General features: G+C 41.1%; 1 protein-coding gene across 1 annotated transcript; it reads right to left on the bottom strand.

The window, feature by feature from the left end:
- Window positions 1–42,430: 42,430 nt before the first annotated feature.
- MSN (moesin) lies at window positions 42,431–108,041 on the bottom strand. Its single transcript, XM_030304656.2, has 13 exons — window positions 107,768–108,041; window positions 66,377–66,460; window positions 57,660–57,755; window positions 56,006–56,280; window positions 54,136–54,219; window positions 53,507–53,653; window positions 52,388–52,484; window positions 50,508–50,671; window positions 47,557–47,687; window positions 47,137–47,297; window positions 45,739–45,831; window positions 45,170–45,394; window positions 42,431–44,644 (listed from the first exon to the last, which is right to left on the bottom strand). The coding sequence occupies exons 1-13, from the start codon at window positions 107,777–107,779 to the stop codon at window positions 44,480–44,482; spliced, it is 1,734 nt and encodes a 577-aa protein (XP_030160516.1). The 5' UTR covers window positions 107,780–108,041; the 3' UTR covers window positions 42,431–44,479.
- Window positions 108,042–144,179: the final 36,138 nt, after the last annotated feature.

Below are 144,179 nucleotides of genomic sequence, written 5' to 3'. Positions count from 1 at the left end.
AAATGTTGTCTGATCTATTGCTTTAACAAACCAGAAGACAAGTAATTGTATATGGATTAATAAAATATATGAACTAAAAAAAGTCTCTTTAATATTTTTTATAAAGCCAGTTTAATGGTGATAAATTCCTTACCTTTAGTCTGTCTGAGAAATTTTTTATCTCTCCTTTAATTCTGAGTGATAACCTTTCCAAGTAAACTATTCTTTGTTATATATATTTTTTTCTTTCAGCATTTTTAATGTATCATGCCACTCCCTTTTAGCCTGCAAAGTTTCTGGTAAAAAATCAGTTGATAGTTTTTATTAGGTTTCCCTCATACATGACATTTTACTTCTGCTGCTTTTTGGATTCTCTATTTACCTTTAACCCTTGGCATTTTAATTATTATGTGTCAGGGTGTAAACTTACTTGTGTTCATCTTGTTTGGAATTCTGTGATTCTTGAACATGGATGTCTATTTCCTTCCTTAGGTTAGGGAATTTTGCAGCTATGATTTCTTCAAGTAAGTTTTTTTTTTGCCTCTTTCTCTCTTCTGAGACCCCTGTAATGTGAATATTTGCTTGCTTGATATTGTCCAAGAGACCTTTAACCTATCCCCACTTTTTTTGTATTTTTTTCTCTTTTTGGTGTTGAGCTTGGTACTTTCCATTGTCCTATCTTTCATATTGTTGGTATGTTTTGCATCTGATAATCTACTGCTGATTCCTTCTAGTCGTTATTTTTCATTTCAGTTATTGTATTCTTCAACTCTAATTAATTGTGTTTTTTTTAATATTTTCTATCTCTTGGTTGAAGGTCTCAGTGAAGACTTCAACTCTTCTCTCCATCCTGATGAGTGTCTTTGTGATCATTACTTTAAATTCCTTATCAGGGATATTGCTTACCTTTATTTTATCTAGTCCTTTTTCTGAGGTTTTGTATTTTTCTTTCTTTTTGAACATATTCCTGTCTCCACACTTGCTTGACTTTCTGTGTTTGCTTCTATAGATTAGGCAGAAATGCTCTTTCTTCTAAATAAATGGTCTTATTTACAGTTGACCCCTATGTAGACTGTGTGTGTTGGTGACTTTTACTGTCTTACCGGAACGGTGGCTGGTGTGGGCTGGAAGTTGTACAGCAATCTAGGTTAGGCTGTCCCAGTGTAATGGCTAGAGCTGATGTGGGCCTGGGCCAGTGTGGTCCTAAGTCTCTACTCTCAGAAGGTGCCTTGGCAGGATAGCTGAACCTTAGTGGGTGCAAGCTGAGGAGTCCCAGTACTCTCCACATAGTAGGTGCTCTGGAATGAAAAGATAAAACTACAGGGTATGCAAGCCAGTATGTTCAGAGGCTCTACCTGCTGAGGGGATCTTCACAAAATACCTGAAGCTGAAGTGGGTGTAATCCAGGGTTTTTCTGGGCTCTGCATAGAGAGTGCCCTGGCAGGGCAGCAGAAGATCAGGCACGTTGTGGGCCAGGATGGCCTGAGTTTCTTTACACAGAGGGTACTCTGGGAGACAACTGAAGCTGAAGTAGGTGCAATCTAGGGGGATCCTGGGGCTGTCCACACAGTAAGCACCCAGGCAGAGTCACAAAAGCTGAAGTGGCTACAAGTCAGATAGTCCTGGGGTTCTATGCACAGAGGGCACCCTAGCAGGAGAGCTGAAGCTGAAGTGGCTGCAATTCAGGGATCCCAGGACTATCCATGCAGCAGACACCCTGGTAGGTCAGCTAACATTTATATACGTGCAGGTCAGGGGTTTTCTGGGGTTCTATGTGCTGAGGGCACCCTGGAAAGACCGCTGAAACTGATGCAAGTTCAAGTCAGGTGTCCATGGTGCTCTGCAGAGGGGGTGCCCTAGTGGATCAGGACCTGGGGAATTGTGTAAGCTGGGTGGTCCTGGTCTTTTCCATGCAGAGAGTGCTCTGGCAGGATAGCTGAAGCTGAAATGGTTGCAAGCTAGGGAGGTTCCGAGGCTTTACACACAGAGAGCTCCTTGGCAAGATAGTTGAAGTTATAGAGGGTGTAAACTAGTGTGTTCCAGGACTCACGGCAGAGGATGACCTGGAGGGGCAGTTGGAACAAAATCAAGATTCATGCTAAGTGTTCTTGGGTCAATCTACACAGGGGGATCCTTAGCAGGATAGTCAAAACTTCACTGGGCAAGAGTCAATGTGGTCCCTGGGCTATATGCAAAGTGTCCCCTGTTAGGACATCTCAAGCTAAAGTGGAAGCAAGACAGGGTGTCCCAGGACACTCCACACTAAGGGTGCCCTGGCAGAATACCTGAAACTGAAGTGGGTGCAAGATGGGATTTCCCAGGGCACATAGTACAGGAGATGCCTTGGCTGCATGATTAGAGCTTAGGCCTGCACAGGCAAGGGTGTTTTAAGGCATTATGTGCAGGGGTAACTTGGAAGGGTGGCTGGAACAGAGGTAGGCATGGGCTGGAGGTTCCTGTGGGGCTTTGCACAGGGAACACCCTTGTGGTGCAGCTAGATCCAAAGCAAAGGTCAGCTTGGAGGTCCCAGAGCTCTCTGCACCAGGGGTGCCCTAGCAAACTATCTGAAGCCAAGGTGGTGTGGACCGAGAGTGTTCTGGGATACTTTGTTCCTGTGTCAGGCCAGACTGGGGAGATAAGAGGGTTTACTTTTATCTGTTAAATATATTGGATGCAATATCAGGATGCATCACCTTAGCTCTCAGATATTCCTACTATCTCTCTCTCTCTCTCTCTCTTTAATGTTTATTTGTTTGAGAGAGTGAGAGAAAGAGAGAGAGAGAGAGAGAGAGAGAGAGAGAATCCAACAGAGCCTGACACAGGGCTCTAGCTAACGAACTGTGAGATCATGACTGCAGCCAAGGTTGGATGCTTACCTGACTGAGCCACCCAGGTGCCTCTCAGAAAACATTGAATCACTGGAGTACAGGGTACAAGGAGGGAAAGTACAAGAGGTAGATCAGGAATGGCAGTTTAGAGTCTAGTAAATGATTTTAGACTATCCTGTAGACAAAGGGGAGCCATCGAGTGCTTTTGAGCTGGAGAGTGACATGATCAGAACTGAAGGTTAGACAGAAGATGAAAACACATCTAAAACTGTCAGCAATGTGGTCTGCAAGTGAGGTCTCTGCAGTGTTTGTCTCACCAGTTCATGACTTTACAGATTTTTCCTCTCCTACTTCACCCCTCCTAGGACAAACTCTGGGAGGCTGGTTAGCCAGGTCTCTGGTGGGAGCTCTCCATGGGCCCAACTCCACCTTCCTCATGGAAAATGAGGCTCAAACTTAGCAATGGAACACAGATCCAGTTATGACACCTTATTTTCTACAATGATACTCTCATTATTGCCAAGCCTAAGTAGGACATCTCCACCCCTCAGTATGATGGGAATGGACAGGGATGGGGGAGACTGGAGCGGTTCCTTCTGCAAGAGGCTTTTGGAATAAGGCAAAGCTACCTATACAAGTCTTGCTAAGGTTCATTATATATACAATTCCCTCTCTCTAATATGCCTAGAATAGAGACACCATTCTGTTTTATTTTAGGTAGGGAAGATACAGAAAGAAAGCTTAAAACTTTAGGCAAAAGAAGCACAGATTCCAGGCATTCATCAGAATTGGAGAGGGAAGTTATCCAGCAGAAAACCATCCTTTAGCTTGAGCACCCAAGGCCTGCCCCAGGCTTGGTCAGTAATGAAAAGCAAATTCTTTTGGGCAGACCCAAGTCTGAAATGCCATGGACATAAATCCTAGGCTTGTCAACAGCCTGAAACTTAAGAAGCATGTATAAGGTGTAAGTTATCTGCTGCCTGAACAAAATGACAATGAAGGAAACTTCTGCCACACTTCCTTCATGATTGATTTGGCTATGGCCAACAGTATTGTCACTTTCTTGGAAGGCAGCTATGTGGGTGTCCCCTTTTCCTCTCTGTCATCCACACCTTCTTTATTCTTTATTTTTAAATTCTTAAAAAAATATTTTTATTTACGCAATTATGAAATATTACCTTATACAAAAATGTATAAATTATGTGTAATTTAATGAATAATTATAAAGTGAAAACCTATGGAACATTCTGCCCCACCATGTCTAGCTTTTAGGAATTCCATGCATTAGGAAAGACAGGCTATTTGCAACGTCGTGGATGGAACTAGAGTGTATTATTCTAAGCAAAATAAGGCAGGCAAAGACAAATATAAGATTTCACACATATGTGGAACTTAAGTAACAAAAAAGATGAACATAAGGGAAAGGAAGGAAAAAATAAGATAAAAACAGAGACAGAGGCAAACCATGAGACTCTTAAATACTGAGGGTTGCTGAAGGGGAAGTTGGTTGGAGATGGATTAAATAGGTGATGGGCATTAAGGAGGACACTTGTAGGGATGAGTACTGGGTGTTATATGTAAGTGATGAATTACTGGGTTCTATTCCTGAAACCAAGACTACACCGTATGTTAACTAACTTAAATTTAAATAATGTTTTTTTTTAAAGAAAAGACAGGCTAAATAAGAAAAAAATATGCACTAATAGTAGGTTTTTAAGGGCTACACAGATCTCTCCCCTTTCACACACCCACATTTGATTACTGAGTGCCCACCAAGGCAGTTTACATAGTGAATATTCAATGAATGCTTTTAGAAGGTTAAAAAACAAAACAGAGTCAAAGATAAAGTCTCAGACATGCATCTCACACAGGAACACAAAGACCTACTCTATATGCTGCTGCTTAACAATCTCACATAGCACAACCACTCCAATGCCTTATCACACACATTTGCATGGCACATATATCTATCTTTACATATGCTCTCACATGTACACATTTCTGGATGTGCATACCTCTGTTCCTACACTTTTATCATTATATACTCACTTTCACTTATGCTTCTACTTTATTCCCACAACATACCATTCCCACAACACACCACACACATGTGTGTGCATCAATATTCACATACATTTTCACCAACATGCACATGCAATCACACATAAAACCCTTATGCTCATATACACACCACACACCCCTCTACTTAAGCTCACACACTCACATTTCATGCCCATATACAAGCTCGGGCACACACATATGTTCTCTCTCTCTCCCTCTCCCTCTCTCTCTCTCTCTCTCTCACACACACACACACACACACACTTCTATTCATAAGCACAGCTACATTCTAGCCCCTAGCTATATCCATGTACATGCACTCATATATGCCTCTTACCACATCACCTAAACCTAAACCTAAACCTACCTATGCTTATATACACACTCACATATGAGTTCTCTATCACATACATATTTCCATGAACATATGCACTCACACAGTTACTTCAACACACACACACACACACACACACCTTCCCAAATATTCCCTCCATGTCCTTGCTCATAAAGAAAGAATGAGCTCAAAAGAAACGAGTTACTCAAGACTATTTCCATTACCCCTTCCAAATAATCATTCTGGGTTATTGTTTCTTTGTTGTTTATTGTTTGTTTGTTTACTTGTTTGTTTGTTTGTTTTTGTTGATGTTATTTATTTTCCAGAAACCAAAGAGTACTGGTTTCCACTTCTGAGTTGGTAAGATGTTCCTTGTTCTCACTCTTCCCACCTCAGTTCCTCCCTCAAGTAGATCTTAGACTGGGATTGACCAGACCAGTTGTCCTCTCATGAAGGCCTCTGAGTGGCACATTAATTATTTGAAATGGAATACTACTTGGCAATGATAAAGAATGAAGTCATGTCATTTGCAGCAATGTGCACGGAACTGGAAGGTACTATTCTGAATGAAATAAGTCAGTCAGAGAATCACAGATATCATATATTTTCACTCATATGTGGATCTTGAGAAACTTAACAGAAGCCCATGGGGGAAAGGAAGGGGAAATAATAGTAACAGAGAGGGAGGGAAGCAAACCATAAGAGACCTTAAATATATAGAACAAACTGAGGGTTGATGGGGTTTGGAGAGATGGCGAAATGGGTGATGGGCATTGAGGAGGGCACTTGGGATGAGTACTGGGTGTTGTATGTAAGCTATGAACCATGGGAATCTACTCCAAAAACCAAGATAACACATTACACACTGTATGTTAGCCAATTTGACAATAAATTATATTAAAAAATAAAAACTAAAATAAGTAAGTAAGTAAATAAATAGTTTCATAAGATCTTCAACTACAAAGCCAGAAAAGTCATTGCAATTTCTTACTCTGCTTGTTAGCCCTGGATACACTAAGAAAAGAGAAATGGATGATGGCCTTTTAGGGTCTCTGGAAAAGATGACGTCACAGCTTCCTGTAGAGTTTAGTATTCTTCACGTTCAGGATGTTTACCCTCAAGTCTGACTCAATGTATCATACTCTAGTCGAAGTTCATTTATTTTACCTTTTTAAACATTTATTTATTTACTTTTATTTAAATTTTTAATTTGTTTTTTTGGGGGGAGAGAGAGATACAGAGTGTAAGCAGAGTAGGAGCAGAAAGAGAGGAAGACACAGAACCTGAAGCAGGCTCCAGGTTCTGAACTGTCACCACAGAGCCCAATGCAGGGCTCAAACCCATGAATCATGAGATTATGACCTGAGCTAGTCATACACTTAACTGACTGAGCCACCTGAAAGCCCCAAAAGTTTATTTATTTTTAAGAGGGGCATAGGGACTGAGAGAGAGGAAGAGAGAGAATCCCAAGTAGGCTCTGCGCTGTCAGTGCAGAGTCCAACATGGGGCTCCAACTTAGGATCTGTGAGATCATGACCTGAGCTGAAACCAAGAATCCAATGCTTAACCAACTGAACCACCCAGGTGACTCAAAGTTCATTTATTTTCTAACAGTGTCTGTAGAAAAGAAAACTAGCTGCCACCCTCCTCTATGTAAAAAGAGTAGGTTAAAATACTGTTAATCTTTTAGAACTGGACTTCATTGAGTCAAAATTTGAAATATCAGATTCCAGGTGATTTATGGGATAAGATGCAAAGAGACCTCCCAGCCAGAGAACAGCCTCAATCCCATACCTTACATTCCTCTAGCTCTCAGCACCAACATGCATCCATTGTCTTTTGTGATAGAGATTTTGAAACATTTATTCTAAGTTTGAGAGATATATCCTTTCTGTACATTTCCTCTAAAGATTTGCATTTTCTGAGAGGAGTCCACAGAGATTAGGGCATAAACCAATAACTAATATTCTGATGTGATGTGGATGGAATTTGAGAGGCAACAAGTCTTTCTTGTCCTCCACAAAACCCCTTTGACCAGGCAGCCACATGTGACAATTGATCAGCATTGCTGGCTAAGTCCCTACTTTTTTATTGAAGTATAATTGTCATACAACTTGTATTAGCTTCAGGTTTACAAAATATTAACATGAAAATTCTATATATTACTCAATGCTCACCATAATAGTGTAGTCACCATATGACATTATTAAAATATTGACTATATTCTCTATGCTGTAATTTTCATCTCTGACTTATTTTTAACTGTAAGTGTGTACCTCTTAATCCCCTTTTACTATTTCACCCATCTCTCCATCCACCTCCTCTCTGGAATCTACCAGTTCTCTATATTTGACTCTACTTGTTTATTTATTTGTTTTGATTTATATATTCCACATATAAGTGAAATTATATAGTATTTGTATTTCTTTGACTTATTTCACTTAGCATAATAACCTCTAGGTCCATCCATGCTGTTGCAAATAGCAAGATTTCATTCCTTTTGATGGCTGAATAATATTCCATTGTATATATATGCCACATCTTCTTAGTCTCTTACATATGATGCCCAGTGCTCATCTCAAAAGTGCCCTCAGTAACACCCATTAACCATTTAACACATCCCCCACACAGCTCCCCTCCAGCAACCCTGAGTTTGTTCTCTGTATTTAAGAGTTTCTTATGGTTTGCCTCCCTCTCTGTTTTTATCTTATTTTTCCTTCCATTCTCCTATGTTCTTCTGTTTTGTTTCTTAAATTCCACACATTAGTGAAATCATATTATATTTTATTTCTCTAGACTGACTTATTTCACTTAGCATAAATAATACCCTCTAGTTCCATCCACGTTGTTGCAGATGGCAATATTTCTTTCATTTTGATTGCCAAGTAGTATAATATATATATATATATATATATATATATATATATATATATATTCCACATCTTCTTTATCCGTTCATCAGTTGATAGACATATAGACATTTTGGCTCTTTGCACTTTGGCTATTGTTGATAGTGCTGCTATAAACATTGGGGTGCATATGTCCCTTTGAATCAGCATTTTTGCATCCTTTGGATAAATGCTTAGTAGGGAAATTGCTGGGTCATAGGGTAGTTCTATTTTTATCTTTTTTATGAACCTCCATAATGTTTTCCATTTTGCATTCCCACCAATATTGCAAAAAAGTTCCCCTTTCTCTGCATTCTCAGCAACAACTGGTGATTCCAGAGCTGTTAATTTTTTTGAGAAACCTCCATACTGTTTTCCAGAGTGGCTGTACCAATTTAAATTTTCACAAACAGTACAGGAGTGTTCCCTTTTTCTACACATCCTCACCAACACTTGTTAGTTCTTCTATTTTCAATAATAGTCATTCCAACAAGTGTGAGGAGATATCTCATTGTGGTTTTGATTTGCATTCCCTGATGATTAATGATGCTGAGCATCTTTTCATGTATCAGTTGGCCATCTATATGTCTTCTTTGGAAAAATATCTATTAAGGTCCTTTGCCCATTTTTAACTTCCAATTCTTTGGGGGTGTTTTGGTGTTGAGTTGTATAAGATCTTAATACATTTTGGATATTAATCTCTTATTAGATATGTTATTTGAAAATATCTTCTCCCATTCAGTAGGTTGCCATTTTGTTTTGTTGATGGTTTCTTTTGCTGTTCAAAAGCTTTTTATTTTGACATAGTCCATAGTTCCAATAGTTTATTTTTGCTTTCATTGTCCTTACCTGAGAAGATACATGTAAAAACATATTTCTATGGCTGATGTCAAAGAAATTACTGCTTATGTTATCTTGTAGGATTGTTATGGTTTCAGGTATCACATTTATGTTGTTAATTAATTTTGAGTTTTATTTTGTGTACAATTTGAGAAAGTGCTCTGGTTTCATTCTTTTGTATGTAGCTATCCAGTTTTCCCAACACTATTTATTGAAGAGACTGTCTTTTCTCCATTGTATATCCCTTTTTCATAGATTAATTGACCATATAAATGTGGGTTTCTTTCTGGCCTCTCTATCCATTCCATGGGTCTAGGCCAGTATAATACTGTTTTGATGTCTATATCTTTGTGTTATAACTCGAAATCTGGGATTTTGATACCACCTTTCTTCTTTCTTCTCAGGATTGCTTTAGCTATTTGAGGTCCTTTGTGGTTCCATATAAATTTTAGGATTGTGTGTTCTGCTTCTGTGAAAATTGCTATTGATATTTTGATACTCACTGCATTGAATCTGTATATCGCTCTGGGTTGTATGGACATTTTAGCAATATTAATTCTTCCAATCCATGGGCATAATATATTTATCCATTTGTTAGTGTCATCTTCAATTCCTTTCATCAATGCCTTATAGTTTCCAGAGGATAAGTCTTTCACCTCCTTGGTTAAATTTATTCTCAGGTATTTTACTCTGTTTTGTATAATTCTAAATGAAATTTTTTATACTTAATTTATCTTTACGCTACTTTATTAGTACATAGAAACACAACAGACTTCTGTATATTAGTTTTGTTTCTTTAAAATTTAATTAATTCATTTATTACTTCTAATACTTTTTTTTGTGGAGTCTTTAAGGTTTTCCACATATAATATCATGTCTGCAAATAATGATAGTTTTACTTCTTTTCTAATTTGCATGTCTTTTATTTCTTTTGCTTGTCTGATTACTGCAGCTAGGATGGGTAGTACTATGTCGAATAAAAGTGGTGATGGTAGACATCCTAGTCTTGTTCCTGATCTTAGAAGAGAAGCTTTAAGTTTTTCACCATTGAGTATGATATTAGCTGTGGATGTTCCATACACGGCCTTTATTATGTTGAGGTATATTCCCTCTAAACCCACTTTGCTGAGAGTTTTTATCATGAATGGATATTGTATTTAGTCAATTGCTTTTTCTGCATCTGTTTATATGATTATATGATTTTTAATCTTCTTTTATTAATGTGATATATCACATTGATTCATTTCCAAATATTGAAGTATGCTTGAATCTTGAAATAAATTCAATTTGATTATGAATAAGGATCCTTTTATTGTACTATTGAATTATGTTTGCTAATATTTTGTTGTGAAATTTGCATTGATGTTCATCAGGGATATTGGCTTGTTTTGTTGTTGTTTGTTTATTTTTGGTAGTGTCTTTGTCTGATTTTGGTATCAGGGTATTTCTGATCTTGTAAAATAAATTTGGAAGTTTTTCTTCTCTTCTTTGGAATAGTATGAGAAGAATAGTGTATGGAGAAGCAATGTGCACAAAAGCCAGCTCCTCTGAACATACAGGTAGTCTCCTTGACAGCTTTTTCAGGCTTTCTACACCTTAGGGATCTCCGTGTGTGTCTTGCAACCCCAAAAGGCAGCCACCCCTTCCCTTTTACCAGATCTCACTTGATCTTGGGGTAAATCTCATTAGACCTAAAGCCATATCTCACAAGACCATGAGAAAAATTTGCAGGAACTCTGCAGGAGAATGACCTCCCTAGCCTAGCCTTCTTTGTGCAGTGTAAGTAGGTAGGGCTGGGAAATTCCTGGATTGGAGACACCTGGGAGTACCTGAACCCACAGACTCCCTGGGAGTTTTTTTGGGCTTTGGACACATCAGAGAAGTCTATGTATCTCCTGTCCCCAAAGAAGCAGCCACATCTTTCCTACTGCCAAATCTCGTGTGCTCCAGGGGCAAATCTCAAAACATCTAAGGCCAAATCTCATTGGAACTCAGCTCTAGCAGGAGCTGCCTCGCCTAGTCTCCTTTGTGCAAGGAAAGTAGGAAGGGCTGGGGAATCCCTGGATTGGGAACACCTAGGAATACCTGCTGCTCCACAAATGCCAGCAGTCACCATGAACACAAAGACACAAAGGGTCTCGCTCATACTTCCTGCCTCTCTCATAATCCTGGGTAAAGTAGGAGTAACAACACACCACTGAAATATTGATGGATGGGCTGGGTAGCCTGTTATTCACCCTAATCTAGATGTGATAGAAACAGTAGGGCATGAAGCGTGGGAAGAAGCAAAGTGTACAGAATCAGACTCCTTCAAACGCACAGACTGACTCCCATTGATTCTTACAGCCCATGGAACTTTAGGGCAGTCTATGTCCTGCCCCAAAAGAAAACATCAATTTCCTCCCTGTTGACAGACCTCGGGTGACATAAAGGCAAATCATTAGAGATCTAAGCCAAGTCTCATGAGAATGTGAGTCAAATCTCATGGGAACTTGGCAGGAATGGGAAATTCCTGGCCTAGTCTCTTTTCGGCAGGGTAAGTAGGTAGGGCTGTGATATTTCTGGATTGGAGACATCTTGAAAAATCTGTGATCCCACAGTAGCACCTTCCATGTCACTAGCACAAAGACACAAAGTGTCTCCTTTATACTTCCCATCTTTCTCAGCATCCTGGGTGCAGTTTTTGAAACACCAGGCCACAGAGAGAGACTGATGGGCCAGACTGGCCTGTTGTTCACAGTAAACTATAGGTGCAAGAAACAGGAGGGCAGAAGGTGTGGAGATAAGCAATGTGCACAGGAATTGGCTCCTGTGAATACACAAGGAGACTCCCAGAGAGCTTTTCCAGATGTTGGACACTTCAGGGAAGTCTGTGTTTGTCCTGACCCCCTAAAATGGAGCCACATCTTCCCTGTTGACAAATCTCATGAGATCTAAGGCCATGTCTCATAACTCAGGTGGAATCTTACAGGAACTTGGCAGGTGCAGGAAGTCCTTAGCCTAGCCGCCTTTGTGAAGGGTAATTAGGCAGTGCTGGTACTATCCTGGATAGGGGACGGTGGGATAACTTAGGGTCCCACGAACTCCCACAGATGCCAACAACACTGAAAAATTGCATGCTCCCGTCATAATTTCTGCCTCCCTCAGCATCCTGGGTTCAGTGGGGTTAACAATGGAGAACTACAATAGGGACAAATGAACCTAGTGGCCAGTTATTCACCCTAACTGAGAGGTGATAGAAACAAGAGGTAAGGAGGTGTGGCAAAAAGTCAAATTCACAGGAGCCAGATCCTCTGAACATACAGGCAGGCTCCCAATGATCCTTTCAGGCTTTGGGACCTCAGGGCAGTCTGTCTGACCTGGCCCTGAGGAAAACAGCCACCTCTACCCTGTTGACAGACCTTGCATGAAATGGGCCAAATCTGGAGATATCTAAAGCCAAATCTCATTGGAACTTGGCAGCAGTGGGAACTTCCTAGTTTAGATTCTTCTGTGCAGGGTAAATAGGCAGGCTGTGATATTTCTGGGCTGGGGACAACTGAGAAAACGTGGGGTCCCACAAATGGTCCCAGATGCCACCATGAAAATGACACAAGGTGCCTCCCTCATACTTCCAGCCTTCTAGGCACAGTGAAGGTAAAAATGGACCACTGAAATAGGGATGAATTGGCTAGATGGTCCATCATGCATGGTTGAGTAGAGGTGACAGTAATCAGTGGTCAGGAGGTGTGGGGAGAAGAAATGTATACAGAATCCAGCTCCTCTGAACACACACGCAGACTCAAATTGATCCTTCCATGCTTTGGAACCTTCAGAACATTCTGTGTCTGTCCTGACCCCAAAGAAAACAGCAAACCTTTCCCTGATGACAGAACTCCAGTGATCTAGGAGCAAATCTCCTGAGATCTAAGGTCAAATCTCCTGAGATCTCAGACCAAATTTCATGAGGACTCACAAGAGCAGGAACTCCCTAGCCTAGCCTATTTTGTGTATGGCAAGTACATAGTGTGATATTTCTGGATTGAGGACACCAGGGAAAACCTACAGACCCGCGATAGCTCAATGTCACCAACGGAAAGACACAAGGCATCTCCTTCATACTTTCTGTCTCTCTCAACATCATAGGTGCAGTGGATATAACACCAAGTCATAGAAAGAGGGGCTGATGGGCCAGATTGGCCAGTTACTCACAGTAAACTAGAGGTGCAAGAAACAGGAGAACATGAAGTGTCACCAGAAGCAAAGTACAGAGGAACTGACTCCTGTAAACACACAAATGGTATAATTTACCTCTGAAACCATCTGATACTGAACTTTTGTTTTATGGGAATTTTTTGACTAGCAATTCAATTTTATTACTATGATTTATCTGTTCAAATGTTCTATTTTTTCCTTATTCAGTTTTAGAATATTGTATGTTTCTAGAAATTTAATTATGTCTTATAGGTCGTCCAAATAACTGGAATACAGCTTTTCAAATTATTCTCTTAAAATATTTTGAATTTCTGTGCCAACAGTTGTTATTTTTCCTCTTTCATTTCTTATTTACTTAAACTCTTCTTTTTTAACTGAGTCTGTAAGAGGCTTTTCAATTTTGTTTACCTTTTCAAAGAATCAGCTCTTGGTTTCATTGATCTTTTCTATTTTTTTTAACCTCTATTTCATTTATTTTCACCCTAATTTTATTATTGCCTTCTTCCTGCTAGGTTTGGGCCTTTTTTTGTTCTACTTTTCTAACATCCTTTCGGTGTAAGATTGGGCTGTTTCTTTGATGTTTTATTGTTTTTTTTTAAAAGGTAGGCCTCTATATAAACTTCCCTCTTAGAACTGCTTTTGCTGAATCCCAAAGATTTTAGGCCATTATGCTTTGATTCCTATTTGTCTCCATGTATTTTTTTTCTTTGATTTCTTCATTGATCAGTAATTGCTTAGTAGCTTGTTGTTTAGCCTCCATGTGTTTTTTCAGTTTTTTTTTTGTAATTGATTTCATATAGCTGTAACCAGAAAAATGCTTGATATGATTTCAGTCTTAAATTTATTGAGACATATTTTGTCACCTAATGTGTAATCTAGTCTAGAGAATGTTCCATGTGTGCTTGAAAGGAATGCGTATTCTGCTGGTTTTGGATAGAATTTTCTGTATATACTGATTAAGTGCATCTGATATAATGTAGCATCCAATTCCACTGTTTCCTTGTTGATTTTCTGTCTAGATGATCTACCCATTACTGTAATTTGGGTCTTAAAAGTCTTCATATTACCAGTGTATTACCGTCAATTTCTACTTTTATGACTGTTAATATTTGCTTTTTTTTAATATGAAATTTATTGTCAAATTGGTTTCCATACAACACCCAGTGCTCATCCCAACAGGTGCCCCCTCAATGCCCATCACCCACTTTCTCCTCCCTCCCATCCCCCATCAACCCTCAGTTTATTCTCAGTTTTTAACAGTCTCTTATCATTTCCCTCCATCTCTTTCTAACTTTTTTTTCCCTTCCCCTCCCCCATGGTCTTCTGCTTAGTTTCTCAGGATCCACATAAGAGTGAAAACATATGGTATCTGTCTTTTTCTGTATGACTTATTTCACTTAGCATAACACTCTCCGGTTCCATCCAAGTTGTTACAAAAGGCCATATTTTATTCTTTCTCATTGCCAAGTAGTATTCCATTGTGTATATAAACCACAACTTCTTTATCCATTCATCAGTTGATGGACATTTAGGCTCTTTCCATAATTTGATTATTGTTAAAAGTGCTGCTATAAACATTGGGGTACAAGTGCCCCTATGCATCAGCACTCCTGTATCCTTTGGGTAAATTCCTAGCAGTGCTATTGTTGGGACATAGGGTATATTTATTTTTAATTATTTGAAGAACCTCCACACTGTTTTCCAGAGTGGCTGCACCAGTTTGCATTCTTACCAACAGTGCAAGAGGGTTCCTATTTCTCCACATCCTTGCCAGCATCTATAGTCTCCTGATTTGTTCATTTTACCACTCTGACTGGCATGAGGTGGTATCTGAATGTGGTTTTGATTTGTATTTCCCTGATGAGGAGCGACGTTGAGCATCTTTTAATGTGCCTGTTGGCTATCTGGATGTCTTCTTTAGAGAAGTGTCTAGTCATGTTTTCTGCCCATTTCTTCCCTGGATTATTTACTTTTCAGGTGTGGAGTTTGGTGAGTTCTTTATAGATTTTGGATACTAGCCCTTTGTCTGATATGTCATTTGCAAATATCTTTTCCCATTCCATCGGTTGCCTCCTATTTTTGTTAATTGTTTCCTTTATAATGCAGAAGCTTTTAATCTGCATGAGGTCCCAATAGTTCCTTTTTGCTTTTAATTCCATTGTCTTTGGACATGTGTCAGGTAAGAAATTGCTGCGCCTGAGGTCTGAGAGGTTTTTTTTTTTCTGATTTACCCTCTGGGGTTTTGATGGTTTCCTGTCTCACATTCAGGTCCTTCATCCATCTTGAGTTTATTTTTGTGAATGGTGTAAGAAAGTGGTCTAGTTTCATCCTTCTGCATGGTGCTGTCCAGTTCTCCCAGCACCACTTGTTAAAGAGACTGTCTTTTTTCCATTGGATATTCTTTCCTGCTTTGTCAAAGATTAGTCGGCCATACTTTTGTGGGTCCAATTATGGAGTTTCTATTTTTTTCCATGCGTCTGTTTTTGTGCCAGTACCATGCTGTCTTGATGATTACAGCTTTGTAGTAGAGGCTAAAGTCTGGGATTGTGATGCCTTCTGCTTTAGTCTTCTTCTTCAAAATTACTTTGGCTATTTGGGGTCTTTTGTGGTTCCATACAAATTTTAGGATTGTTCTAGCTTTGAGAAGAATGCTGGTGCCATTTTCATTGGGACTTCATTGAATGTGTAGATGGCTTTGGGTAGTATTGACATTTTAACAATTTTTATTCTTCCAATCCATGAGCATGGAAGTTTTTCCATTTCTTTATATCTTCTTCAATTTCCTTCATAAGCTTTCTATAGTCTTCAGCATACAGATCTTTTACATCTTTGGTTAGGTTTATTCCTAGGTATTTTATGCTCCTTGGTGCAATTGTGAATAGGATCAGTTTATTTGTCTTTCTGTTGCTTCATTATTAGTGTATAAGAATGCAACTGATTTCTGTACATTGATTTTGTACCCTGCGACTTTGCTGAATTCATGTATCAGTTCTAGCAGACTTTTGGTGGAGTCTGTCGGGTTTTCCATGTATAATATCATGTCATCTGCAAAAAGTGAAAGCTTGACTTCATCATTGCCAATTTTGATACCTTTGATTTCCTTTTGTTGTCTGATTGCTGATGCTACAACTTCCAAAACTATGGTAAACAACAGCGGTGGGAGTGGACATCCATGTCGTGTTCCTCATCTCAGGGGGAAAGCTCTCAGTTTTTCCCCATTGAGGATGATGTTAGCTGTGGGCTTTTCATAAATGGCTGTTATGATGTTTAAGTATGTTCCTTATATCCTGACTTTCTTGAGGGTTTTTATTAAGAAATATGCTGAATTTTTTTCAAATGCTTTTTCTACATGAATTGACAGGATCATATGGTTCTTATCTTTTCTTTTATTAATGTGATGTGTCACATTGATTTGCGAATGTTGAACCAGCCCTGCAGCCCAGGAGTGAATCCCACTTGATCATGGTGAATAATTCTTTTTTTTTGTTATGCTGTTATGTATTTAGTTGCTCTTTGTTGGATAGATATTTAAAATAGTTATATCAAAAAAAAATAAATAAAATAGTTATGTCCTCTTGATTGATTCATTTTTAATTATGTAGTGCCCTTATTTTTCTCTTGCTACAAGCTGTGTTTTATTTATTCTTTAAATTTGAGTATAGTTGGCACGCAATGTTACATTAGCTTCAAGTGTAAAACATATGGATTCAATTTATCCATACGTTAAGCTATGCTCACCAGAAGTGTATTTACAATTTGTCATCATACAACACTATTACAGCATCATTTACTATATTCCTTACATTATGCCTTTTATTCCTGTGTCTTACTCAATAACTACAGGCCTGTATCCACCACTCCCCTTTATGCATTTCGCCTATCCCCAAAATCCCCTTTTCTCTCAAAACCATCAGTTTCTTCTCTGTATTTATAGATCTGGCTCTCCCTTTTGTTGTTGTTGTTGTTGTTGTTGTTATAGTTTATTTGTTTTTTAATATTTTACTTATATGTGAAATCATGTGGTATTTGCCTTTCTCTGGTGACTTATTTAACTTAGTATAATAAGTATTATATATATATATATATATATATATATATATATATATATACCACGTCTTCCTTATCCATTCACCTACTGATGGGCACTTAGGTTGCTTTTCATATCCTGACTCTTGTAAATAGTGCTGCAAGAAGCAGAGGTGCATTTGTGTTTTCAAATTAGTATTTTCTCTTCTTTTGGTAAATACACAGTATTGGAATTATTGGATTATGTGGCATTTCTATTGTAAAATTTCTGAGTAACCTCCATCTGTTTCCACAATTGCTGAAACAATTTCTATCCCCACCAACAATGCACAGGAGTTCCTTTTTCTGCACATCCTCTCCATCACTTGTTATTTGTCTTTTTTATTATAGTCATTCAGAAAGGTATAAAGTGATATCTCATTATTGTTTTGATTTGTATTTCCCTGATGATTAGTAATCTTGAACATGTTTTCATATGTCTGTTTCCCCAGCAAACCTTGGGGTGGTGGATGGCAAATTACTCCAGATTCCTGAATCAGAGAAAGGAGAGGGCAAGGGTCCAACTGCTCTAGTGGTGATGGCCCAGAGCAAAGCTCTTCTACAGTTTTTATTGAGAATCTTATTAGTACATTTCAAGGGGATGCAGAGGAAAGGAATGTGTGGTTTCAAAAGCAGGAACAAAGCATACTCATAGATTATGGGAGGAACAGTACAATCAGGGTAGTGATGTGCAGGCATATGTCACAGGGATAGTGTATACGTCACAGGAATGGGGTTATTTTACTACTTTTAGCTTAAGCGTTTACAGAGTAGGAATACATGTTGATCCACAATCAAGGTAAGGTTGTCTTCTGCCTTGACATTTAAAAGGAGACCTGGTTTTCCTGGTCTGCTTTGCTGCTTCTCAACCAGCTGTTTCCCAGGCTGCATTCTTTACCTAAATCTTAGCCAGCCAAGCTCTATGAGCCTCCACATCTGTTGACTGTCTGTATGTCTTCTTCTAAAAAAAAAAAAAAAGTCTATTCAAAGCACCTGGATGTCTCAGTCAGTTAAGCATCGGACTCTTGATTTCAGCTCAGTTCATTTTCTCATGGTTTGTGAGTTCAAGCCCATGTTGGGCTCCGTGTTGACAGCACAGAGCCTGCCTGAGATTTTCTTTCTCTCCCTCTCTTAATGCACTTCCCCTGCTTGTGTTCTCTCTCTTTCTCGAAAATAAATAAACTTTAAAAATAATAAAGTAAAATTAAAAAATGTCTATTCAAGTTATCCACCCATCATTTAATTGGGTTGTTTGATTATTTTGGTGTTGAGTTGTATACATTATTTATATACTTTGGATATTAAGCCCTTATTGGATGTATCACTTACAAATATTTTCTCCCATTCAGTAGGTTGTCTTTTTATTTTGTTCATGGTTTCTTTAGCTGTGCAAAGTGTTTTAATTGATGTAGTCTCAGTAGTTTATTTTTGTGCTTTGTTTCCCATATGTAGGAGACATATCTAGAAAAATGTTGCTATGGTTGATGTCAGAGATATTACTGCCTGTTCTCTAGGATTTTTATGGTTTCAGGTTTCACATTTAGGTCTTTAATTTATTTTGAGTTTATTTTTGTTTATGGTGTTATAAAGTGATCTAGTCTCATTCTTTCATTTTAGCTATTCAGCTTTCCCAACATCAATTATTAAAGAGACAGTCTTTTGGCAACCATTGTATATTCTTACCTTCTTTGTCATAAATTGAGTATATAAGGATGGGTTTGTTTCTGGGCCATCTATTCTGTTCCGTTGATCTGTGTGTCTACTTTTGTGCCAGTACCATACTATTTTGATTACTAGCTTTGTAGTATATCCTGAAATCTGGAGTTGTGATACTTCCAGGTTTGTTCTTCTTTCTCAACCTAAGAATTCTTTGGCTATTCGGGGTCTTTTATTGTTCAATACACACTTTAGTATTATTTGTTCTAGTTCTGTAAAAAAAAAATGCTGTTGACATTATGATAGGGATTACATTAAATCTGTAGATTGCTTTGGGTAGTATGGACATTTTAACAATATTAATTTTTCCAAACCATTACTATAGAATATCTTTCCATTTGTTTGGGTCATCTTCAATTTCTTTCAACAGCTTCTTATACTTTTAAGAGCTCAGAGGACTTTCACTTCCTCAATTACGTTTATTCCTAGGTATTTTATTCTTTTGGTGCAAGAATGATTGTAATTGTTTTCTTAATTTCTCTTTCTGCTACTTCATTATTAGTGTGCAAAAATGCTACTGATTTTTGAGCATTAATTTTGTGCCCTAAAACTTTACTGAATTCATTTATTACTTCTAGTAGTTTTTTTGGGGGGGGGAGGGGTAAAGTGTTTAGAATTTTCCAAGTATAGTGTCATGTAATCTGCAAATAATGGCTATTTAACATTTTTACCAATATGGGTGCCTCATTTTTCCCATGATTTCTGTGGCTAAAACTTCCACTAACATGTCTAATAAAAGGAGTACGAGTGGACATTTTTGTCTTGTTCTTGGTTTTAGAGGAAACAAATTTCATTTTTCACCATTGATTGTGATGTTAACTGTGTGTTTTTCATATATGGTCTTTATTTTGTTGAGGTATGTTCCTTACAAGCCCACTTTGTTGAGAATTTTTATCATGAATGAATGTCGGAATTTTATAAAATACTTTTTCTGCATCTGTTGAAGTGATCATATGATTTTTTCATTTTATTGTAGTGTATCACATTAATCAATTTGTGAATATTAAACCATCCTTGCAGTCCCAGAATTAATTCCACTGGATGATGGTGAATAATCCTTTTAATGTATTGTTGAATTCTGTTTGCTAATATTCTATTAAGAATTTTTGCATCTATGATTATTAGGGATATGAGCCTATAGTTTTGTTTTGTTTTTTTCTTTGTAGTGTCATTGTCTGGCTTGGGTGGTATAATGTTGACCTAATAGAATGTATTCGGAAGCTTTTATTTCTCTTCTATATTTTGGAAAAGTTTGAGGAGAACAGTTACTAACTCTTCTCTAAGTGTTTGGCAGAATCCACCTGTGAATCCATCTAGTCCTGGATTTTTTTTTGGTAGTTTTTTTGATTGCAGATTCAATTTCATTACTAGTAATTGCTTCGTTTAGATTTTCTATTTTTTCTTAATTCACTTTTGTAAGATTGTTTCTAGGAATTTTTTGGTTTCTTCAAGGTTGTTTGATTTGTTGCCATAAAAAATCATTTACAACTATCTTTTATAATCCTCTGTATTTCTGTGGTTTCAGTTGTTACTTCTCCCATGTTGTTTGTGATTATACTTATTTGGGTTCTCTGTCTCTGCCTGTCTCTTTTTCTCTCTCTGTCTCTGTCTCTGTCTCTCTCATAGTTAAGGGTTTATGAATTTTATTTATCTTTTCAAAGAACCAGCTCTTAGTTACATTATTTTTTTTTAAAAAAAAAAAGCTTTTATTTTTTTAATTTTTTTTTTATGAAATTTAATGACAAATTGGTTTCCATACAACACCCAGTGCTCATCCCAAAAGGTGCCCTCCTCAATACCCATCACCCACCCTCCCCTCCCTCCCACCCCCCATCAACCCTCAGTTTGTTCTCAGTTTTTAACAGTCTCTTATGCTTTGGCTCTCTCCCACTCTAACCTCTTTTTTTTTTTTCCTTCCCCTCCCCCATGGGTTCCTGTTAAGTTTCTCAGGATCCACATAAGAGTGAAACCATATGGTATCTGTCTTTCTCTGTATGGCTTATTTCACTTAGCATTACACTCTCCAGTTCCATCCACGTTGCTACAAAGGGCCATATTTCATTTTTTCTCATTGCCACATAGTATTCCATTGTGTATATAAACCACAATTTCTTTATCCATTCATCAGTTGATGGACATTTAGGCTCTTTCCATAATTTGGCTATTGTTGAGAGTGCTGCTATGAACATTGGGGTACAAGTGCCCCTATGCATCAGTACTCCTGTATCCCTTGGATAAATTCCTAGCAGTGCTATTGCTGGGTCATAGGGTAGGTCTATTTTTAATTTTCTGAGGAACCTCCACACTGCTTTCCAGAGCGGCTGCACCAATTTGCATTCCCACCAACAGTGCAAGAGGGTTCCCGTTTCTCCACATCCTCTCCAGCATCTATAGTCTCCTGATTTGTTCATTTTGGCCACTCTGACTGGCGTGAGGTGATACCTGAGTGTGGTTTTGATTTGTATCTCCCTGATAAGGAGCGACGCTGAACATCTTTTCATGTGCCTGTTGGCCATCTGGATGTCTTCTTTAGAGAAGTGTCTATTCATGTTTTCTGCCCATTTCTTCACTGGGTTATTTGTTTTTCGGGTGTGGAGTTTGGTGAGCTCTTTATAGATTTTGGATACTAGCCCTTTGTCCGATATGTCATTTGCAAATATCTTTTCCCATTCCGTTGGTTGCCTTTTAGTTTTGTTGGTTGTTTCCTTTGCTGTGCAGAAGCTTTTTATCTTCATAAGGTCCCAGTAATTCACTTTTGCTTTTAATTCCCTTGCCTTTGGGGATGTGTCGAGTAAGAGATTGCTACGGCTGAGGTCAGAGAGGTCTTTTCCTGCTTTCTCCTCTAAGGTTTTGATGGTTTCCTGTCTCACATTTAGGTCCTTTATCCATTTTGAGTTTATTTTTGTAAATGGTGTGAGAAAGTGGTCTAGTTTCAACCTTCTGCATGTTGCTGTCCAGTTCTCCCAGCACCATTTGTTAAAGAGGCTGTCTTTTTTTCATTGGATGTTCTTTCCTGCTTTGTCAAAGATGAGTTGGCCATACGTTTGTGGGTCTAGTTCTGGGGTTTCTATTCTATTCCATTGGTCTGTGTGTCTGTTTTTGTGCCAATACCATGCTGTCTTGATGATGACAGCTTTGTAGTAGAGGCTAAAGTCTGGGATTGTGATGCCTCCTGCTTTGGTCTTCTTCTTCAAAATTCCTTTGGCTATTCGGGGCCTTTTGTGGTTCCATATGAATTTTAGGATTGCTTGTTCTAATTTCGAGAAGAATGCTGGTGCAATTTTGATTGGGATTGCATTGAAGGTGTAGATAGCTTTGGTAGTATTGACGTTTTGACAATATTTATTTTTCCAATCCATGAGCAGGGAATGTCTTTCCATTTCTTTAAGTCTTCGTCTATTACCTTCATAAGCTTTCTATAGTTTTCAGCATACAGATCCTTTACATCTTTGGTTAGATTTATTCCTAGGTATTTTATGCTTCTTGGTGCAATTGTGAATGGGATCATTTTCTTTATTTGTCTTTCTGTTGCTTCATTCTTAGTGTATAAGAATGCAACTGATTTCTGGACATTGATTTTGTATCCTGCAACTTTGCTGAATTCATGTATCAGTTCTAGCAGACTTTTGGTGGAGTCTATCGGATTTTCCATGTATAATATCATGTCATCTGCAAAAAGCGAAAGCTTGACTTCATCTTTGCCAATTTTGATGCCTTTGATTTCCTTTTGTTGTCTGATTGCTGATGCTAGAACTTCCAGCACTATGTTAAACAACAGCGGTGAGAGTGGGCATCCCTGTCGTGTTCCTGATCTCAGGGAAAAAGCTCTCAGTTTTTCCCCATTGAGGATGATGTTAGCTGTGGGCTTTTCATAAATGGCTTTTATGATCTTTAAGTATGTTCCTTCTATCCCGACTTTCTCAAGGGTTTTTATTAAGAAAGGGTGCTGGATTTTGTCAAAGGCCTTTTCTGCATCGATTGACAGGATCATATGTTTCTTCTCTTTTTTTTTTTGTTAATGTGATGTATCACGTTGATTGATTTGCGAATGTTGAACCAGCCCTGCATCCCAGGAATGAATCCCACTTGGTCATGGTGAATAATTCTTTTTATATGCTGTTGAATTCGATTTGCTAGTATCTTATTGAAAATTTTTGCATCCATATTCATCAGGGATATTGGCCTGTAGTTCTCTTTTTTTACTGGGTCTCTGTCTGGTTTAGGAATCAAAGGAATACTGGCTTCATAGAATGAGTCTGGAAGTTTTCCTTCCCTTTCTATTTCTTGGAATAGCTTGAGAAGGATAGGTATTATCTCTGCTTTAAATGTCTGGTAGAACTCCCCTGGGAAGCCATCTGGTCCTGGACTCTTATTTGTTGGGAGATTTTTGATAACCGATTCAATTTCTTCGCTGGTTATGGGTCTGTTCAAGCTTTCTATTTCCTCCTGATTGAGTTTTGGAAGAGTGTGGGTGTTCAGGAATGTGTCCATTTCTTCCAGGTTGTCCAATTTGTTGGCATATAATTTTTCATAGTATTCCCTGATAATTGTTTGTATCTCTGAGGGATTGGTTGTAATAATTCCATTTTCATTCATGATTTTATCTATTTGGGTCATCTCCCTTTTCTTTTTGAGAAGCCTGGCTAGAGGTTTGTCAATTTTGTTTAGTTTTTCAAAAAACCAACTCTTGGTTTCGTTGATCTGCTCTACAGTTTTTTTAGATTCTATATTGTTTATTTCTGCTCTGATCTTTATTATTTCTCTTCTTCTGCTGGGTTTAGGCTGCCTTTGCTGTTCTGCTTCTATTTCCTTTAGGTGTGCTGTTAGATTTTGTATTTGGGATTTGTCTTGTTTCTTGATATAGGCCTGGATTGCAATGTATTTTCCTCTCAGGACTGCCTTCGCTGCGTCCCAAAGCGTTTGGATTGTTGTATTTTCATTTTCGTTTGTTTCCATATATTTTTTGATTTCTTCTCTAATTGCCTGGTTGACCCACTCATTCGTTAGTAGGGTGTTCTTTAACCTCCACGCTTTTGGAGGTTTTCCAGACTTTTTCCTGTGGTTGATTTCAAGCTTCATAGCATTGTGGTCTGAAAGTATGCATGGTATAATTTCAATTCTTGTAAACTTATGAAGGGCTGTTTTGTGACCCAGTATATGATCTATCTTGGAGAATGTTCCATGTGCACTCGAGAAGAAAGTATATTCTGTTGCTTTGGGATGCAGAGTTCTAAATAGATCTGTCAAGTCCATCTGATCCAATGTCTCATTTAGGGCCCTTGTTTCTTTATTGACTGTGTGTCTAGATGATCTATCCATTTCTGTAAGAGGGGTGTTAAAGTCCCCTGCAATTACCACATTCTTATCAATAAGGTTGCTTCTGTTTATGAGTAATTGTTTTATATACTTGGGGGCTCCGGTATTTGGCGCATAGACATTTATAATTGTTAGCTCTTCCTGATGGATAGACCCTGTAACTATTATATAATGTCCTTCTTCATCTCTTGTTACAGCCTTTAATTTAAAGTCTAGTTTGTCTGATACAAGTATGGCTACTCCAGGTTTCTTTTGGCTTCCAGTAGCATGATAAATAGTTCTCCATCCCCTCACTCTCAATCTAAAGGTGTCCTCAGGTCTAAAATGAGTCTCTTGTAGACAGCAAATAGATGGGTCTTGTTTTTTTATCCATTCTGATACCCTATGTCTTTTGGTTGGCGCATTTAATCCGTTTACATTCAGTGTTATTATAGAAAGATACGGGTTTAGAGTCATTGTGATGTCTGTCTGTTTTATGCTTGTAGTGATGTCTCTGGTACTTTGTCTCACAGGGTCCCCCTTAGGATCTCTTGTAGGGCTGGTTTAGTGGTGACAAATTCCTTCAGTTTTTGTTTGTTTGGGAAGACCTTTATCTCCCCTTCTATTCTAAATGACAGACTTGCTGGATAAAGGATTCTCGGCTGCATATTTTTTCTGTCTAGCACCCTGAAAATCTCGTGCCAATTCTTTCTGGCCTGCCAAGTTTCAAAAGAGAGATCAGTCACGAGTCTTATAGGTCTCCTTTTATATGTGAGGGCACGTTTACCCCTTGCTGCTTTCAGAATTTTCTCTTTATCCTTGTATTTTGCCAGTTTCACTATGATATGTCGTGCAGAAGATCGATTCAAGTTACGTCTGAAGGGAGTTCTCTGTGCCTCTTGGATTTCAATGCCTTTTTCCTTCCCCAGTTCAGGGAAGTTCTCAGCTATTATTTCTTCAAGTACCCCTTCAGCACCTTTCCCTCTCTCTTCCTCCTCTGGAATACCAATTATGCGTATATTATTTCTTTTTAGTGTATCACTTAGTTCTCTAATTTTCCCCTCATACTCCTGGATTTTTTTATCTCTCTTTTTCTCAGCTTCCTCTTTTTCCAAAACTTTATCTTCTAGTTCACCTATTCTCTCCTCTGCCTCTTCCATCCGAGCTGTGGTGGTTTGCATTTTGTTTTGCATTTCATTTAAAGCGTTTTTCAGCTCCTCATGACTGTTCCTTAGTCCCTTGATCTCTGTAGCAAGAGATTCTCTGCTGTCCTGTATACTGTTTTCCAGCCCAGCAATTAATTTTATGACTATTGTTCTAAATTCACTTTCTGTTATATTATTTAAATCCTTTTTGATCAGCTCATTAGCTGTTGTTATTTCCTGGAGATTCTTCTGAGGGGAATTCTTCCGCTTGGTCATTTTGGATAGTCCCTGGTGTGGTGAGGACCTGCAGGGCACTTCCCCTGTGCTGTGGTGTCTAACTGGAGTTGGTGGGCGGGGCCGCAGTCAGTCCTGATGTCTGCCCCCAGCCGACCGCTGGGGCCACAGTCAGACTGGTGTGTGCCTTCTCTTCCCCTCTCCTAGGGGCGGGATTCACTGTGGGGTGGCGTGGCCCGTCTGGGCTACTTGCACACTGCCAGGCTTGTGATGCTGGGGATCTGGCGTATTAGCTGGGGTGGGAAGGCAAGGTGCACGGCGGGAGGGGGGGCAGGCTTAGCTCGCTTCTCCTTAGGTGATCCACTTCAGGAGGGGCCCTGTGGCAGCCGGAGGGAGTCAGATCCGCTGCGGGAGGTTTGGCTCCGCAGAAGCACAGAGTTGGGTGTTTGCGCGGAGCGAGCAATTTCCCTGGCAGGAACCGGTTCCCTTTGGGATTTTGGCTGGGGGATGGGCGGGGGAGATGGCGCTGGCGAGCGCCTTTGTTCCCCGCCAAACTGAGCTCTGTCGTCCGGGGGCTCCGCAGCTCACCCTCCCTTTGTCCTCCAGCCTTCCCGCTTCTGAGCAGAGCTGTTAACTTATGACCTCCCAGACGTTAAGTCGCGCTTGCTGTCGGAACACAGTCCGTCAGGCCCCTCTGCTTTTGCAAGCTGGACTCGGGGGCTCTGCTTGGCTGGCGAGTCGCCCCTCCGCCCCGGCTCCCTCCCGCCAGTCCGTGGAGCGCGCACCGCCTCACCGCCCTTCCTACCCTCTTCCGTGGGCCTCTCGTCTGCACTTGGGTCGGGTGACTCCATTCTGCTAATCCTCTGGTGGTTTTCTGGGTTATTTAGGCAGGTGTAGGTGGAATCTAAGTGATAAGCAGGACGAACGGTGAGCCCAGCGTCCTCCTACGCCGCCATCTTCCTGCGCCTCCTCCAGTTACATTATTTTTTTAAAATATTATTTAGTCTTTATTTCTGTTCTGATCTTTATTATTTCTTTACTTCTATTCATCTTGGGCTTCTTCTTTTTCTATTTTGTGTAAGAGTAAGGTTAGATTGTTTACTTGATTATTTTTCTTGTTTCTTGAAGTAGACCTGTATCCCTCCTTGAGCTGCTTTTGTTGTGTCCCAAAGATTTTATACTGTTGGATTCTCACTTTCATTTGTTTACATGTATTTTTAAAAACTTATTTGATTACTTTACTGACCCACTGGTTGTTTAGTATCATGTTGTTTAGCCTCCATGTGTTTGTGTTGTTTCCAGTTTTTTTCTTCTGATTGATCTCTAGTTTCATACTCTTGTGGTAGGAAAGAAGCATGTTATTATTTCAATATTCTTAAATTTATTGCAGCTTGTTTTTTTTTTTACTAACAGTGCATCTATTCTGGATAATATTCCATGTGCACTTGAAAACAATGTATATTCTGCTGGTATAGGATGGAATGTTCTGTATATATGTGCTATGTCAATCTGCTCTAAGGTGTCATCATAAAACACTGGTTTTTTTTAATTGATTTTCTGCCTGGATGATCATCCATACATGTAAGGTGTTAAAGCCCCCAAATATTATTGTGTTATCATCTACTTTTCTTTATATCTCCTTTATTATTTGCTTTATGTGTATGGGTGTTCTGCTGCTGGGTGCTGTATCCTCTTGTTTGATTGATTGATCCTTTTATCATTATGGAATGTATTTCTTTATCTCTTGTTATAGTCTCTTTTCTTAAAGTCTGTTTTGTCTGGTATGAATATTATTACCTTGGCTGCTGTTTTTCACTTCTATTTGCATGGTAAATGTTTTTCTGTCCCTTCACTTTAAGTCTGGATGTGTCTTTAGGTCTGAGATGAGTCTCTTGTAGTTAGAACATAAATAAGTCTTGGTTTTTATCCATTCTACTACCGTATGTCTTTTAAATGCAGTACTCAGGCCATTTACATTTAAACTAATTGATATGTATGTATTTATTGATATTTTGTTATTTATATTGTTTCTTTTTATAGTTTTTCCTTGTTCTTTTCTTCTCCTTTTTTGTTATTGATGAGTTTATGCAGTATTATTTTTGGCTTTCTTTCCTTTTATTATTTGTGTATCTATCATAGGTTTTGGGTTTATGGTTACCATGAGGTTCATATATGATATCCAAATTATATACCTGTTTATATTAACTTGCTGGTCAATTAAGTTCAAACACATTCTAAACAAAAATTATTTCTTCTTCTTTACTCCCTCATCAACATTTTATGCATATGTTGTCATATTTGACATAGTTTTATTTATAATTTTCTTACATCTAAGTATGGCCATGGTTTTCTACCTAAAAAAAGTCCCTTTAACATTTCTTGTAAGACTTGGTTGGTGGTAATTTCATTTAACTGTTGTTTGTTTGGGAAACTCTTCATCTCTCCTTCCATATAAATGATATAAATTCTTCATCTCTCCTCCTATATAAATGATATCCTTGACAGCTAGAGTATTTGTTGTTGTTGTTGTTGTTGTTGTTGTTTTCCTTTCAGAACTTTGAGTATATCATGTCTCTCCCTTCTGCCATGCAAAGTTTCTTCTGAAGAATCAGCTGATAGTCTTATAGGGTTTTCCTTGTAGTTAACCTTTTGTAGTTAAATTTTCTCTCTTACTGCTTTTAATACATTCTCTTTATCTTTAACCTTTGGCATTTTAATTATTTTGTGTCATGCTGTGGATATCTTTGTATTTATCTTATTTGGAACTCTCTGTGCTTCTTGAACCTGGATATATGTTTCCTTCCCTAGGTTTGGGATGCTTCAGCTAATATTTCCTTAAATAACTTTTCTGCCCCTTTGTCTGCCTCTTCTTCTTCTTTTTTTTTTCTGGTACATCTACAATGTGAATGTTTGATGCTTTCCAAGTGATCCCTTAATTTATCCTTTTTTGAAGCTTTTTTTTTTTCTCTTCTGGTCATTCAGCTTGGGTGCTTTCCATTACCTTGTCTTCTTGATTTCTGATACATTCTTTGCCATCTGCTAATATTGTTGATATTCTCTAGTGCTTTTTTTTTAATTTTAATTATTGTATTCTTCAGCTCCGATTAGTTCTTTTTCATGTTTGCTATCTCTTTATTGAAGGTCTTATTGAGTTTTTTCACTCTTCTCTCCAACCTGGTGAATATTTTTATGATCACTACTTTAAATCCTCTCTCAAGCATATTGTTTATCTGTTTCATTTAGTCCCTTTTCTGAGTTTTTTTTTTTCTTATTCTTACTTTTTGAGCATATACCTCTGTCTCCACATTTTGCTTGACTTTCTGTGCTTGTTTCTAAGGATTAGGTGAAACAACTTTACTTAGGTGAGAAAACTTCACTTTTTTTTTAAACAGCTACTCCTTTTAAGCTTGAAGTAGTGGTCTTGTGTATTACCACCCTCTATATAGACTGTGTTCTTGCTTACTTTTGTTGTCTGATAATAGCAGTGGCTGGCATGAGCTGTGGGTTCTGGGGCCCTCCACACAGTGTCCCTGTAAGGACAGCTAAAGCTGAAGTGGGTGAATATCCATGTGGTTTCTGGGTTCTTCACACAGCTGATGCCCTGGCAGGACAACCAAGGATAAAATGGTGGCAAGTCAGGATGTCCCAAGACTCTACACAGAGAAGATACCTTGCTAAGGTAGCTGAAGCTGAAGGGTATTATCCAGGGTGTCCCCAGGCTCTCCACAGAGAAGGTGCCCTGGGACAGCTTCTGGGCTTGAGGTGTAATGCAAGCTGAGAGGTTATGGGGCTTTTTTTAAGTTTTATATAAATTCCAGTTAGTTCATATAGTGTAATATTAGTTTCAGGTGTATAATATAATGATTCAACACTTCCATAAATCAACTGGTGCTCATCACAAGTGCACTCCTTAAACCAATCACCTAATTAACTGGTTCTCCCACCCGTTCCCCTCTGGTAATCATCAGTTTGTTCTCTACAGTTAATACTCTGTTTCCTGGTCCCCCCCACCCCACCTCTTTTCATGTTGTGATTTTTTTGTTTTGTTCCTAAATTCCACATATTAAGTGAAATTATATGGTTTTTGTCTTGCTCTGACTGACTTATTTCACTTAGCATAATATTCTCTAGCTCCATCCACATCATTGCAAATGATGAGATTTCATTCTTTTTTTGTGGCTGAGGAATACTGTGTGTGTGTGTGTGTGTGTGTGTGTGTACCAACTCTTCTTTATCCATTCATAAGTCGATGGACACTTGGACTGCTTCCATAGTTTGACTATTATTGATAATGCTGCTATAAACATTGAGGTGCATGTATCCCTTCAAATCAGCATTTTTATTCTTTGGTAAATACCTAGTAATACAGTTGCTGGATCGGAGGACAGTTTTATTTTTAAATTTTAGAGAACTCTCCATACTGTTTTCCAGAGTGGCTGCACCAGTCTGCATTCCCAGCAACAATGTAAAAGGGTTCCCCTTCTCCACATTCTCGTCAAGACCTGTTCTTTCTTATGTGGTTTATTTTAGCCATTCTGACGATTGTGAGGTGGTAGCTCATTGTAGTTTTGATGTGTATATCCTTGATGATCAATGATGTTGATAATCTTTTTGTATGCCTGTTGCCCACGTTTATGTCTTCTTGAAAAATATCTATTCATGTCTACTGTCCATTTATTAATTGGATTATTAAATATTAGGGTGTTGAGTTTTTTAAGTTCTTTATATATTTTAGATACTGACCCTTTATCAGATATGTTATTGCAAATATCTTCTCACATTTCAAAAGTTGCCTTTTAGTTTTGTTGATTATTTCCTTTGTTGTGCAAAAGATTTTGATTTTGATGAAGTCCCAATACTTTGCATTTGCTTTTATTTCCCTTGCCTCAAGAGACATATGTAGAAAAAAGTCTATGACTAATGTCAAAGAGCTTACGGCCTTTGTTCTCTGCTAGGATTTTATGGTTTCCTGTCTCACATTTAGGTATTTAACCTATTTTGAATTTATTTTTGAGTATGGTGTAAGCAAGTGGTCCAGTTTCAGTCTTTTGCATGTTGCTGTCCAGTTTTCCCAATAGCATTTGTTGAAGACACTGTTATTTTTCTATCGGATATTGTTTCCTTCTTTGTCAAAGATTAATTGACCATACAGTTGTTGGTTAACTTCTGGGTTTTCTATTCTGTTCAATTTACTTATGTGTCTATGTTTGTGCCAGTACCATAATGTTTTGATGACTACAGATTTGTACTATAACATGAAGTCTGGAACTGTGATGCCTGCAGGTTTTATTTTCTTTTTCAAGGATGCTTTGGCTGGCTATATGTGGTAATTTGTGGTGCCATACAAATTTAAGGATTGTTCTAGTTCTGTGAAAAATGCTATTGGTATTTTGATAAGGATTGCATTAGATGTGAAGATTGTTTGGTTAGTATACACGTATTAACAATATTTGTTATATTTGTTCTTCCAATTCATGAGCATGGAATGTTTTTCCATTTCATTGCATCATCTTCAATTTCTGTAATCAGTGTTTTATAGTTTTCAGAATCCAGGTCTTTCACCTCTTTGGGTAGGTTTTTTCCTAGGTATATTATTGTTCGTAATGTAATTGTAATGAGATTGAATCCTATATTTCCCTTTGTGCTGCTTCATTGTTGGTGTACAGAAACGCAACAGGTTTCTGTACGTTGATTTTGTATCCTGTGACTTTACTGAATTTGTGTATCAGGTCTACCATGTTTTTGGTGGAGCCTTTCAGGATTTCTATATAGAGTATCATGTCAACTGCAAATAGTGAAGTTTGACTTCTTTGCTGATTTGGATGCCTTTTGTTTATTTTTGTTGTCTGGTTGCTGAGGGTAGGCCTTCCGGTACTATGTTAAATAAAAAATGGCAGGGGTGGTCATCCCTGTCTTATTCCTGAGGATGATATTAGCTGTTTTTTTTTTTTGTATATTAGTTTTATTATGTTGAAGTATGTTCCCTCTATCTCTACTTTGTGGAGGGTTTTTATAATGAATAGATGTTGTATTTTGTCAAAGGCTCTTTCTGCATCCCATTGAGAGGATCATGTGGTTCTTATATGTTATTTTATTAATATGTATCACATTAATTGATCTGTGAATACTGAACCACTTGCAGCCCAGGAATAAATCTTCTACTTGATCGTGGTGAATTATTCCTTTAATTTACTTTTGGGTTTCATTTGCTAATATTTTGTTGAGATTTTTTGCATCCATGTTCATCAGGAATATTAGGCTGTGGTTTATTTTTTAGTGGACTTTTTTCTCTGGTTTTGGAATCAGTGCAATGCTGGCCTCATAAAAAGAATTTGGGAGTTTTCCCTACATTTTTTTTTATTTTTTGGAATAGTTTGGGAAGAATAGATGTTAACTCTTCTTTAAATGTTTGGTAGAATTTGGCTGTGAAACCATCTGGCCCTGGAATTTTGTTTGTTGGAAGACTTTTTATTACTTATTCTATTTCTTTACTCATGTTCAGTCTGTTCATGTTTTATATTTCTTCCTGTTTCAGTTTTGGTAGTTTATATATTTCTAAGAATTTATCCATTTCTTCCAGGTTGTCCAATTTGTTGGCATATGGTTTTTCATAAAATTCTCTCTTTTTTAAATTTTTAAATGTGTATTTACCTTTGAGAGAGAGAGAGAGAGAGAGAGAGAGAAGGGGGGGCAGAGAGAAAGGGAGACAGAATCCAAAGCAGGCTTCAGGCTCTGAGCTGTCAACACAGATCCCAATGGGGCTGGAACTTGTGGACCATGAGATCATGATCTGAGCCAAAGTCAGATGCCCAGTCAACTGAGCCACCCAAGTCCTCCCCCCTCCCCCCTGTTTTCTCTCTTCTTCCAATGGGAGTCCTGTAATACAAATGCTATGTTTGATGGAGTCTCTGAGTTCCCTAAGTCTATTCTTATGTTGCCTAATTCTTCTATCTCTCTTTTGTTCAGCTTCATTTTTTTCCCATTATTTTGTCTTCTAGGTCACTAAGTCATCCTTATGCTTCTTCTAGCCTGCTACTGATTGCATTGAGTCTGTTTCTGAGCTCATTTATTGTGTTCTTCATTTCCAATTGATTCTTTTTTAATTCTTTTATCACTGTGGTAAAAGTCTACCTGATGTGTTCTTTTCTTTTCTCGAGCCCAGTGATTATTTTATGATTTTTATTATTTTTGCTTTATATTATTCCTTGAGCATGTTATTTATAACTATTCCCCTTAGATCTCTCACTGTAGCCTCATCTTGTTCTTTAATTTGGAATAAATTTCTCCATATTGGCATTTTGTCTAAGTCTCAGCTTTCTTCTCTGCATTATAAAGTCCAGTTATGTGTCCTGGTTCTGAACATAATGGCTTTATGAAGAAAAGGTCGTGTAGTGTCCAGTGCCTGGTGCTTCAGGAAGTGTCTCTGGTGTGTGCTGTTTGTACTCACACGTTGTGTTGTGGCTGCTCTATCCTTCAGACCAGTCGTCTGCAGTTGTATCCTTGCCTGTTGTGGGCAATGTGTGGTTCATGGCCTTAATGTGGTATGTTTTAACTAAGTGTACTCTTATCTGCTTGTGAAATGAGACCTGACATCAACTCCAACAGAACTGAGGCTTTGTGGAACACTCTGTTCTGGAGATGTGGTGTGGAGAGAAGTTTGCGCTAGTCTTCTGAGGCAAGGGCTTAATGTGCTGTGACTGAGGCAAGCTTGACTGAGAAGGGTAGTCCCACAGAACACAGGGCTATGTGGTTTCATGTAAGCAAATTAGGCAGCCTATGTCTGCACTGAGCTGCTTCTCCCAGGTGACTCTGTGTTTATCTTAGGGATGGGGGAGGGAAATGTTGCTAGCCAGCTCCTTTGTTCCTAGAGAGGTGTCTCTTGAAGGCTGTCTTTCAGGGAAGTGCTTCTGGAATAAAGAATAGTCTCCTGCGGTCCCCAGGTGTTCTTCAAATTGCAGTTTGCACCCTATCTGTCTCAGGGCTTTTTGCCTGCCTTCTCTCCAGGAACAGTGCAGTGCTTTCCTGGCTCTATCCCAGTCAAGCTTGTTGACCTTTACAACTCCAGGATTTAGAGAGGTGGTGTAGGATGCGGTTTGTGCTGGTCTTCTGGGGGAAGGGCCTGCCATGCTGGGACTAAGGCAACTTTGAGAAAGGCAGTTTCATCAGAGCACAGGGACATGGGGTTTTGTGTAAGCAAGTTAGTCAGCCAGTGTCAACAAGTCAAGTGACTGTGTTTATGCTGATTGGTGTGGGAGGTAAATGGCTCCAGCCAACTCCTTTGTTCCCAGTGAGGTATCCCTGTGAATGCTGTCTCTCAGGGATTTTCTCCAAGAAGAGTGAATAATCTCCCCACTCTGCCCCAAGCATTTTTTCAGATCACTGTTTCCATGCTGTCTGCTCCCCCTTTCCTGCTTGTTTGCCTGCCTTCTATCTAGTATTGCAGTGCTTTTCAGGTGGTATCCCAGCCAAGCTCACTGACCTTAAAACTCCTGCCTTCAAGCCCTGCTGGTTGTAAGAACTTATGAAATTCAGCCCTTCTCATTTTCCAAGCCAATGGCTTTGGGGAAATATTCTCCTTGTGCATTCTCCTATGTACTCCTCCCTCTCTCCATCCCTTCTCCATCACCATAGCTCCCTCCCCTCCACAGCACCCATGATCCATTTCTTCCCTAAACCATGTCTCCACACTTCCTACCTTCTTCAATGTGGCCTCTTCTTTCCCTTTAGTTGTGGAGTTTGTTCTGTCAGTCTTCATGTCAATTTCTATGGTATTTAGGATGATTTGATAGTTATTGAGTTGTGTTCGTGAGACAAGATGGGCCTAGGGTCCTCCTACTCTGCCACCATCTTCCCTAGACATCCCTTGTCATGGGCCTTTCTGTGTAGCAGGCATTCTATCAGGACAACTAAAGCTGAAGTGGGTGTAGGCTGAGGTGTCCTTACTGTGCAGAACTTGGAGGAGAGTTAAAGCTCTAATGGGTGAAAGCCTGTGTGTCCTAGGGTGCTCTGTGCAGGGGTTGCTTTGGCAGGGTGGCTGGAGCTAAGGCAGTGTGTAGGACTGGACTCATTTTGCAGAAGGTGCCCCCCATGTAGGTACAAGCCAGGGTTTTCTAAGATTCTTCATGCAGGGTGAAGTATGGCTGGAGGGGTGACAGAAGCTGAGGTGGGATACAAGTTACAGGGTTCTGGGGCATTCCATGAACGGGGTGCCTAAAGTTAATATGGAATGCACTGGTGTTGTTCCCTGGGCTCTCCATGCAAAACGTGTTCTAGCAGGACAATGGATGCTAAAGTGGTTGCAAGCTGTCTTGTTCTGGGACTCTCCACATTGAGGGTGACAGGGAAGGAAAGCTAAAGCTGAACTGTATGCAAGCCTCGGTGTCCCAAGATCCTCAGCACTTAGGTTGCCCTGGTCAGGTGACTGGAGCCAGTGCTGGTGCAGACAGGGATGTCTGGGGTGCTCCATGCAAGGTGTGCCTTTTTAGGGTTATTGGATATGAGGCAGATATCACCTGGAAGGTTCCGGAATACTACATACTAGGTATATACTAGGGGTGCCCCAGCAAAACACCTGAAGCAAAAGTGGTGTGAGCCTGGCATGTTCAAGGGTGCTTCATGCTGGTGTCACCTTAGTGCAAAGGCTGGAGCTGTAGTGGGCACTAAACAGTGGTGTCTCATTGTGCACCACTTTGTGGCCATTTTGGTAAGATGGCTGGAGATAGTATAGGCTATGGGCCCAGGGCTCACTGAGGCTAGTTAGGCACTCAAAATATGCACTGGTCTGTGCTTTTTTTTAGGTAGAGGAGGAGTATAGACTGTGTTTCTCAGTTTCTTCCATCAGGAGAGATTTCTAGCAGCCTCCTGGTAATTTGGTGGAGTTGTGGTACTGACTTTTTTATATGCTAGTTTTTCTTTTTTTAAATATAATTTATTGTAAAATTGGCTTACATACAATACCCAGTGCTCATCCCAAATGCCCTCCTCAAAAAATTAAAAATAGAACTACCCTATGACCCAGCAATAGCACTACTAGGAATTTACCCAAGGGATACAGGAGTGCTGATGCATAATTTTTCTTTTAATCCATGCCTTTTTTTTTTTATGTGACAGGGTGTCCAAGACTGGTGTGGGTTAAGGGACCATGTGTTTGCTGAGGTGGCATGCAATTTTGGAATCTGGACCCTGTTCTGGTCTGCACTTCTGAGGTGGAGGGGAGGATATAAACCATGTCCCTGTGACCAAAAGAGAGTTCCAGCAGCCCTCCCACTGTTTGGCAGAATTCTAGGGCTGGCTCCTTTATATGCTGGATGCTTTTAAATTGCCACCTTTTTCTGTGCCCAAGGACAGAGGAATCTGCTCCTGGTCCTTCAGTACTATCCCTCCCCACTGAAGATTGTAGCATCAGGGATAGGAGATGTCTCTGTCTCCTTACTGTGTCTCATTACTGTGTCTCTGTCTCACTTAACTGTTTTCTTTCACCATTCTTTCCTACCTTTTCTTGTGCAGAAGCAGTTCAGTCAGCCCTCAGATCTTCTTCAGGAGGAATTGCTTTATAAATAGGTGTAATTTGATGTGCTCCATGGAAGAAGAGTTCAGGGTCTTTCTACATCACCATTTTACTTCATAATCTTCAATCTTTGTTTTAAAGTCTATTTTGTCTAATGAGTATTGCTATCTTGACTGGTTTTTTTTCACTTTTATTTGCATGGCACATCTTTTTCTGTCCCTCCACTTACAGTCTAAATGTGTCTTTAGGTCTGAGGCAACACTTGTAGGTAGCATATGGATGGATCTCATTTGTTATTGCTGTTGGTGGTGGTGTTTATCCATTCAGTTATCCTATCTCTTTTGATTGCAGCATTTAGTTCATTTACATTTAAAGCAATTATTGATAGGAATGCATTTATTGTCATTTTGTTAATTGTTTTTTTTTTAAGTTTTTATGTTATTTCCAGTTAGTTAACATATAGTGTTACTTTAGTGCCAGGTGTACAATATACTGATTCAACAATTCCGTGCATCACCCAGTGCTCAACATGGCCAAGTGTCCTCCTTAATCCCATCACCTATTTAACCCATTTTCCCACCTGGCTCCCCTCTGGTAACCCTTAGTTTTTTCTCTACAGTTAAGAATTTGTTTCTTGGTTTGACTCTCCCTCTTTTTTTCCCATTTGCTTATTTTGTTTCTTAAATTGCCAGGTGAGTGAAAGAAATCATATGGTATTTGTTCTCTGACTTATTTCACTTAGCATTATAGTCTCTATCTCCATTCACGTCATTGCAAATGGTAATATTTCATTGTTTTTGATGGCTGAACAATATTCTTGTGTGTGTGTGTGTGTGTGTGTGTGTACCAGTTCTTTATCTACTCATCTAATTCATCTATTGATGGACACTTGGACTGCTTCCATAGTTCGGCTATTGTAATTAATGCTGCTGTAAACATAAAGGTGTTAATATCCCTTTGAATTAGTGTTTTTGTATTTGTTGGGTATATACTCAATAGTGCAATTCCTGGATCATAGGGTAGTTCTATTTTTAATTTCTTGAGGAACTTCCTTACTGCTTTCCACGGTGACTGTACCGGTTTACATTCCCATCAACAATGCACGAATGTTCCTTTTTCTCCACATCCTTGCCAACACCCACTGTTTCTTGTATTTTTGATTTTAGTCATTTTGACAGGTATGAGGTGATATCTCATTGTAATTGTGATCATAAGAGATAATGAACATCTTTTCATGTGTCTGTGAGCCATCTGGATGTCTTTGGAGAAATGTCTGTTCATGTCCTTTGCCCATTTTTTAATTGGACTGTTTGTCTTTTGGGTGTTGATTTGTATATGTTATTTAATATTTTGGATACTAACCCTTTATCAGATATGTCATTTGCAAATATCTTCTCACATTCTGAAGATTGATTTTTAGTTTGTTGATTGTTTCCTTTGTTGTGCAGAAGCTTTTTATTTTGATGTAGTCTCAATAGTTTATTTTTGCTTTTGTTTTCCGTGCCTTAGGAGACATATATAGAAAAAAGTTGCTACATACAATCAATGTCAAAGAAGTTACTGCCTTTGTTCTTTTCTAAGATTTTTATGGTTTTATGTATTACTTTAAGTCTTGAGTCCACTTAGAATTTATTTTTGTGTATGGTGTAAGTTTATTTCATTCTTTTGCATGTTGCTGTCCAGTTTTCCCAACCCCATTTATTGAAAAGACTGGTTTTTTTCCTATTGGATATTCTTTCCTGTTTTGTTGAAGATTAATTGACCATATACTTGTGGGTTTATTTCTAGGTTTTCTATTCTGTTCCTTTGGATCTATGTGTCTATTTTTGTGCCAGTACCAAAGCGTTTTGATCACTAGAGCTTTGCAATATAACTTGAAGTTGGAATTGGATTATGTCCATCATTGTTTTTCTTTTTCAAGATTGCTTAGTCTACTCAGGTTCTTTTGTGGTTGATTACAAATTTAGGATTTTCCTAGCTCTGTGAAAAATACTATTAGTATTTTGATAAAAATTGCATTAAATGTGTATATTGTTTTGGATAGTATAGACATTTTAACAATATTTGTTCTTCCAATTCATGAGCAAGAAGTATGCTTCAATCTTTGTGTCATTTTTAATATCCTTCATCAGTGTTTTATACTTTTAAGAGTACACGTCTTCCACTGATTTGGTTAGGTTTATTCCTAGGTATTTTACCACTTTTGGTGCAATTTTAAATGTGATTGATTCCCTAATTTCTCTTCCTGTTCTTTATTGTTGGCGAATAGAAATGTAATAGATTACTGTGCATTGATTTTGTATCCTGAAATATTACTGATTTTGCTTATCAGTTCTAGTAGTGTTTTGGTGGAGTCTTTTGCGTTTTCTATAAAGAGTATCAAGTCATCTGCAATAGTGACAGTTTTACTTCTTCCTTACCAATTGGATGCCTTTATTTCTTTTTGTTTCTGACTGCTGTGGTTGGGACTTCCAGTACTATGTTCACTAAAGGTGGTGAGAGTGGATATCCATGTCTTTTTTCTGAAATTAGGGAAAAATCTCAAAGATTTTCTCCACTAAGAATGACGTTAACTGTGTTTTTAATATATGGACTTTATTATATTGAGGTGAATTCCCTCTAAACCTACTTTGTTGAAGGTTTTCATTATGAATGGATGTTGTGCTTTGTCAAATGCTTTTATTGTGTCTATTGAAATGATCATATGTTTTTTAATCCTTTCTGATTCTTGATGTGCTGTATCATGTTGATTAATTTGTGAATACTGAACAACACTTGCAACCCAGGAATAAATATCATTTGCTTGTGATTCATGATTTTTTAATATGTATTGTTGGAATTGGTTTGCTAGTAATTTGTTGAGGATTTTTGCATCAATGTTCATCAAGAATATTGGCCTATAGTTCTTGTTTTTAGTGGTGCTTTGATTTGCTTTTGTATCAGGGTAATGCCGGCCTCATAGAATGAATTTGGAAGTTTTTCTTCCCTTTCCAGTTTCTGGAATAATTTGAGCAGAATAGGTATCAACTCTTCTTTAAATGTTTGCTAGATTCTGCCTGTGAAGCCATCTGGCACTGGGCTTTTGTTTGTTGGGCGTTTTTTTATTACTGATTCAGTTTATTTGCTGGCTATTGGCCTATTCACATTTTAAATTTCCTCCTGTTTCAGTTTTTGTAATTTATTTGTTTCTAGGAATTTATCCATTTCTACCTGGTTGTCCAATTTGTTGGCATAGAGTTTTTCATCATATTCTCTAATAATTTGTTGTGTTTCCTTGGTGTCGGTTTTTATTTCTCCTCTCTCATTTATGATTTTCTTTATTTGAGTCTTTTCTCTTTTATCTTGATGTCTGGTGAGAGGTTTATCAATTTTACTGATTTGGGGGGGCACTTGGGTTGTTCAATTGGTTAATCATTCAACTTCATCTCAGGTCATGATCTCATAGTTCGTGAGCTCAGATACCCACATTGGGTTCTCTGCTGTCAGCCTGCTTCAGATCCTCTGTCTCCCTCTCTCTCTGCCCATACCCCACTCACACACAAACTCTCTCAAAAATAACATTTTCAAAAAATTTTATTGATGTTTTCAAAGAACCACCTCCTGGTTTCATTGATCACATCTATTGTATTTTTACTTTCTATATCACTTATTTATGTTCCAAAATTTATTATTTCCTTAATTCTACTGTTTTTACCTTTTGTTTGTTGTTCTTTCTCTAGCTCCTTTAGGTCTAAGTTTAGGTAAGTTATTTGAGATTTTTCTTTCTTCTTGAGGTTTGCCTGTATTACTATAAAGTTCCATATTAGACCACACTTGCTGCATTCCAATAGTTTTGGACCATTTTGTTTTCATTTTCATTTGTTTCTATGTAATTTTTATATCATTTCCTGGTTGACCCGTTCATTGTTTAGCAGCGTGTTATTTAACCTCCATGTATTTGTGGGATTTCCTGATGTTTTCTTGTGGTTGACTTTTAGTTTCGTAGTGTTTTGATCAGAAAAGGTGTATGGTATGACTACAATTTTCTTGAGTTTGTTGAAGCTTGTTTTGTGGCCTAATATGTGATCTAGTCTGGAGAATGTTCTGTGTGCACTTGAAAAGAATGTGTATTCTGCTGTTTTCAGATGAACTGTTTTGGATATATGTTAAGTCCACCTGGTCCAGTGAGTCATTCAAATCCACTGTTTTCTTGTTTATATTCTGTTTAGAGGCTCTATTGATGTAATTAGGATGTTAAAGTCCCCTACTATTATGGTGTCATTATCAATTCATTCTTTTATGTTTGTTATTAACTGTTTTATGTATTTGGGTGCCTCCATGTTGGGTGCATAAGTATTTACATTTGTTATATCTGCTTGATCAATTGTCCTAATAATTATGACATAGTGCCCTTCTTTATCTCTTGTTACTTTGTTTTAAAATCTACTATGTTCAGGGGCGCCTGGGTGGCTCAGTCGGTTAAGCGTCCGACTTCAGCTCAGGTCATGATCTCACAGTTTGTGGGTTCGAGCCCCACGTCAGGCTCTGTGCTGATAGCTCAGAGCCTGGAGCCTGTTTCAGATTCTGTGTTTCCCTCTCTGCCCCTCTCTTGTTCACAGTCCCAAAAACAAATAAACGTTAATTTTTTTAAATCTAAGTTCAATATAAGTATTGTTACTCCAGCTTTTATTCGACCTCCGTTAGCAAGATGTTTCTCAACCCCCTCACTTTGAATCTTCAGGTGTTTTTTGATGTAAAATGAGTCTTTTCTGGGTGGCATATAGATACAGCTTGATATATATATATATATATATATATATATTCTGTCATCCTATGTCTTTTTATTGGAGCATTTAGTCCACTTGATTTCAACATTATTGATACATATGTATTTATTTTTATATTATTTCTTTTGTGGTTGAAGATTTTCTCTGATTATTTCTTGTCTTTCTCTTCAGTTTCCTGGTTTTCTTTGGTAATATATTTGGATTTCATTCTTTTTATTCTTTCCATTTTTGATATATGGTTACCATTAGGTTTGTGTGTAAACTCTTCTGCATATAGCAGTCTATATTAAGTTGATGGTTGTTTAAGTTTGAACTCATTCTTTAATCCTCTCTTCCCTACATTTTGGGTATATACTGTCATATTTTATATTCTTTTATTTTGTGAGATCATTGATTTTTTAGATAAATATTCATTTTTGCTGCTTTTGTGTTTCCTACCATATAATGGAATATTATTCAGCAATAAAAAGGAATGAAATTTTTCCATTTGCAATAACATTGCAAAGGGGAGATGGGTGAAATTGGTGATGTTGATAAAGAGTGCACTTGCTGTGATGACTACTGGGTTATGTATGGAATTGTTGAATCACTGTATGGTACACCTGAAACTAATATAACTGTATGTTAACTATACTGGAATTAAAATAAAATTTAAAAATAAAAAAAAAGTTAAAAAATAGTATGCCCTCAGAGCAGTGGTTCCCAAGTCTGGCTACTAATTGGAATCATCAAATATACTGATGGCTGTATCCCACTACTAGAGATTGTAATTTGATCTGAGGATGAGGTCTGGTCTTTTAAAACAACTTTTACAATTCCAATGTGCAGACCAATTTAGGCACCACTGGCTGAAAGTTTTCTTGTGAAGGATTTAAAGCTCACATAATACATGGTTTACTTTTCTGTGCAAGTGTGGTTCACCAAGAAGGAGACTGGTAAATGAGACAATGTGCTAGGTTCAAGACAGCCTGGAAGTCTTACCTGGGTCTGTTTCCTCATCTGTAAAACTAGCATAAGTACATTTAGGTTATAAAATTGACATGTTTCATAAGCAACAAAGTACTTCCCAACAGCTTTTGTACATATATACACTCCATCTTCACTTCACACTCCACTCCTCACTGCCTTTTGCAACAGGGTTCAAGGTAATTTCTCTGACCTTTATTGGAACTGCAATAAGTAGTAGGAAATTGGCAAGCCTGGAGTACTTCCCAATAAGGAAGCAGGACAGGGCCTGACTATCCCAGGAGGAGTCTAGAGACCCTTCACAAGAAATTCTAAAGCCCCAAGTCCAAGTGAGCCCAGGAGCATCCCATGATCAATTCAGGGCCCACCTACACTGGAAAAGTTGACCTGTAGTCCTGGAAACTGCGTAGGCAATTAAGTCAGACAGTCTTGTCCCTTGGGTAGTGTTTTCTCAAGTCCATTGCTTCCCTCCTAAAATGAGGATGGTAATATCCACTCTCCATAGGACTGAAATGAGTATGAAATGAGACCAGGATTGGAAGGTGGTCTACAGAATGTAAATTACAGTGAAGTATCTTACAACCACCCACTCATACATACTACAACAAAATATCAAGTCACAGAGAAGTCTTCCTTTTATTGGCACTGAAACAGAACATGAGTTGAGCATAAACCCCTCCAAAAAATTTTTTAAAACCCCCCAAAATACACATGCACACAAAAACCTAAATACAAAATCTAACCTTTCTTCCCAGCCTCCCTGTGAATGGGTTATTGCCCTTAAGGCAGCTAAACTGCCCTACAATTTCAGGTTTGAATTTAGCTAGTATAGGCCATATCACCAAGAGAGTGTCAATATAATTCACAGCAATGCACATGACTCCCCAAAGTCAGAATGAAGTCAGGGAGGGATCAAAGCCAAGGGCTCTGGGCTAGGGGCATTGCATGGAAGGACAGTATAACCCCTTGGGAACTGAACTCTTGGGAGAAGGCAAAATAAAAACAATGAAACAAATACCAAGTATTTTAAGAAGGGACTGTAGGACCTATAGTGACAGGTGACATCACTAATACTGAAAGCTTCTTGCAATAATGTTTCTGGCAAAATATTCTTTAATAATATAGTATATGCTTCCCAGGTGTGGGGATGGTAAGGGAATGAGGCCAAAATGATCCTGCCTCAAGACTAATATCTTCTAAGAGTGCATTAGCAAGAAACACAGAAATCAATATTGAATTAGATGCCACTAGACTATATAATACTTGTAAAAAAAAAAGAGCACACATGAAACATAGAGGAAGGGGAGGTTAATCCTGGATTGAAAGAAAGATGTTGGAGTGTAGAAGGGACCAGACCAGAGCCCCCAACATCTGTCTGGTTCACAACTTCAAGGGGCAGCACAGCTGGGGCAAGACTTGGGTAGAGGTTTGTTAAACAGAAGCAGGGCCCATTCATCACCTTGGGGTGAGGGAAAGGAGCTATTAAGGATCTCAGGGGGGTCAAGTAAACAGTGGGATCCAGGCTGAAGGCTTTTCTCACCACACTCAGCATCTTCTACCCACTCACCAATTGAACCAACTGGCATCAAGCTCCAGAGCTCACCATACTAAGGCATGGATGGCCCTGAAGCAGGAATGGTGGCCCACATAGCTCTGATGGAAGCTCTGATGAAAGAAGTGACCTTAGAACCCTGGCAGAAAAAATACTGAAGCCCAGTGTGAACATTTCCTCCCTTTGGCAAGAGTGCTGGATGGGACTGGCTAGGTTTTTGGGTAACCATCCCTACCATTCTAGCTGGAGGGAATTTGGGGGTTGGAGTGGGGAGGGGCAGATCCCACGAAGGAAGGAACTCAGAATAATACATTTTCCGCCCATAAAGCTCACTTGAAACAAGCCTAGGCTCCTATAAAACATTAGGGTAGGCTCTCCTATCCAGCCTTGCCTGAAGTGAATGGCCAACAGCCTTCTAAGACGTTGGTGAAGTCTCTTGAAGGTACTGTCTCCTGCCATCTCACCATGGGGAGAAACTGAATTCCTAAACTCAGGGATAAAACTTATTAGAACTGAGTTTGTAGCAGGCCCCATCTGGGAGGTATAGAGAAGAATGACTGAACATCTTTTTAGCTTCCAATCATTATAAAGCCTAAATAACTCTAGAAGAAGTGGGAATTGGAAGGGCTAATCCTAGGTCATTTGACATCCTAGAGCATATACTCAGGGCCGTGCCTCCTTTCCTAAACCATGTGATTTTCTGCAAATCACAGGACCCTGAAAAGGAAGGCAGTCTGTGGCAGGGGTGTGGGGGTTATTTTTCAACCAATACCACACTTCACCCCTACAGAACAACAGTAAATGAGGGGGTATTTCCCAAATCAAGTGCGAAGTGCCTCTGAGCTAGGGAAGTGGTCTTTTCCTGTAAGCTATATTAAATGGGACAGAGGGAAAGAGGGTCCAATTGGCACCATTGTGGGCCATTTACTTGTCCAAGGAAGTGAGTGGGAGCTGAGGGGCTAGGTTTGGTCCCATGGCTACACTGAATGCTTGGCATGACTCCAGGGCTGTTCTAGTTAGTGGCTTCAGCACAGTGTGAGTTAGGCAGGAGTAAAAGAGTGTGGGGGCAAGGAAGAAGGGAGGAGGGGTCCCTACAGTTGGGGTGACCATTACATCGACTCAAATTCATCAATGCGCTGCTTGGTATTGCCCTGCCGGATCTGACGCAAGGTCTTGTATTTGTCTCGGCCAAGTCGCATGTTCTCAGCATGTATCATGTCATTGGCAGTCTTCTTGGACTCATCGCGGGCATTGGCCAGTTCTGAAGTGAGGGCCTGTGCAGGTGTAAGGGGATGAGGGGTTAATGGCTTGATCTAACTTTACCTTCCCTTAAGCAGATTCTCTCTCTCTACCCCCCTCCACACACATTCACCCCTCTTTTTCTATATACACTAACACATACACATACAAACACACACACACACACACACACACACGTTTGTTGAGGACCATTTTCAGCCCTGTTGGGACTGCAGTGGAGCAAAAATAAAACAAACCCCCCACAAACTTAGGGGACCAATTGATTGATGGCAGGTATTCTCTAAGAGTAGAATAATGGTAGAAATCAGGTCAGGGTATTTTCTGAATACAAAAGTTAAATGGAGTATGGGGCAAAAAGAAAAAAACAAGGAATAGGGGGCCAGGTCTGATGAGTAAGTGATGGGTGCCTACCCTTAAAGCTCTTGTCATAGAAAGGCTCAGCCTCCCACACTCCACTGAGACAGGCTCCTCTACCTAACTCCCATGATGATCTAGAGAATGCACATGGTATCTTTGACCCTTTGGCCCTGCCAAGATACCTTCAGATGCTTCTGCACACGCTCATTCTTCTCTGCCTCAGTGGTACGTTCCTCCTCACTGCGGTCCTTGGCCATGGCATCAGCCCGCAGGTCAGCACTGGCCTCTGCCCCATTCTCATCCTGCTCATCCTGCTCATTCTCAGCAGGCTCGGCTACATGAGGTGTACTCATAGCAGTCTTCAACTCAGCACGGGTCTTCTCCAAATCTTCTTGTACCATCTGAGCCTGTCCAGTAACAGAGGGAAAGAAAGACCAGCAGTCAGACCAGGCTAACTTGTGGCATCCTACATGTGCATAGACTAGCCCAGAAGGAGGCAGGCATCAGGTAGTCCAAGTCACTTTGTCTTTAGTTTCTGCAGCTGTATAATAGGAGCAATTTACTAATGTCCTGGTGTATTAGAGAATTCTGGGAAGTATTTGAGAAAGCCTTGAGCTCTTTCTCCCATGATGCCTGCTGTCAAGGAGGGATGGAAGGGGTAAGGAGCCCAAATCTGAGGAATCTAAGGAACTGAAACTTATTCATATAGTACTCTTTCCCATAATGCTTTGCTCTGGGCACTGTGTCTCACCTTCTGCTGCCATTCCACAGCTTCACTTTCCTTCTTCTGTCGGGCCATCTCCAGCTGGGAGATTCGAGCTGTCAACTCTGCCATTTCCAAGGCCTATGGATAAATTGGAAGGTTGTGAGAGCTGAGCCTTCTGGTCCTCAGGCCCCAGGTATCTTCAACACCAGTTCCCCTGGGGAACAAATAGGGAACCTGCTGTTCCACTTGCTTGCTGTTCTGGAGCCTCTTTTTACCACACCTCCTCCAGGAAGCCTGGAAGACCACTCCTATTCTCAGATCTACTATTCTTTAACTCCAAATCACTTCCATATAAGTCAGAGATCCCCATCTAGACTATAGACCTCCTAAAGACAAACATGTCATTTCTCTCTTCTTCATCTCTTTCTCTCTCTCTCTCTCTTTCCTCTCTCCCCCTCTCCCTCCTTCCTTCTATCCCTCTCCCTCTCAATTTCTCTTACATACACTACTGCCCACTGCATAGTTAGGGCCTCCATAAAGCTTTGGAGATCACTGTGTCACTAGCTAAAGTACCAGAACCTTTCCTGTTTTCCTAGAATGCTCAGGGTTTCCACTAAGACTCCTCCCAGGACAAGTATAGGAAAGACACTGTAGTGTCACAAGACGATCTGAACAAGGGAAAAAGCCTATACACACCCTCATACCTTGGACAGGTATCCTAGAGGAAACTTCCCTCTGCTAACTAGGTCTTAGTTCCTGCACTCTCACTCCAAACAGTACAAGGGAAGAACATATATCAAGGAATTTGGGCCACAGGTTCTTAATTTCTGAGTCACAGAACCCTTGGAAACATGATAAAAGTAAGGATGCTAACCCTCCTCCCTGATAAATGCATAGACACATAGTTTTACATATGATTTAGAGAGCAAACCCTTCAAAGAGAGGCAAAAATGGGTTCTTATCCTTATTCAGTGACATTGTGTGACCTTTGACAAGTCTCCTAAACCTCCTTGAGCCCTAATTTCCTTATCTGGGCATAGTATCTGTATGGGTTAACCTCATAGGGTTATTGGAGAGGAAATAAGAAAATAAGGGGAAAGGAAAAGTCATGAGCATAACTTGTAACACACAGGCAGTCAATTAAGTGTAAATCCCTTCGCTTCTTTCCTCCCTCCCTTTCCTTTGTCAGGTCATCAGCTCAGATACCCAAGGGCTAAGAAGAAAGTAGAATAAAAGTAAGGGTAACGGAAGACAGTTTGCAAAGATTTCTGGGCCACACCAATGACTTTGCATCTTGCTTCTGAATAAGCCATCTGCTGGGGGCCCATAGACTGGCACCCTGCTGGAAGAAGCCAGCCCTGCAGTCAAGGGTAACTGTGAACAGGTAGGCAGACAGAGAAGAAAATTCAGGTACCACAATCCTAGCCCATTTGGTAGCTTTACCAGCTGTTCCTGGGTCTTCTTCTGATCCTGAGAGGCCTGCAACAGGGCTTCCTTGGCTTCTTCAGCTTCTTGACGCTCTTTGGCTAGTTTTTCAGCCTCACTCTGGGCACGCTTCCGCTCCTGCTCAAGCTCCAGAGCCCTGCGGGTCTGTTCTTCCAGTTCTGGAAAGAGAAGAAGGGGGAAAAGTGGTGAAGAGTGCAGATATGAAGAAGAAATACCTAGTTTCCCTTCTGGAGATGCTTCACCCTAGAGCACAGCTGGCAGAAAGTTCTAGGCACTCTTCCTCTTGCCCAATCTTTCATCTATCTGTAGCCATATATGGATTATACAGCCTGAGTCTGCAGCTCAGGCAGAAGGGTCTCCAGCTCATAAAGTCAGGCTCTAGGAAAACCCAGTCTCAAAAATGACTCTAAGCCTCACCATGCTGAGCCTTCTTAGTCTGTTCCTCAATCTGCTTCAGTCTCTCCATCAGTTCCTCCTTTTCCCGTTCGATCTTCTCCTTCTCCTTTTCTGCCATCTCACGCTTCTTCTTCTCATTTTCCAGCAGAGCACTAAGAACAGAGAAAGGATGGAATAGTATATCAAGGTTACATGGAAAGGCCCCAAGTCTCCCTTGCTCTTGACCCTCAGCCCCTACCACACTTAGAGCTTGTGAGTTGGGAACACATTGCCTTATCTCCACATTTTTGTCTTCACATCATAGCCCCATGTGGGCCAGTATACTCAGGACCCTGTCAGTTTGTCCCTGAGTCAGGAGATCCAACCTGGACTCCCAGCTCTACTAGTAACCAATGGGTAACCAGTGGGTAACCTTAGCTATGTCACTTCTTTGTTCTTGTTCTCAGTATCCCATCTGTAAAATGGCCTATTTGTCCTGCCTTGTCTACCTCATAGTTATAGGGAGTCAAGTTTTGACTCTGCTAGGATACTGTGCTTCAAGTCCAATAATCTCTATGGCTAGGGTATCAGTCCTTAGGCTTAACTCTGCTTGCCCTCTGAAGCCCAGCTCTAGGCTCTCTTTTTCCCCAGAATGTGTTGCAAATCGAGAACAAGTATTCACTTTTTCTTGTCCCAATACCTCTTTAAAGAGGTTGCTTCTCACTCTAGCCTAGATGTCTTTTCTTTTTCTGGGCCCTCAGAATACTTGTCCTATCCTTCTCCCCATCTTTCCCCTTTATTATTTTTCTCCACAGCACTTATTACCATCTCACATACTGTTTAATTTGCTTATTTGTTCTGCCTCTTCCCACTAGAATATCAGCTTCCTGAGAGCAGAGATTTTTGTTTTTTTTCACTGCTCAATAATTATTGAGTGAAAAGATGACCCAGCCTTTGTACCTTCAACAGTTATGTACATACTGTTTTTTTTTCTCTTTATCCTACAAGACTATATATAAGGTCCTTGAGGGAAGGTTACTGTCAGATCCAGCTCTGTGAACTGCCCCCAATCTCAGTAAAATTTTTTTGAATAAGAACCATGGTGTCTAACGTCTCAGACATGAACTCATTTATATTAGAAGCTTCTTGAGGATCCAAACTCTTTATGACAGAGTACCTACTAGAGCAGTGCTCTCAAACCTTGAAATGTATAGCAATCACCTGGGATCTCATTTTTTAAATAAACCTATTGAGGTGAAATTCATATAATAGTAACCATTATAAAGCAAACAATTTGGTGGCACTTACTACATTCACAATGTTGTATATTTGCCACTTCTATCTAGTTCAAAAACATTTTCATCACTCCAAAACAAAAGCCTATATCCATTAAGCAAGTCTCTTCCTATCTCTCCTCCCCATAGCCCCTAATAACCACCAACTTGCATTCTGCCTCTACAGATTTATCTATTCTAGATATTTCATATAAATGGGATCATACAGTATGTGAACTTTGTGTCTGGTTTCTTTCACTTAGCATAATGTTACAGAGGTTCATAAACATTGCAATATGTATCAGTACTTCATTCCTTTTTACAGCTGAATAATATTCCATTGTATGGTTGTACAATTTGTGTATCCATTCATCGGTTGGGCATTTGGACTGTTTCTACCTTTTGGATATGAACACTTGTGTACATGTACTCTTTAAGTTTATTTACTTTTGAGGGAGAGAGAGAGAAAGTGTGAGTAGGGGAGGGGCAGAGAGAGAGGGAGAGAGGGAGAGAGGGAGAATCCCAAGGAGGCTCCACACTCTTAGTGTAGAGACAGATGCTTACCTGACTGAGCCACCCTGGCGACCCACATGTACTCTTTTCAACACTTTTGAGTATATACCTAGTAGTGGAGTTGTGGGATCATATGATAATTCTGTTTATTTTTTAATTTTTTAAAATAGTTATTTTTGAGAGGGAGAGAGACATATTGTTAGCACGGGAGGGGTAGAGAGAGAGAGAGGGAGATACAGAATCTGAGGCAGGATCCAGGCTCTGAACTGTCAGCACAGAGTCCAATGCAGGGCTTGAAACCATGAACTGCAAGATCATGACCTGAGCAGAGGTCAGAGAGTCAACCGACTGAGCGACCCAGGTGCCCCTCATGTGGTAATTCTATGTTACACTTTTTGAGAAACCACCAAACTATTTTCCACAGTAGCTGAAACATTTTACATTTCTACCAGTAATTTACATGAGTTTCAATTTCTCCACATGCTTGACAATGCTATTATTTTCTATATTGATTTATTTACTTATTCTATATTAGTGAGTTATCAAGTGCTACCTCATTGTAGTTTTGATTTGCATTTCCCTAATAGACTAAGGATGTTTTCATGTGCCTGGTGGCTTCTTTGGAGAACTGATCACCTAGGATCTTAAGATGCAGATTCTGAGTCAGTAGATCTGGGGTAGGGTCTCAGATTCTGACTTTCTAATAAGTTCCCAAGTAGATGTTGATGTTGCTGAGCTTTGCTACACTTTCAATAACAAAGGGGTTACAGAGAGAGTACAGGGGCTTCATAAGGAAAATTCTGGTGGCTCTTCCTAATTCCACTCAAAAATCCCTACAGAATCCATGTTTAAATGTGCATGAAAAGTTTCTGCTAATGCCACCACACTGGTCAGATAATCTGGAGCAACCCAGAGTCTGCATAGAAGAGCAACAACATTAAGGTCAAAGACAATGTGGAACTATGAAATCCTTCATAAGCCTCTGAAATCCTAGGCTTCTAATGCCTGCTTCCTGGGTAAAGGGATGCCTGAGACTTGAGAAAGTGTCAGACCTGTACAGCTCCCTCTCTCTACCTATCCAAGGATGGCTTCATATCTTTGTTTTTTGTTTTTGTTTTTGTTTTTGTTTTTTATAATTTGACACCTTTGAGAAGTTTCTTTTCCCCAGCCCCAGCCTCCACTCCACTCCAGTTCCACAGAACCTACCGTTCCATCTGTTTCTGGTGCTTTTCCTCCCGGGCCTGTGCCTTCATCTGCTGCACCTCAATGGTGTCAGGCTTGCGGCGGCGCATGTATAGTTCATGGTTCCCCATGCACAGGGCCAAGATACGCTTGTTAATCCGCAGCCGGGGAGCATAAAAGACAAAGTCCTGATGGGAAACCAATAATAAAAATGAATTTTAAGGGACAGATGAAGGTAAGCTTTTGCTTTTTGAAAAGCTAAGTCCAAAAGCATAGGAAAGGTTTTTTAGCCCAATTTTCTCATGTTAGAAATAGGAAAATTAATTATCAGAGTGGTGAAGTGACATAGCAAGCTAGCAACAGACCCAGGACTAGAACCCAGGTTTTTTGTCTCTGAAAACTACCAAACTACAATTTCTTGCAACTTGTGCTTATGAAAGCATCCTAAAATACCCTCAATCTAATTGAAAGATAGGAACTGACTACATCTGCTAATCAGGGATCCTGCTGAATCTCAGGGGCCTCTTTTAGAGACCCAATAACCCCTACATAACACACTGGTGAGTGCAGTATGGGTGGCTGGACTGTTTCTGTAATCTCCTAAAAGCACATCCGAGACACAGCCCCTTAAATTATTTTTGGAATAAGGCAAGTTGTAAATACATACATGAATACCTAAATCTCCTTAACATTGACTGTCCTAGCTGTCCTTTTTTTAAAAGAAGCCCTTGATCTCAGCTGGCTTTATTACTTACCTTTTTCTTATGAAAGTTGAACACAGCAGCAGTTTCAATAAACACACACACACACACACAAGTTGTGTGAGTCTGAGTTTGTTATTACAGATACCACTGGACCAAGATTATCAGATAATGGATTAACTACTAGCTCCTCTGCCACTGAACCCAAACTACTAGTGTATAAGCTACTATATAGCTTAGTGTGCAGTGGAAGGAGCACAGGCTCTAGAAGTCAAATAACTTAGGTATAAATCCCAGATTTACCATTTTTAGTTGTGTGATCTTGGGCAAATCACTCCATCTCTCCGAAACTCAGTTTAATCAGTTATAAAATTGGTATGCTACTACCTGACAATGCTGTTGAGGGTTAAATGAGATTATATATATATATATATATATATATATATATAGTGCCTAGCAGCAGAAGTTCAGAGACCTCAAGGCTGGAGAAGAATGATTGAGGCCTCATAAGAATGGTCTGGCTGGGCATGGCCATTGACCTTGTTGCACATGAGGTACACCAAAAGAGGAGACTCTTTTTTGTTTTTTTGTTTTCTATCTTACTCCCAATCACCAGCTTTCCAGTCTTATTAGCCACAGGCAACTGAAAGGGTGAAAAGTATAATGAGGATATTAAAGGAATGAATGGACCCAAAGCCCTTTCTTGTTCTTGGGTTATTGTGGAGATAAGTCTTGAGAGAACAGCAGCAAAGTAACACCAAAAAACAAGTTTGGAGGATCATCTTTGGATCTGAACTTCCGACTCTATTCTTTCTTTAAAATTAAAAATAGGCCAAAGTACATGAAAAGTTTAACTTTCTGGAGCCTAGATGCTTTAAAAAACAGATACACTCTCTGTTTCCACCCCTAGAGCATCAGGGCAGCAGAAGACAGTGGCTAAGAGGCAGCATTTAGACTGCCTATGGCTCTCCCTCATCCATGCTTCTCCTGAGACACAGGTAGCAGGGCGGCACCAGCTACAGGATGCCTGTTAGCCATGTCTTGGCATCAAAATCCCCTTCCGGTGCCAATCTCCTTTTGTGCCTCCTCCCCCCTACAAAAAAAAAAAAAGCCAGAAAAATGAGAGCAAGATGGTATGGTTGCTCCTAGCATTATCAAGGTCTTGGTAAGTACCTGTCTTGGCCAGTAGGAGGAATCACTTACCGGGGCTTTTTTGTCAATGGGCTTGATGACAAATTTCTTGTCATTGAAAGAAATGTTTCTGATTTCACTCCAGGGAAAGCCTATCTTGGGAGTCAGTCTGTAGAGAACAAGAACATCAGGACAAGGGAAAGATAAGAAGGACATAGAGGGTTGGTGGTTTGCCCTCCACGCCTCCAGCTTCTTCCTTAAGGAGGTAGATCCAGTGTTATCCTATGCCATGAGGTCAGATGCCAGTATTGAGGGTGCACAAAAGACCTCCTGATACTACAACCAACATATTATTCCTTGTCCCAATCTTTGAGGTTTGTTTTTCTTTTTTTGTATTTTTTGTTGAGGCATGGACCTTATAAAAATCTCTCACAAGAATCTCCAGCCCTATTTTATTGGGACTCTTCCTCTCGAGGTTGTAACAGCTGGGAGAATGTAAACAATGAGCTCTAAGATTCAGAAATTACATGGAACAATAATTTATTATATCCATCCTCACCAAGGGCAGACAAAAGGGAAAAAATAAGCAAGTGAGATATGTTTGTAGCAAGAGGGATTATAGGCCAAAAGGTATTTAATCGTCATATGGGAATGGGATTAATTATAAACCCTCACAAGGTAGGTTCTAGGCTAGTGCTGTCCAATGGAAATATAATGAGAACCACACATGTAATTTTAAATTTTCTAATAGCTACATGAAAATAAGTAAAAAGAAATATGGTGGAATTAAATATAATAACAGTTCATTTAACCCAGTATATCCAAAATACTATCATTTGAACATGTAGATTAATATTAAAAAATATTAATGAGACATTCTACATTCTGTATTTCACACTAAGTCTCTAAAGTATGGTGTATAGTTTATACTTATAACATATCTTAATTCAAGAGTAGCCACATTTCAAAGTGCTTAATAGCCACATGTGGCCAGTGACTACTGTAGTAGACACTGCAAATCTAGTCAATGCAAGATCTAGAGGCCTGGGAGGTTGTGCAAACATTTGGGCTGATCTAAACTAGGTAGAAAAAGGTGGGACCCAGGTGGGACCCAGGAGGTACAGTCCTACTTCATCATGAGCCCTAGGTGTCAGAGTGGCCCAAATAAACTAAGAGACCTCTGAGATATACCTGTCATTCTGCTCATAGATGTTGAGACCTAGAGCATCCACCCCCAGCCACAGCTCTGAGCCTTTCTTGTTCTTGATGCTGAAGTAGTTCACACCATACATCTCCAGGTCCTGGGCAATCTTCAGATACTCTAGGACAGCATCTTCCCTAAATGACAGATATGGAGGTGTTACAGAGGGGAGCCTATGAATTAGACCCAGGAAGACAGCATCCCTGTTCTGCACTTATGACAAGAATGTTCTTAGCAGAGCCCAGATGGTGTGGTGATGGCAAAATGAGAAGATTTATTCCTGAACTAGACAACACCTAAATGATTTACTATGTTTAGAGAGCTCCTTCCCCATTTCTTTGTTGGGAAGAAGCCCTTGGTACCCCAGAAGTTCTCCCAGGGATACTGAGGTCCCTTTCATTTCTTTACAGTCAAAACTGTTTGGGCTAACAGTTGCCATCATTCACAAAAATAATCCTGATTTGCCTTCTATCTCTACTTTCCCCTATAAATTGCATTCCTGTCCCTTTACCTCCAACATCTCCAGTGTCTTTAGTCTTTTGTCTCTTTTCCCCCACAACCTACTCTCATTCTCCCTAAAAAAAAGCAGTAGAACCCATAGTTTCCAGGGCAGGCTTACCTAAGCATGCCCCGGTGCTCCTCATGCCACACCTGGATCCGCTCCTCCCACTGGTCCTTGTTGAGTTTATGCTGCTCCAGGACCCTGGAAACACAACAGATAGTAGTTTCAAGCACAAAACCCAAATGAAGGAGTAAAAGGGAGCTCACTTAGCTCTCTGAAGGGTTGATGCAAAGAAAATATGGAAGTCAGCCCACTGAAGTCATATTGGAAGTAGATGGAAATTACAGCAGGAGGTATTAATTAGACATAGGGAACTGCCTGAGATGTAGGAGGGTTACAATAATGGGTGGAAAACAAAGACAATGGAAACACCTTCCTTTGTAGTTTTAACCAAAAAATCCAATACTAAGGGGGTACCTGGGTGGCTCAGTTGGTTAAGTGTCCAACTCTTGATTTCGGCTCAGGCCATAAACTCACATTGTGAGATTGAGCCCTGTGTCAGGCTCCATGCTGGGAGTGGAGCCTGCTTAAGATCCTCTCTCTCCATCCCCCTCTGCCTGCTTCTCTCTCTCTCCCTCCCTCTCCCTCTCTCTCTCTCTCTCTCAAACACACACACACACACACACACACACACACACAATAATATGTTGTGGTCTCCAAGTAGGGCAGTAATGTATCAAGAGTCTGTGCTGAATTGAGAGGCTAAGAGTCAGGACACTCTCTCCTAGATCCCTGTGGGACCAATAGTTTGTGTTTATGAGAAAATTGCTCAGGGATGAGATCACAGCCCGTGTGATCAGAGAACTGAGCCCAAATAGCTTTGGAAGAAACTAACAGGCTCAACTTCCCAGATGTACTACATCATAAACAAGACTTGTATTAACTTTTTTATGTTTATTTATTTGAGAGAGAGAGAGAGAGAGAGAGAGAGAGAGAGAGGCAGAGAGAGAGGGAGACACACAGAATCAGAAGCAGGCTCCAGGTTCTGAGCTGTCAGCACAGAGCCTGATGCAACAACAAACCAACAAACTGCAAGATCATAACCTGAGCTGAAGTCAGATGCTTAAACCGACTGAGCCACCCCGGTCCCCCAAGACTTGTTTTAAATATGCCATCTCAGACATCAAAGCAGTGATCAGGTAGAGTTCCAGGGAACAACCACTATCCCTAACACTTTCAGGTAAGTTGTGCATATGCCACAGCTCCAGTGGGACTGAGGATCCCAGAATCAAGAACTTTCCCTTCTATCCGAAAGCTTATGAAAATGGCCATTGGATGCAGTAGGGAAAAAAACAGGGTTAAAAATTCAAAAGACTAGGGCTCCAGGTCTGATTCTGTTTCAAATGAGCTGTGAGAGATCTGGCAATTCATAGTGAGTGCCCCTGCTCTATTTCCTTAGCCAGGAAATAAGTATAATGCCTGCCTTATTCATTTTATGTGTTGTCGCGATGCTAAAACAAAAATAATGAATGTTTGAGAGCATTCAGCTTTGATGTTTATAAAAGCAGAAATCTCTATACACTGGCTGTCAATATTAAAAGACTGTTGGAACTCCCCCACATCCTGGCTTGGGTATTTCTCTCTCTCCTCTGTGAACCTCTGATACAAGAGGTCTAAATCAGTGGAAAGGATTGAGAAAATGGAACCAGGATAGGATATGTCAAGCTGTCTCTGGTAATCCATACAAGCACCTGTTTCCAGAGTAAAGAAGTTCTGTAATCAGGCAGAGAGGGAAAAAAAAAACTTTTTATTTTGAGAGTCAGAGAGACAATAGGGTATGGCGCCATATGCAAATATGTCTCTCTGAGCAGCATAAGATGGTCCTCAGACAGACCCTAGTGGAAAGGAACAGATCTGGCAGTCCCTGTGTAATAGAGATTGGTCAGCCATGGACTGCAGCCCCCTCCCGCCAAAGGCACCACCTTACCTCTGTGGCAGCAACTTGTCCCCAGCCAAGTAGCCAGACTTGTGGACTTCCTTATTGAAGTCACCATATTTAGACTGGACAGCATAGGAGGCCAGCAGCACAGCAGTCTCAGGTGGGCAGTAAATATCATCATTGAGAATGCCCTCCTTCACTTGCAGGAAGAACAGGCGCTGGGTGATGTCCTGGATCAATTCCTCAGATACATCCTCAGGGTAGAACTTAGCTCGGAACTTGAAGAGTAGAGGGCTTTCCTTCCGCACATCCTGGGCAGTCACCTGGGAATAATAAGAGATTATGGGCTCTCAAAAAAATATTTTGGCTGTAGGATGGGGAGAAACACTGAAAGGTCATCAATTTGGGTAATCCCAAAGAGCCAGGGGACAATTGTTTTGGTAATTCAGAAAGGAGACACATTGCTTTCACTTGGGGACCCAATCCCATGTCCGTAATTGCTTCCCTTCAGAGATTCCTTCCTGAAATGACCTAAGACCCACTAATGATCATAAGCCTTTAAGATCCCACCATCTGACAATATATCCAACTGCCCCCAAATTTTGAGGTTAGGCTTAAGAAAGCTCCTCTTTTAAGTCTCCCACAACACTGTAAGTTAGCAAAGTAAAAACCAGTATGTATCATTGAGCCCTGGAAATTGGCTAGGCAAGATAACAAACTAGAATGCTTTTTAAACCTGAAGTTGGCTCTTGAGAGCTCCACATTTGCCCAGCAAATGTCTCCACTCCTCTGGAAAAGAAGACTTTGCCAGCAGAGGGTGGGGCACCTATCCCCTAGACACAATCAGAAACACAAGCCACAGGACATTGGAAATCCCCAAGGACAAAGTTGGGAAGTTTGAGGATACTGAGATGGAGGACTACCATGTTCCTGCAGAGATACTGCATGGAGGTGATGAGCTTGAGTGGACATATACTCAAATCATCTCATTTGGAGTTCGACTGAGATAGAAAATGAAGAAAGAATGGGTTAGATGATGGGTATTATGGAGGGTACTTGTTATGAGCACCAGGTGTTGTATGTAAATAATGAATCACTAAATTCTTCACCTGAAAATAATATTACACTGTATGTTAACTAGCTGCAATTTATGAACTTGGAGGAAAAAATATGTGCTAATAAACTTATGTGTAGATGCCTATAGAGGAAAAATAGAAAATCAAGAAAGAGGGAAGCATCTGTATGGAAGTTAGGTATGAGTTGACAGGTGGAGCAGGGACAAAATAAGATTAGGAGACCCTCAAGATTCTTTCCAGTTCAAGAGTCAGTAATTCTCTTTTAAACAATCCTCCTAAAGCCCTTGAGTTTGGCAAGAAAAAATAGGATGCTAATCCCCTCTTGAAAAGGCATTAATGGCTGTGGTCTAAAACAAGTCAAAGTTTAAGACAGAGCTCCCAGGAAAAAAGAAAGGGTCTCTCCATCCTTGGACGTTGGCCATTCTCACTGTTAAAAGTCTAAGTGGAGACAGAGCAAGAGCTCTGCCTTGGCTGAGGTCCTCTGCCTTTATTCTGATCTAGTGGTCAATGGACCACCCCAGTGGTGAAAAACACAGCCCAGAATTTTCCAGCTAGCACATATTACCCCATGAATAAGATGTAATGGAGAAATGAATTCCAAACCCAACAATGGGGTAAACAGTTACCTTTTTATTGAGTTTCAGCCAAGTAGCGAAACTTTTAGTGTCCTGGTACTGCAGACCAAAGAACCAAACTTCCCTCAGGCCAATAGTTTTTACCACCTAGAAAAGAAAATAAAAAGCAACAACTGATTGAATACATACTTTGTGCCAGGGACAGAGGATACAAAAGTCCAACATGGTCCCTGAATTTATTTTTTTTCCAAGTTTTTATTTAAATTCAAGTTAGTTAACATACAGTGTAATATTGGTTTCAGGAGTAGAGTTTAGTGATTTATCACTTACACAGTAACACCCAGGGCTCATCACAAGTGCCTCCTAATGCCCATCACGCATTTAACCCATCCCCCCACCCACCTCCCCCCTAGCAACCCTCAGTTTGTTCTCTATAGTTAAGAGTCTCTTATGGTTTGCCTCTCTCTCTGTTTTTCTCTTATTTTATTTTTCCTTCCCTTCCCCCATGTTCATCTGTTTGTTTCTTAAATTCCACATATGAGTGAAATCATATGGTATTTGTCTTTTTGTGACTGACTTATTTCGCTTAGCATAATACATTCTAGTTCCATCCACATCACTGCAAATGGCAAGATTTCGTTTTTCATGGCTGAGTAATATTCCACTATATATTTATATTTATATTTATATTTATATATATATATGTTCCACTATATATGATATATATATGTATATATATACACACATATATATATATCATATCTTCTTTATCCATTCATCAGTTGATTGGTCCCTGACTTTATTTTTTTTTAATTAAAAAAATATTTATTTGAGAGAGATAGTACAAGTGGGGGAGGGGCAGAAAGAGAGGGAGACAGAGAATCACAAGCAGGCTCTGCACTGTCAACACAGAGCCCGACATGGGGCTCGAACTCATGAATCCGTGAGATCATGTCCTGAGCAGAAACAAAGTGTCAGATACTTAACCAGCTGAGCCACCCAGGCGCCCCTGGTCCCTGATTTTAAAGTACATAAGGTGTCCAGGGTCTGGCAAGGAAATACACTTGGGCAGCAGTCAAGAAATGATGTCAGCATCTCTTTTGCACAAGATACTTCCGCTGAGGTAGGGAACAGGTCTATTACTTATAACCACTACCACACATCAAAAACGTTATATCCATTATCTTCTTTGATTTTCACAAGCCCTGTGATATATTTACAATTAGCCCAATTTTATAGTGAAAATAAGGTTGCAAGAAGTGAAAGTTCAGTTAGTGAGTAGCAGAATCCAGTCTGTTTGACTCCAAACACATTCAAATCCAGTGCTTTCTGCCACTTCTTCCCTCTATGATGTCATGTGCCTTTCCACTCCCAGGATGAATTAAAGGCTGGAAGTAGAAATTGTTGGTTTAACTCCTATATCTTGTTCTGCTGGATTGTTCCTTTATCTTTAGCAAGTAGGAATATTCCCACACTCTTTTAACTGAGTCCCATTTACAATGCCCAAGAAATAATGTTTGGGGAGACATAACAGGCATTGTGGTATCTATATACTCCAAAGATGTGCTGTGTCTGGGTGCTGAGATGCTTCTTTCCAGCCCTGATTTGAGGCTATTCATGATTCCCCTTACCACTCACACAGGTTGAGAGTGGGAAAGAGGGTAGAAACATGGTGAGTACCTCAGTATGTATAGTGGCTAAGGGGCCCGTTGTGTCGTGGGCCTTGTGGCTGAGAAATGGGTAGGAAAGGGAGAGCAGCCAGGAGATGGGGTTTGTTTTCCAGTCCCTGACATTAGCATTTTAATGGTTCTAGCTGGCAGCTGAACCCAGAATGGTCATCACTGGAGATGGAGGCAATAAAGTTGAGCCACACCCTAATTGGTTATGCTGACTACCTTGAGGCATGGGCAGGGGAGATAGGAGAGTGAGGTGAAGAAATGTACCTGGAGACAGAAACAGGGAAGAAAAACCCAATATTTCTAATATCCTTCCTTGTGAACAAATCATATATTCCCTCAAAACACACACACACACACACACACACACACACACACACAAACACACCTCCACGTATCCACAAAGTTTCTACTAGGCACCCGAAGCCAGGCCCCATAGTCACTCCCGAAGCTTATAATCTAGAACTTCAGAGGCCCCAAGGAAAAAGGATCTCATATCTATTAAGTAACTATTATGTACCAGGTACTGAACACTGAAAAACCCTGAGATAGCTATTATCTCCATTTTATAAATGAAGAAACAAAAGCTTATGGGGCAACCTGCCTACAACCATAAAGCCTAGACTAGAATCCTGATGTGCATGACTCTAAAACCCTTTCTTTTCTAGCATTCTCTCTTTTAATTACAAGAAATCATAGGGGCTTAGGAGCCCTGGGGTTCCCAAACGACTAATTGCCTTGTCTCTCTTTTGCCCACATATCCAAGCAAGGTAATGAGCTTTGACCATCTCTGCAGCTAGATATGGTTCCTGGCTTTCCCACTAGGTTCAGTCAGCAACCACTTTGGAGAGAAGCCATATATATCCCCCCAGTCATCAAACTTCATTGCTCACTGGGGCATGCATGGTGATCAACCTTCCCTTTCACAGCTTGAATAAGGCATGAATAAACCTGAGTGAAAGTCTCACCTGTCTCTGATTTGGTGTGTGATCTTTATGCAGCACATTTCCCTCTCTGGGACTTAGCTTCTTCATCTATCAAGCTTTTCCATCTACTACAACTCATATGGCTTGACTAGTCTCTTTCTTACCTCAAGTTCAGTCTACTAATTAGGTTTATTTTTAAATGACTAAGAAATACTGTCCCATTTCCCACCTACCTCTTGCTGACTTGGGTAACTAGGAACATGTTTAGAAAAGATAAGTTGTGGGGGGCATGGGATGAGAAAAGATCAAAAGACTTCCAGGATTCAAAGGCAAGGTGAGTCCCTGAGTCTAAGTTAACAATCAAACGGAATTGCCTATAGGTTTTAGATGTAGAATACAAAATGCTCATGTTGAAATGTGATATTGGCATCTTTTGTGGAGGATAGAGGCAGGGCATGGACAGAAAAGATTATTTAAAGCACTATTATCTAATCCTAGTTCTAAGATAGAGCCCAATTAACAGTTCTGATGATTTTCACAGGGTTGCAGAATGATAGTGGGTCCAGATGCAATTGGTGGGAAGAAGTAGGTCAGCCCCAGGAGAGAGAGAGACACACTGAAGATGCAGAAGATTAGGGCCAGGATGCTAGGTCATGGAGTGGCAGACTGGAACAGAACTGGTAGGGCAGCAAGTTGCATCTACCAACTGTAGAGGTTCAGAGACACCAGAATTAAAAGGGAGTAAGGCAGGTACAGACAACATAGCCAGTTGTAGAGGTCCCAGAAGTGAACTCCCTAGCCTTGTTTTGTACCATATTGTTCATTTTACTAGAAGGATGGGTAGGAGTGTAATAAGAGGAAGACCACAGGACTCAAAATAGTTCTAGGATCTGGGATATCTCTGAGGAGAAGTTGGACAAATAACAGCTAAGGTGATGTCAAAAAACAAAAACAAAAACAAAAAAGATTTCAGGATCAGTAAGGAATTTTAATCTCTCTGAGCTCTGCTTTTTCCTTTTCAAACACAGAGAAATCAGATGCATATAAATTTTCCATTTCCTTAGGCTCCAAGGCTTTGGAGAAATGAGCAATATCTCTCGGCTTCCAATGAAGTCCCAAAGTGAGGAAATGAGGGTGTGGAGGGAAGGAAATGTGATCTAAGGTCAGAATTGAGACTGAAAAAGAACAAAGGATAAAACAGATGACCCCTAGACTACAGGCTATAAGGAAGTCTCCAATTAAGGTCCACAGGGTACTGGGAATCATTTGTTCAGGCAACTCTTGTCTCCAAATGAGGCCAAGCTTCCCTTGCTTCCAGCTTTGCTTCCAGCTGAGACTTCCACTCCAGACAAAATGGAAACCCCATCTTCTAGTGGGAAAGAGTATCTAGGTTATGGTTCCAGGAACAACATCTGCTGCTGCAGTGACTAGGGTCCTTACCATTCCACTCTGAGAAATGGTTCCGTTTCTGATAAAAAGATTCTTTCTTGGTTCCCTTTGACCCCAGACTGCCAACTTACCTGGCCTGAACTAACATTTCTCAAATCTGCCATGGAATAAATCCATAAACAGCAGAAAATAATAAATACATATACTCAGAGGACACAAAAGGGTAGTATATCCCAGGGGATGTAAGTAGATGGCTTCAAGCCAGAATTTCTTTGTAGCCTCAGGTTTAATTAATCACATGTGCACATTTTACATCTACTCCTTAAATGTTTTAATAATGATATAGATAACATCTACAAGTAAAATTGATGCTCCAAGATACTAAATCAAATTCATCCCACAGCTCTGTGTACCTCCTAAAACCAGTTATATACACTTATATATACACTGACTGTGAATTCTATTGAGCCACACAACACAAACTCCCACAACAGACTGTGCAGCATTATAGAGTCCAAGCATCATAAACTAGAAAACTGAGGTCCAGTGAGGAGAAGAGATTTGCCTCTGAGAAAATCCTCACTAATTTCTAGGAGCATCTGAATGTAAGAAAGAACCCTCTTTTGTCACTCCTCTGCATGTGAATGCTGCTTACATCTGAGGTCTATGGATGGGAGGGGAGATCAGGTAAATTCTGGAGCCCAGAACCCTCTTTTCCATAACCCCCATGCATCTATCTGAGAAAACCAACAAGTGATGTAATCAGCCACTTCAGAATCCCAGATCAGGATTGGGAAGCAAGACTGGAGCTTCAAAAGGAAAACTGCATGAAAAATTATGTGCAAAATTCTGTCAATGCCCAAACACCTGAGGCCCACTGAGATCCCATTATAGGCTTGGCAGAAGCTCTATCAACCACCCATCTGAAAGCAAATCAACACACAAACTGAAAAGTTCTAGTAGGGGTTGCTACCAATGCTGTTTCTGCTGCCTTACACTGCCTGTGTTCAAGTGGCAGTTCAAGTAGATAGACCACACTCAGCTAGGATTCTAAGTTTAGGGACAAATTTCCTCCACTTAGAATAGGAACAGGTAAATAAAGGGGAGGTCTCAGAGGATATAGCTGACAAAAGGCACTGGGAAAACTGGAAAAGATATATGCCTTGATTCAAGCCACTATATCACTTCCTAGCTATCTGACCTTAAATAGGTCTTCCCCCCTGCTCTAAGCCTCTGCCCCTCATCTATAAGATGGAGATATTAGTATTATAATAATAAATGTTAGTTATTTTATAAAATAAAAATGGAAGGAAGAGAAGAAAATGTTGTTGCCTTCAATGCAGAGTCCACAAACCCTAAGGAATTTACTGAGCCAGAAAATCTTCCTGATTTAATGGCTCTTTATCTGAACTCCCAGGGCAATTTCTACTACTTATTTAGCCTTTAATAAGAACAACCAACACTCTGGGGCGCCTGGGTGGCGCAGTCGGTTAAGCGTCCGACTTCAGCCAGGTCGCGATCTCGCGGTCCTTGGGTTCGGGCCCCGCGTCGGGCTCTGGGCTGATGGCTCAGAGCCTGGAGCCTGTTTCCGATTCTGTGTCTCCCTCTCTCTCTGCCCCTCCCCCGTTCATGTTCTGTCTCTCTCTGTCCCAAAAATAAATAAACGTTGAAAAAAAAATTTTTTAAAAATAATAAAAAAACAACAACCAACACTCAAATGTCTGCTGTATGCCAGACACTTTACTTATTTGAGGATTAAATCAGACCACAAAATTTGTGAAATTAGTTTGATTACAACTTTACTGAAAAGAATAAAGTCCTAAGAGGCTAAATGAGTCATTCAAGCAGGACAGAATTTGAACCCAAGGCTGACACCAAATCCCATGCTTTATACACTGTGCACCACCTCTATACACAACCTTAACCTCAAGGGTGTTTTGTTCTATCTGGGAAGAAAGTTGCATTTACTTTTCTGTTTCTATAGGCAAAGAACTCCAAGTTCCTTAAAGACAGAGATGGTGTTTGATAGGTTTAGAGATTTTTCTTGAGACACAGTAGACTTTCAGTCAATAGTAAATCAGTCAATTAAAAATTAATGCTCTGAGATTTCACCTTTATTGTAAAGGTCAAAATCTTAAAGAGAAGGGGCTGGTTAAGCTAGAGGCCCTGGCTGGGGTGGAGCCGGCAAAGGGTTCTCAAAGTGGAACTCATGGTCGCAACACTGCCCCTTAGTGGCACCTACATAATCAAGAGCCTTTTTGGATATGCACCAGGATGGATCAGTCAGTTGAGCATCCATCTCTTGATCTTGGCTCAGGTCATGATCTCATAGTTCATGGTTTTGAGCCCCACATCTGTGCTGACAGTGCAAAGCCTGCTTGAGATTCTCTATCCCTCTCTCTCTGCCTCTCCCCTGCTCATGCTCCCTCTCTCTGCCTTTCTCTGTCTCTCTAAACAAACAAACAAACAAACAAACTTTAAAAAAGAGCCCTTGGAAGAATCTCAGGCTTTAGAAGTGGTGGTAGGTGACAGAATTGCTCACACTCTTGTGCACACTCACAAGAAGAAACAAAAGTAAACGGAGGAACTAGGGGCTACACTTCCCTTTCCAATCAGGTCTTCTGTCTCCTCAAGCTATGACTTCCCATTGTTGCATGTTATGTATTACTGGTGCCAAAGAGGGTGCTTCCTCTCTAATTAGCTTCCTCTCTAGTCACTGGTCAGACAACTTCTGGGTTCCAAGATGGCCCCAGAGCTTTGGTAAATTCCTCCCAAGAAATTCCTCCCAGCTCCTTCCTCTTAGGCCCCAATTCCACCAGGAGGGCCTCCTTGAATAATGGGTCTCAAAGCCCAGATGGAATGGACTCTTTCCCTTATGACTCATCAAGTTAGAAGGAAAAGATCATATCCCCCAATAGCCTGTGGAAACATACCTCTGTGGATCCCCATCCAGACCTGCACTAACCCCAAGAGTTCCAGATGTTCAACTTCTTGTCTGAGTTCAAATATTTTTCCCCTTTTCACCCATGGGGTCCCAGCTCTTCCCCATCTGACCTCACAGAACATTACTGTTTCCTCCTTCCTATGACAGTCCTTCAGAGATCTCAAAGCAGAAAACACATCTTCTCTTGAGTCTTCTCAACCCAAACAGCCTCACTCACCCTGCAGAATATTGCAGTGGGAAAACTATAGTTTTTTAGTCAGATTTGTATTTGAAACTCCATGTTATAACTTACTAAACTGCATAATCTAGAGTATATTATATCTCTCATAGGCAGGATCATTGTAAGGATTAAAGCACTTGGCCAAGGCTAGTCCATAGTAAGTGCTCAATAAATGATATTTCTCAAAACAACACTGATTTTCCCAATGAGAAGTCATGAACTTCCTGGTTTTCTCCCTTTCCTCTCCCCAGCCAGTATGAAAGATTAAAGTCTGTCAAAGGTTTTGTTTGGGAAGTAGTAGCTTTCACAACTATCATACCATCTGGCTAGGGTTCCCCACCATCTGGGCTTCCTACAGAACAACACCCACAGTACACAAATCAAACCAACACTAACAAAGAATTACCATGCCTTTTGGCTTTCTGAAGTTAATAAGTTAATAAGTTAATTCTTTGTTCAAGAATTTTTTCTGCCCTAGGATCTAAATTATGCCTTCTTCACCTTCCCTCTACAGTTATACCCCTCCAAAGCAAATGAACAAAGCCCCCAATGTTGACATCAGGAGATGGCATCATTTGGCTTGAAAAGGGTGATGTGTAGATCCAGGGATCTGGGAAAAAGTCTGAGAAAAGTCCAAAGGAGACTTTCTTCCTTTCCCTCCCCAGCTCTGGGGAAGTTCTTAGACAATAGAGGAACTCTGAGGGAAAAAGAGAAAGGGAAGCAAGAGGGCCTAGAAAATCCATCAAGGATGTGGTGCCAACATCCTGGACAATATCAGACCCAACCTCACCAGAAAGTGGAGGAGAAATGGGGTAATGGCCCATCTAAAGGGATCTCAGCCTCTGGAAATGGGAATACAATTTCACTCCTGGAAGTCTGGTCATAGATGGCACATTCCTTGGCCCTTGGAGAGTCTTTGAATGCTGAAAGATTCTATGGCCCCCACCTGGCTTTTACATTATATAGCACATCCCTTATGATAATAGTGAAGGGACACCCCTTGAGTTAGAGATGGGAATGAGACTTCAACATTAACTCCAAGGCATGACTGCAGGTTATGAAGTACCCTCATAATGTATTCATCACTCCCAGTGGTATCCTAAGTTCCAATATTCTTTTGAGGGCATACTACCTCAGGGAGAATAACTTGGTTTCCTTCTACTAGGAAGCAAAACAAAAACAAAAACATGTGACAGGGGCCATGGGGTGCAGTGACTAGAATGTAGCATTCAAATCCCAGCCAAATACCAGCTAGATACAAAAAGCTACTTAATTTCTGAGTCTCATCATTAAAATGGGGGAAGAGATCGCTTATATCTTTCCAACTTGAGAGGAAGGCTCCATGTGTTAACATTTTTAGAGCATCTAGCAGAGTCAGACCCTGCTTGCTTCTCTTTTGTTCCATGTTCAGGACCAAGGATAGGATTAATCGTGGACATCCAAGGAGCAGGCTGCCGAAGTTAAACTTTGCCTTTATTATTAAGGCATGGGTCAGCCTTTCTTTTGACCTAGCTTGGAGGAGCATGTAGGAGAAGAGATTCCCAAGAAGTGGGCATTGTGGTGGGAATTATTAGAAGTGGAAAAGGGTAAGAAACAAATAGTCCCTCTCTTACTTGATCAAACAGCTGTTTCCCAGTGGTGTTGGGCTGGATAGCAAACTCCAGCTCTGCATCCATGGTGGTCACACGCACATTGATCTAGAATGAGATCAAAGGAGGCAAGTTAGTTGTCTGGGTCTGTGCTTAGCAGAGCCTGGGACAAGTGTATCTGTTCAACAAGAGAAGAGGGAACTAGTAGTATGCTAAGAATCTGAGCAACTTAGATATTGGTGGGAAGGAAAGGAGAATATTTAGACAAACAAACAATAACTCAGCCTTGGCTCCCAACCAGCTTACTGAAGACAAAAAACATAGCCACAGAGCAATGCTTACCAAGGGGCAAACAGATAAATGCAAATCAGCATACTATCAAGAGGAAGCAACTGTTGATTGTACTTCTTCCAGGAAGCCTTCCCCACCTATATCAGCCAGCTGTAAACCCACACCATTCTCCTCCCACCTCTGATCCACAGCCTGAATTATCTATAGCACTGGTCTTTGCAGACGCAAGTTAAGGGCAAGATAAAGAACACTGGGTTCCAAGCCTAGCACTGTACCTGGCTCAATATACTGGCTTATCTCCTTCCTGGGCCTTAGTTCACCTCATCTGTACAACAGTAGTAATGCAAGGAAAGAAGTCAATTATACTAGGTGATGACCATTTCAGTTCTACTGTCTATGGTTCTATATACTGACTTGCATTGTTAGTACCTCCTGAATTATTGGTCTCCCTAAGAAGAAAAGTGGAAAGGGGCCTCAGCAAAGGTAGTTGTTCATTGCACAGAAGTGTTACCAAAGCCAAGTCAGCAGAGGGATAAGGGACAGGAACAGGCACTGATGAAAACAACAGGTAGTTACATACATGATTTTATAGGCACTGGAATAAAGTACCTTCCACTTTTATGAGTAGATCCCCCATCTCAGGTCAATGATAGCTGAAGTTTCATCAGTAGAGATTTTTTACTTTGGCTGAAAATTTGGTAGTGATGGTAATATTAGTAGCAACATGCAGTAGTTTTCACGTATGGAAACTTGGTACTCACAAGGCGATTCGTGTGCACTAGCCCATTTAATATAAACAATCACTTTGTGAAGTAGATAATGTTATCTCCATATTGAATAAATAATAAAGATAAAGAAATAAATGTTATCTAAAGTCATATCACTAGGATGTAGGGAAGACAGGGTTTGAATTCTGATCTAAATCCAAACCTCATCATTTAAACTGATACATTAAGCCCTTCATACATCAAAGTACAAAATATCTCCCATGAAAATAAATGATGGATTAATTCTTTAAATTATAGGACATTTTGCTTAAGTAATCTATATGGTACAGCCACAAGATGGTTTGTTATAAGGTCATATAAAATATTCTGAAAACTATTTCATTCCCAAGTAAAATAGTTCAGTAACATTAAGTAAGGAAGGGAAAGCAACAAGAGTGCATGAGCTCAATGCCATAAAAAGTATGCACAGAGAGGGGCGCCTGGGTGGCGCAGTCGGTTAAGCGTCCGACTTCAGCCAGGTCACGATCTCGCGGTCCGTGAGTTCGAGCCCTGCGTCAGGCTCTGGGCTGATGGCTCGGAGCCTGGAGCCTGTTTCCGATTCTGTGTCTCCCTCTCTCTCTGCCCCTCCCCTGTTCATGCTCTGTCTCTCTCTGTCCCAAAAATAAATAAAAATGTTGAAAAAAAATTTTAAAGAAAGTATGCACAGAGAGATAATAATTGGAATCATGCCTAAGTGTTAGTCAGGCTTGGTTTTAGGGTGGTGATGAGTGTGTTCCCTCTTCTTTAAATTAAAAAAAAAAAGACCCACTAATCCAAATTTTCTAAGATGCTTACATACTACTTGTACTATTGGGTGGGAGACTAAAAATAGAATTATCAAAAATGCAAATCCCCATGGAGTGGGTAAGACATTAAGTCTTATCAGTCTTTGACACCTCTGGGTCTTTCCTGACCATAAGGGTCAGTTAGCGGGGAAGAGGGGGTCAAACAGCCATTTTGCCAGCTAAACAATTCTGATGAGGACCAGGCCTGGGGAAGTCAGGGAGTCAGGGAGGAAATCTATTTCAAGATTGACAATGGGACAGGAAAGGCCCTGAAGGCAGGAACAAGTAAGGCAAGTTACCCCAGTGGGAGACAACAGGCAAGATTAGCCACCTTGACTTGGTGTTATCCTAGGCTTCCTGCCAATCCAGTGACCTCTGTAGAATGGGCCCTCATAAGATAGGGATAATGAAGCCCAATGGGCTAGAATATGGCTTCAACATCTAGCCTCAAATCACCCTTGAAGTGGGTCAAGGGAGACTTCAAATCACCAATGACTTGAGGAGATAGGACAGGGTGAAAAAGAGACAGTGGGCCTTTTAGTAAACTGGACTTCATTATCACCTCAAGGTTTCTGTCTTACTTAGATTTACTTCCCAATACCAAAGACTCAGTAGGTACTCAAAGGATGTTGGTTAAATGAGCACTTCTAAGCATGGGGATATAAGGTCACCTTTTTACTGTGCCATGGACCCTTCTGGCAGTCTGGTAAAGTCTATGGACCCCTTTTTGGAATTTTTATAAATACGTGAAATAAAGTGATATAAGTAAACCAATTATATTGAAATAGTTATAAAAATATGTGCTTTTTATGATATTAAGTAAATGTCTAGCACCATAACTTATTAGTTATTTCTACTGTAATTTCAACATTGTGTTGAGCATAGTGATACTTTGAGAAATCTACAATAACTAGAGAATTGAGTAATGTATAGAGCTGTCAAATTATTATGTTGTACACCTGAAACTAACATTGTATATCAACTATACTTCAATAATAAATTTTTAAATAAATAAAATAAAAAAGTAAACATCACCAAAAAATTGTGATATAAAACTTTAGTAGATTTCTACTAGTGACAAAGTCACAGGTACTGCCATTATTACCACTTCCTTTTTTTTTTTTTTTGGCCTGTATTCATAATTGAAGGAGGAGCTAAATCTCAATGAGAGATCAGTAAAAACAAATATATAATTTTTCCCAATCCAAGTTCATGGATCGTTCTCACTTCAGATTATATCCATGGACCCTCATGGAGGCCTAAGGATTCAGGGTCAAAGAGCTTCCTATAATTTATTTCAATTCACCCAATATCAATGGAACACAATATTTAAGGAACTATAGTTAGAGTAGAGCTATCGGACCAGTCCCTGATCCCAAGCCACTTATTGAATAATAAGAAAACTATAATATACAAGGAATACAAAGAAGACCATGAGAAATGCCATAGCAGAACAAAAGAAACCTTTTGTGGAAATAAGGAACCACAGTTCAAAGTGATATTTGCACTGGTCCCTGAGAATAAACTTCATTTTAAAAGAAGGGATACTGCAGGAGTTGGGGGTAAGAACACCCAAATGCCTCAGGTAGAGAAATCAATATGTGCAATGGCCCAGAATGAGACAGGGATGGAGATGGTTCATTAAGACCTGCAAACATGCAGGTCTACTCCAGTGTGAATGAGGCCTGCATAGTGAAAAACAGGCAGGGAGGCCTAAAAGGTAGGTGGAGGGCCTTGAAGGCTATGCTAGAAAGCTGGGCCTTATCCTGTTAGCAGTAGCCAGAGAGCCTTGAAATTCTGAGCAGAGTGGGGCAGAATCAGAATAGGGCTTTTTGGAAGAAAGTGCCCAGGGAGGAAACTGACAAAAGAGGTGGGACTCCAGGGAAACATTCCACAGCCTAAGATTTCCCTTTAATTTCCACTATTGGGAAGGACTTCAGAAGAAATAAGCCAGTGGCAATCACAGATCATGTCAATCACAGGCCATGTCAATGTAGTATCTTCAGGGCCTAGCTCATAGGCCCAAATATTTAAGTCAAATATTTGTTAAATAAATGTTTCTTGAATAAAATCAACTAGTAGATGGTAATGCAAGCTGGTGCAGCCACTCTGGAAAACAGTATGGAGGTTCCTCAAAAAAGTAAAAATAGAACTACCCTACAACCCAGCAATTGCACTACTAGGCATTTATCCATGGGATACAGGTGTGCTGTTTCAAAGGGACACATGCACCCCCATGTTTATAGCATCACTATCAACAATAGCCAAAGTATGGAAAGAGCCCAAATGTCCATCGATGGATGAATGGATAAAGAAGAAGTGGTATATATATATATATATATATATATATATATATATGATGAAGTATTAGTCGGCAATCAAAAAGAATGAAATCTTGCCATTTGCAATTATGTGGATGGAACTGGAGGGTATTATGCTAAGTGAAATTAGTCAGTCAGAGAAAGACAAAAATCATATGACTTCACTCATGAGGACTTTAAGAGACAAAACAGATGAACATAAGGGAAGGGAAACAAAAATAACATAAAAACAAGGAGGGGGACAAAACTTCTGTTTTGAGACTCATAAATATGGAGAACAAACTGAGGGTTACTGGAAGGGTTGTGGAAGGGGGGCGGGGCTAAATGGGTAAGGGGCATTAAGGAATCTACCCCTGAAATCATTGTTGCACTATATGCTAATTTGGATGTAAATTTTAAAAAATTAAAATTAAAATTAAAAAAAAAGAAGTAAGGCAAGCTAAAAAAAATCAACTAGTAGAAAAGGCTGGGTTAAGAATACGCATGTCACACAGGCTAGTGTTGTCCATGCTTCCTTCCTCCTAAATAGACCATCACCCCAGAACAAGGGCTCTCCTAAAATCCAAAGATGTCCAGCTGAAACCAAACTGGAACCTACTTCTCCAGAAACCCTGCTCAGAGTTTCTGCCATTTCCACAGTGGCTGTTTCTTCAGGGAATATAGCCTGATATCTCTTGAACTTCACTGTGAAGACAAATACTCTTAGGTTTAAAATAATTAGAAAGGAAAGCAAACAAAAGGGAACTTCTATTCTTGTCACCACTTAACTCAGAAGAAAATGTGAGTCATGATGACAAGGGTCATAGGTCTGGTACTCTCCTGTTTTCTGCATGTTGGAGTTAGGGGCAAATAAGGATAAAAATATAGCTGAGGCCTTAAGGTTATAGGTAGAGTAGGATTCTTGATCAAAGAAGATCCCTTGTTCTCTGGAACCCTAGGGTGTAAGATGAACTGCAGGATCAGACCCACTTCCACACAGTGGATGCTCACAGGGCCCACTGGATGCTCACCCTAGCTTCACTGAAGGCTCACCCACTGCCTTCCTTTTAGGCATGACATCTGCAATTTCAATGAGAAGAGGGTGGTCTAGTTTGGGAGGCAAGAACCTGAAAATAAAACCTCCAAAGTCAGCAGAAAGTTCCCAGGAAGCCCCTCAGCTTGGCAAGAGTGGAGGAACTGGCCTATGTAGGGTAGCATTTCATACTTAGAGAATTAAATCCCTTCCAAACCCTGTCCCTGCAGATCTAGGCACAGGCTGAGGTCAAAGATTGGGTCTCTGGAGACCACTAAGGCTTTAGGGAACAAAAAAAGTCTGAGTGTGGTAGGGAAGGTATCACCCTCTCATATACACTAGCCCTCCCACCTCTAGCCCAAGAACAATAAATACACTGTTATTTATTGAACAACAATTGAACACGGACACTTCCCACACCAATGCTCTTCATTGGACACTAACAAACTTATCTCAGTGGTCTGCCAACCAAAGTCCTCAACAAACTGGGATCTCCAGTTGGCTGGCCTAGAAAACGAAAATAACCAGGCCAGATGCTACCTTGGCTGTAGCAGCTGGGGTACTTTGGACTCTGGGACTGGTCAGCTTCAAAGAAGGGACTGGCCCTCTCTTTTCCTAGAGCTAAGAACATACAGGTGAGCAATAGCCAGACCACAGCAAGGAGATCAGGACAATGTTTCCCATCACTTGCCCCATATCACTGAGCTACAAGATGGCCCTTCCTGGAGAGAAGTTTGGAGGAGACAGGGGAGAAAGCAGAGAAAGAGTCAAATAACAACAAATAATTTCCCTGAAGCATGGACATGTAAGCCAGAAATAATTAAAATTACTGGTCCCACTTCATGGATGACGAAACTGAAGTACATAGAAGCACGTGACAGACAGATGGAAATGAATGCTTACTGAATACCAAATATGTGCCAAGCCCTTTCACCCATAGTCTCACTTAACATCACTGAAACCAAATTTAGTCAGCTCTAAGTGGGGGGAGACTGGTCTTCTAGACATTCCCGGAGCTCCTATCATGACTCCACCTACCTCTCTGGTCATGCTGATTTCACTGTTGCCTTCAGACACTGCCTTGACAACTATTTTGGCCAAGGCCCAAACACTCTGGCATTGAAAGCCTGAGCACATCTGGGAAGCAGTCCTTGGGAAGGCCCCCTCGCAGGGGCAGAGCTTGCAAGTCAGCCCAGTTGGGTCTGAGCTCAATGACCTCACCCCCACCTGCCACCTCCCCATTCTCCTCAAAAGTCCACATGCTCCATCCTTCCAGTGGAACTGCTGGTATGAAGAAGACAAAGGCAAGTCAGGGAGGGGGACAAAGGCAGGACAAGCCTTACCAGGGCAACTCCAAAAATTTAGTCTCTCCCCTGGACAAAGAACAGTCACAAGAGTGTTACTTAAACTACCTAATCTCCATTATTTAGGCTCCAGCACCCACCATTTCCTGCTGCCAGAACTGAGGCAAGGGCAGGGCAGGGCAGGGCAGGGCAAAGCCTGGTCTGTCTTGCCTCTTGGGATGACAGCACTGCCTCAAGCAGCTGTTTTCCATAAGGGGAAAAACAAGGGTTGCTTTGAATCTCCAGCCTAGGAGGCATTCTCCATCTCCCCCTCCTCCTCCTCCACTGACTCACTCACTTCCCAGCAACTCAGCCATTTCCCTATTGACTTAGACATTGTACCTGGAACAGTTAGTTATCTGTTCTGACCTCTTCCTCCCCATCTCCATACCCTTAACACATCCAGAAAGACCTGCCTGGGGTTAACCCTTCCTATGCCTGTGTCTTTTTTTCCAGTAGTTTCTAGAAGGGAGAGCCACATCCAACCCCACAGACACCCATATCTTAATGGGTCAGCAGTAGTTCTTCAATAACTCCAATTGCTTCAAATGCCATGGGAGACAAGGCTCCCCTTTTACTTGCTTTGGCCCAGTCCTGCCCTCCAAAAGTTCCCCAAGAAGCATTGGGAGACAAGGGCATGTTGGAAATGGGGTGTTATTCCCCCAGTCACCATATATTTGGAGAAGTAACCTCCACATGTAACTAATCTCTCTTAGCAATGAGAACATAGCTAACTTGTCACTATGGGAATGAGAGTTCAGAGCAGAGGCTAAAGCTGAAAAGGTCAGGAACTGTAAGGCTACCTTACCAAGCTGTAGCTTCCCCATTAACCCAGGCTTAATTACATCAACCTCAGGCTGAGGCAGAGTCCCCCCCCACCCCCCACCCAACACATGAAAGTCAGGAAGGAAACTAGCTCCTCCCTATTTGCACTTATCTCCAGGAGTTACTCGCAAATTCAGCTCAGCCAAACCATATTCCAGAATAAAACAACACATACTTCTCTACCCCCACCCCAGTTCATCTCTTCTTAGCTACAGGGGCTGCCCACTAGCTCCTTACCATAGCCTCTTTACAATTCCTCAAGATTTCAATCCTAGAATCTCATCTGGCTCCTCCAGAATAACATCCTTATGAACTTCTCATCCCTCTTCTTCAAGAGAACAAACAGTTCAGAATCCTAAACTGTCAGAGCTGAAAGGAACCTTAGAGACAATTTGATTCAAATTTTGCAACATACAGCTGGGGAAGCTGAGGTCCAGGAAAGGAGAGACACTGTCCCGGAGTCATGCAGCTGTTAGGCAGAATGAGATCAGGGATTGAAAACCTGGCTCTTGATCCACTGGCTATTTAATAAACTATAGAACCACCCTGACTCTTAGAAACAGTAGACACCTCAAGTGAACCACTGCTGAAAGACTATGTGGAGGAGGCTGGACCACCTTGCCTCCGTGAAAAACTCCAAGCTGGCATGGCTTGGAAGTCTAGGTTTCAACAGAAGGCAGGCCTAACTTTCAGGCTCTGAGACATTCATCAACACTCATTCTAGGGAGACTAAACCTTTCATAACACATCATACAAGAAAATTCAAAGATCCCTTGTTTCTAAGATAGCTTCTTTTGCACAAACTTGGATAGCAATTCATTGGGAAGTTCCATGATAAAAGACACAGGCAAGAACCAAGCTGGAGGTTGGTAGGGAGAGGGTGAGATGCAGTAGGGAACGAGGCAGGGAATTTGAGGAACAGATTTATATCTAAGTAGCCAAGAAGAACAGATTCTTTAATTCTCATAAAACTTTGATGCTACTGAAACAAAAGGGGACAGGATCCATCATTAATAAAGTAAGTCTTATAAATGGGCAAAGCCCCTCTCTGGGGCTACACCCAGCTGGACTTCATTCTCTCACATCAGTTTCCTGCTTGACCCAGTTTCCTGCCTACAAGTTTCACAAGAATGTAGACTGGAAGCACAGACCAAAATTTGCAGCTGCCTGGAGATGCCAGGCACCAGAGCACCAGATAAGGGCTTTACTTTCTCTGCTCAGAAACACACCCCTGCAACCTCCAGCATCACAGCTCTGAAGCACACTGGAGATGATCCAAGCCTCAGCTTGAGTTCTATCCAATGCTCATGGGATTTCTGTCCTGTCTTGTACTTCTGGGTGTTAAAAATTGCTGAAGCTAGAATCAGTTAACTCTGCAGCTGCAGGAGGGGGCTTCCATGCCAAGTCAAAAAGTTGTTTTTAACCCCAGAGCTAGGCTAGGGTCAGCTTCCTGCCTGCCAACCTTACTGGTAAGTCAACAGCTAAACCCATATCTAGGTAACCCACAAAATTAGAGTCCTCATCCCAGAAATAATTATCTCAGCTTTAGATGAGTGGAGCATGGTATATTAGAGAAAAAAAAAAAGCTCTTAGAGGAGTGGAGCATGGTATAATAGAAAAAAGCTCTGGAGCTTTTTTGACCTTCCTTTTCGTGAAACTCACTTTCCTAATCTAAAAAAAAATAGGTCTAATAATATCAACTTCACAACAGGGTTATTGGGAGCTTTAAGTTAAAATAATAGACATGGAAATACATAGCACATCATAAGTAGAATGTGAGGACTCCTAACCCCCCCCCCTTTTTTAGTCATAGTATTACAAATACCCTACCTCTCAGGAATGATTTAAAATGAAAATGTGTTCAACTGTAGAGATCTTGGGGCTACCCAAGAAGATCTCTAGAGAGCCCTTCTAGCATAAAGGACTATCACTTTGGGAACAAACTCTAAAATGTGATTAGATTTCTAGTTGGTTATACAATATGAAGCCATGCACATCAGGTAGACATACACATATCCTTACATGCATTATTATAAATGCTTTCTCTCTTGGAAGGATGGGGATTTTCCCCAAGAGGCAGTGCTCTGAAGGGAGGTAGAACACAACAGAGCATGTATGCTACTTTTTCCTTTTCAGAGACTGCCTGATCTTTCCTAATCTTGGCTCTGCCTTGCCATTTTCTCCAATCACATTTCACCATAATACACAAACCTCCACCCCATAAACAAAACTCGCTGGGACCTCCAAATCACAAACTGGGCTGAAAACTGGCTCATCAGAATCACCTGGGGAAAATTTTTTTTTTTTAAATACAGATTCCCTAAACCCACTCACAGATTTACTATATAAGAAGAAGAACCTGGATATCTGAAGTTAGGAGCTTTAGATAATTCTAAGGCCCAGCCATATTTGGGAACTTCTGGCATGGAATACGGTTCCCTGAACCAACCAGCCTCTCATGGGCTGGTGTATTATGGCTAGAGTGATGCTTGAAGGAAGGGAAACACAACAAGTAAAAAACAAAAAACAAAAAACAAACAAAAAACTATGGAGACATTTAGGCTGGGCCTGGTGAACGGCTCTCCAGAGTTGAATGCAGCCCACCTCCCCTAATGATGAGAGATGCAATCAGTCCTGCCACTGCCTCCAAACCCCTCTGCAACCTGGTCTCCCTATTTGTAAAATAGAGCAGAGATTATCCTTGGCCCTCGCTACTTAGTATCATCACTCCCCACCACCACAAACATTATTGTGCACTAAAACAATGTCTCTGTTGTAGAAAGAACATAACTTTGTATTCTGAAAACCTAAGTGCAAGATCCAACTCTACCAATAATAATCCATGAGCTCTTGATCTTTCCACCTGTAAAATGGGCATAATTATGACAACATGGCAGAATGTTATGCAGTACTAATGTGGTGTTTCCCAAACTTAATTGATCATAAGAATCATTTGAAGCACTAATTTAAAACTCAGATTTCTAGACCCCACTCCAAACTTACTGAAATAGACTCTCCAGAGGAGGATCTTGGTAATTAGTCATTTTGGCCCCAGCTGATTCTTTTCCCTAGGAAATTTAAAGAACCATCACCTGGCACAGACACTGTTGAGAGGAGATTGAGGATTAGATCAGAGAGGTCTGGTCTTCCAAACTGCTGTCTGGCTCAAATATCCTCATGACAGGGACCTTGAGGTTAGGACCCAGCAGAGCAGGCTCTGCAGGCAGTAGAGGGAGGAGACTTTGGAATTCCAAACAGAAAGCTAAATGCTTTCTGGAATGAACAAATATTCAGGTCATTGTCCAGAGCTTTCCACCATCCTACCATCTAGTTAAGAATCAGACAGTGGGAGGAAATAGTCAATGCAGATACCTCACCAGCCAAAACACATGGATCAAAATGTTCTAACTACAGTCCTAATCAAAGCCTTCTTGAGTTCTCTTTCCCTTAAACACTCTATATTCACTCTTCCCCAGGAGAGCTTTCAGGCAAGGAGCAGACCTTAAATAATATTTTCCCGTTCTTAGATGTTCTGAGAACTTGGAAGAACAGAAGAGATATGGTGAGGGGGTCCTACATTTGCATAGAGATGTGAGAAGGTGGGGGACATGAGAATGAGAGTCTAAGATAGATGTCATTAATAATGGTGCACTGGAACCAGCTTACACTAGACCTGATCATGTGCATCTCTTTACAATTCCTCCCTCAAGGACCTCATATTGGTACCTTGGAATCAGCCATGGTGAGAGTATTTACACCACAGGGATCACTAAACAGTATAAATCTTGACTTCACCAGGAAATTTGATTTTAAATATTTACCAGTACATTATACACATGTGAAGTAAGCATATTTAGCCCCATTTTACAAATGAAGAAACAAAGTCCCAATGAAGGGAAACAACTGCTGTCTTCAAGCTGCATCACCATAGCCAAGAACTAGTCTAGCAACAAATTCCTGGCTCTACCTACCAGCACCCTAAGGAAGCAGGAAAGCCTTCTTGTCAGCAAAAAGGTGGCTGACCCAAAAGGCTCCTCCATCATCTAAAGGCCAAACAAGGACACCTAAATATGCCTGGTGCCAAGGAAAGCTGTGGGTAAAGACCCAAGACTGAGATGTGAAAGCAACAAGAAACAGTCCCATCACTACCAGAGGAGAGAGACTGGAATAGGGCAGGAAATGGGTTAGCAAGCCCCAGTGGAAACTGCAGCACATTCTAAGAGTCTCTTCACAAATATCCAACAGCGTGGTCTCTGGCAGGGGGCCCTGGGACACTGCAATTTTCTAGACTTCTTGAATCCTCAGTTTCCCTACAAGTAAAATGGGAATAATAATGCCTACTTCACAGGATTGTTATGAGGACAACCATCATCTCCTTTACTTATAGGAAAGAAACTTGCTTGACATTTAGCATGTATTAAATGTATGTATTAAATTAAATTTGATAAATTTTAATTCTTTTTCTCCTGCAACCTCATTATTCAATCCGGATTCTTCCAGGGTGCCTGGTTCACCTTAACAATAATAATCCCATCCCACATACACAGTGCCTTACAGCTTAAAAGACACTTGTTCATATGCATTCTTTCACTGAATTCAACTCTATATGAAAGTCAGGGCGGGGCGCCTGGGTGGCGCAGTCGGTTGAGCGTCCGACTTCTGCCAGGTCACGATCTCGCGGTCCGTGAGTTCGAGCCCCGCGTCGGGCTCTGGGCTGATGGCTCAGAGCCTGGAGCCTGTTTCCGATTCTGTGTCTCCCTCTCTCTCTGCCCCTCCCCCGTTCATGCTCTGTCTCTCTCTGTCCCAAAAATAAATAAACGTTGAAAAAAAAAATAAAAAAAAAAAAAGAAAGTCAGGGCATAGACAAGCCCCATTTTACAGCAGGGAGAAATGGAAGCTCAGTGAAGTAAACAGCAATTTGCTCAAGTGTGAAGGAGAGAGGACTAGAACCCAGGTGTCCCCAGCTACTAGTACACTGTTTTTTACCCTTACAAGTTTATCTTATTCAAGGTTACAAGAGAGTCCAATGGCTTACTTATTGCCATTTAATTCATCCAAGAAATCTAGTGGCCTCTGGCCTCTGGCTCTGTCTCAGATTGCTACGAGAGGAACTGTCCATGAGATGGGAGAAAATCAAGGCAGCAATGGAGTAGGAACAGTCTTCTTGTGGTAGAGGATACTACACCATTATCTAGGAGAAACCAGCTAAGAACAGTGGGCCAGAAATTGGTTCTGGGTCTGTCCCAGTAACCTTGGGATAATCCCTTACCCTTCTAGGTAGAGTGTCCCAAACTGTACTGCATAAGTCTTGCTCAGTGGTTTTCTTTTTTTTTTTTTTTTAATTTTTTTTCAATGTTTATTTATTTTTGGGACAGAGAGAGACAGAGCATGAACGGGGGAGGGGCAGAGTGAGAGGGAGACACAGAATCGGAAACAGGCTCCAGGCTCCGAGCCATCAGCCCGGAGCCTGACGCGGGGCTCGAACTCACGGACCGCGAGATCGTGACCTGGCTGAAGTCGGACGCTTAACCGACTGCGCCACCCAGGCGCCCCTGGTTTTCAATTTTATTTTATTTTTAGCAGCTTCTTGCCTCTTCACACTTCCAGATAGAAAACCACATGAAACTTCAAAATTTGAAGTACATAAAAGTAGAACTTTTCTAGCTAAAGGGGGACTGCAGCTTCCCAGGCAGTTCAACCAAATACAAACCACTGGACTACCACCTTAGGGAAAGTGAGAGAGCTCCAGGTATAACTTTCTAGAATTTTACTCAACTCTGCCACTATTCTTTATAGGACTTCAAAGACTCTCTTGGCCTCAGTTTCCCCATCTAAGGTAGCTGGACCAATTGGCCTCTAAAGGCCCTTTCAGCATTGGGATTCAGGAAAAGAAAGCCCATCAATCCCCATGGTGACAAACTGTGAAGAGAGACCAACAAAAGCAAAGCTCCATCCCTTTGCCCTGGAAAGCCCCTCAGCCTCTGGTGACTGTGAACTCTTCAATTAGTTCCTCAAGCACTGGGTAAATGGCAACAGGGCGGGTGGACAGACAGGCAGGAAGGCATGCACCCCACCCTCCCTTGCACAGGAAGCTAGCTACATCCTCTTTTCCCCACCCCAGGCAGCACATCTCCAAAGGTCCCCAAAAGAAGTAGTGGGGGCAGGGAGAAGAAGAGGATGAGGTTTGAAAGGAAACTGAACATGCAAATCGCCACAGTGTGCTAGGGAGCCATCTGGGGGGAGAGGAGTGACTAGGGCCCTGGGAAAGAGCAACAAAGCAGGCCCATTCTCTACTGGGGCCCAGCTTCCCCAACAAAACTATGCCAAAATGGTATATGGCTGCAAGAGTTACAAGGCAAACATAGGCCCACCCACTCCTTACCAACTGAGTTTCTCCAGCCTGAAGAGTTGGGCCTTATTCATAGGCTATTACAGTTATTTCTTATAGTAAGAACACAGATGTGTATGCATTACTATACACATAAGTACACATAAGTGAACCCTTAAGAATACAGGGGCTCTTCCTGCCTCTCAGAGCCAAGGAGGCAGGTACCAACCCGCATGGCCACACCACCAGCCCACTTTCCTGTGCCCTCCCCAAACCCTGTAACTGGGGCCCAGCCTTCCCCACATCCTGTTCTCAGAGAACACGTGGCTGCCTGGGGAAAGATAATGTCATTACCACACTTCCCCTCCCTGGAGGAGGCTTTGGTTGACTGGGGAGGGAACTGGAGTTCTTTGCCTGATCAGGCTGAGTAATCTGCAGTAAATCTCCCAGTTTTACAGACAGGGACTAGAAGGGTGACAAGTTAACACTGAAAGCACCTTCCACATTACAGGATCCATGCTAGAGACAGATGGTGATGATCCAAAGTACTTCTGGAAAAATGAATTTTCTGGAAAAACACAAATTGGCAACTTTTCCTACATTTGGAAACTAGAATACAACATGCTAATGCTATTCCTTGATTAATGAACTAGGAGATGCAAAAATACAATAAACTTATTTTTCAAAAAGTCTCCCAAACATTACTCAAGTCACTATACCTGGGTTTTAGATGTATCAACATTTCTGCTAAAGCAGCTTGATCTGCTGGCAGTCTTAATGGGCCTAGAGTGGCTTTGGCCACTAGGAAAAAGAAAATGACTGCAGACCCATAAGAAAGAGCTCCCCAAACACATTCAAAGGGATGGAAAGAGGGTACCAGAGCCCGAACCCACTAATTGTTCAATTTTCCTTCACTCCTCTCTGATCAGCTGACTCCCTGGCTCACCCTTGTCTTCACTTCCCAGACTATAAGTAGCAAAGAATGTGGCTGAACATTCCATCTGAATATTCAGGGAGAACCTCCTCATTCATCAGCATGAAGTCAGGAGGCTTCACCATTAACAGAACTGCCTTACTAAGTGCAGACCTTCAGTACAACATGATCCTTGTCCAGGCTTGTATGAGGGACCTTGGCTGACCGCCCCTAAGCAGGATGTCCTCAGTCCCACCCAGACTGCTACTTACCCACACCTAATCTCACAGCCCAATCTGACTCTTGTCCCTATCAAGGAACAAGGTTTATCACATAGACCTTAAGAAAATACCGACTTCTCAGAACCTGCCTCCAGTGGATGTGCTGAAGGCTGAAGAGTAGTGTCATACCTGCCCTAGGTATCTCTGTTTGTTGCCATAGCTTATAGTCTTCATTTTTGTCATGGTCATCTTCCTGGAAGCAGAGGTATAAAGAGCCCAAATAATGCCCTTAAGCTCTATGGATCTGATTGTTTTGGAAAAGTTGCAGAGCAGGGGTGATCAGTAAGAGAACAGGGACATGACATCCATCTTATTTTTTTTTTTTTCAGTTAATAAAGCCACATCTTGCCTTTCAAACTACAAGCTCAGCTATCAAATTACTGAGACTGGTAAAAACTGTTTAACTTATTTGGCCAACACTAGGGTTTTTAGCACCCCTTCCACCACAAACATGCAACCTTTGTAGCCCCTAATGCTGAAGTGAGCGGGCACGAAACCACTCACCCTACACACACACACACACACACACACACACACACACACGAGTTCTTTGGGTAGAGTAAGAAGTCCCCTTCCCCACTACCCTAATTTTGGTCTAGTTTGTTCAGATAGCAGCAGCAGGAAAGAGGCCTACCAGAACCTATACAGTAATTACCCAGCAGCCCCCCTAATGGCCCAGGCAATAGACCTTATTCCATAATCCAAAGTAAACCTTAAAATTGTACCTACAATGCTAGTAAGTGTTAGAAAAGCAAATAGGGCCACCTCTTACCTACCTTAGGTGTTTTAGAAAGGATCTGCACTCCTGATACAATCACATAGACATACATGCTGGTTCCATATACCAACTTATTAGATGCCCAATATGGAGCAGGTCTTGAGATGATTTTAATGTTTGCACATGTGTGTGTGAAAGTGAGTGAATGAGCATGTGAGAGATTTGGGGTGGAGGTAGGCAGTGATCTGCAGAAAAGTGAGTGGGTAATTACCATTCTGTACACAGCAAGAACAGTAATTGAGGTAATCAAAGGGAACTGTGGAAACATAAAGGGGCACTCAGGCCATAATGGAGAAAGTAGGAAAGCAGAAGGTTTTTAGAGGAAGGGCTGACATGTCCTGAGATATAGAAGACTGTCACAGGAAAAAGATGTTAAATGGAAAGGAAAGCTCATGGTGTTCTGGATAGAGAAATAGCATGTATGAAGACACAGAGGCAAGAATCACAATGTATGCCCTCCAAATGCTGCAGTGAAATATCCAACATGTGAAAACTATCCCTAAGACACAAAGGATCAAGCCTTACTATCCCAGTTTCAGGACTCTTCTCCCAGAATCTATCAGAAGAGAATAAATTACAGACCATTTCACCACCACAGAATTAGGCACCAGATCACCAGATCTGGGGGAGAGGTGTTCCACTGGCAGAGAGAGAAATTCCTGAAGACAAACCCAGACAAGATGGCTTAATATACAAGATATAGATAGGAATCTGGCTGTGTTCCACAGAGCCCCACTGAGGCACCAGCTTAACCTAATGAATAGTCTCTACCCTAGCTCCCACAAACCTGGGAGGAACCACTCCCCAGACCTCAAGGGAGCCTACCACAACCAACTTTCAGTCCATATGGAAAACTTGTCTACCTACAAATAGACCTGGAAAGGCAACTAGAATGAGATTTCCACTGCACTCACACCCCACCACACACACACACACACACACACACACACACACACACACTCACAAAGAGGAAGTGAAAGCTACCAGCACAGCAAGGGCTTGGGACGGGCCTCAACCACAGCTGCCTGGCTTCTGCAAAGAGGTGGCGACCCACTGGTTTCACAAACTGCTGTGCCCTCTTGAGTAAGGGTTCCTCTCATCATTTTCTTCTCTGCACATCCTATCTTCTTCCCACCCCATACCCATCAAGTATAACCTGGGTCTCTTTTCCCCCACTCCCTCATTCTGGGATTTTCAAGGCTCCCCAGAGCTGGGATTCCTCTTCACAAAGCAAGATACACCCACACAGATTCTCACCACGCCCTCAATATGCTGCAGTGGAAGGCACAGCGTGGTTAACCACAAAGTAGGCCAGTAATTGTTTCAAATTAGGCATCATTGTTTCAAATATCAGTTTCCATATTTAAAAAAAATCATACAGATATAGTGCTATTACACTATCATAGGGAGCACACTTACAAATTACAGGCAAAGCCTAACTAGGGTCCTAAAATTACTATTTAAAGAGAGTAAAATGCCATGAAAGAAATTAAGAGAAACAGGCATTTATCAAGCACTTTCAATGTGTCAGGTCCCCTTCTAGATGTACTTTTACATGCGTGAGCTATTTTCTCTCTCATAAATCTGAAGGAAGTGAGTATCATTATCCACATTTCAAAAATTGAAAACTAAGGTTCAGAAAGGTTAAATGCCTTATCTAAGGGTATACAACTATATAAATAGTAGCTGATAATGATGCCACATAATTGACCTACTTTATTTACCTTCTGGCTGAGACCCATCCTTTCTCTCAAGTTACCTTGAACAATGCTGATGAGACCCCCACCCGAAAAAAGTCATGGGAAAGCCTGAGGCAACTCTACTTGGAATGTTCACTATTAATTGTCACATTAAAACCATTTAAGCTAATCTTACTCGCTGACTATTCACAAATATGGTTCAGCCATTAAAGGCAGAAACATCTTTGCATATTCCACAAAGTCTTCTACATTGTTGGGTTAGAGGCAAGGCATTAAGGACATTAGGGAAGGGGATAATAAGAGCAGCTTTGGTGAGTGCTGTTTACCTCCTTGTACCCTGGTCACCTCTGGTCAGGAAGGTCAGTGATTGAGTCTCCCAAGTAGTCTGGAATTGGGTGTGTATCTGCAAGCCTAGGTGTGTTTGGGGAAGGCAGTCACAGCAGAAGGGAGAAGTCCCTAGAAAATCTGATACAACTCTTGTTAGAACTCTGACCTTTCCAGAAGAGTGACTCAGTCTTGACACCACACTCTCTCCATTCCAGGATTCCCAAAGACTTATCATGAATGGGCATAGGTGCCTGAATAGGCATGTACCCAGAAAAACACACAACAGCTAACATAGTAGAAACCCTCAGAACACTGGATGTAAGGGCTACAGATAGAGCTGGAATGTTTCCCTGTCTGGGTAAGCCTATCACTAGAGCTACATTGTAGTACCATCCCATAACTCCAGTTATGGTGTTATACTCCAAAAGTACCAAGATCCGCTCTGTTTAGGCATGGTCTCGCAAGAACACAAAGGAGTTACCTTCTCAAAAAGTCAGGCTTGATTTTAGGAGACTCAGCAAAGCCAAGGATTAAGGGTGGGGGGAGGAAGAGGAAGAAGGAAGAACCCCAGCTCTGGAATCCCCTATTGAATGTAGCTTTGGACTTTTGTGTTTTCATTTTCAAATCTCCTTAATTATGATCAACAGCAGCTGTGTACTTACAAGATTTGGGGCCATCTGAGATGAAAAGTTAAGTCTTATATAGGAACAGTGAGCTGGAAGAAAATCATCATCTACCAGGTTCTTTTTACTCCAAGAAGGATACAATTTTAATTTTAACCCCAGTGACTGAGACCCCAAAGTGTACCCCAGAAGGAGACAGAGAGGTTTGGTTAGTTAGTAACTAACATGGAAAGGGCTGGCTACAAACAGCCTTATTACAAATCGGAATTCAGAGGTCTACCATGTGCATAGCTCAGGAAAGAGGTGTCATGAGTTTATAAGAAATTGGTATATAATAAATTGGTAGTATAGAGAATAGACTATTAAAGATTGGGAATCTGTTTCTGTTAGGCCCATAAGGTCTCTGTTGCATATTCTCCCATTTTTCTTTTTAACAATGTTTTTTGAAATGTGAAATCAGGTGCACCTTAGTGGCTCAGTCAGTTGAGTGTCTGACTTCAGTTCAGGTCATGATCTCATGGTTCATGGGTTCAACCCCATATCAGGCTTTCTGCTGTCAGCACAGAGCCTGCTTCGGATTCTGTGTCCCCCTCTCTCTCTGCCCCTCCCCTGCTTGTGCTTTCTCTGTCTCTCTCAAAATAAATAAACTTAAAAAAAATTAATGTGAAATCTATTTTTACTAACATAGGACTCAGAAACAAGTTTATCAACTGCCAGACTAGGCCAAATATTGTCAAGTTAGTCACTCCACTATCAACAAGGCCTCAAATCTGGTCTAACACCTCTTTTCACATTCTAATTTCCACTGAAGATGGACAGCAAGGGTCTGATCCAAAAGTTAGCTAAAGATAACTGGCCTAAACAGTAGGCTACTCCTTTCCTGAGTAAAAGCACTGGGAAAAAATAAGCAATAAGTTTAGAGCACTTGCCATCTTCCCAAAGGCTCATTCACATACCAGAAAGGCCCTGGGTCATGCTCATCCCCCTCAGTAGTATGCTCCAGTCCAGGAGCTAAGCCATGGAGTGCCTAGCGCCTAGGCTTCTGGCTCAAACCCCAGGCCTTGAAGAACAAGAGGCATGTATGAAGAAGAAAAAAGAACAGGACCTTCCCAGCTGGCCTATGAAGGGCTCAAGAAACAAAGGGGCATCTATAGCTTACTTCTCTCCTTATGTATTTAGAAAAGGTGTGGATAATAAAAAGAAATAAAGTCAGAGATGCCAAACTCAGTGGGAAGGAGAGTTAAGAATGAAATTAGTGCCAACCACAAAGCTCCAACACTAAAGATCTCCAGTTAGCACTTCTCTCATAAAGAAGTGGTAAGAAAAAAAAAAAAAACAACCATTCAGGAGTGCCCACCTTCTAACCTCCCACTCCATGCCTTGACTCCTCACATTTACCTCTCTTGTAGAAAAAAAAAGAAAAGAAAAGAAAGAAAGAAAAGAAAACTATGTATGTGTGAAAGCATGTGTACCCTAAAATTCAACTACTGTTAAGAACTGTGGACTTCTAGAAACAGGGATACCACTGATGGCCAATGCTCAGATGTGGCCCTTTTCTCCCAGTTAGCTTCCAGATTCTTCCCTCAGGAAGGGAAGAATCTAGTCTGACTCAAAGGAGGAAGCAAGAGAAGAAAATTCAGCACCTATTGAGTACCTGAAAAGTGTGGGACAGGGTATTGGGCACTAAAAATACAAAGATTATCATAAGCCCTTACTTCAAAGGATTTCCCATTTAGTAGTGAAAAGATGTAATTATTGGGTCCCACAGAATGCAGTATGTGCTATATCTACCCTAAAGCTCCCAGTCACCTTTCTCTCCAAATAAAAAGTTTCTTTGGAGGCTGATGGCTGAAAAGAAATCAAGATATCCTCCTGGAATTGCCTCGTTCTCCACATCAAACACTCTCTTGTGCCCCAGGGAAGTCTTAGAATAAAAACCCCTTTCCTACCATAGAAGAAGCTTATGCTAAAGCTCAATTAAAATTGGGATGCCACATATAAAACTGTTAAAACATAATTAAAAAGCACACTGTGATATGGTACCAGGCCTTGTGGGAGAACTTCATGTACTCTAAAAGTATAGAAGCAGCAGAGGCTGGGGCCTAGTCGGGTGTAAAGGCCATGTAGCTGAAGCAGGAAACAGACAACAAGCAGTCTCCAGTTCCCAAGCACCTTGCTGTGGACACAGGGCAGGGTCCCAGCCCAGCACTTCTATAATGGCACTGAAAAATGAATTCACAGGGTCCTTGTGCTCTTACACACCAACTCCCTATGATGTTCCCACTAACTGAATGCCTTAGAGCCCACAGCATTATTCACTTCCCATCCTGTCCTGTCCTTTATCCCCTACCACAACTGGTCTGCACATTCCTGCTCTAAAGAGAGTTGTTTACTTCCCTTGGGCCCAGTTAGTTGCTTTGTGGGGTTTTGTTTGTTTGTTTTGTTTTTTGTTTTTGTTTTTGTTTAGAGAGAGAGTGGGAGAGAGGGGCAGAGAAAGAGAGAGAGAGAGAGAGAGAGAGAGAGAGAGAATCCCAAGCAGGCTCCATGCTCAGCATGGAGCCGAATGCTGGGCTCAATCCCATGACCCTGGGATTATGACCTGAGACAAAATCAAGAGTCTGACACTTAACTGACTGCATCACCAATGTACCCCCACTTAGTTACTTTGAATCCCACTCTTTCCTCCAGCACTTGGGGGTCACATAATTTCCATCTCATCCAGGCCCAGGGACCAAGTTTAAGGACTGCCTAATTGAGCTATTGGGGCCACCTTTTACCTCCAGCTACAAGAGTGAAGTGAAAAGAGCCCTGGACAAATCACAACTCAGCTCAGCTCTATTCACGCTGTGTGGGCATGGGCATAGGCCTCCCCTTTGTCAGAATCCTTTTTTATGGATGTAACATGAAGAGGTTTTGATTAGGTATGAGTTATCAACCTTAGCCCAACATTAAAATAGAAGAACTCTTAAAAAATACTGATGCCTGGGGCATCTAGGTGGCCCAGTCAGTTAAGTGTCCAACTTCAGCTCCATTCATTATCTCACTGTTCATGGGTTTGAGTCTCATATCAGGTTCTGTGCCGACAGCTCAGATCCTGGAGCCTGCTTTGGGTTCTATGTCTCCCTCTCTCTCTGCCTTTCCCCTGCTCATGCTCTGTCTCTCTCTGTCAAAAATAAATAAATATTTAAAAATTACAAAAAAATACTGACACCCAAAGCCCTAAGCCAGAACAATAAATCAGTCTACATGTGCTTCCTCAAGCTGGCCAAGACCGACTGCACAGGCAAGCTAGACTTTCCCAGTGGATCAGAAGGTAAGGAACCTAGCTGGCCCCATGTAAAACTCAGTCCCCCAACTATAAGAACAGCAGCTCTAACAGTTAAACTCCACCTTCATTCTGGCCCCTAGAGCTACTAGAGTCAGGAGTTCAAATTTCCCCCTTTTCCCAACTCTGCTTCAGATCTGTAAAGAAAAAAATAAAAATAAATAATAAATAAATAAATAAATAAATAAATAAATACAAATGTATTAGAACTGATAAATTCAATGTCACATGCTTCGAAATCAAGCAAACATTATGACTTTTCCTTCTAAAGGACCAGGCCTATCTGCCATTATCAACTAGGTTTTTCCATTTGCCACATCTGGTCTCTATGGCCCATCTTATAGGAGCTCACACCCTACATAGAGGGGATGGTGACAAGGGAGATCTGCTCTTCTTGCTTCCACAGGCTTTGGCTGCTCTAGTGACACATTCCCATGTGATAGTGTCACATTCCTGAGGGCTTACCAACTACTTGTGACCAGGGACTATCTGGCCAGGGATTATACTAAACCATCTACCTCATGATGTCATTCTATAACCTGTTTCTGGTGGGCTCCCTATGAATTACCCTTTCAAAGCACCTCTTCCCTCTTCACCCATATCAGGCCTAGACTGACTCTTGCCACCCTTCCTGCCTTTCTCTCCACCCAGTTATGTTACTGAACATTCCCAGGACTTTCTATGAAGTCCTTCCATCCAAAAACTAGATAGTTGACCACTTCCAACGTGGCTTAACCATGCCTAGGGCTTAAGTCTAAGCCTTTGTGAAACAACATTCATCTCCCCTTCCAATACTCCAGAGTCTAAAACTGAAGTCACATTTGTTTTCCATTCAACTCCTGTCTCCCTTATTCATTCACTGAGTAATTTTTGTAGAGTCTCTTAACCTCTTTGAGCCTCAGTTTCCCCATATGCAAATATGGGGATAATAATTCCTAACCTGCCAACTGGAGAGAGCTAATGAATATTAAATGACATCATAATAGTGTTTGAAAGGGCTCTGACAGCTAGGATGCATATCACAAACATATCGAATTATTAGTATTTGTGTTGGAAACTTTTTTGTTTGGTTTGGTTTTTTGTCCAGCCAAGGGATAAGGAAAGCTAGAAACACTGGAAAATGACTGCAAGACAATGCCAGCCAACCTGTAAAGGGATTCCTTAAATTCACATATCTCAAGGTTGTTTTAAACAGGGAACTACTTGGAAAGCAGGCAGCTATCCCCTAAATTTATAACTCCCTCCCAGCTTCCCAACCCTAGTATTCCATTTTCTGGGCTTCTCAACAGCTTAGAAGCTCCAGGGGAAATTGCCTAGAGGGGTCTCTAAGAGCTCTTTTAGTATTTCTTTAGTTTTGGCTCTTCCTAACAAAGGCTAAATCCCAGTACATTGGGGGAGGGATAACTTGTCAAACCCTCCGTTAGAATAACAGTCTATGTAGGATGATCTCGTACGCGGTCTCTCCTCCCTCCACTCTTTGAAGGCTTGACTCCCTTTCAATCCCAGTCTCATAAATTTGTCACCACTACCTGAGTTCACAGCTTGAAAAAATGGTACTGACCATCTTTTCTGACCAGGGAAGTAGAAGCCTATTTCTTTCCTTGCTCCAAAAGCCAAAGTTCACTGTTTTCCTTGTAGTTAAGGTCAGTTATCCACATCAACATAAGAGTAATACCTTATGGATAACTCAGCAGTAGCACTCTAACCACTTTATGTCCGAGAATTTTTTTAGAAAATATCTCCCTAATTATTCTTGTTTGGGCTGTCAGAAGAGCCAAGATAATTTGCATTCCCTGGGCTCACATGGCTTAGGAAAGGCAGTACACAGGTAACTAGAAGAAGAAACTGTTGTTATGGATAGTTGAGAGCTAACTATATGGCAATGCATCACTGATCCCAAATGGTCTATAAATGAGCTATTCCACAGAAGTGAACTTTTCCTAATAACTGAGGCTTATCATTTAAAAAAATTATTACATTTATTTATTATTGAGAGACAGAGTGAGACAAAGTGAGAGTGGGGGAGGGGCAGAGAGAGAGGGAGACACAGAACCCGAAGCAGGCTCCAGGCTCTGAGCTGTCAGCACAGAGCCCAATGCGGGGCTCAAACCCACAAACCATGAGATCATGACCTGAACTGAAGTTGGACACCTAACCAACTGAGCCACCCAGGCACCCCTGAGGCTTATCCTTTTAAGGAACATAACCATTCTTTTTTTTTTTTAAAGTTCATTTGTTTATTCTTAAGAGAAAGAGAGAGAAAGCACACACGAGGGGCAGAGAGAGAGGGAGAGAGAGAGAATCCCAAGCAGGCTTCACACAAGCATCGTGGAGCCCGATGTGGGGCTAGAATTCACAAACTGTGAAATCATGACCCAAGCTGAAACCATAAGTCAGACACTCAACAGACTGAGCCACCCAGGTGCCCAGGATCATAACCATTCTTAATGATGAAGTGAAAGTCTTTTATCCACTGGCACATTCCACTGCCTTTGTTGACAGAGGCTGTTAAAACATGACTTAAGCTTCTCTGAGCACCTGAAGCCTGTATGTTCATTTTCTACAGAACTCACGTTTGAGGATTTTTCAGTGCTATCTTATCCAAGTTTCCCACCAACTCAGGCTAGTGTTATCATCTTCATTTTATCAGTGAAGAACGGGAGGTTCAGGGAAGTTAAAGGACTTCCCATAAGGTCACACAGCCAATATGCTAAAACACAGTTCTTCCTGAAAACTTGGCCTAAATAAGTGCCTGCAGATACTTTGGATCCAAGCAGCCCAAAGACTAAAGTATCCCAAAATGTAATTCCCCTTCCTTTTTTGGAGTCTGATCTCAGAGCCTTGCTCTCCTTGCCCTACAAGATTCAGAAAGCTCCAATTACTTATAATCTGCAGGCAGTTTCCTGTTTGTCTAAAAAGGAAGGCAATAATGCCTGCAGTGGCCTATAGGCCTGGCCCAATCAAGGTCAATCTCTGGTGGCAGAGGCTCCATGATTAAAGACTGAGTAAGCAGAAGCTCTGTTCCATCCACTGTGAAAGTCTGGGAACTAAGAGACACAAGAAGAGAGAGGCATGCCATGAGTGGGCAGAAGAGATCCTCCAATTCTGGTAATTCTACTTGTCTTCATTGGACCTGGTTCCTTTCAACATGATCAATATCTTCAATATCTTCTAAGATCAGGAGAAGCCACTAGGATTTTTTTTTCAAAATATATTGTATACTTGTTTGTATTTCACAAATCACTATCCTCCTCAACTCTTCAACTGGATGGCTTAATTACAGCTGAGTAGTCTACAAAATTCCACTTTCCTGTCACCTGGACAAGATCCCTGATATGTATGGATAGCGGATGAGGATTCTAATCCAGCTTCACTGCTCATCTCTGGAGAAGACTGGAAAAGCATATGCCCATGACTACCACCAACACAAACACACAAACACACACACACACACACACACACACACACACACACACACGTATGCACCAGCTTCTTTCCTTAACCTCAAACATCTATGGTAGCAGAGGTCTTCTGGTGAACAGGGCTCTCAGTTTGGAATCAAGCTACCCCAAACTGGCAAAACCACAGGAGAGAGAAGTGTCCATATTAAGCAAAGGAAAGTGGTTTACCTTCCACTGACATCATTTAGACACTGGTGAAATAATAGCAATCTCTAGATGTGGGACTTGAAAAGGGAAATAGTTTTCATCATCCCATCCTTCATGCTAACAAAAGGGTCCACAATTCCCACCTTCTCCATAAAGCCTTTCTCTCTCAGGAAGGCAAACACTTACAATGTCTTCTTTATTTTCCACTCAAAAAAGAATATGGGCCCTTTTCATTTGTATAGATTTTAAGTGTTCCACCCATTTGATAACTTGCTTATTAATGAGCCCATACAGACATTAAAATCTGATTTGACATGAGAAGATGGTCATCACAAAATAAGTAAAAAAAAAAAAAAGTTGCAGAATGGATTTGTTTTATGTGTGTGTTTAAAATTATATGTGTAGGGGCACCTGGGTGGCTCAGTCAGTTAAGCGTCCGACTTCAGCTTAGGTCATGACTTCACAGATCATGACTTCCAGCCCCACATCAGGCTCTGTGCTGACAGCTGGGAACCTGGAGCCTGCTTTGGATTCTCTGTCTCCCTCTCTCTCTGCCCCTCCCCCACCCACACTCTGTCTCCCTCTCTCTGTCTCAAAAATAAACATTAAATGTTTTTTTAGGGAATTAAAAAAATTATATGTGTATAAATATACTTATAAAGGAGTCTAAGTTAATATAACTGGTAAATGGTGGTTCTCTCTGAAGAATAGTCAGGGGCAGAAGACAGAAAATTTTATATTTTTCAGTACTGTTTCATTTCTTACAGCAAATATGTCTTAGTTTCATAATGAAGAAAACAAATCACAAATTGTAAAATAAATTAATCTTTCTTTAAACCTGCCCTACCAAACAGCACAGACTGTTAATATACCCTATATGTTGTCTAGCTCAGCAGTATAGAAACAGATAGAGAAGGCATTTAAAGACATGATGACCTTCAGAGGTGCTTAACTATTTTGGAGCACCCAACTCTATCTAGTAGGCTTCAATCTATACTTCCAAAATACTGGTCACACACCATTCTTGGGAATGTGTAGAAAAAAGAAGACCTTCTCTTGTTTCCCAACATAGCCTACCTTGATTAACACTTGCCCAAATCTGCAAAGATATGCATCTCTGGGCCCTAAAGCAGCTTGGATGATGGTGGTGGCAGTGGTGGTGGCAACAGTGGCAAAAGCAGAAGAACACAGCTGCTGAATTCCCAAACATGATTCCCTGCTGTCCTCCCTGATCTGTGCCTGGCCATGCCCATCCCTGAGCATAGGAGTCAACTCAATTCCTAAACCTCAGGAGCACATACCTCTCAGGATTAGATTGCACAATGTAGCCCTACCTGTGTTACCAGCACACATTAAAAAAATAAATTTAAAAACTGGGTAATGCTTCAAATATGTACTCTATGGCCAAAGTGTGAGTTGCTTCACAAATGCAGATAGAAATGCCTGTTATAATTCACTAAAAATTTTGATTCAAATATTCTCCCTTTGTGTGAATGCTACTACATTGTGTGAAGACATGGAAAAAGGGAGTGGAAATTGGCTGTGAACAAGCTGGCCACTCACAGGTAAACAAACTCTCCAAGGTACACAAGAGGGACAACTCCTCTCCATTCCTTGGCACTACACAGCTCCATTCTGCCAGGGTCCAGCTGGGTCTACATTAGCTAATTTACAGTGGGCCACTGGAATTTTGTTTGGCTTTCCAGTAGACTTAGCTAAAGAAGTCTATGAAAGACAATCCGACTTGACAACAGTAGCTATTACTGTATCTATTCAACATATATTTGTTGAGTACCTCCTCTATGTTAGACACTGTGCTAGGTACTGGAGATACAATGGGTAGTGGGAAACTTTCCCTGTTCTCATGAAGTTTACATTCCTAGTGGGATAGGCTGATAGGATGGAAAGAACATACTCCTGAGAGTCATGGCTTTAAGACTTGATTCTGTCCCTGACTCATTATGGGATCTTGAGCAAGTCCATTCTCCTTGTTGTGTTTTATAGTTAATGAATATTCCATAGATTCATACCATTTGCTTCCCTTATAAAACAAAATCCTGGGGTGACTTAGGGGTTTTCAAATGGCCAGGACAGCATCAAGAAGCCATTGTGGTATGGGGAGAAAACAAAAAGCACACTAGATGAAGGAGAATATCCATCCAAAGACTTTAAATCTGGCCATGGTTCATGGTTCCCCATGAGCTAATTGCCCAAGACAGGTGGGATGGGCAAGTCTTTAAGGAACATATAGTCAGTGACAGACACAGAGACCTGTCCTTCTAATCATGGCAGGCTTGTCCTTCTAACCACAAGGCCTGAAAGATACCCAGTTTCACTGCAGCTTATATAAATACTTCCACCTCCCAAGGTGCCTGGGTGGCTGAGTTGGCCAAATGTCCTACTCTTGATTTCAGCTCAGGTTATGATCTCCCTCAGGTCATGATCTCATGGTTCATGAGTTTGAGCCCTGTGACGGACTTCCTCACTAACAGCACAGAGCTTGTTTGGGATTCTCTCTCCACCTCTCCCCTACTTGTGCTCTCTCTCTCTCTCAAAAATAAATGCATAAACTTTTAAATAAATAAATAAATAAATAAATAAATAAATAAATAAATACTTCTGCTTCTAGCTGAAGGGTTGTTAGGAAACCCTCTACTGTAGTACCATTCATTTGATGCTAAATAGCTGGGAGGGGAAGGTGCCACCTCCCTTTCTAGCCATTTGGGGCCATTCTTGAGTAAGGCTGTAAGAAGGCTACCTGGAGCGATGCTGCTCAAGTGAGTAGGGAGATGAGACTTACCTGCATACCTTCCACTAAAACAGCAAGCTGTGGGACTTGCTCAGGGAAACTATAGTATCTTGCATTCTGGGCTTACAGGCTTAATAGGAAACACACATAGGAAAGAACTTTAATAGAACAACTAGAAAAATTCTGGAGAGTCCTGGGCCTACCCTCCCTCTCTTGTGCTCCATACCTCTCAGAGGACTTCCAGATGCATTAGTGCCTGAATGTTCACCATAACCCTAAGAAGTAGGGTGTTATCATTCTTTCCATACTACAGATAGGAAACTGATATCTGAAATGATTTAAGAAGTTTATACTGGTGGGCCAAGACCAACAAGACTCTCTCTCAGGGGCCTGTTATCCCTACAGGTGCTAATGCCCCTTTTCCTACTCCAAAGTATATTTTCTCTATTACTAGCACCTAGTATATCCCACCAGGTGCTAATCCAACACTGTTGAATCCCTTGCATACATTACTGCTGCTTCTCCCCCTCCATGTCTGTCACTGACTACGCATTCTTCAAAGACCTACCCATCCCTAACCATGTCTGCCTGAACAAGAGACCCTTCTTGAAGCAAAGGGGATTATAAACTTTCAAGACAACAAGTCCAATGAAGGAGAAAGTCTTGGAGCCCAGACAGTTGCAACATCATGTGGTAAGTATCATAACAGAAATTCCTATGAGAGAAGTAGAGTCAGCACATAGAAGATGGTGCAACTAATACTACCTAGGAGTATTAAAGAAAGTTTCCAGTGGAGGTAACATGGAGTGGGGAGAGGTGAAAAAGACACCCTTGACATTTCAAACTGAAAGAAAAGACATGCTAGAGCTGAAAGATATAAAAGGTATGGTTTACTTGGAAAACTTTGATCCCACAAAGCCACAGTATAGCATACATGTGGGGAACTAAGTCTGGAAAGTGAGCTAGAATGAAGCCAGGTATCAAAGGGTTCTCTCTATATACCATGCTAAGGAGTTTAGATTTTCTCCTCTTCATATTTACTGCAGTGTTATAAATACTGGCAAATGCTGGGCGTAATCTAAATGACTCTCAAAAGGTTAATGGTAAATTATGGCACAGCCATTGGATGGAATTTTATAAAGCCATTAAAGTGTTCATTTTAAAAACTAAAAAGCATCTACCTAAGCTTTTAGTGATATATTAAGTAAGGATAAAGAAGTAGGACTTTTTTGGGAGCACCTGGGTGGCTCAGTCAGTTAAGTGTCTGACTCTTGGTTTTGGCTCAGGTCATGATCTCATGGTTTGTGAGTTCGAGCCCCACATCAGGCTCCGTGCTGACAGTGCAGAGCCTGCTTGAGATTCTCTCTCTCCCTCTCTCTCCTTTCCCCTCCCACTTACTCTCTCTCTCTCTCTCAAAAATAAATAAATACACATTATTTTTTTTTAAAAAAGAAGTAGTACACTATTACTATGTAGTACACTATGTACACTATGCACAATGGAAAATTATAATACACATATGAGCTATGACAAGAAATATACATAAATAATAATTGCTCTATTAAAATGGTGGATTTATGAAAGATTTCTCCCTCTATTTACTAAACTTTGCCATATGATGCCATGTTGGGTTTTATAAAAAGGGGAAATACAAAAATAACTACTACTCTTCTGTTTGACTCTTCTTTCCTTCTCCCCTTTTCACTCATCCACTTGCTTACTTACCCTCCATCACCAACAGTCATTCTAATATACCACCTTCAGCTGGAATCCTTAACAACACATGCAAGGCCCATAGGAGGGAAATACTGCCAGCAAGGTGTCTGCACCCAGCAGCAACTTGTTACATGGCCCAGAGGCTATTCTAGCCCAATGTTGGGGAAGAATCTTCTACCCAAAAGCACTGCCCAGCTCTACCCAACTAAGCCTTCTCTGGTTAAACTGCCATAAGAACTTGTTTCCAAAGGAAGGAAGACAGATATTAAGAATACTTATATCATGCCCTCCCTCAAGAGGGCTCAGGGCAGTTGAAGATCAAACTCATGGCCAACTCCTAGGTGGCTGAAATACAGCCTGGGATCCTTGATTCACAAGTAGAACTACAAAATGTCAGTAAAGAGGAAGAAGAAGATGCGTGAAAACAGATCCAGCCAAGAGCACATCATTTCTAGAAACCTGCTTATGCCCTCATCACCCCATTAGGCCTTGACAGGAAATTCAGAAATCACTCTCCTTTGATCTGCAGGTCTAACACCAAAGGAAGCCATATTCACAAAATGCAAAATCAGTTGAAGGCTTAACACTAGGAACGTGGCAATCTCTCTCACTGGAAATTCCTCCCCTTTATTCCAAGCCCACATCACCTAGCTCTCCCCATCCAAGAGCAACATAGACATCAGTGACTCAAACAGAGGAAGAAGAAGGGGACATTAGCAATTTAAGACTTGGCCAAAAGCAACTTCATAGGCTTAAGGTAGCTAAGTTGTGGAGGAAGGTGGTAAAGGAAGTCGAATCTCATTAGCATTCAGTTTTGGTTTATTTCTTAGTCTTCCCCTTCCCTGATGGAACAATGACCAATTCAGGGTCTTCTATTCTTCCTGTAGTCACCAATGACCCAAAATAACCAGCAATTGCGGTTTGCAGGCTGGACTCCAAGGCCCCACCCAAGGCACTCAGTCAACAGTTGTCTCTCCAAGCCAGGATGCCCACAGTGATCTCTGTGTTAGGTGGATCCAATATCTCTAAGAAGAACTCACTGAAATAAAGAGGGCTAATTATACATGGATAGCTGGGGGGAGAAACAATGCTCCCAATGCCGTTGCAAAGAAAGGGTAACTTCTCCAAATAGTTGCTACTCTCTGTTCTGTTACACTCTTTCTAAGAAGCCCTTACTATCTTCTTAAAGAAAAGGAATAAAAAAAATCATAATAACAGAAAAATTCAATGTTCTCATTTTATAGATATTAAAGTTAAGGCCCATAGAAATTACTTGCCCAAGGTCACACAGGCAGAGACTAAATAACCAGATATCCTGATTAAGTACATTATTCTTTTCATTGCATCATTTCTATTAAAATGCATTAGGAAAAAAAAAACATCCAGACAGGTGCTTCAAGCTTTAAATGTCAAAAAGCTCAGCTTTTCTAACCTAGGGCTAGACAGCTCAGGACTGAGGACTGGAAGCAGACAGACAGTGGACCAATTCCATTCAGGAAAGCCAAGTGAGAAGTTTAGGCATACAAAAGGCACACACAAAGAATTTACCAACTGGAGTGTTTTACTTACTCCAAAGGAATAGTTTAAGATGCTGAAAGCCCCAGCACCACCTTGCCCACCCCCACACTCTGAGCCTTTTTAGGTCAAGCAAGACTACCCCTAGGTTATCAGAGATCTAAGTAAGAAGCTAGAGGGGGTGGCCAGGCTGAGTCAAGAGGGCAAGGAGAGATAAGAGAGAAGGGGGACAGTGGGGCGCTTGGGTGGCTCAGCTGGCTGAGCATCCGACTTCGGCTCAGGTCATGATCTCATAGCTCCGCATCAGGCTCTGTGCTGACAGCTCGGAGCCTGGAGCCTGCTTCAGATTCTGGTCTTCCTCTCTCTTTGTCCCTAACCCACTCGCATTCTGTCTCTGTATCTCTCAAAAATAAATAAATAAACATTTAAAAACTTTAAAAAAAAGAAAGAAGGGGGAGAAATGAAAGAAGGATGGAGAAATTATGGTAATTCCAGAGCATTTGCATCTTTCTCTCTCCTCTCCCACTTCTCCCCCACCTCTATCAAAGAGCCTCACCACCTGTTCTAAGCAAGCCCTATACTAGGAAAAAAGAAAAGTTTGCAGGTAGCACTATATAAACTTGAGAAATGTGTTCCCTGTACCAAAAAAAAAAAAGAACAGGGAACTAGTTGAGGTGGTAAAGGGCATTTGAGGGGGGAGAAAATAGCCAAATAAGGCATACTTGACTGGTAGGGAATCATCAGGAAAGGTTCCCAAAGCTGACGTCAGAGGGAGGAAGCTTTTAGTCATTGGTTTCCTCTGGCAACTGGCCTAAGGCCAGGAGACAAACTCCCAACCTTAGGAAAATGCCCAGGCTATGGCAGACAGAAAGACAACCAAAAGACATTTTCCCCAGGCCCAATGCAGGCTCTGCTGGAACAGCTCTCCAAGTACCAGCAGAGAGGTATAGTGTAATTCTGAAGAAAAATGCCAGATGTTCTCACTAAGCATATGCTAGACATACCATTGCCCAGGTTCCAGAAGGAGTAAGAAACCTGGGGAAGACAGATTTGATCTACTCTGGTTACATATTTCTGATATTGCGGATAGTTTCATGTTAGAAGAAAGAAAATTTCAAAGGCAAAAGGCTAAGTGGCTTTTGTTCTCAGCAAGGGAATTTCTGAGTTATTAATCTCCCAAGAGATCAGCAAGGATGTTTGGAGAGGAGTTTTGCTCATTTAAAACCCTTGAAGACAGCAAAGATTTGTACAACTTAACTGATGACACTCAAATTGGCTATTACCTTGACCCCTACCCTACACCTTCATTCCACAGTATAGTCAACCACAGTCAAAGATTACAACAGGTAAGAACATCTTGGTGTACTTCAACCTGCAAGTGAGATGTCTGAAAAAGGACAAGGAGTTGGGGAATGTGGCAGGGAGTGGTAGGGGGCAGATTAGACCAAGACAGCAAAATCAGGAATCTTATCTAAACACACTACACTGGAGAAAAATAAAGCCTGATCCTTCCCAGTTATTTAAGGGAGTCCCAGACTAAAAGAGAGGGAAGGAAATGCTGACCAAGCCTGATAGGTATGCATTGTTCCCCCTACTAGGCCCTGACCTCTGTCACCTCCCAAATACATATCCAAGAAAGGATTTCTTTGGATTATTCCTTGTTTTGTGAGACCAAATGCCCACACCTCAACTTTTCTCTACCACTAGGCCCTGCTTGATACTCTGCCACACAAAATACCAAATTCTCACAAAGTAGAAGGGTCACCAGACACAGAAAGAATATTTGGCCTTTAAAGTCACCAGTTATAGGGGCGCCTGGGTGGTTCAGTCGGTTGAGCGTCCGGCTTCAGCTCAGGTCATGATCTCACAGTTCATGGTTTTGAGCCCCAAGTCAGGCTCTGTGCTGACAGCTCAGAGCCTGGAGCCTACTTCAGATTCTGTGTCTCCCTCACTCTCTTCCCCTCCCCCCACTCATGCTGTCTCTCTATGTCCCTCAAAAATGAATAAATGTTAAAAAAATTAAAGTCACCAATTATAGGACCTACCTGACAAAACATTACTACTAAGCATGCTCAGTGGTAAATGACCATATCTGTGGCCTAGGAGTTATGTTAACACAACAAGTCCACTGAAAGGAACATCAGATCTGGTTTTGTCATCAGGCACAAAGAACTGTGTTTTAAAAGTCACCCAAAAAGTCTTTCCTTGAAGTTTAAGGCCCAGATGCTGCAGCTGGGACCTGGCCAGAAAATAACATGCTCCTTAACCTATTCCAATCACACACTAAAAAATTATCCCCTCATTTCCATCTTTCCCAAATACCTATCTCATAGTAAACCCATTGGGAAAACTGAAAGCTGTTTGTAGGCTGCTGGCCTAAAAAGTAATTACTAAGCTCCATTCCTTGATTTAGTTCATATGGAAATGTGAAGGAAGAAGTCTCTTACATACCTACATGGGCAACAAAGACAGTAAAATTTATTTCAGTAACTAACCCAATTCTATAAAACCCAAGGTTCAGTTCTTCCCCAACAAACCCCTTCAGAACATTTGGCATTTGAGACAGGACTATTGGCTGTCACCGACCCTAGAAAGAGTAACTTGGTCTATGTCACATGTACTTTGTGGCTCCCCTTGAAACAATTAGCACCTCAAGGCTTCCTTCATTTTAGACAAACTCACTTTCAAGAGAGCACTGGCCTAGGGTTTATGCCCATGTACCAAAAGCATGTCACTCACCCACCGAGAACAGCTACTGCTCCCGCCTTCAAAGTTCTGTTCATTAAACCCCCTTCTTCTGAAAATCTATAGAGAATGTCATGTAAAGTATTTATTTTTCTTAAAATGTTTTTAAGTGAGTTAGCTCCAAATCTCCAATTAAATGGGACATCTATAAATTCAGGAACTATATACTCAGTTCACTTATTTCTATCCCTTATAGTAAAGAGTACTTAGTAACCACTCAATAAATGGTGAGAATGTAACTGCCTGCCTTCTTTCTTACCATTTTACCTAGCACAGGGTTGGGCATATAGTAGTTCAGTTCCATAAGTAGTTATAATAACTGACATTTGCATCTAACTTATTAGATGCTAGGCACAGTTCTAAGCACTTTACACAAATTGGCCCATTCAGTCCTCAAACAACCCTATGAGATAGGTACTATTATTGTCTTCACTTTACAGTTGAAGAAAATGAGACACAGAAGTTAAGTAACTTGCCCAAGGGTATACAAATAATTGGTCACAGAGCTAGGATTTGAGCCCAAGCAGTCTGGTTCCAGAGTCTGTGCTTTTCCCCACTGCTCTATGTTAGCTTTCTATGAAGGCCTTAAAAGTCTTTTGGTTTTGTTTTGTTTTGTTTCGGTTATCCACCTGCCCCAGGTTTGGCCTGCAACAATTAGAAATGAGTAGTGAGGGTTGAGGCCAAGAGGCTATTCTGAATTCAAATGGTTGTGACAACAGCAAATACTTCCACCAAAATACTAATGAAAATACCATAACGTTCCCCTATCTCAAGGAACGGGTCAAGCTTGAGGACTGAGTCAGATACAGAAAGAGAAGAACTCAAAATTTATTATTTTTTTTTTAAATTTAGTACACTGTAGTTTTTTTTTTAAAATATAATTTATTGTTAAACCGGTTTCCATATAACACCCGGTGCTCATCCCAACAGGTGCCTTTCAATGCCCATCACCCACATTCCCCTCTCCCCCACCCCCATCAACCCTCAGTTTGTTCTCAGTATTTAAGAGTCTCTTATGGCTTGTCTCCCTCCCTCTCTGTAACTTTTTTCCCCCTTCCCCTCCCCCATGGCCTTCTGTTAAGATTCTCAGGATCCTCATATGAGTGAAAACATATGGTATCTTTCTATGCCTGACTTATTTCACTTAGCATGATACCCTCCAGTTCCATCCATGTTGCTGCAAATGGTCAGATTTCATTCTTTCTCATTGCCAAGTAGTATTCCATTGTGTATATAAACCACATCTTCTTTATCCCTTCGTCAGTTGATGGACATTTAGTCTCTTTCCATAATTTGACTATGTTGAAAGTGCTGCTATAAACATTGGGGTACAAGTGCTCCTGTGCATCAGCACTCTTGTATCCCTTGGGTAAATTCCTAGCAGTGCTATTGCTAGTTCATAAATCTAAAAAGGCAAAGTGAAAGCAGGGATTTGGGTGAAGGGGGGCTGGAAGAGAGAAACGTCATTCTGGGACCCCAGAAGAACTGAGTCACCCACTGACTGAAATCTGTTAGAGCAGAAGCTATTTAGGGGAACTCCACTGCAGCCATCTTGTTAATGTAATCACCACAGAGCCAATTCTCTGGAAGTCTGTGTCCCCTTGGTGAAAAGAGTCATTCTTCCAAGATAGGCAAATCCAGTGAGAGACCACTAACTTGGTAATCAAGAAAGCCAAGTTCTCCATTCAATACTATTACCAACTTGATGTGATCCTGAGCAAGCTGGATAACTCCTCTAGTTATGAGTACAGAAAAGAATTCTGGTCCATAAAAACTCTTAGTACAGTTGAGGCCCAATCTCAAGCAGGAAAATGTGACCAGTTTCCTTTCTTTACCTCCCTTCAACACACATGCATCTGTTTTCTACAACCCTTTGCAGACAAAGCAAAAAACATTTACCTTCCTGGGAAGTGCTACAGAGTCCCAAAGGCACTGTCAGAGCCTTAATCATCTCCATATAAAGTAACCTCTGAGGTCAGTTCTACACATTCAGAAGGACTTGCTCTTCCCATGACCATAATAACACTATGGTCAAGTCACCCCAGCACAGAGGGAGAAAACACTGAGTACCCTGCACCAAGTGCCATTTAGAAGGCAGACAAAAGTTCCTCCTCTACACTGGGGCTAGGCAATTTTGGTTTAGTCCCAGCCTTATTATCAGTTCACTCATATCACTTCCCTTTTCTGGACTTTGCTATCCTCATCCAAAACATAAAGGTAGAACTAAAAAGTTTAAGATGAGGTCATTTGCTCTGTGGTTTAAAACACTCCTGTGAGAAACCCAGACAATCCAGAACAATCAGCTGAAGTGAAGGTTAAGGATGAGGAAGCTCTGGGTCATCCTAAATAAAGATGCATTTGAAATGCTGTACCCCACAACAGCTAGCCCTCAGCTCACTGGTGGTAGTTATCTTGAGAGGTTAGTTTATGCCCACCAGTTCCTCAAAGTTTACCAATATCTAACTACCACACTCATAAGGTTAAAAGTACATTTGAAACATAACCTAAAAGCTTCCTGGAATTTCAGCAGAACTACAGGGAGTATATGCTTCTGGCAGCCAGTGAGAAGGAAACCCATGCAATTTTCAGTGTTTGTCTGAGGCTCTTCAGTCAACTCATAGCCTTCACAATATAGTGTCATTTGGTTTCTTGTTCCTCCGTAAGGAAAGATATAGTCCTTTTCCCTCCATAGACTTAAGAAGAAGCAGCCAAGAACACTCATACCAGTGTTCTTGTCAAAGCTACTAATGAAACAAACCAACTCCCAAGCTAAAAATTCTCCATTCTGAACTCAGTACCCAGGAAAACACAGTCCCCCAGAGGTGTAAGGGGACAAAAAAGTACATTTTAGCAAGTGCTGCTGAACTTTTTACATCCAGAAAATTCTAGCACACTGCCTGGTACATACATAGAAGGCACTCAAATTTTGAGGGAAAAAATGTCTTAAGGAAAAAAAAAACATATAAATGGGAGGCTTGAAGCTGTATCATCAAGGCTCTCAAGGACATTAAGATCCCTAGAGTGTATTTATTACTAATGCAGTACCCTCATGACAAATTGGAGAGACTGAAGAGACTGAATAAAGGACTTGCCTAACTATTCACTTCATTTGAATCACTTAATTAAGGACAGGGAAGATGTTTTTCTTACATGAAAAGAGAAGAAAAATTCTCCGGTTAGTGTTACTTGCCACTTTCCAAACCAATGGAGTCCTGAGCTACCCTTCAAGTGACTGCTCCTATGACACAAATCAGAACATGGAATTGAAAAGGTTTTCAGCTCTATCAAGCATGAAATGGGAAGGATGAACAGCAAAGCCAGCCAATCATGATAAGACCACCTCTCTACTTGACCACTAAACTGTCCCAAAGGAGACCATCTTTGTACTCTGTTTTTGTTTTTTGTTTTTTGTTTTTTTTTTTCTTTTGGGGCAGAAGAGTAGGTATGGTAGCAGCAAGAAAAGATTGTGAATTAGGAAAAATGTACATTATAAATTCAATTCTATCTCTGAAAAATCAGAAACACACTGTTCCCAACCTGTAATAATGCCAATTTCCAGCAACTTCTAGCCATAAAGGCCCAACCCTGGTCATGTTGGTAACCAGATATTTTCCCCTCTGGGGATCTTGACTCTGAAAATTCAAGTAAGGGGGACTCCCAAGAAGACACAAAGGAACCTAGACAGACAATTGCCAAGCAACACTATTAGAACAGAGTTCAGAATAAATGTAGGGGTCATCTTATCTCATCCATAGAATTGGATGTGGAGCTAGAGAGATAGACCAGATGACCTCTAAATATCCCTTCAACATCCATTAAAGCATGCTCTTGAGAGCAGAAAGAGAGAAAAGTAAAAATAACACCCTTAAAACAAGCTACTGTTATGGGAAGCTAGAGAATAATGGAGAGTTAGCAGACTAGTGGTCAATACCACCTCTGTCAACCCACTCACAGAACAACCTTCCCCGCTCCAAGCCTAAGTATAGATTATTTGTTGCCTTCAAGGATCCTCTTGCCTAACCAGTCCCTCTCTGTCCAGAAAGCTATTCAAGGAGAAGCCTAAAGGAAATCCCCAAGATAGTTCCTGCTCTATCATCTACACTTTCACAAATGGTAGAGTAAACTGGGGAAATAAAGAAGTGGAGAGATGCAGGATCCAAAGAATCACCTTCTCTCATGTATAACTTCCATTCCTGATCCCTTTCCTTTCCCTAAAGTCTGTATGCAGGGCTGGTTCAATGGTTGAAAAACTGATATTCTGCCTCCTATTCATGAAGTACCATTTTAGTGCCACTCGAGTGGCTCAAGCAATGCTAGGAATGGCAGAAGAATAAATAGTCCACACAGTCCCTGTTAAAGTTTAGCTGAATGCAGATCCAGAAGCCTTCAAATACTTCAAGAAGCTGGACTCTATATCTGCTCACATGGATGGTCACATTAATGACCACTTGATCACCCTTCCCCTGACCTATTGAGCTAGGGCTAAAAATTCAGCAAAATAAAAAGGTTTTACCAAGACTGATTCAAGACCTAGATTCAAGTCCTGGATTTACTAATGACATGCTACATCATTCTAGGTCAGCCCCTCCCTATCTGTGGGTCTCAGTTTTCCCATATATACAATGAGAAGGGTTAGACTTGATAGTTGTGAAGAGCCTTTTCAACTCTAACAAACCAAAAACTCAAGAAAACCTTGAAAATTAAAAACAATCTCTTTTTAGGGAGTCCTAAAGACTTTCTGACCAAAAAAAAAAAAAATTAAAGAGGGCAGGGAAGGAGAAAGACTTTGTTTTTACAACTGTCTTATCAGCAGAAAGTGTAGATAGCAAGTTAATAAGCTTCTTCATTCTGGCTGCTAAAGCAGATTTAGGAAACTGGCAACTAGAAGCATAATCCAAGAATTGGAAGAAAGAGGATACAGAGGAGCATGTTTTAATAGATTTAATGGAAGTTGGGCTAAGGGAGACAATTGGCTGTAAAAGTGAAACCCAGCCTTGACAGACTGCAGACATGGTTCATATGAATGAACAGATTTGATTTTTCCATTACCCTTCCCTATCTGTCATACTCCAGAAATAGCCTAATAGCCTAACTAGTAAAGAAGGAGCAGAAAACAGGGAATTTTCTCCCTTCACTAAAGTTACTAGCTGGCATGCAGTGAACTAGTGTAAGCCCCTGGATGCCTCAGAATTGTGATGAGGAATGAGAAAAATAACAAGAGACACCTTGTGAAACCCTCAACTCTCACCAGGAGAACACACAAATTCCAGTGTTACTTTGCCTAAATTATCCACTTTCTTTTATCTGAGGACCAGGAAGTCCTAAGAACAGAGGGCAGTTTGCTTTGGGCAGGAGAGGGGCTTCAATTTCAAGAACCCAATTACTGAGTCAGAACAGAGGGTCAATGGGATAAGCATCAAAAACCTTGGACCCCAATCTTGGTTTTGTCACCATGTGCCCTTAGGTAGGTTCCTTTCTGTTAGCCTAATATCCTCATTAGTTAAAAAAAGAAATATTTGGGTGAGGAGGGGGAGAAAGTTGTACTAGACAGTCTCAGAGGTCTGAGGTCTACACCCTTTCAGGTCAAGATTCTATGGTCTTAATAAGCATGATATAGTTGTTTCTCCTAAATTTGACCATTACTTGAACAGAACAACATGGAAAATTCTCCAAAGTTTTCAGGCTATCAAAATTCAGCCCTCTTCTTCCAATCTGATTCAAGTTTCTGTCAATCTGCATAAAAATACCTTCAGTGTTCAGGTAACTTCAGTACCCTAGCCTGGACCTCAAACAGCTCATTCTCGTCTCTCTCCATGCCCAGAAAAAGGATCACCACGCTCTTCTTTGCCATTTCTGACTGAGATGGGATGGTTAAGGCAACTCTGAGGCAATTTCTAGGCCCATCGAGTTACATTTAAAGGTGAGCTACCTTAGAACTGACCATGAAATATGCCACTAGTGAAGAGAGGTCATAGGGTAAAGTCTGTTCCCAGAGATCCACCCATCTATTTAGGTAAAAACACCCACAGAGAGCTAAACTCAAGAAGAGGCTCCTGAAAGGATCTTTATAATCCTCTGTGTTGGCAGAGACAGTGGGCTTTTTTTCCATCTTTTTTCTTTTCAAAACCATTCTCTCACTTTATGTGTGTTGGGGAAGGGGAGCCAAGTGTGGGAAAACCCCGTGTCATAAAACCACCACAGCAATTTAAAGGAGAGAAGGTAAAAGGACATACTTGTTGAAAACTTGGTGGTTTTGATGGACAGGGTTCTGGAAAGGCAAGAATGACTTGACAGAAAGGCTGGAATACAGCAACGTGGCAACCAAATTCAGCATACGCCCGAAGAACCAGGCACCCCACTCCTCTCCTCCAGGGACCCTTGGCCCTTCTCAAGGCTACTAGTCACTATCTCAGCTCTACAAGGCTCAGGTAGTCCTCTAGGGAGAGGGGTCTGTAAGCACAACAAGCTGCTTGCCAGTGTGGTCACCAGGCCTTCCGGAACAAGAAAAGGGCCCTAGTAGCTTTTTGGCATGACTTGCACAAAAGCAAGCAGGACTCATTATTCAGGCACACCCCTCCCCTACCCCTCCCTTCTGGGCATCCGGCCTCCCTAGGCCCCACTCCCAGGACGCTTCTGCTCTTCTCATAACAGCCAGCGGGGTGGAGACCAAATCCTAGAAGCTACCACCATTTTAGAAAGGTGCAGCCCCACAAGGGAGAATCCACACCTCACAGAAAAGTCTGGAGGGGATAGGGGGAGATAGAGACCCATTAAGCAATGGGAAGGGCAAGGATCTGTCGGTGGAAAGGAGGAAGAAACCAGTCTTCTACCCTAGAAGTAAAGCAGACCTCTCCTCAGACTGGTGCCCAGTTAAGTATTAGTGATCCTGGGTAAAAGCAAACAGTTTCTGATGTGTCCCTGCACAACTCTCTCCTCCACCAACTCTTTCTTCCCCTATTAGTGAGAAACAGCTGGAGCTGCCAGGGGAAGCTATGAGAAAGGTGAGTGGGGGTGGGGGATCAGCCCATTGCAGCTTCCTACCCCCTCCTTCCTTCTCAGTTCCCCTGGCCCCTCCTGGACCATGGCAGCTTTGCCCCTCAGAAAGGCACCAATTCATGAACTGGAGAAAGTGTTCCTTTCCCCTGCCCCCATAGCACATCAGGGGTAAGAAGAGACCTCAGGCTCCCAAGGAACCCTACTTACTGCCTCATCCCACACGGAGGAAACTGTAATCTGAGAAAGAGGCAGGTCCCACCTAGTCCACACTTCTAGCCCAGCACCCACTCACACCCGAGGACGCACCAGACCAGAGGACTCCATTCTCTCCCTCCCTAACCCAGGTCTTGGCGGAGGGCTCGGCGTTCTGAGTGGGCGGTTGGCTGGCCAAGCTCCTAGCCACCAGCAAGGGGCTACCAGAGTCAGCTAGAGCCCCCAAGGCGGCAGCGTACATCCTCAGGACTCACCGTCTTAGGCATGGTGGCTGCAAAAGTGGCAGAGTTGATGGAAGTTCGGCTAGGAGCTGTCGGGCAGCGCTGAGCACACAGAACACAAAGCACGGACTCGGGACTGGGGTTTCGGATTGGGTCCCTCGCTAGCGTCAGGGCAACTGCTCGGCTTCCTGCTAACGGGCCACGACTTCAGAAACCCCACCCAGGAAAGAGCCGCCCCTGTCGCGTCGCCCGCTTCTTTCTGTGGCCGGGCTTCCGTGCTGCTCCCCGCCCTCGCGCCCGCCTTCTTGCCGGCCGCTGGCCCCGCCCAGCCCAGCCCAACCCAGCCTGGTCACAGCAGCCACGTGGGGCTCAGGCTGGGCCTGGGAGCTCCAACGGGGATTCCTATCCCTGAACCAGCCCCACTCTTTCTCCCGTCCCTTTCACAGCCCCTACCTCTTTGAATCCAAGCCATCTGGCCCCACCCCAAAGCAGAGACTGGCCCTGGGCTGAATCTTGGCAAAAGCTTAGAGCCCTTGACAGTAAGTGTCCACTAATGGGGAGCTTACTACCTACCAAAACTGTCTGTGCCCTCTCAAGACAGCTCTGATTCTCAGAAAGTCCTTGTGTGTAGCCGAACTCCTTTTCTCCTGTGGATCTCAGCTTTGCTCCCTGTGGCCACACAAATCATCTACTGTCCTTAATAATTCCTTAGAGGTCTGAAGATTACATGCCACCCCCCCCCCCCCCGCAAACTTCTCTTCTCTTGGCTACACTACCTCAGCTCCTCCTACACTTCATTCATTCTCTTCTGTAGGTTTCTATATCCCTTTTCCCATCATATTTCCTCCCCATTCTTGCTCAATCCTCATTTTCAACAGAATTGGGCTTCTTTTCTATATCTGCCCTCTACTTATTTTCCTTCCTTCAAATCCCAGCCTTCATCTTCTTCAAATCAATGCCTTGATGCTTCATCCTCTCCCCCAACATATTCATGATTTATGTGTTTACTTTCTAATAAGGCTATCATTGCCCAAGTTGGATGCACCCCCAGTCCACTCCTTTGAGATGTGTCTGTTTGCCAGCACTCATTCTACTTCATAAGGCCACAGAATCCCAGGACAACAGAGTTCAAGACTACAGCTGTTATCTGGATAAGTTTCAGTTTTACTTTGAAAGTGACTGATCACAATTATTTTTTCTCCTATCCACAGGCAACCATGTGAAAGTATAGTCTGAGTATCCTTTACAAAGTAAGGCATCACATACCTCAAGGATGATGAGCCAACTTGGAGCAGTGGAATGGATATTTGAGAGGGGTAGTCAGGACACTTGGCCTCTAGTTGTAGCTTTGCCACTAATTCACTCTGTGACCACTATATGGCTTTGTGTAACTCCCTTCCCCATCTGAGCGTGAGTTTTCTCTTCTGGAGCAAGAAATGACTGGGTTCTGGGCTTCCAAGTTCCTTTCCCACTCTGACATTATAAAAGGATGAGAAAAGAAGTAGATTCCCTAGGACAATAGATGAATCTAACAGGGTTGTATAAAGACTGGCTTTGCATTTTCATTCAGGAATCAGCAGTCCTATTCCCTGCTCCTCTGCTTTCCCAACTCACTAATGTTAATGAATCAGTGTGCCTCAGTTTCTCTCACTGCTGTCAAGATTCATTGATGTGTGCTAGGGTATACAAAGTTCCCTGCCCAACTCATCATCAGGGAAGTGCAAATCAAAACTGCAAGGAGATATCACCTCACACCTGTCAGAAACTGGCTAAAATGAAAAGCACAAGAAACAACAAGTGTTGGTGAAGATGTGGAGAAAAAGGAAACTTCTTGCACTGGGGGTGGGAATGCAAATGTGCAGCTACTCTTGAAAACAGTATGAAGGTTCCTCAAAAAGTTAAAAATACAACTACCCTATGATCCAGTAATTGCACTACTGTATGTTTACCAAAATAAATAAATAAACACTAATTCGAAGGGATACATGCACCCTTATATTTATAGCAGCAGTATTTACAATAGCCAAATTATGGAAGCAGCCCATGTCCATCAATAGATGAATGGTTAAAAAGGAGGTGATATATATATACACAATGGAACATTATTCATTCATAAAAGGGAATTAAATCTTGCCATTTGCAATGACATGGATGGAGCTAGAAAGTATAATGCTAAGTGAAATAAGTCAGTCAGAGAAAGCCAAATACCATATAATCTCATGCATATGTGGAATTTAAGAAACAAACAAATGATCATATGTGAAAAAAAGAGTCATACCATGAAACAGACTCATAACTATAGAGAACACACTGATAGTTACCAGAGAGAAGGGGGATGGAGGAGATGGGTTAAACAAGTGATGGGGATTAAGGAGTGCACTTGTGAGAAGCACTGGGTGATGTATGGAACTGTTGAATCACTATATTGTATACCTGAAAGTAATATAACACTGTGCATTAACTATACTGGAATTTAAAATAAAATTTAAAAAATAAAAGTATTTTAGATGTATTAAAGAATTGAAAAAAAAAGTTATCTACCAAAGCTATTTCCTTGAGCTGAGAAGTTGACCCTCCAAGGAAGAGCAGCACTTCCCAGAAAGCCTTAGTAGCAGGGATAGCAATAATGGCCAATCACATTCCTTGACATTACCATGCCTCTTTTCCCCCAGAAGTTCAAGGAACTCACTGACTCACTCATTTATGTTCTCCTAAAGCCCACTAGGGCCTTGAACTAGGCTAAGTGCCAAAAGGAGGGTAAGTTGATTGGAGACTTCAACTTTCATTATCCATTCTGGAGAGTGGATACCCCCTGTGTGTCATTCCCCATGTCCCATGTCAACACTCTCTGTAATACACAAGAGAAATCTGGTTGGGGAATGTCAAGCAGCTGAACACACTATTAAAAGAGAAAAGGGGCACAAGAGTCTAAATGGAAAAAGGGAGGTCAGAGGGTGGGGAAACTAAGGAGGAGAAGGATGGGAAAGGGAGGAAAGCATAGATGATCAGAAACTGTTTATTTCAGCCCCTGTGCATGTTGAGGAAACTGAGGATCAAAAAGAGGAAAGAACTTACCCAAGATTGGGCAACAAGCATAGAGGACAGATTCAGGGATAATAGGGAGGACAAAGAGCTCAGTTAAGCTGTTGTGATAATACAAGCAAGAAATGTTGAAAGCTAGAACAAGGGAAGTAGTCCCAACCACACCCCTCCACCTTCACCAGACAGAAGCTGGGTATGGCGATTATAGTCAAGCATCTGGACATACTTGAAGGTTACATTCAAAACCCTATGTCTAGAAGGGACCCATCTCAGCTATCCCCCCATCTCCAAAGCAAAGTAGAGGCAGCTGAGGTGCTCTCTTGTTCTTCAAGATGGTCAGAGAAACACACCTTTGTTTCTTACCTCTTTGTAAAACACTTTTTACCTATATGGTCAGAACTTCTGATCTCCCCCACCCCATTCCCTGTAATGATCCCATGTGAATTGAGAGTTAGTTCAATCTTCCTGGGATCAGAGTAATCTCCACACTTAGGTTTAGATATGATGAGATATATGCCACTGTTTGCAGAGAGAAGACATGTGAATAAGGGCTAACATATTGGTTACCCTGGGTGAGGAAAGTAAAAGGTATAAAGACACTTGAATTTTCAGAAAAGCTGAATTCAAAAGGTTCAATGAGGAATAGGGAAGTATTTTTCAAACAGTAAAGGTAGGTAAGGGCTAGTATGAACAGAAGGTGGCACAGAAAATTTCTGGAGCTGGAGTCCAAGGAAACTGGGAGCATCTGAATCAAGGGATAAAAGATGCAAAGGGAAAAATTTGACTGAGGCTTAGGGCCAGAAAGGGGTCCAGGTGGAAAGGCTCAGCATTCCTGAGAGGCCAAGACCATTCTGGAGCAGCGGCAAGTCTGGATACTAAAGTCAAGGAAACTGAAAGCAGGAATTGCGTAATGCAGATTTGTGTGAAAGTCTATGCCAAGCTAAAGAGAAAAATGAGATTGGACTTTTAATCACCTCCTACCTAAGACTTAAACTCACTTCAATAAAGAAGCCTACACTCTATGGTATTTCTCCTTTAGAGGACACAATAGTGCAGGAGAGACAATACCAGAGAGGAACTGGGTAGGGCAGAGTCCTGAATCCAGTGATATTTTGAATAAAGAAGCAACCCCCCTCCCATTTATTGGATAGTTGAAAGATCCCCATCACTTAGAACATTTTGAGGGCTGCTTTTCATTTTCATCACTGTTGGAAAGTCCTTCTTTACATCTAAATTAGATCTTTTCTGCTTCTCTCAGCACAATTGCTCTTGGCTGATGGTTAGGAAAGAATTAACTAAGCCTCTGAAGCTGATCTTCTCCCCTATTCATAGAAGAGAAATATGACAGAGACAACAGCAAACATTAGCTTGAGGCCACAAACTCTGAAGCCTTCTCTCTCTCTCTCTTCCTTCTGCTGGGTCAGTAGCCCAAGCACTAGGCTAGCTGTACCCTTTAAACAAATACAGAATAAGCAAAAGAATATACTCCTGTCTCCTCAAAGAAAATAGGTCCTTCTGGTACAATATGGTTGAGAATACAAACTTCCACAGTCAAGAAATACTGCTTTTAATCATCCTTAATCTTCTACCCACTTCTTGGAAGCAAAAGCTAGGATTTGGATGAAAGGGGACACAATAACATTAATGAGGCCCCTAAGTGAAAGGGGACATGATAACATTAATGAGGTACCTATCAAGTGCTGAGCAGTGGGGAGGACACTTCAATATCTAGTAAGGAACTTTAGAAGTACAAATGAAGAGTTTGAAGCTTTGAGAAGTGAAGCAACTTATCCAAAAGTCACACAGTTTGTTGATCATGGGACAAGGATCTGGGCACATGTTTTGTGAGTCCAAAGTCCACATTCTTCCCACAACCTTTCCACAAGCTGACCTGTGACCAGGCAAACTTGAGGAGGGAGATGTATTTTAAGATTCATCTCACCCCTGCACTTCAGTGGACAGACTAGACAGCTTGAGATAGCAGGTGGGCAATAATAAACAGTGATGATACAGCATCTTGCCAAGATCAAGTGCCTGGGAATATTTATTATTAACCATATCAAAGGACCACAGCAAGCTTTTCTCTGGCCTTTCCCCCCAAAAGCCTGGAAACTTTTTAAAAGCTTCTTCCAGCCAGCTAATATCAGTTCAGTTTGAGCCAGTGTCCTCTTGAAATACGAAATTAGCCCTGCAGAAAGGGTCTCCCAGTAGAGTCACTAGCTCCCAGTCCTACCCCCAGTGACCAGAGACCATATGTGGTCAAATAGCCTGTTGAACATATGGCAACCTCCATGAACAACCCACAGTTCACAAACTAAATACCCCTAGAAGGAAACTATTTGTCCACTCCATCCATGCCTTCAGCAGTGACCAGGTGCCTGGTTCTATATGAGGCTCTACAAGGGATATTGATCCTCTTCCTCCCCAGGAGCTCTCTTTCCTGTTGGCTCTGTGTCTGTTGGTGGTTCTGCTGTTTGCACCGTCCTTTATGTGCACACTGTCATCATCTTTAACTCCCCTCTGCCCAACTCCTACCATCCAGCCACCAGACCCTGATTTTTGTCTGTCTTTCATGGCTTCTCTCCCTGTCATCTTCACATTCAGTGCCCTAGGTCAACCTTCAGTGGCTCCCCGGTCTCCCTGCCCTCAAGATGCCCCACCTACGCTATCTTCCACATGGCCATCTAGGATCTGTGGATCACAGGCATCATGGTGATCTTCAGAAGTGAAGCCATCACCTGTGCATAGAGTCGTCAGGTGACCTCCTGTGCCCAACATGCACACTTAACCTTTGTAGCCTTCTCTTTCTCCCACAGCTCCCCAGCACAGCCCTTCCCCTGGAGCAAGGCTATTCCCACTACATGTACACAGTACAGCATGCTCACTCTTATCTCTGTACAAGTCCCTCCTTTGATCTCTCCTGCCCTCCTTGTGCTCTCTGCTTATCCCCAGCTCCTGCAGTGCCCAAGGTCTGCAGTGCTCATGTATCCCCCCACCACACACACATCTTGCTTTGTCTTGTCAACTGCTGCCTTTTTTTTTCTTTTCCTCCATTCCAGGCTGGCTGTAGTTGTTCCTGAAAAGTGATAAAATTTTGTGATCCATGCAGAAGGAGCTCAGCACATTTCCAGGCATATCTTTGGAGCTCAGGACAAATTGCTCAGCTAAGCCAGAGGAAGAGAGGGATCTACCATTCTCATGTCCAGCACTGTTGGCCTATCAAGTTGTATTATGTCCAGATTTGGAAGGTCCCAAGTTTCCACTTACACTGTCTCAAATTTTCCTGTTAGGAGACAAAACTAATGGAACACAGTCTCCTATTCCTACCTCATTACTCCTTCCCCCACTTACAACACACTCTCTTTTCCTTTTGTGTATGAGATGTGTGTGTGTGTGCCAGCTCTGCTACCAGTCTACCTTAGGGAAACACTCTACTGTGCATGAAGAGGAATTAGCAAGAACTGTGATACTATGATAATTAAAGGAAACAACCTTAATATCCCTCACTAGGGGGCTAATCATATATATATATATATATATATATATATATATATATATATAGTGGTATATTCATTTAACAGGATGCTGTTCAGCATTTTAAAACTATAAACTAGCATGAAAAGAACTATGACCATACTGTGAGGTTAAAGAACAATATGAATAATATGATACTATTCATGAATTAAAATATCCATGTGTTTACATATACGTTTGTAAGTCCCCAGAAAAGGAGAAATATGCATAGAAAACTCATATCAGTTGTTATCTCCAGAGAGAACTGAGATTAGAGAAGAAAGAGACAATTCTTTAAGAATGTATATATTTCTATATTATTTATTTTTTTTAGTGAGCCTGAATTACTTTTTTAATCATATAAAATGGTTTAAAAAAAGAGAAACATGGCTAGAAGGAGGAAGAAAAGGGGAAGAAGAGAACAAAAAAGAATGAAAAGAAGAATCTGGGAGAGAATGTAAGTAATAGAATTAGAATCCAAAGGTTTGTGATGAGAACAAATAATGGTAAAGCTTAAAAGTAGAACAAATGTAAGATTTGTGGTAGAGTCCAAATAGTCAACCTCAGGAGGAAAAGATGAGGAAATGTGACTTAGCAGAAGCATGGCTAAAAAGACCTCTGAAGCAATGTACGGAATTGTTGAATCACTATATTACACACTTGAAACTAATATAACACTGTATATAAAATAAAATAAAATAAAATAAAATATTGGAAAAAAAGACCTCTGAGGTTTTACTTGATAATGAACTTCATAAATGTTAGCAGTGAGCTGTGGTTTCCAGGAGAGTTAATTCAAACCTAAAATACTAAGGTCCAGAAGGAAAGAGAGTTCTGCCTTTTTCTTCCCTGGTCAGATCCCATTTGAAGAAGTGTATACTGCTGTGGTCCTCCCACTCTAAGGGGAGACACATACATTGGGATATATCCATAAGAGAGTGAGCTAGCTCTCAAGGGCCTGGGACCCAGGATTCATGAGAAACAGTTGGAGGACCTGAGGTTGTTTGACTCTGAAAAGATTCAGGGGGATGTTGTCTATGTATTTGGACTTCAAAGTGGTCACCCTAAGAAAAGGGAATAGATGATCTCTATATGGCCCCAAAGAGAAGAGCTGGGAAAAAGATATAAAGAGATTCAAGGAAGAACGTTCTTATCATATCTGTCTAAAACTGAAGACTGTCACTGAATAAGTACTGAAGTCATAATAGGAGATAAGTGAGCAAAGGTTGGAAGAGCTCACATTCTGGGAGGTTGAAGAAGAGATTCTTATACTCTGAGAGTCTATAAAAACAATATGTTAAAAACCCTCAAGTCAAAACAGAGTCTCTTTCTTTTTTTTTTATTTCCCATTTTTCTTGTGTTTTCTTTTTCTTACCCATTTGAAAAAATGGAGAAGATGGTGGCATAACGGAGTCACTTTCAAATCATTATCTCATTTACTCCTAAGAACATCTTAGGTAGAAAGTTAGGTATTAATCTTTATTTGACAGATAAGGTAACTGAGGTTCAAAAACGTGATGTCACTTGGTCATGATCACACTACAAGTAAGAACCTGAAATTAAACCATCTGACTGTATTATTATCCAGCCACTCATTTTATTCATTCAGAAAATGTGTATGTATATTCTCACTATGCACAATGCACTCTACTAGGCTCTAGGGATATAGACATGAAAAGACAGAAGTCCCTACTCTCACAGAGCTCCCTGCCTGGTGGAAGAGACAGGCAAGAAACATTATGGAAATATTGTGTTCTTTTTACCATTCCTCACATCCTAAGTGTTGAGATATGGGGATCAAAGTCTTCATTTCAGCAAAGCCAACTGAAACCATTTCCAATGCTCTGAAAAAGTGTAGGTAAATGGACAAGGAACAGAGGAAGAATGGCTCAAGGGTTTGGGCAGACTCCTCCCATTACTGAAGGCCTCCTTAATAATACTTCCCAATACCCTCTGCTGATGGCTAGAATTGTAGACGGTTTATTCATATACATATATGTATATGCAGCAAGATATCTGCATGATTTTTTTTTGTATGTGCATAAAAGAGGGAAAGAAAGTGCCACTTGGACAAGACACCATAAAGAACACTGCATTTGGAACCAGGAGACCTATTTTTAGCCTCTGTTATGTCATTTACTGGTTCAAAAAATTTAGGCAAATCAATTGATTAACCCCAACCCCCAGTTTTCTCATGTGTAAAAACTGAGGTAATAATAATTGATACTTCCCAGGATTGTTGTCAAAGGAGATACAAAGTTGAACATGAGAAGCATTTTTGCAAAACATGAAGTGCTTACATATGGTAAATGGATGATCATAGCTATGTGGATAGAAATGTAAATTCCAAGGTCTTTGGGGGTTTAAATGTGCCCCTGTTTGTCCATATGGGTGTTGTCTATAGCTCCCATACTTAAGTGTCCTTTTGAGTGTATGTGTGTTGATGGGCCTAAATTGTATTTTCCAGTTGCTGATAAGTAAATTCACCTCAGAAACACATTTTCTCATTCCTTAACCTCCAGTCTCAGATCAAAAAACATTCTAATATCTTTTATCTGAGAAACACAGGTTTATTTTTTTTCAATATATGAAGTTTATTGTCAAATTGGTTTCCATACAACACCCAGTGCTCATCCCAAAAGGTGCCCTCCTCAATACCCATCACTCACCCCCCCTCCCACCCCCATCAACCCTCAGTTTGTGAGAAACACAGGTTTCAAACTATTTTTAGAGCCCTTCTTCATCTTCCCATCCCCCCAAAGGCACTTTGCTTATGATCAACTCAGCCATGTGTATACATGCAGATGAGAGGTCATATCCAGCTGTGTCTCAGTGAGGAAAATGCAGGGCCCTCCACCAAGTTTGACATGCCCCTCAGAACCAGCCACATCATGAGTCCCTGGACCTCCTCAGTGGCTCCAGAGGATGTGTTGCTGGCAGGTGTAATGCCTCAGGGGAAGAAGAAGAACTGTTCTCTACTTCCTCTCACACACATATCCCTACCTAACCCCCTCAGCCTCCTCTTCTCCAAAGCTTTGGGATTAGAGGCTGAGAGGTCTGGATCTACTTTATTCAGATCAACAAAACCTCAAATGTGCTGCCAGATTACTGGGCTCAAAGATATCCAGCCAATTTTTCTGTGTCAGAATTTTTAGGAGAAGAAAGAGAGCCTGGAGAGAGCACTCTGTGTTTAACTCATAGAAACACTGAATCTTAGAGCTAGCCTCATCTTTCATCATTGCCTAACCCCACCTCTTCCATATCCTTGTGAAATGATGAAAACAGAAATCAGAATCCTAGAATATCACACCTTTAGCTAGGCTACATGCCCCATTTTATAAAGAACACTAAGTCCAAGAGGAGCCAATGAACTTGTTCAGGGAAAACCTAGCTCTCATGATTCCCATGCGAATGTTCTTCTGCTGGGTCTCCAGATTCAAGAGCAGTAAGGATGAATCCAGTTAGTTAAAAAACAAAAGTTCCTATACTTCTGTTGCTGTGGAGACATCTCCTAAAAACAGAAGCTGAATAATTCTAAGGGAGAAAAATAAAAATAGAGACTGACTGTTAAGTGTCTCTGCTGAGAGCAAACCTGGACAGAGTATCTACAATGACTCAGGGCAGGATCTGAGACCCAGGAAAAATACTTCTAGCAACTGATCCGAAAACTGGGGAGGTCTTGTTCCCCTTGCAAAATGAGTTACAGATCTCCAACAAAATCTCCTAAAATCAAAGGTTGTGGCTTTCATTCTCTTCTCATCTCCCAGAAACTTGCACAGCTCCAGGCTTTCCTGATTGATAATGTTTGTCATAGAAATGAAATAATCCTGGCTTCCTTAGCAAAGGGACCTCTGTCTGGATCCACCCACTGACTGGCTATGTCCCAGAGCTGTAAGTGTACCAGTTCTCTGGTGCTCCACACTCTGGTTGTTTCCATTTTCTATGAAGCTGGCTCATAACAGTATACCCTAGAGATCATAGGGTTGCCTGATGGTCTAGGGGGGTTGCTTCTCATCCCTAAAGGCTCTGGTATCATAGATTATATGGAAAATGGAGATGGAAGTAATGAAATCACTTTACCTCATCATATTTACCCATTTATCATCTCATTTACCTCTTGAAGGTATTCTGATCCTACCTGAGTTCTCCCACTCCCTAGGCAAGGCTGGACTAGGGATACTTCCACTTCTTGTTCAGTATCATACTCTTCCCACTTTAGGGTATCTGCAGATACTGTTCCTTCTGACTGGTACACTTTTTTTGGGACACTCTTCCTCTGGCTATTTGCATGACTGGCTCTTTCTCTTCATTTAGATCTCAGCTTAAATATAACTCCTTTCGTTAACCATTCTTTCTAAAATAGAATGCCCTCTACCCCCCTTCAAGAAAAGAAAAACACTTCATTCTCAATCCCAGATGTTTGTCTCCTTCACAGCAGTTACTATCGTTTGCAATAATGTATTTTATCTATGTGTTTACTTAATATCTACCTTCCTACAGCAGGCAGAATAACAGAATAATGGTCCCAACAAAGATGTCCACATCCTAATCCCCAGGACCTGGAGATGTGTTATATTATATAATAAAGAGGAATTAAGATTGAAGATGGAATTAAGGTTACTAATTAGCTGAATTTGATATGGAGAGATTATTCACAACCAAAAAACTGGAAAAGACAAGGAAATGGATTCTCCTCTAGTCTACAGAAGCAATGCAGCCTTGCTAACCCGTTTTAGGCATCTGACCTCAAGAACTGTAAGAGAATAAATTAGTGTTGCTTTAAGCTACTAAGTTCATAGTGATTTATTACAATAGTCATAGAAAACTATTACACTCCCCATTAGACTATAATGACAGATATTCTTTTTCATACTTTCATATATACAGATGATGATTTTCAACCAAGAACATTTTCTAGAGCACCTTCTCTGTGCCATGTACAAGGGTGGAAGCTTGCTCATATGTTATTTGCAGTGGTGGTGGTGGTATGTTTGTCACGTGTTATATCTTATTGTATCATTTACTCCTTGCCGTGGCAAGGTAGATTACTAGCCCTACCATAGTAGGGCTTTTCATAAAAAGGCTCAAAGAAGGTATGAGCTCTCCTGAAGGCCACAAATCCAGTGAGTATAAAAGCTAGATTAGAATCCAGTTCTCCAGACACTAAATCCAATAATAATTTTATATTTTTAACTACAACCTACTGCCACCACTCCATTAAACACAACCTCTCATATACTGAACCTATCTTATCTCTTCCCTTAGACCACATTCTGAGCATTCCAACCTTCTCCTTTCGGAGGTAATACACCCTGCATTTTAGCAACTACTTTTTCTCCATTTTCTCCTGGTGAAAGATATCACTGAGTAGAAAGATCACAGGGTTTGGCCTCCCAGCCTAGGTTTGGTGCTCACTTGATGACAGTGATATTTGGCACTCTCTCCTCATCCACAGCCAAGACCCACCTTTCACTTACAACTGCATTTCTCTTTTTAAGTGCAGCTGAATTTCTCTAGTCAGGCTGATGTCTTCATTGTTCAGATCTGTTCCCCACCACACACCCACACAAACACTCAACAACAGTCAATATTTATTGAGTGCTTATTATGTGTCAAGCCCTTTGCTAAGGACTTGATATGCATTATTATCTCATTTAATCCTCACAACCTCAAATCATAGGTATTATTATCAGCATGTTATAGATGAGGATGCTGACGCTGAGAGAGATTAAGTAACTTGCTCAAGGCCATTGGCACCTGAAGATGACAGGATATCAGCCCAGATGCTCTATGCAGGACCCACACTTTTAGCTACTATACTCATTCTACACACACACACACACATACACGCACACACCCTGCACAGTCACACCTTAAAGACTTTCCTGTAGCTCTTCCTTCCTCCTGGAAAGTGGGAATGGAGGGGAGGAATAAGGAAAGTGTTGCATCAAATAGAAGGAACAGAATCTACAAAGTCAAGGAAGCAAAAGAGATCATACAAATTTAGAAATCAACAAGTTGGATCTGGATGAAGCTGTAGCATTAGGTCATATGGCAAACAGGTTCCACCTCACAGATGCCTCCAATTCAACATTTCCAAAAACCCTTCCTATCTTCCCTATCAAACCTGTTCTCCTTCAGAAACCTAAGAGTCATCCTGACACCTCCTTCTTCCTTACCCCATGCCAGTTAAGTCTACTGCCAAGTCCTATCAAAGGGCCTCCTAACTAGTTTTCAAATCTGTCCACTTCTTTCCATCTCCACTGTTGCTACTTTGGACCCAGCAAAGTTGAATGGATAGCTGTAGCAGGTTCCTAACTGATCTCCCCACATCCTTTCTGGCTTTCCCCTAACCTATGCTCCACAAATCAGTCAGAGTAATCTTTTCTTTTTTTTTTAAATATATGAAATTTATTGTCAAATTGGTTTCCATACAACACCCAGTGCTCATCCCAAAAGGTGCCCTCCTCAATACCCATCACCCACCCTCCCCTCCCTCCCACCCCACATCAACCCTCAGTTTGTTCTCAGTTTTTAACAGTCTCTTATGCTTTGGCTCTCTTCCACTCTAACCTCTTTTTTTTTTCCTTCCCCTCCCCCATGGGTTTCTGTTAAGTTTCTCAGGATCCACATAAGACTGAAACCATATGGTATCTGTCTTTCTCTGTATGGCTTATTTCACTTAGCATTACACTCTCCAGTTCCATCCACGTTGCTACAAAAGGCAATATTTCATTTTTTCTCATTGCCACGTAGTATTCCATTGTGTATATAAACCACAATTTCTTTATCCATTCATCAGTTGATGGACATTTAGGCTCTTTCCATAATTTGGCTATTGTTGAGAGTGCTGCTATAAACATTGGGGTACAAGTGCCCCTATGCATCAGTACTCCTGTATCCCTTGGGTAAATTCCTAGCAGTGCTATTGCTGGGTCATAGGGTAGGTCTATTTTTAATTTTCTGAGGAACCTCTACACTGCTTTCCAGAGCGGCTGCACCAATTTGCATTCCCACCAACAGTGCAAGAGGGTTCCCGTTTCTCCACATCCTCTCCAGCATCTATAGTCTCCTGATTTGTTCATTTTGGCCACTCTGACTGGCGTGAGGTGATACCTGAGTGTGGTTTTGATTTGTAATTCCCTGATGAGGAGCGACGTTGAACATCTTTTCATGTGCCTGTTGGCCATCTGGATGTCTTCTTTAGAGAAGTGTCTATTCATGTTTTCTGCCCATTTCTTCACTGGGTTATTTGTTTTTTGGGTGTGGAGTTTGGATACTAGCCCTTTGTCCGATATGTCATTTGCAAATATCTTTTCTCATTCCGTTGGTTGCCTTTTAGTTTTGTTGGTTGTTTCCTTTGCTGTGCAGAAGCTTTTTATCTTCATAAGGTCCCAGTAATTCACTTTTGCTTTTAATTCCCTTGCCTTTGGGGATGTGTCGAGTAAGAGATTGCTACGGCTGAGGTCAGAGAGGTCTTTTCCTGCTTTCTCCTCTAGGGTTTTGATGGTTTCCTGTCTCACATTCAGGTCCTTTATCCATTTTGAGTTTATTTTTGTGAATGGTGTGAGAAAGTGGTCTAGTTTCAACCTTCTGCATGTTGCTGTCCAGTTCTCCCAGCACCATTTGTTAGAGACTGTCTTTTATCCATTGGATGTTCTTTCCTGCTTTGTCAAAGATGAGTTGGCCATACGTTTGTGGGTCTAGTTCTGGGGTTTCTATTCTATTCCATTGGTGTGTGTGTCTGTTTTTGTGCCAATACCATGCTGTCTTGATGATGACAGCTTTGTAGTAGAGGCTAACGTCTGGGATTGTGATGCCTCCTGCTTTGGTCTTCTTCTTCAAAATTACTTTGGCTATTCGGGGCCTTTTGTGGTTCCATATGAATTTTAGGATTGCTTGTTCTAGTTTCGAGAAGAATGCTGGTGCAATTTTGATTGGGATTGCATTGAAGGTGTAGATAGCTTTGGGTAGTATTGACATTTTGACAATATTTATTCTTCCAATCCATGAGCAGGAAATGTCTTTCCATTTCTTTAAATCTTCTTCAATTACCTTCATAAGTTTTCTATAGTTTTCAGCATACAGATCTTTGACATTTTTGGTTAGATTTATTCCTAGGTATTTTATGCTTCTTGGTGCAATTGTGAATGGGATCAGTTTCTTTGTCTTTCTGTTGCTTCATTGTTAGTGTATAAGAATGCAACTGATTTCTGTACATTGATTTTGTATCCTGCAACTTTGCTGAATTCATGTATCAGTTCTAGCAGACTTTTGGTGGAGTCTATCGGATTTTCCATGTATAATATCATGTCATCTGCAAAAAGCAAAAGCTTGACTTCATCTATGCCAATTTTGATGCCTTTGATTTCCTTTTGTTGACTGATTGCTGATGCTAGAACTTCCAGCACTATGTTAAACAACAGCGGTGAGAGTGGGCATCCCTGTCGTGTTCCTGATCTCAGGGAAAAAGCTCTCAGTTTATCCCCGTTGAGGATGATGTTAGCTGTGGGCTTTTCATAAATGGCTTTTATGATCTTTAAGTGTGTTCCTTCTATCCCGACTTTATCAAGGGTTTTTATTAAGAAACGGTGCTGGATTTTGTCAAAGGCCTTTTCTGCATCGATTGACAGGATCATATGGTTCTTCTCTTTTTTTTTTTTGTTAATGTGATGTAACACGTTGATTGATTGCGAATGTTGAACCAGCCCTGCATCCCAGGAATGAATCCCACTTGGTCATGGTGAATAATTCTTTTATATGCCGTTGAATTCGGTTTGCTAGTATCTTATTGAGAATTTTTGCATCCATATTCATCAGGGATATTGGCCTGTAGTTCTCTTTTTTTACTGGGCCTCTGTCTGGTTTAGGAATCAAAGGAATACTGGCTTCATAGAATGAGTCTGGAAGTTTTCCTTCCCTTTCTATTTCTTGGAATAGCTTGAGAAGGATAGGTATTATCTCTGCTTTAAACGTCTGGTAGAACTCCCCTGGGAAGCCATCTGGTCCTGGACTCTTATTTGTTGGGAGATTTTTTGATAACCGATTCAATTTCTTCGCTGGTTATGGGTCTGTTCAAGCTTTCTATTTCCTCCTGATTGAGTTTTGGAAGAGTGTAGGTGTTTAGGAATTTGTCCATTTCTTCCAGGTTGTCCAATTTGTCAGCATATAATTTTTCATAGTATTCCCTTAAAATTCTTTGTATCTCTGAGGGATTGGTCTTAATAATTCCATTTTCATTCATGATTTTATCTATTTGGGTCATCTCCCTTTTCTTTTTGAGAAGCCTGGCTAGAGGTTTGTCAATTTTGTTAATTTTTTCAAAAAACCAACTCTTGGTTTCGTTGATCTGCTCTACCGTTTTTTTAGATTCTATATTGTTTATTTCTGCTCTGATCTTTATTATTTCTCTTCTTCTGCTGGGTTTAGGCTGCCTTTGCTGTTCTGCTTCTCTTTCCTTTAGGTGTGCTGTTAGATTTTGTATTTGGGATTTTTCTTGTTTCTTGAGATAGGCCTGGATTGCAATGTATTTTCCTCTCAGGACTGCCTTCGCTGCGTCCCAAAGCATCTGGATTGTTGTATTTTCATTTTTCGTTTGTTTCCATATATTTTTTAATTTCTTCTCTAATTGCCTGGTTGACCCACTCATTCGTTAGTAGGGTGTTCTTTAACCTCCATGCCTTTGGATGTTGTTCAGACTTTTTCCTGTGGTTGATTTCAAGCTTCATAGCATTGTGGTCTGAAAGTATGCATGGTATAATTTCAATTCTTGTAAACTTATGAAGGGCTGTTTTGTGACCCAGTATATGATCTATCTTGGAGAATGTTCCATGTGCACTCGAGAAGAAAGTATATTCTGTTGCTTTGGGATGCAGAGTTCTAAATAGATCTGTCAAGTCCATCTGATCCAATGTATCATTCAGGGCCCTTGTTTCTTTATTGACTGTGTGTCTAGATGATCTATACATTTCTGTAAGTGGGGTGTTAAAGTCCCCTGCAATTACCACATTCTTATCAATAAGGTTGCTTCTGTTTATGAGTAATTGTTTTATATACTTGGGGGCTCCGGTATTCGGCGCATAGACATTTATAATTGTTAGCTCTTCCTGATGGATAGACCCTGTAAGTATTATATAATGCCCTTCTTCATCTCTTGTTACAGCCTTTAACTTAAAGTCTAGTTTGTCTGATACAAGTATGGCTACTCCAGCTTTCTTTTGGCTTCCAGTAGCATGACAAATAGTTCTCCATCCCCTCACTCTCAATCTAAAGGTGTCCTCAGGTCTAAAATGAGTCTCTTGTAGACAGCAAATAGATGGGTCTTGTTTTTTTACCCATTCTGATACCCTGTGTCTTTTGGTTGGCGCATTTAATCCTTTTACATTCAGTGTTATTATAGAAAGATACGGGTTTAGAGTCATTGTGATGTCTGTATGTTTTATGCTTGTAGTGATGTCTCTGGTACTTTGTCTCACAGGGACCCCCTTAGGATCTCTTGTAGGGCTGGTTTAGTGGTGACAAATTCCTTCACTTTTTGTTTGTTTGGGAAGACCTTTATCTCTCCTTCTATTCTAAATGACAGACTTCCTGGATAAAGGATTCTCGGCTGCATATATTTTCTGTTTAGCACACTGAAGATCTCGTGCCAATTCTTTCTGGCCTGCCAAGTTTCAAAAGAGAGATCAGTCACGAGTCTTATAGGTCTCCCTTTATATGTGAGGGCACGTTTACCCCTTGCTGCTTTCAGAATTTTCTCTTTATCCTTGTATTTTGCCAGTTTCACTATGATATGTCGTGCAGAAGATCGATTCAAGTTACGTCTGAAGGGAGTTCTCTGTGCCTCTTGGATTTCTTTTTTTTTTTTTTTATGAAATTTATTGACAAATTGGTTTCCATACAGCACCCAGTGCTCATCCCAAAAGGTGCCCTCCTCAACACCCGTCACCCACCCTCCCCTCCCTCCCACCCCCCATCAACCCTCAGTTTGTTCTCAGTTTTTAACAGTCTCTTATGCTTTGGCTCTCTCCCACTCTAACCTCTTTTTTTTTTCCTTCCCCTCCCCCATGGGTTCCTGTTAAGTTTCTCAGGATCCACATAAGAGTGAAACCATGTGGTATCTGTCTTTCTCTGTATGGCTTATTTCACTTAGCATTACACTCTCCAGTTCCATCCACATTGCTACAAAGGGCCATATTTCATTTTTTCTCATTGCCACATAGTATTCCATTGTGTATATATACCACAATTTCTTTATCCATTCATCAGTTGATGGACATTTAGGCTCTTTCCATAATTTGGCTATTGTTGAGAGTGCTGCTATGAACATTGGGGTACAAGTGCCCCTATGCATCAGTACTCCTGTATCCCTTGGATAAATTCCTAGCAGTGCTATTGCTGGGTCATAGGGTAGGTCTCTTTTTAATTTTCTGAGGAACCTCCACACTGCTTTCCAGAGCGGCTGCACCAATTTGCATTCCCACCAACAGTGCAAGAGGGTTCCCGTTTCTCCACATCCTCTCCAGCATCTATAGTCTCCTGATTGGTTCATTTTGGCCACTCTGACTGGCGTGAGGTGATACCTGAGTGTGGTTTTGATTTGTATTTCCCTGATAAGGAGCGACGCTGAACATCTTTTCATGTGCCTGTTGGCCATCCGGATGTCTTCTTTAGAGAAGTGTCTATTCATGTTTTCTGCCCATTTCTTCACTGGGTTATTTGTTTTTCGGGTGTGGAGTTTGGTGAGCTCTTTATAGATTTTAGATACTAGCCCTTTGTCCGATTTGTCATTTGCAAATATCTTTTCCCATTCCGTTGGTTGCCTTTTAGTTTTGTTGGTTGTTTCCTTTGCTGTACAGAAGCTTTTTATCTTCATAAGGTCCCAGGAATTCACTTTTGCTTTTAATTCCCTTGCCTTTGGGGATGTGTCGAGTAAGAGATTGCTATGGCTGATGTGCCTCTTGGATTTCAATGCCTTTTTCCTTCCCCAGTTCAGGGAAGTTCTCAGCTATAATTTCTTCAAGTACCCCTTCAGCACCTTTCCCTCTCTCTTCCTCCTCTGGGATACGAATTATGCGTATATTATTTCTTTTTAGTGTATCACCTAGTTCTCTAATTTTCCCCTCATACTCCTGGATTTTTTATCTCTCTTTCTCTCAGCTTCCTCTTTTTCCATAACTTTATCTTCTAGTTCACGTATTGTCTCCTCTGCCTCTTCAATCCGAGCTGTCGTCGTTTCCATTTTGTTTTGCATTTCGTTTAAAGCGCTTTTTAGCTCCTCGTGACTGTTCCTGAGTCCCTTGATCTCTGTAGCAAGAGATTCTCTGCTGTCCTCTATACTGTTTTCAAGCCCAGCGATTAATTTTATGACCATTATTCTAAATTCACTTTCTGTTATATTATTTAAATCCTTTTTGATCAGTTCATTAGCTGTCATTATTTCCTGGATTTTTTTTGAGGGGGATTCTTCTGTTTAGTCATTTTGGATAGTCCCTGGAGTGGTGCGGGACTGCAGGGCACTTCCCCTATGCTGTGGTGTATAACTGGAGTTGGTGGGCGGGGCCGCAGTCCGACCTGAATCTGCCCCCAGCCCACCACTGGGGCCACAGTCAGACTGGTGTGTGCCTTCTCTTCCCCTCTCCTAGGGGCGGGATTCACTGTGGGGTGGCATGGCCAGTCTGGGCTACTTGTACACTGCCAGGCTTGTGATGCTGGGGATCTGGTGTATTAGCTGGGGTGTGTAGGCAAGGTGCTCGGGGGCAGGAGGGGCAGGCTTAGCTCGCTCCTCCTTAGGTGATCCACTTCAGGAGGGGCCCTGTGGCAGCGGGAGGGAGTCAGATCAGCTGCGGGAGGTTTGGCTCCACAGAAGCACAGAGTTGGGTGTTTGAGCGGAGCGAGCAAGTTCCTTGGCAGGAACTGGTTCCCTTTGGGATTTTGGCTGGGGGATGTGGGGGGGAGATGGCACTGGCGAGCGCCTTTGTTCCCCACCAAACTGAGCTCTGTAGTCTGGGGGCTCAGCAGCTCTCCCTCCCTTTGTCCTCCAGCCTTCCCGCTTTCCGAGCAGAGCTGTTAACTTATGACCTCCCAGACACTAAGTCGCGCTTGCTGTCGGAACACAGTCCGTCAGGCCCCTCCGCTTTTGCGAGCCAGACTCGGGGCTCTGCTTGGCCGGCGAGCTGCCCCTCCACCCTGGCTCCCTCCCGCCAGTCCATGGAGAGCGCACTGCCTCGCCGTCCTTCCTACCCTCTTCCGTGGGCCTCTCGTCTGCGCTTGGCTCCGGAGACTCCATTCTGCTAATCCTCTGGCGGTTTTCTGGGTTATTTAGGCAGGTGTAGGTGGAATCTAAGTGATCAGCAGGACGCGGGGTGAGCCCAGCGTCCTCCTAAGCCGCCATCTTCCCTCTCTCCTCCCAGAGTAATCTTTTCAATATTAAAATCTTATCATGTCTCTCTCCAGCTTAAAAGCCTTCAATGGTTTCTTCTCTTTGCTCTTATGATAAAAAACAGAATCTTTGTCATGGTCTTTAAAAGCTCTTTGTGGTCTGGTTCCTGCCTACCTCTTTAACCTCTCAATCAATTCTCCCTGTTCTTGCACCAAGAAGCATAAAATACCTAGGAATAAATCTAACCAAAGATGTCAAAGATCTGTATGCTGAAAACTATAGAAAACTTATGAAGGTAATTGAAGAAGATTTAAAGAAATGGAAAGACATTCCCTGCTCATGGATTGGAAGAATAAATATTGTCAAAATGTCAATACTACCCAAAGCTATCTACACCTTCAATGCAATCCCAATCAAAATTGCACCAGCATTCTTCTCGAAACTAGAACAAGCAATTCTAAAATTCATATGGAACCACAAAAGGCCCCGAATAGCCAAAGTAATTTTGAAGAAGAAGACCAAAGCAGGAGGCATCACAATCCCAGACGTTAGCCTCTACTACAAAGCTGTCATCATCAAGACAGCATGGTATTGGCACAAAAACAGACACACACACCAATGGAATAGAATAGAAACCCCAGAACTAGACCCACAAACGTATGGCCAACTCATCTTTGACAAAGCAGGAAAGAACATCCAATGGATAAAAGACAGTCTCTAACAAATGGTGCTGGGAGAACTGGACAGCAACATGCAGAAGGTTGAAACTAGACCACTTTCTCACACCATTCACAAAAATAAACTCAAAATGGATAAAGGACCTGAATGTGAGACAGGAAACCATCAAAACCCTAGAGGAGAAAGCAGGAAAAGACCTCTCTGACCTCAGCCGTAGCAATCTCTTACTCGACACATCCCCAAAGGCAAGGGAATTAAAAGCAAAAGTGAATTACTGGGACCTTATGAAGATAAAAAGCTTCTGCACAGCAAAGGAAACAACCAACAAAACTAAAAGGCAACCAACGGAATGAGAAAAGATATTTGCAAATGACATATCGGACAAAGGGCTAGTATCTAAAATCTATAAAGAGCTCACCAAACTCCACACCCGAAAAACAAATAACCCAGTGAAGAAATGGGCAGAAAACATGAATAGACACTTCTCTAAAGAAGACATCCAGATGGCCAACAGGCACATGAAAAGATGCTCAACGTCGCTCCTCATCAGGGAAATACAAATCAAAACCACACTCAGGTATCACCTCACGCCAGTCAGAGTGGCCAAAATGAACAAATGAGGAGACTATAGATGCTGGAGAGGATGTGGAGAAACGGGAACCCTCTTGCACTGTTGGTGGGAATGCAAATTGGTGCAGCCGCTCTGGAAAGCAGTGTGGAGGTTCCTCAGAAAATTAAAAAGAGACCTACCCTATGACCCAGCAATAGCACTGCTAGGAATCTACCCAAGGGATACAGGAGTACTGATGCATAGGGGCACTTGTACCCCAATGTTCATAGCAGCACTCTCAACAATAGCCAAATTATGGAAAGAGCCTAAATGTCCATCAACTGATGAATGGATAAAGAAATTGTGGTATATATACACAATGGAGTACTATGTGGCAATGAGAAAAAATGAAATATGGCCTTTTGTAGCAACGTGGATGGAACTGGAGAGTGTAATGCTAAGTGAAATAAGCCATACAGAGAAAGACAGATACCACATGGTTTCACTCTTATGTGGATCCTGAGAAACTTAACAGGAACCCATGGGGGAGGGGACGGAAAAAAAAAAAAAGAGGTTAGAGTGGGAGAGAGCCAAAGCATAAGAGACTGTTAAAAACTGAGAACAAACTGAGGGTTGATGGGGGGTGGGAGGGAGGGGAGGGTGGGTGACGGGTGTTGAGGAGGGCACCTTTTGGGATGAGCACTGGGTGTTGTATGGAAACCAATTTGTCAATAAATTTCATATATATAAAAAAAAAAGCAAAAGTGAATTACTGGGACCTTATGAAGATAAAAAGCTTCTGCACAGCAAAGGAAACAACCAACAAAACTAAAAGGCAACCAACGGAATGGGAAAAGATATTTGCAAATGACATATCGGACAAAGGGCTGGTATCCAAAATCTACAAAGAGCTCACCAAACTCCACACCCGAAAAACAAATAACCCAGTGAAGAAATGGGCAGAAAACATGAATAGACACTTCTCTAAAGAAGACATCCGGATGGCCAACAGGCACATGAAAAGATGCTCAACGTCGCTCCTCATCAGGGAAATACAAATCAAAACCACACTCAGATATCACCTCACGCCAGTCAGAGTGGCCAAAATGAACAAATCAGGAGACTATAGATGCTGGAGAGGATGTGGAGAAACGGGAACCCTCTTGCACTGTTGGTGGGAATGCAAATTGGTGCAGCCGCTCTGGAAAACAGTGTAGAAGTTCCTCAAAAAGTTAAACATAGACCTACCCTATGACCCAGCAATAGCACTGCTAGGAATTTATCCAAGGGATACAGGAGTACTGATGCATAGGGGCACTTGTACCCCAATGTTTATAGCAGCATTCTCAACAATAGCCAAATTATGGAAAGAGCCTAAATGTCCATCAACTGATGAATGGATAAAGAAATTTTGGTTCATATACACAATGGAGTACTAACGTGGCAATGAGAAAGAATGAAATATGGACCTTTGTAGCCACATGGATGGAACTGGAGAGTGTTATGCTAAGTGAAATAAGCCATACAGAGAAAGACAGATACCATATGGTTTCAGTCTTATGTGGATCCTGAGAAACTTAACAGAAACCCATGGGGGAGGGGAAGGAACAAAAAAAGAGGTTAGAGTGGAAGAGAGCCAAAGCATAAGAGACTGTTAAAAACTGAGAACAAACTGAGGGTTGATGGGTGGTGGGAGGGAGGGGAGGGTGGGTGATGGGTATTGAGGAGGGCACCTTTTGGGATGAACACTGGGTGTTGTATGGAAACCAATTTGACAATAAACTTCATATACTGAAAAAAAAATTCTCCCTGTTGCTATTTGGCTCCCAGCCACACTGGCCTTCTTTCCGTTTCTAAAATGTATCATTCTTCTTCTAATCCATCCCCTACAAAAATCTTTTCATGCTATTTATTCTGCAGGGGGCACATGCTTCTCCACTCTCACAACTTACCTAGTTAGCACCAACCCAACCCTTTCTTTAGATAAAATATTACTTCTTGTGGAACTTTCTAAAACTAAGGGTCCCTGCCATATGTCCTCAGAGAACTAGCCAGTCTTCCTCCAGATAACTTAACCACAGTTTTTAAGTATACATTTATTTGAGTGTTGAGTAATATCTGCCTCCCCCAAGAAATGTATAAATTCTATGAGAACAGGAACAGTGTCTATTTTTCAATCCCTGTTGAATACCAGTGCCTAGCACCGTGTTTGGCACATGGTATAGTTGGTACTTGGTAAGTATAAATAAATGAGAGGTGGTAAGGTTGCGAAGGGCCTTGAACCTCATGATAAGGGTTTTTAATGCTATTCTCAGGATGAGAAACTGCTAATGTTTTAAAAATACATGAGTGACAATAAAGTTTTGCTTTTAGAAAGGATAACATTGCTTTCTAAAGTAATGTTAGAAAGCAATACTAACTTTGCTTATGAAAGTAATACTATGTTAGAAAGCAATACTAACTTTGTCTTCCTTCCAAGACAGGAAGACAGATAAGAAGGGATGAGATAGAGTGTGGGGGTATAGAACTCAGTTTGGAAGCCACTGTAATAATTTAGACAAAAATTATGAGGATCTGAGCTATTTTATCTCCTGTAGGCCAACCATCTCTCAATTTATCCATCTCTGCACTCATTACACAAATGATCTGAGGAAACTTACCTCAGAAAAGCAACACAATTATAAAAATAAATAACAATTTGGGGCGCCTGGGTGGCTCAGTCGGTTGAACGTCCAACTTTGGCTCAGGTCATGATCTCACGGTCTGTAAGTTTGAGCCCTGCGTCGGGCTCTGTGCTGACAGCTCAGAGCCCGGAGCCTGCTTCGGATTCTGTGTCTCCCTCTCTCTCTGCCCTTCCCCCGCTCATGCTCTGTCTCTCTCTGTCAAAAATAAATAAACATTAAACTACTAATAGTAAAAATAAATAACAATTTTAAATAAAAATGAAAAATGTAAGAATCAGGAAGTCAAAATTGAGGAACCCTATTGATGAAGGTAAAAGAGAAGAAGAAATTAGTAAGATATGGAAGATATGGAAGCCACTAGAGCTCACACAGTTGAGCTATGAATTTATCCTTGAGCTTTCTGGAATCCACGTGGAAAGGGAGATGTGATCAGCCACATACTTTTCCTTATAGAAAAAGAAAGGCATTATTCTTCAGTTCTGACTAGGGAGGTAGTATTAAGAATGGAGAGAAGAGGATAAATTAGAGAGAGATTAAAGCGGTAGAAGTGGTAGGACTAGGTAATTAGAAACCCTAGAAGAGAACCAGTTTGTGGGGTAAGGAAAAGGTGATAAAGTTTTTGGGTATGGTGAGCTTGAGGTATCCATGAACATCCAGGTGAAGAGGCCCAACAGTAGTTGAGTTGTCTCATCTCAACATTTCCTCCCCCATTCCCTACCCTCCCTTGCTCCACCATTCGTTTCCTCTCTGTTGGAACCACACCTAATCATCCCTGGGTAGGTCTCAGCTCTGTTCCTTTGAGCCTATTGTTCCCTCAGTTTTATAATCCTTCTCTCCCTGGCCAACTCCTACTCGCCCTTGCTAACCCAAGGCAAAAGTCATTTCACTGGGAAGCTGCCCCACGACCCACAGAAACTCCCTTCCTGCTTCTGTGCTCCCATTGTGCTTTGGACACGAAACTTGCCCACTGTCCTCTAATTACAATTGTCTGTAATTGTACATTAGACTTCCCCGTTAGACTGTCATTCCCCATTAGACTGTCAACTAAATGAACATGCTTTAGGGAAACTCCACATAGAAGAAAAAAAGAGAACCTCATGCTATGGTGACCTGAGAGTAGGAGGGGTCATTACATAAAGCCCAGAAGACAGATGGGGAAAATTCCTCCAGTGCAGATGAGACCAGGACCAGAGAAGAGATCCATGGGGACACATTGCCAGGGAGCAGTATCTGCCAAGGGTAGAGGGGCCAGGTGCTCTGGGCCCTTGCCCCCAGAGCATACTCTGGGAGAGACAACCTGAAGGTCAGCCAGCCTGGGCTCAGACTCTTCCTGGCTCTGTCCACATAAGGGAGGATGGGGCTAAACCTTCACACAGGAGCTGGGTTCCTCCCAGCCCAGTATCGCAGAAATGAGTCAGTCATGGCTTAGTTTCAGCTCCATTACTGGTAGCTTGGGCCAGGAAAGTGTTAGTGCTGTTCTGAGATTCAGGATAACTAACTTTTGCATTATTTTTGTTAATCCTTCTCTATTTGCCCTGGAGTTAAAACTGGGTTCAAGAGAGTTAAATATCTGACTCAAAAAAAACAAAAAACAAAAAAACTTTCAGTGGTGTTCTGACACCTACAAGCTAAAGCCCAAACTCCTTAGTAAGACATATATGACTAGCCTAATCTGTCCACTTAACCATCATCCTGCCCTCCAGTCATAAAAAACTGAGACTGAACTGAAAAGCCATATTTTCTGACTCCTTTCGGCTATTGGGCATGCTGTTCCCATTATCTAAAATACCTTTCCCCTTCTGCTTCCTCCTTCCCCCACTGCCCCTGTTTACCCAAAAAACTAGTAATTTTCTTTTAGTCTCAGTTCACCTTATCTGAGATGTCCTCCATGACTATAGCCACTTCTCCAGACTGGATTTTGTTCCCCTGTCCTAAGCTCCCACAGCTCCTTGAGCTTCTTTTTCTCTTTGAACTCAGACAATGTTTGTAGGAGAAATTAAATATGATGCCTTCCAAAAGGACATATGGGCTTATGGGAGTCAATAATATTGTTTGACAATGTTTTGTGACTCTGGAATGAAGGAGCTGGGCACCAAGGTGTGCTGAGTTTGAGTTTTAGCTCTGCCACTAGTGAGCTGCATTATCTTGTTATCTGTATTATCAGTTATTTTACCTCTCTAGGCCTCCATCACTCCATTTGATTGTGGTATAGGACTGAAAGATGTCAGTGGTCAATTCCAGCTCTGATATCCTAGAATTTTTTAAATGTAGAGAAAGAGATAAATTAACTCATGGAAGAGAAGAAAAGGATAAATGAGAGCCATTCTATCATCACAAGGCACATTACAGATTTAACTGTCAATAGTCCTGTGACCTTTCCAGCCTGGCAGGTACTGCTTATTATTTATAACATTCTGTCCAGTATTGTATGCATTGTTTTACAGATCACTGAGTTCTTTCACTTGCATTGTTTCATTTTATAGCAGCCAGTGAGAGAGGCATAACAAGCATTTAAAACTGTTGGTGTTCTTTAGAAGAGAAAACTAAGAGAGAGAAAGAAGTGGTTGTCCCAATCAGTGCTCAAATGACTTAAGGTTTAAATACTTGCAGTCACCCTTTGTAGAGTCACCAACCTTTCCAGTTTGCTAGGGATGTGAGACTTTCAGTTTTAAAATGAGAAAAGTCCAGGCAAACCAGAAAGTTTGGTTATCTATACAATTGACTAGCCTTCCTGCTCCTAATCACTCTTGAGGTAAGCAGATGTAGTTGGGGAGCAGTGGAGTAGTATCATCTCTCCCCTATGATCCTGCCCTACTGAGGACCAGGAGGCTAATCTAGCCGTGTTTGTTCTCCCCTAATCTGGATTACATCTGACTGGGCTTCTCACAGCTTAGTGGTTCACAGCATTGGCTGAATGTTAGAAAAACCTGGGGAGATTTGCAAAAATTACTATGCCTGGACCCCAAGCCAGATCAATTAGATAGAATCCTCTGCCTTGAATAAAGTCTGTTCACCAGTATTTTTATAAGCTCTCTGGGTGATTCTAATGTGCAGTCAAGCCTAGGAACTACTGTGTCTAGCTGTTCTAAGTTTTAACCACAAAATAGATTAGGTCCTTGGATGGAAAAATTTCTCCCCCAAAGGCCTTCTCCCCTCTTCTCCTTTCCTAGCCTTCCAACATACAAAATTTCCTCTAGACACTCACAAGAGGCCTTCTGCAGAATACAGAAGCCCTTCCCCATCCCTCTCCTTTTCCTAGCAGCTTATGGTGGTCTCCTTCCTGAAATTATTGGCATTTTTGCAAAAGAATTTTGGAAAGCATTCAAGACTCAAAGAACAAAGCACTAATGGTGAAAAATTAGACACTGGGGAGGTCTCTTAAACAGGGATTGATCTAGTAGCCTTGAATCACACTACCTAGGTAACCTCTTGCCTATCAGCCTAATAATGGAGCTAATTTAAATTAGGACCCAGTAGGAGAAAGAGCTGTGGAAGTTCCAGTCTCCTTACTGGAAGCTCTGCAGTTCTCACAGGTCAGATGTTGTAGGAAAAGGAAGGGGCTGGTGGGGCAAGGAAGCCAGGCAAGGAAAAAAGAAAGGATCTCTGCAAGGGTCTGGCTGGAAAGCCAGGGTGATTGTGTTTTTTGTTCTAACTCACTGCAGGTCCCACTGCTAGGCCCCTGCCCTTGACTTCCCCATCAGCCCCAGGCAGCAGTGTAGGCCCACAGCATTTGTCAAGTCTGAGACTCACAAAAACTAGAAGAAAAGTGACTTGGAGGCCACCTGACTCTGTGACCCTCTCTTTACATACCTTCATTGGTGATAAACTCAGTCCAATCCTTAGTTGGACAGTCTGCTTGATCACAAGAGAGTTAGGGCATTCAAAGAGCTTCTTTTATTTAAGCCAAAATTGGTTTCCCTGGAATTTTTAACCTCTGGCTCCAATTCCTTCAACTATTTCTCTGAGTTAGGTCCACTCCTTCTTAGCCCACTTACTTCCTTCTTGGACAGGATCCAATTTGTCATTTGTCTGTGTGCCTGTTAACATACCATGTCCAAAGCTGGACCTGGACTCTGCCTAATAAAGAGATGAACTTCTTCTAGAAATGATATTTCTATTAATATAGTCCAGGGTATCACACACACACACACACACACACACACACACACCATAATTTACATTCTACATATTGCTTTTTACACTCAACAGTATTTCATGGGCATCTGTGTATGTCAACTAAAATGAGTCTATTTTAACATTTTAAGTGGTGTCATTGAATGGATACACCATGGCCTATTTAACCATTCTGCTATCAAAGGACACTTGGACTGTTTCCTATTGTGTACTATCAAACAACATTATACATGTATTTCTGCACACTGGTCCACATTTATTCCTCAGTTGGTCAAAGGGTAAGCAAATTTTAAATTTCAATAAAATAAATAAAATAAATTTCAATGTCACCCAACAATCCTTAGAGAAATTGTTCTGACTCTCATTTCCACAAACAGTGCGTGCAAGTACTTTTACCTTGACATGCCAACAATACTGGGTATTAGTCATTTTAATATTTGCCAATATGCTAGAAGAAAAACAATCTCTTTCATCTTGATTTTCATTTATTTAATTACTAATGAAGTTGAACATCTTTTCATGGTAAGTTAGTGATTTATATTTCTTTTTTATAAATTATTTATTCATATTATTTGTTCAACTTTTCCTGAGGTTTTATCTTTTAGTTATTGATTTATAAAATTTCTTTATATTTTAAGGATGTCAGCCCCTTTTATGTCAAATATCTTGCCGATTTGTCCCTAGTTTGTCCTTTGTGTTTTGATTTTAATTTTTGCAACACAATTTTCTTAATTTTTAGGTCACCAGCCTTTATCAATATTCATTTTGTTATTTATGTATTATACTACCAAGGTTATAAAAATATCAATCCATATTTACTTTTAATACATTCAGACCCTCATTCCAGCTACTATACTTTTCCTCCTCCCACCTCTGCCTTCCATCAGAACTCACCACCTGGAATCTACTCTCCTCTGCTTTCTGCTAGGTGACTGCTAGGTTAAAACTCATAAACTGAGATATGCTAATAGCTGCATATATGTTCTCAGGCTTGCAGGTATGTTTTCCAGACAGGTTGATAGGAAATTCTTGGAAGTAATTCTTGGAGGTATTCCCCATAGGAATACCTCTCTAATGGTGTCATTCTAAGTACTAAGACAGATGGGTGAAGGAATGATTTGGAGGCAGCAGGTTCAGGGATGTAGGTGGTATAGTGGAAATAGTACCAGGTTTAAAGTTAGACAATTATGCATTTTGGATCCCAGCACTAGCTGTGTGTTGTGGCCAATTTATATTCCCTCTCTGAGACCGAATTTCTTCATCCATAAAATGATAAGGCTACTATGTGTTCTTTATAGTTATTACCTGTTTGTCATCTGTATCCTCCCCTTCCAGTCTCATTACCACTAAACTCCCAGCATCCAGTGCAGCACCTGACAGATAATAGGTGCACAGCAAATGTTTATTACGTGAATGAATGGATCCATGGAAAAGTGGCTGGCAAATAGTAGGTAATGTGTAGGTTTCTGTGTAGGTACTGTGTAGGTTCCTGTGGTTTCCTTCCCTCTCAGAATCCTCCCAGAGCAGGCCCAGGCTTTAGCTGCCCCTCATGGGAAAAAAACTCTCATAGTTCTATCCCCCTCCTATTTCAGACAGTAAAAAGTGGCCTCCTTTTCCCTGATTAAGAAGATAGCCAAGAACACCTAAGCTAAGACAAACCTGGGGGCAAAAGGGGACCACTCTCTATTTGCCTCAGTGGGGCAAAGCATGCTGCCAAGGATGTGCCAGTCTTTTCTGAGGACAGCACACCATATTTACATGCTTCCTTAGGATCCAGGAACCCTGGAGCCCATAACCTTATTACTTCCCAGACAGACAGCAAGCTTCCAACCTAGGAGATTCATATGGGGGTCTTGGCTCTGCCACTTATTTATTCTGCAACCTTGGAAAATTCACTTCCACTTCTCAGGGTCTCTGGAAAATGGAGCTCATAATATTTTCCCTACTTCCTTCATAAAGAGCAAGCAAGTTAATGAGAGGTTCACATATTTGTTACAGCACTTTATACATGCAGAGTTATTTCATTGCATCCTCACCACGACCCCATGTGGTGAGTATTAAGATGCCTATATTACAGGACATGAAACTGGGACTCAGCAGGGTTAAGTAAGTTCCCCAAGATCACACAGCAATAAATTGGCACAGTTGGATTTAAATTCAGATCTGATTACAGCTGCTCCTACTGAATGCCAGGCACTGTGCTAGGCACTAAGGATATCATCATCAAGCCGTAGTTCCTCAGGGAGCTTATAGTTTAGTAGGTGAGGCAGATATGTAAATAGATGACCAAGGTACAGCGTGACAAATAAAATGACAGAGAGATTATGGGATAATGGAGGAGGGGCATCTAATTCAGCCTTGCAGAAGCAGAAAAGTTTCACAAAAATGTGGAGCTTCAGCTGAGACTTGAAGAGTAAGCAGCAGTTCTCCACATAGACCAAGGAGAGGGAAGCTCATGCCAGGCAGAAGGAACAGCAAGTACACAAGTGAGAAGTGTGAAAGCGTATATCAACCATAAAAACTGCAGTAATTAAAACACTTTGGTACCAAAGAAAGAACAAAAATTCAGTTGGTCAGCATAGAATTTATTCATAGTCTCAAATGCATAAGAGAATTTATGTTTATCACCTGTTGAATTTCATTCAATGAATATTTATTGAAAACCTATGATTTGATACTTGCTCTATTAGGTACTGAGGATACAGCTGTGTAGAAAAATCATTGCCATCATGCCATTACATTCTAGTGGGAGAGACAGACAAATAAATAAATCAGTCTAATAGGTAGTAAATTAGATGGCAATAAGTACTAAATAATAAAGCAGGGGAGGAAATAAAGGATGTGAGGGCAGTACTAAATTTAGATAAAGAGGTCAGAAAAGGCCTCACTGAGATGGCCACAGTTAAGTAACAACATGAAGGAACTGAAGGGACAAGCAAAATATCTGGGGAAAGAGCATTCCAGGCAGAGGCATTAGCAAGGGCAAACGTCCTGAGGTGGTAGCTCATGTGTTCTTAGAACAACAAGGAGGCCCTTATCACTGGATCAGAGAGGGATAGAATAACAAGGATTAGGTTGGAGAGATGGTTGCCTTTGGATGGCATTAGGGCATGGAAAGTTTGAGGGGTTTTACTTTTCATTTTACTATGCTGTTTGAATTTCTACATGTAGGCATGTGTTAACTATTGTGGATTGTTTTTTGCTTGTTTGTTTTTTGTTTGTTTGAGAGAGAAAGAGAGAGAATGTCAGGTCAGGAGAATGTGGAGAATGTCAGTTTTGAAGGTTGCAAAGGGAAACATTGCAAGTAAGGGAAGAATTTGGAAAGATAAGTGGGAACTAAATCACAATGAGGTTTAGACTTTTGTGTCAAGCTAAGAAGTTTGGGATTTTATCCAATATGTACTGGAGAGCTAGTGAACTCTTTAAGCAGAAGTGACACAGTCAGAGCTGGATTTCCACTCCTACCCCCACCCCTAAATATGAAAGTTTTCTCTGGCCAGTAGAGAAACTAGTAGAGACTGGATTTCCCAGGGAGAGTCCAGAATCCATGCCAGAAATACAAAACTAGGGTAGAGGTGAAGGAGATGGATCTAAGATATTCTTTCTTTCTCCCTTCCTTTTGAGAGATATTAATAGCACCCTCTTCAGCATTCCCCACATACACATATTGAGGGAGAAAGACCAACTGACCTCTAGGATCCCCCCCAGCTGGGACACTTTGAGGTCTTGGAATGTGAGGTGCTTTATTCACCTCCTTCCTGCTTTCTGCCTGGCTCATCATTGGTTGCCACTTCTCCCCTTTCCCTCCATGTCTCACTCTGGGGCAGTATTACTATTGTTTTATCAGGGCTGGTAGGAGCTGAGGAAGAATAGAAAGTAGGCCTCAGTTCTTTTATCATGAATGAATCCTTTGGCATCTCAGGCTGAATGGAGGGGTAGGAGCCTTCTGGGATATTTTGAAAGCATCTAAAAATAGCCTCAAGGCCTTAGTCAGAGAAGGCAGGACTAGGACACTAACTGAACATTGGAACTCACAGTCTTTGCCAAGTTCCCACCCTAGGCTCCATCCTCTTACTAAATAAGTCAGTTTTCCCTCCTTCCTTAGCTGTCTCTTTGGAGGCTCCACCCAAGCCTAAAAAGTTCAAATTTAGCCCTAAGTCTCCATCCCTAACTGTCCTGGAAAGAAAGTTCAAAATACAGCAGCTTATGCTCTCTAGAAGTCCCTGTGGGTTCTGGGATAGGAAAGAAAATAAAACAGGGAAAAGACGAAACCAAGACATGTGCTCACAGAGGTCAGGAAACAAAGGAAGAGACACTGGGATATGAAAAAATAGAGAAGGAACAAGAATAAGGAGAGAAACAGAAAGGATAAGATTAAAAGAGAAACAAGAGTCTGAGATTGGGGTAGAGAAGGAGAAAGACTCAGAGATAGAAATAAATACAGAGGGCAAGAAAAAAGCAAAAAGAAAAAGTAAAACATATATAGAATCAGAAACAGGCAGAGAAAATGGGAGAGTAGGACCCAGACAAAGGAGAGGGATCCTCAGTTCCTTGTTTTGTCCTAAACCTTTGTATCAAGCCAACAGCCTGTGAATGAGGCCTGAATTGAGCCCTGGAGGTAGCCTCTATTGAACCCAATTCCTCGGGTGGGAGCTGGCAGGGCCCCCTGGAGGCCTGACTGACCGAGGACCAAGGTAAGTATGGCATTGAGCCCAAGCAACCCTCATATTTGCATGGTGCTGTCACCAGACACACACCCACCATGTACTGAAGATAGGCCAACAAATAGTCACCCTCAAAGCAAGTGCTTAATGTTTATTTATTTTTAAACAGAGAGAGAGAGAGAGAGAGAGAGAGCAGGGGAGGGGCAGAGAGAGGGAGAAAGATAAAGAATCCCAAGCAGGTTCAGCACAGAGCCCAGTGCAGGGCTCCAACTGAAATCAAGAGTTGGATGCTTGAGTGAGCTATCTGGGCACCCTTATATTTGATATTTAAAAAGACTTCAGGGGCTCCTGGGTGGCTCAGTCAGTTAAGCGTCCGACTCTTGATTTCCACTCAGGTTGTGATCTCATGGTTCAGTTTGTGGGTTCGAGCCCCGCCATGGGGCTCTGTGCTGGCAGCACAAGGCCTCCTTGGAATTCTCTCTCTCCCTTTCTTTCTGCCCTCCCCCACTCATGCTCTCTCTCTAAAAAATAAATAAACATAAAAATAAATAATAACTTCAAATAAAAGTTATATTAAGAGATATCAGAATATTAATGAACTTCTTTACACTGATTTCAATGGCTTATTATTTTATTTTTAATTTCATAGGAGCAGGGACACTAAAACATGTTCATCATTTGCAGCCTTGAAGGTCTTCACCTAACCTGCTACCATGGTTCTGGGTATTAGGGTAAGGTGGGATATGCTGCCCTTCTGGGCCTGTTTGAATGCCTCTCTGCCGCTTCTCAGTCATCTTTGTCAGGGTCCCTGGACAAGAAGTAGAAACTTTTTTTAGCAAAACTTCTTTTGGGGTTTGTGAGGGCCAGCTGGGAAGAAAGCAAATAGATTAGTCCAAGAAGGTGAATAAAGGGGGTCTGGTCTGGTGGTAATGCATTGGACCACATAGATTTAAGGCCCAATTCTGCCCCTGAAATGCTGTGTGACCTTGGGTTCTGACTTCAACTTTCTGGAACTCAGCTTCCTTCTTAATAAAATGGAACTATTACCCATTGTACTGGAGTTCTCATGAGGTTTGCAGAAGAATAAGCTATTAGAAACTACAAATGTGAGAATATTTCCTATTACTACAAATCACTTTAAGAAATGTTGGGCCATTAAGGGGAACACGACTCCTGGTAGAAATGAGGCTCTATGAATTTCACTAGGGCAGGAATAAGAGGAGAGAGCAAGAAAGCCTCAGAGAAGCCTGGGGAAAAACAGGGGAAACTGAAGCAGAGAGTTAAAAATTGGAAATATGACTTTATTGTCTTAATAAGAACTGAGATGTAATTAATTTTTTATGGCCTTATTGGGCTTTGTTTGGTGATGGGTTAGAGAGGAATTATAAATATATCTAATATGTAAAAGCTCTTTATAAAAGAAACCCTTAAAAAGGGAGCATGGCCAGCCTACCAGGGACCCAGGAAGTAGCCAGTCTTTGCTAGAAGCCTGAGCAGGAATCCCTGAGAGGTGGAGCACCATGAAATTCTCCAACCTAGCCAAATGTTACTCTTGGCGCTTACATGGCTCTCAGTGCCTATGAAGTTAATTCTAAACTCCTTTTTGTAGTATATAAGTCCTTGTTTCATCCCTTATCACACTCTCCCCAGACTCTGGCTTCTCTCCACCTCTATATCCCTGACCTACAGCCATATTAAAATTCTGGCCACCATAATCTGTATTTACTCTCTGCCTGAAATGCATCCATGTCACCCCTCTCTTTGCTTTGATTAGCTAAGCTAAGGGCTTTGCTAAAGAACACCTTTACTGGGAAATCTTCCTGACCATCTTCTATCCCCAGTCTGGGGTATGGTTCATGCTTCCTCCACTCAGCAATCTAGATTGACATTATTTGTTTTCATGATTATGTTCCCCATAGGATAATTAATATTTTGAGTGTGGGGACAATATCATCCCCATCTTTGTAATAATAATGGGAAGTGACTAATAAGATACACAGTGTTTATTTTTATGGTGATGAAAATGTTTTATTTTTTAAGTTTTTATTAAATTCAGGTTAACATACAGGTTAGTTTCAGGTATATAATTAGTGCAATATTAGGTTCAGGGGAACAATTTAGTGATTCAACACTTCCATCTATCACACAGTGCTCATCACAAGTGCCCTCCTTAATCCCCATCACCTATTTAACCTATCACCCCACTCACCTCCCCTCTGATAACCATCATTTTGTTCTCTAAAGTTATGAGTTTGTTTCTTGGTTTGCTTCTCTCTCTCTCTTTTTTCCCTCTTTTGTCTGTTTAGTTTCTTAAATCCCACATATGAGTGAAACTATAAGGTACTTGTCTTTCTCTGACTGACTCATTTCATTTCACATAATACTGTCCAGCTCCATCCATGTTGTTGCAAATGGGAAAATTTGATTCTTTTTTATGGATGAGTATTATTCAATTTGGTATATATACCATATCTTCTTTATCCACTAATCGGTCAATAGACACATGGGCTGTTATATTATTTGGCTATAATAATGCCATAAACATCAGGATGCATATATCCTTTGAATAAGTACTTTTGAATTCTTTCCGTAATACCTACTAGTACAATTGCTGGATTGTAGGGTAGCTTTATTTTTAACTATTTGAGGAACATCCATATTGTTTTCCAGAGTGGCTTCACCAGTTTGCATTCCCACCAAAAGTGCAAGAAGGTTCCCCTTTCTCCACCTCCTCACCAACACCTGTTGTTTCTTGTGTTGTTAATTTTAGCCATTCTGACTAGTGTGAGATACTGTCTCATTGTAGTTTTGATTTGTATTTCCTTATTGATGAGTGATGTTGAGCATCTTTTCATGTGTCTGTTGGCCATCTGTATGTGATCTTTGGAAAAAAATGTCTATTCATGTCTTCTGCCCATTTTTTAACTGGATTATTTGTTTTTTGAGTGTTGTGTTTTATAAATTACTTATATTTTTTGAATACTAACCCTTTATCAGATATACCATTTGCAAATATTCTTCTCTCATTCTGTTGGTATATTTTTTACTAAAGATTCAGTTTATTTGCTGGTTATTGGTATGTTCATTTTTCTATTTCTTCCTGTTTCTTTTGGTAGTTAATATGTTTCTAGTAATTCATCCCTTTCTTCTAGGTTGTCCATTCATTGACATATAGTTTTTTATAATATTCTCTTAAAACTGTTTGTATTTCTGAGTGTTGGTTGTTATTTCTCCTCTGTCATTTGTGATTCTACTTATTTGGGTCCTTTCTCTTTTCTTTTTGATAAGTTTGGCTAGAGGTTTACCAATTTTATTAATTTTTTTTCAAAGAAACAACTCCTGCTTTCACTGATCTGTTTTATTTGGGGTTTCTATTTGTTTCTATATAACTTATTTCTGTTGTGATTTTTATTATTTCCTTCCTTCTGCTAGCTTTAGGTTTTGTTTGTTGTTCTTTTTCTAGCTCCCTTAGGTATAACATCAGGTTGTTTATTTGAGATTTTTCTTGCTTTTTGGTATAGGCCTATATTGCTATATACTTCCCTCTTAGGACTGCATTCACTGCATTCCAAATGTTTCAGACCGTTTGGTTTTAATTTTCATTGTTTCCATATATTTTTTATTTCTTTTTTTAATATATATTTTTTAAATTTTTATTTATTTTTGAGACAGAGAGACAGAGCATGAGTGGGGGAGGGGCAGAGAGAGAAGGAGACACAGAATCCAAAGGAGGCTCCAGGCTCTGAGCTGTCAGCATAGAGCTTGATGCAGGGCTCAAACTCACAGACTGTGAGATCACAAC

Source organism: Lynx canadensis, chromosome X, assembly GCF_007474595.2.
Source record: "Lynx canadensis isolate LIC74 chromosome X, mLynCan4.pri.v2, whole genome shotgun sequence".
In the NCBI taxonomy this organism is placed as follows: Eukaryota; Metazoa; Chordata; class Mammalia; order Carnivora; family Felidae; genus Lynx; species Lynx canadensis.
The sequence above is the reverse complement of the archived record's forward strand: the minus strand, read 5'-3'. Positions and strand labels throughout refer to the sequence as shown.

Bases quoted from the DNA above. Each gene is read 5' to 3' on its own strand.
- MSN (XM_030304656.2), bottom strand. The intron at 53,654-54,135 runs GTAAGCCTGCCC...TCTGTCATTTAG, and splicing joins GAGCACCGGGGCATGCTTAG to GGAAGATGCTGTCCTAGAGT. The intron at 45,832-47,136 runs GTAAAGCTACCA...ATTTATCCATAG, and splicing joins AGAAGACCCAGGAACAGCTG to GCCTTGGAAATGGCAGAGTT.